Source organism: Mus musculus, chromosome 12 (assembly GCF_000001635.26).
Source record: "Mus musculus strain C57BL/6J chromosome 12, GRCm38.p6 C57BL/6J".
Taxonomy (NCBI): domain Eukaryota; kingdom Metazoa; phylum Chordata; class Mammalia; order Rodentia; family Muridae; genus Mus; species Mus musculus.
Window position 1 is genome coordinate 35,459,617 of NC_000078.6, and position 144,179 is coordinate 35,603,795.

A 144,179-nucleotide genomic window follows, 5' to 3' on the forward strand; every position below is an offset into this window, starting at 1 on the left:
TCTCTCTCTCTCTCTCTCTCTCTCTCTCTCTCTCTCTCTCTCTCTAAAGAAGCCAAATACTGTTTATGACTATTACAGCTTCTCTTTCCAACTCAGACATGCCCTAAAACCATTTTTTTTTCTTTTTGTATCTACTACTTTTAGGTTCTTTATAGCATGATAGAGTTTCAGGATATTTACTCTGCCAATATTGTCGGAAAAGGAAATCTCTGCCTCCTCTTCACCTTCCTGTCACCAAGCTTTGCCCTGAGCGGTTTATGGAATCTGCTGTTGTTAAGGTCACCCCTGACATCATCACTTCTAAGTAAAGTAAATACTCATCAACTTTATTTTACCACTGAACTTTTTTCATTGTTGTCCATGTGCTTCGTGAGTCACCCTGGTACCATGCAATACATGGCTACTCATGAACAAAACATCAACTTAGAATTCACAGCACTAGGGTGACTCTTGCTTGTCATTATCAGCTCTCAAAGTGTTAGTGTTAGAGTGCTTTTGACTCTAAATATGTCTACCCAGTAATACTACAAAACCAAGGAAAATTTTTAGGTTCTCTTTCTACCAATGAGATGTTAAAGACATATTTAGTAACCTGATTTATTGTAATAGCGAGTTGCCCTTTCAAATCTGTTCTGATATTGATCTAATCTAAAAAAAAAGTACCATCCCAACCTTAGATAGTTTCTATTGCTTATAATTATCATTAGTGCACCCCTGATTCAGAGTTGATTCATTTGCTTAGAATTACTAGTGAATAAAGGGCTGGATGCCATGGTTAGTCTCTGCTTCCACTGCCAACATCAAAGTCAATCTTAGGAAATGGCTGAGGTGGAAGTGCTACCTGGCATTGCCAACCTGTGACTGTGGGCAACATGGGTCCCAGTATTGTTATTACAGCCATTGTAGATTGCAATGCCATGCCACAATGTTAAAGGGTGAAAACCCCTATACAGCTTTCCAACTACAATACCAGATCAAAATTCGACTTGAATTGTATTCCAGAGATAGGATACAGGCTCACTGAGAACACTTCATCTATAGGTCCTGAAGAAGATACCTTGCAGGGAAATCTAAAGGAACGAATTCATAGACTAAGAAAGGACAATGGGGGGCTAGGCATGTGGTAGAAGGGGCAGCAGCCTGGCGAATCAGCCAGGCCTGTGTCTGTCAGCACTCCACCCAGCTGTGTCCTGCTGTGGGCCAGAATAATCTCTGTGTTATATGTCATCACTGAGGACCATGCAGATGTCTGTTGTTTGTGCTGCTACCATATTATCACTGAAAGCCATGCCTGGGTCTAAGGTTCTACTGCAGTCAGAGTCTGTGTTGATGTTTGCAGTCTGAGTTACCACCAAAAGTCATGCAGATGTTTATTGACTTGTTGCCACCTGAAGCAATGTTGATGTCTAGGGATATGGTGCCACCAGTGGACATATTGATCAGAGTGGCCTGTGCTGCCTCCTGAGACTATGGTAATGCCCAGGTCCAAGTTTAAAATGAAGGCCACAAGGATGCTCATGGTCTGTGCTGCAACCTGAAACCACATCAAGGTCTATAAGCTGTGTTGCTACCAGGGACCATATTGATGTTGTTGGCCTGTGCTGTCACCTTAGGCCATGTTGATGTTCATGATGCAGGCAGTTTCTGAGGGTCTTGTCTGTGGGCCCTGTAGCAGGGGGCTGTGTTTCTGGTCTTTATTGCTGCCAGGAAACCTGTGGAAGTCAAGATCCATGCTCCTGATGATTGTGAAGAGCAAGTAAGCTACTTTTGCTTGATGTGGATGACTACAGATGCACAGTTGAGAGGGAGGGACATGGAAGGTGTCTGTGACAACCCCTATTCCCACCCCAACCCGCCAACCCCCAAAATAACATGCTAGGCAAGAAGTCACCCAAGAGACCTCTTAAAAAAGTGTCACTCTCTATAACTGATGGCTTCTGGCAGAGGTGTGGAAGGGGAAGGACTCCGTTCTATTTAAGGGGCAGGCCACTTGGAGTTTGACCATGCTTTGGTGAGTGTATAGACAACATAAAGTAGACTTCGGTTTTTTGTTTGTTTGTTTTCTTTTTTCCTTTTATTATCTTTACCTTTTTTTTTTTTTTTGATGGGAGGAAGTCACAAGGGGAGCAGACATGGAAGGAATTGGGATTGGGATGCATTTTGTGAAACTCTCGGAGACTCAATAATGATGCTATGTGCGGTGGGGGAAGTCAGCAGCCCTGGTGGAAGAAAGGGGGAAAAAAGTACAATGGTTGTTCCCAGGGGACAATATTGGGAAGATATTAATCAGAAAGTAGAAATTATCAGATATATAGAATGCTTGAGGTTTTGAGTTATAATGTACAGCATATTGACTATAGTCAATATTGTATTGGGTGCCTGAAAATTGCTGAGAGAGAACACAGGCATTCACTCACACATGTTCACTCACACACACACACACACACACACACACACACACACACACACACACACACACACACACACGCACACGCATGCACATGCATCCCTGCACTTCTAAAATATACAATTTTCTTTACTAACTTGAAAAATGAAACAGACAAGTTCGTGCTCCTCTGAATATCCCTATGAGAACTGCCTCTCTTCCTCTGATTGTTTAATGCCTTTTGAAATAAAATGTATGACTAAAGGTGTTCAACTGATGCTTGAATGAGGTGGCTCCCCACCTGAGCTTGAGGCAGCAATATCAATGACCACGGCCTTAGAAGATTAAGACGTGGAGTCAGCAGTTGGCCTGGAACTCCGATGAGTGAAAGGGAGACTTCCAGTTCCTCTGTCCTCCTCTGCTCCTTATTCCCAGACTTTTCCATCATATTCTGTATGTCCTTAGAGAATTGCTCCTTCCACGGTGTGTGTTGTCCTTCATCATCTCTTCTCCTGCCACCTGATCTGTATGAGGTGCTTGGCCTCAGGCAGCTAAAAGAGTTGATGCTCACACACGTGTGTGATGAGCTCTGATGACCGTCTAAGTTTAAACAGTTTAAGCATCTTTAAAGGACCTACCAAGCAACATTATCCAAGCTCTTTTCTGACACATCGGTTATGAATTCTCATCTTGTCAGCATTCAGCATATTCTCTCACAAGATTCCGATTTCCTTACGCCTCTGTGAAACAAAGTAGACACGGCCACAAAATGACCTATATAAATTAATCATCAGCTGTAATTCTGCCTACAGCTTTGGTAATTGCTGACGTAAAAGATGCCCCATTCAACTCTGAAAAAGGAAGTTTAGAAAGTGCTTTGTCACTTTGAAACTCCTTTTTGCTCAAGGCTTCAGCCTAGCTTTGCCTTCGCAGCTATGGTCTTCCTAACAAACATTTAAAGAGCCTCATTTTAACAGCATACTTAAACATTCATAATCACAAAGTTCAGGTGACTAGAATTGCAATAGGGAAACTCAAAGCAATAATGTATATAGAAACCAATAATACATCTGTGAGGAATAGAGACATGAATAGGAGTAAAGCTGAGCCCACTTCAGACATGATGCCATATGGTGGCACTCTTGTCGCTCTATCACCACAGTCAAAACACGAATAGCAGTTATTATTTTCCAGTTGGTGAAGAAATAACATTCTAATAGTCCACCGTGAACTTTGTACAACAAGCATTATGCTGCTCACAACTCTAGCCAGACTGGAGAACATAGGGGAGGGACATTTCTATTAGTATTGATGTGCCTTACATCTAGGTAAAAGTTAAATTAAATAAACTCATTGACTACTCAACCTACTCATGAGAGACAGAAGTGGGAAAATGTTACACATAGTGAGAGAGAAGAGAAAAAAGTTGAGGTATTGGTGGCAAGGTAGGAGTAGGGGGTGAGGCACACAAGAAGCCAACTCAACAAACTTTCTCTCATTTTGGAATAAAATAAGAGGGAAATATGTGATATATCTCAGCAGGCCTGAGGAGCAGTCTTTTTATAGCCAGCTGGGAGGATGTCTTTAGGATTTCCAAGTGTTTAGATATTTTCAGCATTAATCTCTTTAGCACCTGGGGTAACAGGAAGGGTGTGTGTGGTTCCACTATCAGCAGCCTTGGAAAGGAAGCTGCTGTGTGCCTTGGGACTGCTGATTGTTTCCCATTTTAAAGATAGGCAGAATTCAGTAACCTTTCTACTTGGCTTTACTTGAACCCCCATGAAAGATCAAAATAATGGACTCGTAGTGTTTGATGATGTTTTTATTTTAAAAGCATTGCTCTCTTTTTCTCTAAACAGTAAGTAGGAGAGGTGTGCCTTACAGTGATGCACTTATTTTTTTTCTCACAGATTTGTATTTAACCAATCATTTTAAAAAATGGAATAATTGCAGTGGAATGATTGTCATTTTAGGTAAGGTCTTAAGGTCTACTTTAAGGGGTAATGACCCACATCGTAAATATTGCATATATGGGAGACAGAAAATTTGACCATGGGGTGTGTCACATTTACTGGCTGAGATGGTGTAGACTTAGAAATTCTTATTTGCTTCTCAGGGTTTTGGCTGTTGTTTGGTGTGTGCCTGTGTATATTATGCAGTAGGAGAGAGGGAACAAGGGAACAGAGAAGGAAATGAGGGAGGGAGAAAAAGAGATCTGAGCTGTACAGTGTGACATGAGATACAGATGTCCCAGTAATGACTAAGATAGGTTTTGGACAGAAGTTGTCAGCCATCTAAAGCATAGATGGTAATCTCTGCTCAAAGTATTTGTTTGACTTGTGTATTTTTTAGAACCCACAGGTAAAATGATAGTGACAGCTTTGGACTCAAGATTGTAAAATGAATATTTGGATTTTTTAAAAAATACACATCTACTGATAATATATACTAAAATATCTTTAAATTTAGTGGATTTTTTTAAACCAGGAATTATATTGTTGTCTTTTAAGAACATCCAAAATATGACCAGAAATGTGACAAATACTTCCACTTTACTTAAGGCTATTCTACATACCCTTTGAAAATAATGGGAAAGCCTTATGTTGTAAGATTCACTCATTTCTTTCTGTCTTCAAAACCAAGGAATCCAGGAGAAGTCCACCTACATACATGTTGACAGCAAAAGAGATTTCCTATCACCCATCATTGTGAATGTGTCATCAGTAACTCTCAAGACAAAATGGAATGGATTAAAGACAATGGCCCATCTCTCTTTCTTACCAAAAAGCTTCAAAACTCAGCTGTAAATCTTTACAAAGATTTTGAAAAGAAAGCATCATATACTTGCAGATGCTTCAAAGTGACATGGGCAAACTTGAAAGAAACACAATTAATAATCTTACCTGTCATGGGCATTCCCTTGTGGGAAATGTATCCAGGGAATGAGTAACTACCTAGGGGAGAATATTAAAGTGTGCAGCACACAATTTCAAGTGCATCTTGGCAGTCTCATGGTGACTGTCCAAGTGACTGCACACAGACCCCCCTACACACACACACACACACACACACACACACACACACACACACACACACAAACTCATTTGGCATTAGGAGACCTGGCAGTTTGTTTTCCATGGAGGAAGGGGTAAGAAGCCAGAGTGTGCATTTTTTCCTTCTTATTTTCTGCCTTCCTTTAGCCATCTTTGAAATGTCTTTGCAGTTTTCCCAAAGTGTCCCTGCTAGTGACAGCTGCAAGGTGAGGCACAGTGAAGAACCTCATGTGCTCCTGCCCGCTGTGACCCAGAGGCATCTTAGAGAATGTCCCCAACATGTCACTCAAAACTGTGAGTTGGATCACTTTACATAGTTCAAATAATTACAGTATTTATTTACAGGCAGAAATTGCATTTGATGCCACATTGCAAACGTTTTTGAGTAAGTTTCTGGAATCAAAAGGAAAAATAACTCCTGATTTGGGTTTGTTTGTTTGTTTGTTTGTTTGTTTGTTTTTTGCTTCAGTGATTTTGTTATTGTTTTGGAAGGGTGGAAGACTGCATGTTTCTTCTTGTACCATCTTCCAACTCACAGGCCAGTGTGGTTTGGATGGGAGTATCCAGAGTTCTGAAGCTGCATCATTTTGGGTCCTTCTACAAAGTAGTGGCTAGCACCTGACATTGCTGTTGGTGGTAGGGGGTAGTAGTAGCAATTTCTTTTTCTTTCGATTCTGGGAAAAGGAGCAAGGCCTTTATGCTTCTAGTAGAACCTCCAAATTATCATTGGTCTGCTACAGATCAGGTTTTCCCTTAGTGTCAACTTACTTTTCAGTAGAGCACTTCTGCTGTTGCCTCTCCTACCATGTGCAGCCCTGAGTACTTGATTATTCTCCTGCTGGTCATCCTCATTTTCTGACTGATGTGCAAGTCTTAGAAATGAAATGCTTTCTTATTTTCAAAGATGCACAACAGAACGGACTGCGGTGGGGCATGGGCCTAGAGAACAGAGTCAGGTTCTTTGGACAAGATTGAGAGCTCTGGGGCAAAGCTTTATTTTTCTGGAGAGAGGGAAAAAATTATCTATGCTAGCTTTCTAGATTGCTTAGAAAATGTTCTGAACTGTTCAAATAACTGTGTGTGCACTTAAACTTAAAAACTTGATGGACATCCAGAGCTAAAAGTCTCAGACACAAGAGAAAAGCAAACAATGAGTTCAAATGTAAAAAATCACACAAGCACATGAGCAAAGGAAAACCAGTGGTCCTCTCTGTCAAATACAGAAAGCAATCATTCTCAAGGGTGTTGTCAAAAACTATTATAAACGTTGTACAGTGCAAGTTACTTACGTGGAAGAAAGAAACCTGTCATTCAAGTAATCTGTCCAGTGATTTTTAACTGGGAGCAAGACCTTTTAGAAGATAGAGATTTTTAAAACATAAAGACAAAATGGAACAATTAAAAAATATATATATGAAAATGGAAGGAAAACTTAGAGTTTATTAGTGTTGGAATGCTTTTTTGCTTGTAAAACAAAAACGTCTGGTGGAGAAGCTTTGCCAAGCATGCAGAGTGGGGTATGGCATCACGACTTACAGTGTCCTGCAAGAAAAGTAAAACCTAAGGATTTGTGGTTTCAAATTTGGCAGGAGAGCAGCAGAGTGAAGTTGGCCCACGTACCTTCATAAGAACTCATAAGAACAATGCAGAAAGATTTAATGATGTGCTAGACAAGTTCCTGCATCAAGTCCTACTGTAGTCTTTTTAGGGTCCCCAGATTTATGCATCTGAAGATGTAACTCTTTCAGGGAAGGACCTTCAGGACATTGAAACAAACTTCTTGTGCACTACTCAAGCAAGCTGTGCTTTATACTAAGTTACCCTCAGAAAAGGTTGCTGTATATCAATATTTTAATTACAGAACCACTGATAAATATTTAGTAAATACTGCCTATGTGCTGACCTCTTCAGAGAATCTGAATGTTGCTAAGAAAGACAAGTCAGAGTATGCCTTTGCAGAAGTTATGTTCTTATGGTTTCCCTGAGCCTAAACACTGCACTGTGTGAGGCATGATAATTTAAGTGTCATAAAAGAAAAATATTTCCAGGTGCTAGGATTGGAGTTAGGAAGAGGCATCTTTGACTTGACTCTATATTCCCTAAGGAAGAGCTCAGAAGTCCATTTTATATAATGAATAATAAAACTTAAATTGAACATAGAGCTTATATGACTTAAGACTAATGATAATGTCTATATGTTGAGGAAACTTAGTCCTCAGACACACATATTTAAGGCACTGGGATAATGGGAGTCACCTTCTCTCACTGGAAGGGTGGAGGACTGCATGTTTCTTCTTGTACCATCTTCCAACTCACAGGCCAGTGTGGTTTGGATGGGAGTATACAGAGTTCTTTTTTTTCCATTTTTTATTAGGTATTTAGCTCATTTACATTTCCAATACTAAACCAAAAGTCCCCCATACCCACCCACCCCCACTCCCCTACCCACCCACTCCCCCTTTTTGGCCCTGGTGTTCCCCTGTACTGGGGCATATAAAGTTTGCAAGTCCAATGGGCCTCTCTTTGCAGTGATGGCCAACTAGGCCATCTTTTGAAACATATGCAGCTAGAGACAAGAGCTCCGGGGTACTGCTTAGTTCATATTGTTGTTCCACCTATAGGGTTGCAGTTCCCTTTAGTTCCTTGGGTGCTTTCTCTATTTCCTCCATTGGGGGCCCTGTGGTCCATTCAATAGCTGACTGTGAGCATCCACTTTTGTGTTTGCTAGGCCCTGGCATAGTCTCACAAGAGACAGCTATATCTGGGTCCTTTCAGCAAAACCTTGCTAGTGTATGCAATGGTGTCAGCTTTTGGAAGCTGATCATGGGATGGATCTCTGGATATGGCAATCACTAGATGGTCCATCCTTTCGTCACACTTCCAAATTTTGTCTCTGTAACTCCTTCCATGGGTGTTTTGTTTCCTATTCTAAGAAGGGGCAAAGTGTCCACACTTTGGTCTTCGTACTCTTGAGTTTAATGTGTTTAGCAAATTATATCTTATATCTTGGGTATCCTAAGTTTCTGAGCTAATATCCACTTATCAGTGAGTACATATTGTGAGAGTTCCTTTGTGATTGGGTATCCAGAGTTCTGAAGCTGCATCATTTTGTGTCCTTCTAGAAAGTAGTGGTTAGGCTTCTTTGCTGTTATAAGGATAACATGATGAGTGTATAAAATGGCTTAGTTATGTGTGCTAGGGCAGAATGCTGGAGCCTTCCAGTTAATCTGTATCTAGGGATTGTGATGTTTCCCCCTACTCCTCTGCCCTTTGAGCAAATCCTCAGGAGGATAGCAGAGTAATGTCCTACACCAATGGCAGCTTGTAAAGGATTTGAGGACTCAGCATTCTAGCTGCTTCTCTTCTTCATGTTTTATAAAATGGCTGCTGACATAAACCTAAACCATCAGGAAATATTTCAACTGGCAGAGCTAAGAGGATGATATCCAAGAGGACAGATATACATACACATACATACACATATAATGTACATACAGTGTGTAACAGAGGGGAGCAGCCTGTGTGGTCTTGTGTGGCAGGAAAAGAATGAAGGCAAATAGTGCAAGGGAGACAATGGAAACAGTGGCTAGGGTCACACTCTAAACCAGGAAGAGAAAGATGGAATACATTTAATAGGATTAATGCATCAGTCTTCAGCATTTATACATAAACTCATAGCCAAGAGGCCTCACGAATGTCTAAGAGGAAGGCAACTTTTATTTGAAATGCCTGACTCTTTGAATCTGCTCTAAGAATGCTGTAACCTTCCTTCCTACTCCCGGGAGGGGAGGACTCTTTGGTAGATGTCTTAGTTTATTAAGGCAATAAGAAGTATCCTTTTACATACACTAACCACTCTCCAGATTAATATCAAAATTCAAAGTAATCCTCCCACTTCTGCTGCCATTCTTCCATGGGTTTGGGATAGGCATGGAGGACCAGGAAGCATCTGGCTCCTTCTCTTCCTGGACTACCTCTTGCTTTACCTGATGCTACATTTTCATCTGGCAAAGGGTAGTGCATATCCAAATTGAACAGCTTTTACAGAAAAGCTTTCAGAGGTTTTTTTTTTGTTTGTTTTTGTTTGTGTGTTTTTGTTTTTGTTTTGTTTGTGGGTTTGGTGTGGTTACAGAAAAACTTCCAGGTTTTAGAAGGTGTTTGTTTTATTTTAACAAGATGGTGATCATCTACACACTTTTATTCATCATTGCACTACAGATCAAAGCTAAAGCAGTCAGGCAAGAGAAAGAAACAAGGGGACTATAACCTGGTAAAAAGGAGGCCAAACTATCACAGTTTGTAGAAGACTTGATCTTATATACAGTAATTGTCAAACCAACTAAAAAACTAGCAAGGATTTTTAGTCATAAATAGTGAACTATCTAAGCTAGAAGTAAAGGAAGTAATTCCATTAACAATACCACAAACATATCTAGAAATATAGTTAATAAAAGAGATAAAAATATACATACTGAAACTCTAGAATATTGATGGAAAATTGAAGGGATATGTAAGAGAAGAAAAGCATCCATGGAAGAATATATATTGGAAGAATCAGTATTACTAAAATTTCTATACTACATAAGATTCAATACAATCCCTACATCAAAAATAACAAAATAATCAAAACAACAATGATATTATACAGGAATCTTAACATTTTCATGGAGCTACCAAATCAAAGGTGAACTCTTAGCAAACAGAAGCTAGCAATACTATGCTACCTTGTTTCAACATACACTATAAAGCCACACAAATCACAATGAGCAATATCTTCCCCAAGTAAAAATGCTTATCAAAAAGACAAGAGATAACAGTCCTGAAAAAGTGTGGACAAAAGTGATCACCTTCATTCTGTTGGGAGGAATGACAACAAGCACAGCCATTGTGGGGAGTAGCATGGAGATTCCTCAAGAAATTGAAAACGGACTATCACCAATCTTATCACTAGATAAGTAACAGAAAAAAATGAAGTCAGCATATAAAAGTGACGCCTTCACTCCTATGTTTCCCATAGCACTTCATTATAGCCAAGAGATAGAAACAAACTAAGCATCAATCAGCTGACGAATGGATGGGTTAAAGGCAATACATACAGAACAGAGAGACAAGCAAATACTATTAAGCCACAGAGAGTGTAAATTCATGGCAACTTGAAATTGGAGATCACTGCGTTGCATGAAACAAGCTGGACATAGAAGGGCAAAACCTACATAATCTCACTCATATGTGATATGTAAAAATAAGTTACTTTCAAAGGGTTTGAGAATAGAATTCTGTTTACCAGAGGCTGTAGCTGGTGAAGGGAAGGCACAGGAGAAGACAAAATGAGCAGTGGCTATGACATTATAACTAGATGGGATACGAAGGCAGTGTTCTGTTTGACTAAGAGAGAGACAGTAGATAATGACAATGAACTATACATTTCAAAATCTAAAAGAAAGGAGTGTGAATGCTTTTACCATAAGTAGATACATATAAGGTAAAGATAAAGGTTTGAGATGGATAAATGAACCTGCTTTAAACATTGCATACATGATTGTATACATGCATTAAAATATCACAAGGCATCTTTTATGTATGTATACTTATCTTATTTTTATACATCTTAAAAACAAATTTAAATTTAAAAAGTTTTCAGTACAAAATTGATAATTATGGTGTGATTTTTAAAGTATAAGAGAAAAAGCAGTTTAAATATTAGCATCAGGGAAATGACTAAGTAAAAAATGGTATATCATCCTGATGGAATATTTTGTGGCAGGCATGGAAGGCTGGGAATTAATAAATAAATGTTTTGTAAAGTATTGTATCACTGAGCACTTTTCTCTTTTCTTTTTTCTTTCTTTCTTTTTTAATTATTATTTACATGTCAAATGCTGTCCCCATTCCTGGTTCCTTCCCCTCTACAAGCCCCGCACTCTATCTCTGTAGTGGATGGGCCTGGTGATAGGCCTGGTGCTGTCTGTATGTTGATGCTAATTATGCTTTCCTGGGAGGGGTTGTGGGCAAGGAGTGAGTCATACCCAGGTGACTTCTTGTGAACCAATCATCTAATGAATAAAGGAGCCAATTACTGGGCAAGTAGCCAGGACTTCTGGGTTGGATGGAGGAAGCAGGAGAGAGTTAGGTTCCCTTTGGACAGGGATAGTGTGAGGATAAGATGTAATTATGAGTGTCTCCCGGGAATCTGCCACTGGAGGATTTAGATTTTTTATTAGGTATTTTCTTCATTTACATTTCAAATGCTATCTCAAAAGTCCCCCATACCCCCCCCAACTCCCCTACCCACTCACTCCCACTTGTTGGCCCTGGCTTTCCCCTGTACTGAGGCCTATAAAGTTTGCAAGATCAAGGGGCCTCTCTTCCCAATGATGGCTGACTAGGCCATCTTCTGCTACATATGCAGCTAGAGACACGAGCTCCGGGGGTACTGGTTAGTTCATACTGTTGTTCCACCTATAGGGTTGCAGACCCCTTTAGCTCCTTGGGTACTTTCTCTTGCTCCTCCATTGGGGGCCCTGTGTTCCATCCAATAGCTGACTGTGAGCATCCACTTCTGTGTTTGCTAGGCACAGGCATAGCCTCACAAGAGACAGATACATCAGGATCCTTTTCAGCAAAATCTTGCTGACGTATGCAATGGTATCAGTGTTTGGAGGATGATTATGGGATGGATCCCCAGGTGTGGCAGTCTCTAGATGGTCCATCCTTTTGTCTCAGCTCCAAACTTTGTCTCTGTAACTCCTTCCATGGGTGTTTTCTTCCCAATTCTAAGAAGGGGCAAAGTGTCCACACTTTTTTGGTCTTTGTTCTTCTTGAGTTTCATGTGTTTTGCAAATTGTATCTTGGGTATTCTAAGTTTCTGGGCTAATATCCACTTATCAGTGAGTACATATCACGAGAGTTCTTTTGTGACTGGGTTACCTCACTCAGGATGATATCCTCCAGGTCCATCCATTTGTCTAAGAATTTCATAAATTCATTGTTTTTAATAGCTGAGTAGTACTCCATTGTGTAAATGTACCACATTTTCTGTATCCATTCCTCTGTTGAGGGACATCTGGGTTCTTTCCAGCTTCTGGCTATTATAAATAAGGCTGCTATAAACATAGTGGAGCATGTGTCCTTCTTACCAGTTGCAACATCTTCTGGATATATGCCCACGAGATGTAAAATGCTCAGCATCCTTAATCATAAGGGAAATGCAAATCAAAACAACCCTGAGATTCCACCTCACACCAGTCAGAATGGCTAAGATGAAAAATTCAGGTGACAGCAGATGCTGGTGAGGATGTGGAGAAAGAGGAACACTCCTCCATTGTTGGTGGGATTGCAAGCTTGTACAACCACTCTGGAAATCAGTCCGGTGGTTCCTCAGAAAATTAAACATAGTACTACTGGAGGATCCCGCAATACCTCTCCTGAGGATTTAGATTTAATAAGGCTTACAAGTTAGAATTTTAGCTGTTGCGACCAGTGATTGAGTTACTATTGTTTCTGAACTAAGTTTGTGTTATGTTTTCCTTCTCGCATATGCCAGCAAGATTTTGCTGAAGGGACCCTGATATAGCTGTCTCCTGTGAGGCTTTGCCAGTGCCTGGCAAATACAGAAGTGGATGCTCACAGTCATCTATAGGATGGAACAAAGGGCCCCCAGTATAGGAGCTAGAGAAAGTATCCAAGGAGCTGAAGGGGTCTGCAACCATATAGGAGGAACAACAATATGATCAAACCAGTACCCTCAGAGCTCGTGTCTCTAGCTGCATATGTAGCAGAAGATGGCCTAGTCAGCCATCACTGGGAAGATAGACCCCTTGGTCTAGCAAACTTTATATGCCCCAGTACAGGGGAAAGCCAGGGCCAAGAAGTGGGAGTGAGTGGGTAGGGGAGCAGGGTGGTGGAAGGGTATAGGGGACTTTTGGGATAGCATTTGAAAGGTAAATGCAGAAAATATCTAATTAAAAATGTGGGAAAAAAAGAAAGGTACAGAGGCCATGAGTGGGTTTGCGTGAGGTACACCACAAAGTTCGTAGGGGTTTTGAAGCATGCGGCTGGCATGGTAACAACCCACCAGAAGGAACTTAGTGATCTGGGTGGAGAGATTTTGGAGCAGTGAGTCAGACTCTCCATGAGATAAAAACAGGTCGGCCATTGCTCACCAGTGCATGGCTGGCCAGGCCACTGGGGCAGGGGCACGAGCTCATTCCCAAGCCAGTTTGATTTTTAATATTTCCTACAACATATCCCCTCTCCCCTTCAACTCTAAGAAGATGTTCCCCCACCCACTCCTGCCTCACCCCTCTAGCATTCCCTTTCCCTGGGGCATCAACCTCTACAGGACCAAGCACATCCTTTCCTACTGAGGACAGACAAGGCAGTCCTCTGCTACGTATGTAGTTGGGGTCACATACTAGCCCATGTATACTCTTCAGTTGATGGTTTAGTCCTTGGGAGCTCCGAGGGATCCAGGATAGTTGATACTGTTGTTCTTCCTATGGGGTTGCAATCCCCTACAGTTCCTTCAGTCTTTCCCCTAACTCTTCCATTGGCGTTGCTGCTTCAGTACAACAGTTGGCTGTAAGTGTGTGCATCTTTCTCAGTCAGGTGCTGGCAGAGCCTCTAAGAGGAAAGCCATGTCAGTCTCCTGTCTGCAAGTACATCTTGGCATCAGCAATAGTGTCAGGTTTGGTATCTTCACATGGGATGGATCCCAAGTTGTGCCTGTCTCTGGATGACCTTTCCTTCAGGTTCTGTTCTATTTTGTGTCCCTACATTTCCTTTAGATAGGAACAATTCTAGATTAAAATGTTTGAGATGAATGGGTAGGTCCATTCCTCAACTGGGGGCCATGTTTATCTACTGGAGGTGGTCTCTTTAGATTCTATCTCACTGAACATTAGCATTCTGACTAATGTCATCTCATTGGGTCCTGAGAGCATCTCCAATCCTTGGTGCCTGGGACTTACTAGTGTTTCTCTCCGTTCCCACCCTACGCTGCTGCATATTCCTATCCTTTCTCCTGGCACTCAGGGCTTCTCTCCTTTCTCCCCAGTAACTGATCCTGGACCTTTTTTATTTCCCCTTACCCTCCCCTTTCTCATCCAGGTTCCCCCCTCTGCCACCCATGATGATTTTGCTCCCCCTTCTAAGTGGTAGTGAAAAAATCTACATTTGAGCTTTCCTTCTTGTTAAGCTTCATATGACCTGTGAGTTGTATCATGGGTATTCTGAACTTTGTTGGCTAATATCCACTTATCAGTGAGTACATACCATGTCTGTTTTTGGGGGTCTGGGTTTTCTTACTTAGAATGATATTTTCTTGTTCCATCCATTTTTTTCTGCAAAATTCATGAATTCCTCATTTTTAATAGCTGAGTAGTATTCCATTGTGTAAATGAATTACATTTTCTGTATCCATTCTTCCATTGAGGGATATCTGTGTTATTTTTTAGCTTCTGGCTATTACAAATAAGGATACAATAATCATAGTGGATCATGTGTCCTTGTGATATGGTGGAACATCTTTTGGGTATATGTCCAGGAGTGGAATAGCTGGTCTTCAGATAGAACGATTTCCAATTTTATGAGGAACCTCCAGACTGATTTCCAGAGTGGTTGTATCAGTTTGCAATCCCACCAGCAATGGAGGGGCGTTCCCCTTTCTCCATATCCTCACCAGGACCTACTGTTCCTTAAGTTTTTGTTCTTAACAATTCTGATTGATGTGAGGTGGAATCTCTGGGTTGTTTTGATTTACATTCCCTGATGATTAAGGATGTTGAATATTTTTCTAGGTGTTTCTAGGCCATTTGAGATTATTCATTTGAGAATCCTCTGTTTAGCTCTGTAGTCCATTTTTTAATTGGGTTATTTGGATTTCTTGAGCCTAACTACTTGAGTTTCTTTTGTATATTTTGGATATTAGTCCTCTATCAAATGTAGAGTTAGTAAAGATTTTTTCTTAATCTGTAGGTTGCCATTTTTTTTTCCTATTGACACTTTCCTTTGCCTTACAGAAGTTTTTCAGTTTCATGAGGTTCTATTTGTCAATTGCTGATCATAGAGCCTCAGCCACTGGTGTTCTGTTCAGGAAATTTTCCCCTGTGCCAATGTGTTTGAGGCTATTTCCCGCATTCTCTTTTATTAGATTCATGTATCTGGTTTTATGTGGAGGTCCTTGATCCACTTGGATTTGAGCTTTGTACAAGGAAATGAAAATGGATCAATTTGCATTCATCTACATGCAGACACCCAGTTAGACTGGCACCATTTGTTGAAGGTGCTTTCTTTTTTGCACTGTATGGTTTGGGTTTCTTTGTCAAAAATAAAGGTCCATAGGCGAGTAGGTTTATTTCTGAGCCTTCAACTATATTCCATTGATGGGCTTGTCTATCTCTGTACCAATACCATGTGGTTTATCACTATTGCTAGAGATCAGGGATGGGGATCCACCCAGAAGTTCTTTTATTGTTGAGAATTGTTTAAGATATCCTGAGTTTTTAGTTATTCCATATGAAGTTGAGAATTTCTCTTTCTATCTATGTGAAGAGTTGAGTTAGCATTTTGTTGGGGATTACATTGAATCTGTAGACTGCTTTTGGTAGGATGACAATTTTTACTATGTTAATCAATGAGCATGGGAAATCTTTTTATCTTCTGAGTTATTCCTTAATTACTTTCTTCAGGGACTTGAATTTCTTGTAGTACAGATTTTTCACTTGCTTGGTTAGAGTTACACCAAGATATTTTATATTATTTGTGACTACTGTGAAAGCGGTTGTTTCCTTAATTTTTCAGCCTGTTTATCCTTTGTTTAGAGGTAGGCTACTGATTTACTTGAATTGATTTTATATTCAGCCACTTTGCAGAAGTTGTTCATTGGCTGTAGGAGTTATCTGGTAGAATTTTTGGGTTTGCTCTTGTATGCTATTATTTCATCCACAAATAGTGATACATTGACTTATTTCTTTCCAATTTGTATCCCTTTGACCTCCTTTTGTTGTCCAATTGTTCTAGCTATAACTTTAAGTACTATATTCAACAAATAGGGAAAGAGTGAGCAGCCTTGTCTTGTCCCTGATTTTAGTGGAATTGCTTCAAGTTTCTCTCCATTTAATTTGATGTTGACTATTGGTTTGCTGTATATTGCTTCTACTATGTTTAGGTATGTGCCTTGAGTACCTGATGTCTTCAAGACTTTTAACATGAAAAGGTGTTATATTTTGTCAAAGGCTTTTTCAGCATCCAACGAGATGATCATGTGATTTTTTTCTTTGAGTTTGTTTATATAGTGGATTTCGTTGATGTATTTACATGTATTGAACCATCCCTGAATCCCTAAGATAAAGCTTACTTGATCGGGGTTAATGATTATTTTGATGCGTTCTTGAATTTTATCTGCAAGAATCTTATTGAGTATTTTTGCATCAATATTCATAGATGAAATTGGCCTGAAATTCCCTTCCTTTGTTGGGTCTTTGTGTGGTTTAGATATCAGAGTAACTATGGCTTTATCATACAAATTAGGCAGTGTTCTTGCTGTTTTATTTTGTGGAATATTTTGAGAATTGTTTACACTATCCTGAGTTTTTTGTTATTCTATATGAAGTTGTTAATTGCTCAACTTTAAAAAAACTTGATAATATATATTAGATATAAAAGAAGAAATTAGGTCTTCTTTGAAGGTCTGATAGAATTCTTCGCTATAACCATCAGCCCTGGATGTGTTTTACTTGGGAGAATTTTAATGACTGCCTCTATTTCCTTCAGGGGTTATAGGACTATTTGGATAGTTTACCTGATCCTGATTTAACTTTGGTATCCGTGTAGAAAACCATTTCATCTAGATTTCCCAGTTTTCTTGAGTATAGTCTTTTGTAGTGGGATATGATGATTTTTTGAATTTCCTCATTTTCTGTGTTATGTGTCCCTTTTCATTTCTGATTTTGTTAATGTAGATAGTGTCTCTATGCCCTAGAGTTACTTTGGATAAGGGTTTATCTATCTTGTTGAATTTGTCTTAGTTTTGTTGATTCTTTGTATTGTTGTTTTTGTTTCTAATTGGTTGATTTCAGTCCTAAATTTGATACTTTCCTGCTGTCTACTCCTCTTGGGTATGTTTGCGCCTTTTTATCTTAGAGCTTTCAGATGTTCTGTTAAGTTGCTAGTGTAGAAACTCTCCAATTTATTCATGAAGACATTTAGTGCTTGACACTGCTCTCCTTGCATCCCATAAGTTTTGGTATGCTATGCCCTCATTTTCATTAAATTCTAGAAAGTCGTTAATTTTTTCCTTTATTTCTTCCCTGGCCAAGTTATCATTGAGTAGAGAGTTGGTCAGTCTCTATGAGTATGTGGGTTCTCTGTTGTTTTTGTTGTTATTGAGGACCAGCCTTAGTCCGTGGTGATGTGATAGAATACATGGGATTTTTTTCAATCTTCTTGTATCTGTTGAGGCTTGTCTTGTGTCCAATTATATGGTCAGTTTTGCAGAAGGTACCACGAGGTGCTGAGAAGGTATATTCCTTTTTGTAGGGTGAAATGTTCTGTGGATATCTATTAAATACACTTGGTTAATAACTTCTGTTAGTTTCACTGGGTCTCTGCTTAGTTTCTGTTTCAATGACTTGTCCATTGGTGAAAGTGGGATGTTGAAGCCTCCCATTATTATTGTGTGGGGTTTGATATGTGTTTTGAGCTTTAATAAAGTTTTTGTTGCTGTTGTTTTTACAAATGTGAGTGCCCTTGCATTTGGGACATAGATGTTCAGAAGAGTTTAGCACCACTGAGGAGGGATCCTCAACCATGTAGCATGTAGCAGAAGAGAAATACTCAACAGTGTAGGTTGGCCAATGCATGAATACCTTGGCAGGTAGCATTCAGCCTGTGAGGCTAGCTCTACTTTCAGGCTGAGAAGGCAGTGAAGGAAAAGGTATAGTTGGGAAAAGATGCTTGCTAATGCAATGTGTTGTTGGCATTAGTTGGAACAATTGACACCTGAGGCTTATAGGACCCATGATGAAAGGCCTGAATCATACCCTCAAATTTGGAGACTGTCTGATGGTAATTGAGTCTATCAAATTATTGTGAACGAATGAGGTGTTCCACTCTTATTGAGGTAGTCTTCTACCAAGTCTTCAACACAAGAAAACTGACTGCAAGTGTTTGCTTCTTTTTCAATGAATAAGGATTCTCAGTGATCTTTCTCATACTAATAGCTCAGGCTTCCAGGGCTCTCACAGGAGATGTGCATCTCACATCTCACATCTCCATCGCTCCTTCAGGGATAACCCACACCCAGCTAGGTCACCTCTTAACTTCCCCCTTTTCATAGCTTTGGTAACATATCTCCTTTACCCTCCTGCCTTGCCCTGATACCAGCCAGAATCCCATGCCCAACTCAGTTCTAACATTCAACCTTCTGTGCCCTTCTGTGTTTGCTTTCTACTAAGAAAAGTGAGCCTCTGCCTTCTGTAGGTTGCCTTCAGATTGCTCAGTATTCTTGTCTTACAATGCTTTTTGCCTTTGTTTTCCTTTCCCAGGCTTTAAGGGAGCATGGGTCCCAGAGGTGGGTGGGTCCTCTGTGTCACAACTGTTGTACATTTCACAGCAGTCAAGACTCAGGCCGATATTTTGACCAAGTCAACCATCTACTGAAGAATGAATGCAAAGATACCCTGGATGGACAGAAAATCAGTCTACATCATTCTGTTTCTGCTCAGAGATCTCAGCCAGCAACTTAATTTCTCACTAAATCCATGTACCTTTAAAATGTCATTAGCATTTCTAAAATTGCTATGAAGAGTTTTAGCTATTTAGCAATAATTTCCTAGCACCAGAGCCAAACCAAATTGGCTTCTGGACCAAGATTTGTTTCTCTTTGAAGATTTTTAGATGTAACCAGAAACGACAAGATCTAAATTTAGAACACACTAGACCTAAATGTACTGGGTATTATTTACAGTTTAGAGTAACCCATTTGGAGACAGTTACATTCATTTTCAGATTTGCAACTCCTAAGGAAACGTGCATGAAAACCAGAAGAGGCCTCAGTCCCTGTTAAAAGGCATGCTGTGGCCAATGCTACTTAGCTGTCTCAGCCACATTTCCTCAGCTCCAGCTTGATGCAACACGACTATGAAGGATTTGTCATTTCAATCCCGTTTTCACGGGAAAAGTAACAATTGCAAACATTTTTAAACAACAGTTCTCAGGGATTGGCAAGGCTGTGGTGTGTGATCACTCCCTTTATTGCCAGTGGAATGTTAATTGGTTCCATACTTCTACAGCAGAATTTAATAGTTGTCACCAAAGGCCCTCAAACGTGTATATCCTCTATGTAGCCATGCTACTTCTAGGACTTCTCAGAGATTTTTCTTGGCTGTCCATCTCTGTTGGGTGGTTGGTGTGCTTATTCCTATACAATCAGGTCACAAGTGAGCAGGCCAGACAGGTATCAGAGGACAGGTCGGCCTATTCTCATCTTTGTAGACTCTCTGATCCAGAGCTCCAAAATATCTCCACCCCACTCTCTAAGCTCCCATGGTGGATTGTTGCCACACCAACCCCACGCTTCCAAATTCCCATGGCCTTTTGGAGTGTGCTTCTCCCAAACCCACGCTTTGCTGTTGTACCTTTCTCTCTGGAACCCAGTTGAGTTGCTTGCTGTGTGAAGGAAAACACCACACAAACTTAGTTCAGAATTAACAGGTAATTATTGGGCACAGCAACTAGCACCCTAATTTATAAACCATTCTAAGTTAAATCCTCCAGTAGCAGATCCCAACAGATCCACCACCAGAATCTGGGGCCTCTGCTACGTACATTTTGACTTCCACCTGTCTCCTTTTCAAAAGCCTGTCTCCTTTTCCTGCCTCCCCTCTTCCTGTCTCCAATCTGGAAGTCCTGCCCACTCCTTGCCCAGTGATTGGTCCCTTGAAATCTTTATTCATTAGGGGAAGGTTCTCCCTGAGTCACCTGAGTACATGATTCACTCCCTGGCCCAGGCCACACCTCTTGGGGAAGTAGAATTAGCATAAAAATACAAACAGCACCAGGGCAAGCACAAGATAAGGTGAGAGCCTGTGATTGGGCAGTGGAAAAGGAAGGTGGGCTGAGAATTTTAGAGACAAGTACAGAGGGACAGCAGAAGAGACCAGGAGGAGAGAAAAGATGGAACCTATAGGAGAGGAAGAGGAGCCAGAACCACACACTTCTGGGAGCCATAAGTATTAGGAATTTCTTAGATAGATGATTAAATAATAAATAGGGCATGTGTGCCCCATCTAGGTGTGTTGCTTGTGTTTATATCAACTGGGTTTTGAGTTCATTGTGCAGGCATTTTGTGGGTTGAGAATTTACTAATATAAATCTGACTGATAAATAGAAGCCTCTAGAGTTTTGATTTTACCTGGTTATGGGGATTTGTGACAGCTCACTACAGGGGGTGAATGGCGGGAATGTGAGCAGAATTCACAGCAAGAGAACCTCAAGGTGAATGGTCACTGCATGGGGCTAGCCATGGAGGCAGTGAGACTGTCGGGGCCAGAGAGTAGCCAACATTAGCATGGGATGGTGCCTAATATATATTTCACGCAACACAATCACTGTTGTAGAAAATAGCAAAGCACCCAAATGCCCTGCAGCCATAGACAAGTTGATTTAAATAGTTTATGGTACGCATATCTCTGTTTAATCATAGCCACCAGAAGTAACCAGGGCTTGATGTTTTGGGCAGATAATTACTAACATAGAGAAAGATTCACAGTCAGTGGCAGTCAAAAGGCCACCAAATACCTCCAGTGACACGCAAGTAAGTCATCTCTTACTCTGTAGTGTTCTCTGGAGATGACAGCATATAAAGAACCATGTTGCAACCACACAGGGATGCAGCTCAATTGATGCTAAGGCTGTAGAGATAAAACAGGAAACTGGTGGAGACTGGATGGGTGTGGTAGCGCTGCTTCCTCTTCTAGACCAATTCTTAGAGCTGACATTTTAAATAAATAGCCATATATAGGTCTAAGAAAGAATCATTTCCAATATGGTCCTATTATGCAGCTCTGGCTAACCCAAGACTCACTAGGTTGGCCACAATGTTGTAGAGAGATTGATTGGCTCACTTCTGGCCCCAAAGTGCTGGGATTAAAAGTGTGCACCACCACACCCAGAAGTTTATATTTAAGCAAAAAGAAAAATGCAAGAAGATTGGAGCAGGAAGTTTAGGCTGTCTCTATGTTGTTGGGAATACTGGTCATGCTATTCTTAATATAGGAGTTCAGATTGATGTTTTCTTGTATAATATAAAATTGTATTTTCTATAATTGATATGAATTTATTTAAACAAAAAAATGAAAAAATAAATAATGAATTATCCCTTCAGTGATATGCACCAGGGGTAGTTTCCCCTAATGCTTGCTTACTGTAACAAAGGCAATATCTTAATAAGGACAGGTAGTGGGATTCATTCTGCTATCTGTTGTTCCAACAGTCTCTACCACTAGCAGTTCTTATGTTGGTCCACTGCTTTACTAGGAAGTAATAAATGCTTGTCTAAAGCTACACATTCACTGAAGAAATTAGCTCAGCCTAGCACAATGGCCTGTTCAGGGAGAAATGCAAAGTTATAAGATACAGTGTAGCTCCCCACTACTAAAATCAAGCAAGTGCCTCTGTTATCTCAAATACCTGTTTATCTTTAATTCTTCATATTATATTTTTATTGTTAAATGTTATATGTGAGAGGCTATGCACAGGAGAATGCAAGCACCTGTAGCGACCAGAGGAGGGTGTTAGAACTCTCAGGGGCTTCTAGCATAGATATTTGGGCTAGAGCCTAAGTCCCCTGGGAGAGCAGAACACATTCAACTGCTTAGCCCTTGTTTATTGTTTCTTTATGATGAAAACATTCAAGATATTTTGCTAGCCTTTTTGAAATATTTAGTCTATGATTCCAGTAGGCTCTCTACTGATTTCTCTGACGTGGTAACTTAGTGTTTCCTGCCCTTCACCATCCTCCCAACTTTTCCAAGCCTCTGTCTGCAGCTTACCTATGTTCCTAGTCACTTTACATCAAGTTTTATGAGGTTTGCCCTGTCATGAACATTATGTACACAATGAATATGTGAATAATCATGAAACTCTACACAATGTGATATTTATGTTTCAATTTAAATTAGACAATGAAATTAACATGAAGCAACCATCCTTTGCACATGACTTCCAGTAACGCACATGTGCAAATACAGTCAGACCTGCTCCATTTGCTCTTACAAATGATTCCTTCGACACCAGCATTACTTTCTGGGCAGTAGTTAGGGATGGGTGGAGGGCCAATAAGACATCTGTTTTCTATGGATTCCATAGGGATCGTGGAATCACCAAATTTCTTTCCAATGAAATAAATCTTTGGGTTTTAGTATATTTTCCGGTAAGAGACTAACAAGTGGTCAGCGGGAAAGCAGTCACTTGAAACCAGACACCATGCTTTCTCGTTTCTTTTCATTTTTATCAATTTGACCTGACCTCCAAGCATGGGTTGATTTTCATGGCAGCAGAAAGAACTGTGATTCTCTTTGGTGGTTAGGTTGGTTAGCTCACTAAAGATACAAAAGGTCCATTTCTTTGTGATTTATATGATGAAGTTAACAATGCAAACGTTCATTGAGAAAAGAAGGGAGAGGCTTTGACCTCTATTGTACTACATTTTTATGAGGCATTGCACCATAAAATTGAAATAAAATATGTGTGAGGTTTGGATAAATTATACCTTTGGGGATATAGAACAAGGAAGTATTGTTGCTTTGAAAGAAGACCAACTCAGGGGTGGGGATTTCCACATAATTTTCCACATAATTTGACTTTAGTTTGTCTCTGCTTATGGGAATTTTTGCATATATCTATCTCAAACATTCTATTAGACATTACTTTTTAATAAAAAGAAAATAGGTTTTGCATCGAAAGGGATTTGCTGCATAGAGGCATTAGTTAAAACCAAAAGCTTGCAATTCAATTCCTTAAAAGTTTTAGTCTATTGTTTTTTTTTTAAGAAGCATTTATTGTTTTAAAAAATTAAATGTCTCTAATGCTATTGTAAGTTTATGGTTTAGATAATGTATAAGGCAGACATACCTGCTTGTTTCCTACAAACCAAAGGAAATAATAAGTCTTGGGACTAATGTTAAAGAATAATTTCTTGGTTGGATTGCATGGAGATCAAATACACTATTAGTTACTTATAGTTTTATATTTGTGTATGGAAAAAGTATCTCCTTTAAAGGACATAGTAAAATATGGCGTTCAATAAATATTGGCGATATCAAGGGAATGATACAACTTGAGACAAGTTGCTGATTTGGATCTACTTTTAAAAAAGTTTCTAATAAAACATCACATTCAAAAATCATTTTCAATTAATTAATCCATTTATAGGGATTAGTTGCAGTAACTAGAAATCATGAATGTAATGAAACTGTTTTTTAAATATTTATTTATTTATTTACCTATTATGTATACAGTATTCTGTCTGCATGTATGCCTACAAAGCAGAAGAGGGTACAGATGGTGATAAGCCACCATGTGGTTGCTGGGAATTGAATTCAGGACTTCTGGAAGAACAGCCAGTGCTCTTAACCTCTGAGCCATCTCTCCAGCACATGAATCAGTGTTTTAATCAGTTTCATGCTACAATTAAATACCTCAGTTGATTAACTGAAAAAAAGAGAAAAGGCTTGTGTTATGAAGGTTCTGGAAGAAAACTAAGGAGCCATGTTGCTTTAAGCCTCTGGTGAGAGAGTTGAAGTTCAGGAGCACGTGTCATGCAAAGTCAAGCAGAGACAGGATTGTCTGGGATTCCAGTGTCCTTGGGAACATGCTTCTACTGACCAAAAGGCCTTCCAGTAGATCTCATTTTTTCAAAGTCCCACCCTTTGAGGACACACATTTAACAACAAACAGTTGGAAACATTCTTCAAATTCAGACATAACAATAAATAAGCATTTCTGAGTCCATTACAACAGACTTGGCTCTGGAACAGCCATCAGTATCACAGTCATAGCCATTGTGCACAGCTGTTAAATGGGCATGCCAGCTGGAATTTCTAATCTATTTTGCCAAATGGAAACCATCTATCTGTGATTTTACTCAACAAGGAGACCTCGGGCAATAATGCCATGTCTTTGCATAGCTGGCATTGGTTGTCAATCTTTTGATGGTTTGATCTTAGGATAAAAAACAAAAACAAAAACCAGACAACACCCTTCTAAATGCACTGAGAAGTACACATCATGTCTCATCATGTAGCTTGCTCCCTGAATTCCATAGGATATGGTCGACCTGTCAAATCATTTGAAGTGGGCTATGTTTAAAAATGCTCTATTTACATAGCCTTCTTGGATTCATCTTGTGGATGCAGTATTTAAAACACTCATATCCCATCTGATTTTCCTTAAAGAAAAAAATCTATATTTAATAAGATAACTTACCTACAGTATAACCTGTTATTCTGTAATAGATAGTAAAATGATGTCTTGGAATGATATAGGTGAGAATCTCTTAACACATAGCATTTATTTTAAAAAAAAATACAGTTCAAATAAACCATTTAAAACTTCAAGTTGTAAATATATTTTGGCACATCTCAAAGAAAACAGGTTTAAAAACCCACAACAACATGTCCATTTATTGAGCTTTATTCATTTTTATTTTTGAAGAACTAATTGGGAATATAGATGTGGGTGTAATAAAAACAAAACCAGTAAAGTCAGTAGAAAAATCAGCACAAGTTGTTTAAAGTATAGAAGGAACTGAATTAAATCTATCCATCACACTTGCAACGCAGTGAATCTAACACTTGCAGCACAGCAGGTTTTTAGGTGGTGAAACTCAGCCCAGGACTCTGGATGCCATGACCTGCCCACTCTTCATAGATACCTGCTCCGGCACACCTCCCAGGCGGTGTAACTTTCGTCTTCTGAACTGCACTGGGAGCCTCCATGATTCACGACGTACTGAGCAGGGAGCTCAAACCCAGCGCACTTTTCCTTGATTCCTGAGAGCTCTGTGATCCCATGCAGCGGAATTCAGTCTTAGAGTGGCCTGTGCTACCACACCACGGTACTTAATGTGGTTAAATCAATTCTAAATCTACGCATCACAGCTTCCCTTTTCCGTTTGCTAAGGTGATCATTCAGCAACAGAGGTGGGGATTCACAGTGGGATCTAGACAGGACACATGGCTTAGTATTTGGTAGAGAAAAGGCAACTCTGAGCTTCATTATTTGGTAAACTTGGACAACCTCCTTTCCTTTAAATGACTTTTTGTGGTTGAGATGAGGTCTCTGTTGGCCAGGCTGGACTCAACCCGTGTTCAAGTGGACCATCTGTGGCAGCCTTCTAATTACAGAGTGCCAAAGGGTCCAGCCATCATACTTGACTAAATTGCCTTCCCCAGATAGAATAATTTACATTACAAGTCTACAAGTGGCTATCCTTGGCTAGTGTGATGACATTTGTTGTGTAGACAGTCCTGGTGATGCCACAGCTGTGGGGTTTTCCTGTTTTTTTGTTCTGGTCATGAATGCCCCTCAAGGGGACTTTATCCATCACCAGGACCCATCCTGTCACCCTGGCAAGAATGAAATCCCTTTGTGCTGAGTCCTGTAAAGCCTTAGGTGACACTAACTGGTGACACTACTAACTTAAGGAATCCCACTATTTGATTAAGTAAAATCTCTAAACAAAAGACTCTTTTCCTAGAAATTGAGTGGTGTGCTCAAAAAAATTTTTAAAGGGACTGTTTCTATCCAGCATACTGTCTCATAATTTTCTTAATTTGAAAATAAATATAAAAGAGCCCCAAAATATTAAAAACAGACACCATCAGCTTAAGAAATACATTTGAACTAAATGGTATCAGTATAAAAGCTGATACTGCCTCTGAAAACAGTTCACTCGGAAGCAATCCTCGTTCTTGGATTGTGTAGCAATACACACAGAGGAAGAGAAAGACAATTCTACAGTTAGTCATAGGAAAGCTTAGCATAGCCACACAGAGACATTGATAGTTTAACTATATTTTAAAGTTATTAAATCATAAAATTTAATTTTATACTGAAAATTTTATAATTTAATTTTAATTATAAATGTAGATTTTATAATTAAATTTTATAAATTATTTTTAGAAAATATTTTATAGTTGATCAAATATATCTCAACTATATGTGTAATGTCTGAGTCAAGGTCTCAACTCTGTAGGGCTGGCTATCTAGAACTCTCAGAACTTGTCTCTGCCCCCCTGGTGCTGTGAGTGTACCATCCCACCTGGTCCATTTAGCCTTGTGTCTGATAGTTCGTTTTAAACACCAGTGGTTTCTAGTAAACTTTCTATTGTCTGTAGGATACAAACAGATGCTGCACAGAACAGGCCATGTACACACACAGCAGCTGAGCATGACAGGGACCTCATAAGTTTTGGCTTCCATCTACTCTTCTGTGCTAGGAAACATTAGAAAAGAAATAAATACAATGTGGAAGGTACTTTCTTTGTCCCTGTAAATTTGGATAGATATTTTAAACTAAAAAGGAATTTAAATCCTAAAAAAGCCCTTTAGTGCTAGCTGTAGACAAGAAAACTGTTAAAGATTAGGGTAGAAGATATCAACAGTTGTACTGTATCTTTCACCTGTGTCTTGGAGTTCTCTTTCCATGAGAATTGTGTATTGATGCAGATGGAGCACAGGTGTGGTGGGCACCAGCCAGAGTAACACATTTCATCTCCTGGTGCCTCTCCAAAGACAAAGACTTGATTCTATATCAGAAGAGAAACAAAAAGAGGCATTTTATAGATTTTGAGAAAAGATGCTACCATAAATAAGAATCTTGCATCAGGGACGCCCTGCTGTAATTGAGTTTTCTAAGTAATCAATAGCCAAATTACTCTATCTTATGATGATATCACAGAAATCATCGTCAAGTCTCTTTAATCCTTCCTCGCTGGCCCTGTTCCACGTGGTATTGAGGAAAAGTGGGGGAGAAAGGATCGTAAAGCCAGTTTGCTTCAGTTTTGAGATTTGGGCTATTTTAGTTTTCTAATGCCGAATCAAAGAGACAAAAAGATGGTAGAACTCAGAACTTCCAAATTAATATGCAAAGACATATGAAAACCAAGTGGGTGTGTCAGGTACAGAGTTTTCTAATGATGAGAAATAACCATTGTAAGATTAATCTGACAGGTTTATTTGAATATTAAAGTATAATGGTAATAAAGTGTTTTTGTGACACACATGAGATGGACATAATAACCTATTTACACCTCAGTTTTAGTGCGACTTCCAAGAGGACTTCGTGCTCAGTGCAGGGTGTTACTGTCTGCCCTCACGCTCACTGGAGTGCTACTGTCTCAGTTTTGTTTTCTGAGGTCTTACTCTTTCCTATCTTCCAGATGAGGATCCCAGACTCTCTTCATAGAAGGACTAATTTGAAGTTGATGCATCTAAGGTCGCAGAGCCCACTCCTAACTCCAGTTGCTCCCCCTCTTCAGCATCAGGCCAGGCTTCCCTCCTCACGTATTTCTGTCCTACTGCTGGACCCCCTTTGCTCAGCCTCTCTGAGCTGCTTTCGTCCCCAGTTTCTTGGAAGCCAGGTTGTATGTTAAAGTCACTTGGGAAGCTGTTTAAAAATTACTTTTTGCTCCACCCACAAAGGTTCTATTTCAAGTTACGGCCGAAGGCCTATGTGAGTAAAATTTAAAGTTCTGGTTTAGGGCCTGCATTGATGGAGCCAGCATCTCTGTAGTACAATGATGCTGGAGAAGTCACGAAAGTAGTTTCTCAAATGCATTGTCTTTAGCAATGGACAATGGGGAATGGGAGAGGATGTTGCTGTAAGATGGCTGTAAGATGACACAACCTTTAATTTGAGATCCATTTCTTTCTTACTTAAACTGACTTAGGTAGCTGATTAGGTCCACTACTAATTCTTTTTTTTTAAAGAATGTACAAACACGCACGTGCGCACACATACACACACACACACACACACACACACACAACTGTGGAGATCCAACTTAGTGTCTTCCTCTATTTATCCCACCTTATTTTTTTTTAAAAAAGGGTCTCTCACTGAAAATGAGGCTCACTAATTTGCTAGTCTGCCTGGACTTCCTGTCCCTACCACTCCATCACTGCTGGGGTTACAGGCTCTACTGACCCACCTGGCTTTAACATGGGAATCTGAACTCAGATGTTCATGCCTGTGTAGCAAGCACTTCCGCCAGTGAGACACCTCCCCACATCCCTGCTATCTGTACTAAGTTAAGTTTGTGATTTCTTTCAACACTTAAAAGAAAAATAAACACCACCCCCAATATCTGAGTCCTATGTATCTGGAACCATGCATTCTAAAGGGACTTTGCGCCTGAAACTCTCTATCCAGAGTTTCTTAAAAATTTTAAATCCAGAGATTTAAGACTTCTTGAACCACACAAAACATTTCAAAAGTAAGTCAGCCATTGATATTGCAAATTGCTTGGAGCAAGCAGAGAAGTAAGGAGTGAGTCTGAGCATTCATGCACACATCTGCTCTTCAGACTGACATGGTCAGCCTGAAAACTTCAAGTTTGTTTTCAACTATTTACTGCTTTGAGCATAAAGTCTCTGAAATAGGTGATCGTGGGTCACTCACCTTTCTTCAGATTCCTAATTCGTCCCCAAATGGAGATAAACTACATGAAGGTGGTTGAATTGAAAGGTCAAGACAGACAGGTGTGTAAGAAGTGCTAGCTGAGAGTGAATGGATGCTGTCCCCAGCTTAGGCTAATAAACTGTAACCTTTCTTTCATCCTTTTCAGCAGGACAGCAGGGAAATGGCCCCTTGCCTCTGGCCTAGTGCCTAGGCCTCTATAAAGAGCTCATATCTTCAAGATAGCCTGCATGGTCATAGCATCTTACTGATATTAAAGAGTCTATGAGCAAAAGACATGGATGTTATAGGTACGTATTTACCTTCAGAGTTCTCTTTCAAAATGAGATAGCATATATAAAGAGCAGGTGGTTATTTTGGTAGGTCACTTGTATCTATATTTATGCAAAATGCCTGATGGTTTTCTTTATTTCTTCATGTTTGCTAATTGCCTATCAGGAAAATATTTCCCACTAATACTGCAGAGAGAAAGCCTTTCTTTAAACCATACCAAACATAAGCCAGAGGGCCTACTGTAACTAGTTGTCAAGGCATGCTATTCCAAAGTTTAGCTAGCAGGTGGCTGACAAGCCCAGACCAGCATATGTTCACTAGCTCTTTTTGGAGTGACCATGATGTGTTTGCATTTCCTATAACATTGGAGACATCTCCCTCTCCAGCCGGATCTTTGGAGGCAGAGTTCAGAATTGATCTCACAGTTCAGGCCTGCCCTGAAGAGAGTGAGGAAGAATATTGGTTTGTTTCCACTGCCCACCACATTGACAAAATCTCCAGCTAGGCATATAACATGGGACTTTCTGTTGAACTGAAATCCATGTCACTCAGAACTGATGAAACAGAAAGAGTTGCAATATATAAGTTTTTCTGACTTGGGCGATCCCTAAATTCAATGGAGCTTCACATTCCCTTGCTGCATTTGCAGCTAGCTGTCCTGACCACCATGTGAATTAGGTTTCAGGGCATCAGTTCTCACTAGGGACGTTTCACAATGACAGGAGCCATTACCCAATGCTGCTAGCACTGGTAAGGTGAAGCACCCTGCTGTGCCCACGAGAGCCCAGCACAGCAGGAATGACACATTCAGAAGAGGTGATAGCTCTAAGGTTGCTGGACCTCAGATGAGGGAATGGTGTGAACTTGGCTAGGAGACATGCTGTGAGACATGCAAGCACTCTTGTTCACACAAAGCATTCTGTCCCCTTTCTGCTTGCAATGTCAATGTCGCAGTGTTGATTATTACTACAGAGGAAGAAGAGTGTGCTCCTGCTGAGTGGGAGATGCAGATGTGAACCCATGGGGGCTCCTTCACCAAGGATGCTCAGAAGTATGCCTGTGTCTACACAAACAGGAGATTTAGATGCCCTGTCTTCTTGTTCTTATTCTATTTCTGAAAGGAATTCTACTTGCCTTGCACAGAACAATTCACTGATGGGAATTCTCTCTGTATCAGGAAGTAATCAATTTACACTAGAAAGTCATGAATTCTTTTTTTGCTGAAGACAGAACACACACCAGTGAGTCCCTGTTGCCTATGAAATGTATCCCCAACATTCAATGTGCCAGCTGCAGCTGGGTGCCCGGCATGGAAGAGCTCAGTAGAAATGCAAGCTCTAGGGACTTGTGGCAGTTGCTGAGTTAGTCTAGATGACAACAGGCTCCCATGGGGGTCTTGAGAAAGATCAAGAAGCTTTGTTGGCACTTCTTGTTCCTGGCAATAAGGACCTCATTTTTATGCGGGCATTTGTGAGAGTCACCATGTTGTGCTAAGAAAGCTGGTTTACCTCTTGAAAAAAAAATCAGAATTCTCAAAAAAGCAAAACAAACAAACAGTAGGATGAGATGATTGCTAAGTTCTTTCCTAGAGCCTTGGGACTTTTCCTCTGTTAACCGCTGAGGGTCGGAGTTGTCCTAGTAAATATCACTGTGAGAAGCAAATGGTCTCTAGCCAGTAGATATATTAATCAATGTAGACTAATCACATTTGCTAGCTAATCTATGTCAATTTGTCATTTAATTCTTTTGTAATCCAACCTCTAAATTGGAAAGAAAGGAACCCACTGACGTGATGACGTGTGCCTCGGCTGAACTGTATACACACAGCAAAATGCTGACTTGTGAACTTTAAATGGCTGTAATTGTGTCTGTCAATCATATCTCAATAAGGCCATGACCTAGTGGAGTGTGGTAGTGCACAGTTACCTTTATCCCATCACTCAGGAGGCAGAGGCAGGTCAATAGCTTTAAATTCCAGGCCAGCCTAGTCTACATAGTGATTTCTAGGACAGCCAAGGCTACAAAGAAATACTCTCTCAAACAAAACAGAACAAAACAAAACAAAACAAAACAGAATGGTATAAACTATATATGGAACTGTAAAGATGCTGAATTATGCATGAGCCACTAATTGTTTGGTTAATTTCTATTTTAAACAACAACGGCAACAAAAGAAAGAGGTGAGAGAAGGATGAGGACTGGAATGGGGGAAGAAGGTTGAGGAAGAGTAGAAAGGACAGAAACTTCAGATTATAGCGGGAAGTCAAATGACAATTGCCACAGCATTCTATTCTGTGATATCCGCGAGGGGCATTCAGCATTGTTTCACTTACAAAAGTGTAAAAATAAAACATCTCTGTGTCATTAACTAGGCATGCTTATTACTAGACAGTCAGTGAGCATTCCCTGTGATCTGGATTTGGGGGTAATGGGCACTCTGACATGTGCAAAGTGAGTTAGGCTTGAGCTCAGCTGCCATCCATCAGGAGTAGCAAGTCCATCCTGATTTCTGCTTCTAGAGTCACTGGAGACTGCAGAGAGCTGCACTTAGGCCCTTGGGCACCTGAAGGAGGTGTCCTAACTGATGACTAAAGTAGACCGGCAGTAGGCCCTGGTTCCAGGCTTGACAGACACCTGGTTGGGTGTCATCTTTGCCCCATCTATACTCTGCCTCCCACCTGGCCCATAGGATTCTCTGCAGACTGCTTCAGACCATGCTAGTCACACAATGCCCTTTAAGATGTGGAGAAGCTCTATGCTTGCCTCATGAGGCCAGCTGGCAAAATTCATAATGATTTTGATGGTTTATGTCAAGCCCATGCCTCCCAAGACCCTCAATATTTTTTAAACTGAAGCATTTTAAGAAGTGATGAAGGATCTGGGTTCTCAACTCTTTACAGTGGCAATGCTGAAATAATGAAGGTGGGGAGGAGAACAAGCTACCATGAACTCTTTGAACATAAATTACAAGGAGAACCATGGATGTAACCAGCCTGTCCTGGCAAGAGCGATGTCTGCTATCAGTTAGAGTTGTGGACAGGATGGTTTTCTTCTGTTCAGTACATTCTTCGCTTTGCTCTGTTTTGGTTATTTTATCCAAATTATTCCAAAGATAGTTGGAAATAAAGGGAGACATGAATTTGATAATAATAACAACAATTAAATTAATACAGTAGGCACCCAAAAAATAACATAAAATAAAAGGAGATAAACTGGAATGAGTTAATGAGAGAGAGAGGGGGGGAGGAGAGGAGAGGAGAGGAGAGGAGAGAGAGAAGCAGCAGTATGTCACCAAACGTTGTTCTCCTTGTGCCCTGATCTGGTTTTAAGCCTTTTCATGTTCCAAATAAAAGAGAAAGCTACTTGTATTTTGATGGAGAGAAAAATGTTCTTTTCCTAGTTCTACCAATAAAAACAAAAGCATATGGGTCTTATCTGAAAGGTTTAAATGTGATCGTTACAGTAAACAGTCATGTGTCTCAAGCCACTTTTCACACAGACTCTCTGAAAACTTAAGGCTTAAAATGTCTTAAAAACAAAGTTAGTGAAATTTTCTGCAGATGGCCAACACAGCATAGCTGAATGATGAAGAGTATTTTGATAATCAAGTTTGAGAAAGAAAAAGAAACCTTGGGGCTATATTTACAGATGATCTGGAACACAGGCCATAGCAAGTACTTCAGGTGTGGGAAGAATGTTAAGGTCTTCACAAGGAGAAAAACTTGTTTGGGAGATGGAGGCAGAGGAGAACAAATTCCCATGCCTGTGAGTGCTGGTGGGGGCATGGTGCATTCCTGTAAGATAGGAAGATACAGCCGATGTGTTACATCTGAAGATGCAGACTCCGAGTCACAAGGAAACACAAGAATGAGCCTGTGACTTCTCCCCACAAGCCAGACTTTGTTAATGCACTTTCTTTGGAACACTAGCTAAATGAGAAAGGTTTTGTGAAAACAGTTCTGGAGTCAAGTTGGAAACACACTACACAGCAATTGTTTGGAAAATTACTATATACATTAGCACATTAAAGATGTTTAGCCAATGTCTTCATTGGGGTTTTACTGCTGGGAACAGACACCATGACCAAGGCAACTCTTATAAGGGACAACATTTAATTGGGGCTGGCTTATAGGTTCAGAGATTCAGTCCAGTATCATCAAATTGGGAACATAGCAGCATCCAAGCTGGCATTATGCAGGAGGAACTAAGAGTTCTACATCTTCATCTGGAGGCTGCTAGCAGAATACTGACTTTCAGGCAGCTAGGATGAGGGTTTTAAAGCCCACACCTACAGTGACACACCTACTCAAGATCACACCTACTCCAACAGGGCCACACCTTCTAATAGTGCCACTCCCTGGGCTGAGTATACACAAACCATAACAGCAAAGGAATCTGATCAATTTCTTATCTGCCCAGGTTTTCTCTGACCTCCCTGTTGACATCTCACTCGACTCACGTTTGGAAACAGAACTTTAGAAACCACTTTGTAGATAGATTCTGAAGACAGTGACTCAAAATGTGGTTGAGATTAAAGTCACCAAGACATGTCATTATGAAGAATGTCAGGGCAAGCAAAACAGTGGACATTAACACAAAGCTCTTGCACACTCTTCAGCCTAAAGAGTATTCTTTTACATTTACCCCAGACAAATATTAAATGGAAGGAAGGAGTCCCCAGCATCCCCCAAACCTACTGAAAGTTTACAAACCGAAAGCAGCAGAGTCGCCTCGATGTGGGCGCTTCTTTCTAAACTATGACGTCTGTTAGTAATCTCCTGTTTGAAATACACTTTTATTTTTGTATCTTTGAATACTTTTATTTACTTTTATTCATGTCTCAGCATAATGTACCATGTTCGTTCCCAAGGCCAACCTTCCTTCTCACTTCCCTGGGGCTCCTTTAATAGTCCCTCCTCTCATGTTTAAGTCCATTTTATAATTTAATAACCTACTGAGTCTGGTTAGCAATCCAACGGCCATGGGCAACCTCCCAGCAACCATATCCCTAAAGAAAAAAGACTGCTCTTCCATGAGTCCCCACCAGCAGCTACTCAGCTAGAGGTGACGCTTGAGCCCCGTGCATGCTGCCCTGCTGACTGGCTTGATCTTGTGCAGGTGGCCACAGCTGCTAGGAGCTCACAAACACAGTATCCAGCATGTTAAGCAGACAGCACTACACCACACTTCTTCCCATCTTCTAGCTCTCCCATCCTTTCTGTCCTTTATTTGGGATGTTGCCTGAACCCTGGAGAAGGGGATGCACGCGCATGCCCTTTGATAATTCAAGGGACATAAATAATTTATTATCCAAATGTTCTAACACTCTTGTTTTAAACTGAGAAATTCCAGTCTCTTTCAATGTTCATTCTGCAGTTCAGGTCTCTTTGTTGATAATACTCAGAAAGTTTATGAGTGTTCTTTGTGCAGAGGCACAGACTGGTTTCTAGATGAACGCAGGAAAAGCATGCCTGGTTTGAATACTCAGTGGGGTATCCTTAACTCCACACTTTATTTGAATCAAGAACAGATACCTGAAACTTTCCGAGGTAGCCAAGATCTGTTTTTAACACTTTTTTTTTTATATTAAAAAGAGCACTTCAGTTAAACATTAGCTTTCATTGTAGCCTCTTGTCCATCTGATAGAGGGCTCATTCCTTGATATGCACAAGAAAACCTGAGCTGGATCTAGTGTAAAATCTAGTGTAGAGGGGAACTCTAAAAGCATGTATTTGACTCAGTGGTTCAAATCTGACTGTGTCCTAGCACAGACACCCACTCTGAAATCAAGCAGCATGCACTAAAGGTTTGTATTTTGTGGCTCTGTTACCCATGGTCAACCATGGCTTCAAAACACTAAATAGAAAACTGCTGGACAATCAACTCTCCGTATTGTATAATAATCAAACTAGATCCAATATGAGTTGAAAACTCTGTGCACAGAAGGCGTTGCACAAATATCAGGCAAGGTGTTTGTAATGGACAGTATTTTAACAGCTTTGTGGCTTTTTCTCATTTAATGGGCTTCCCTTGAACCCTATAAAGTGATAATATCCTGAGAGAAGTTTGAAAAAAGTACTCTTTCTACCCTCAAAATAGGTGTGTTAATTTTAATGAAAAGAACTACTTGACAATGTATACACAGCAGTGCGGGTATAATGTCTAGCCCACTTCAGGAAAGCCGTTTTTCTTCTAGGAATCAGGCCAATTTGTATGGTGATTTGCAACCAGTAGACACATTATTAAGACACTTCCTTAGAAACATATGTGAGGCTGTGAGCAACACACACATTTCCTGATTCCCAACATGAGGCAAACATCTGGAGAAAGCAAGACTGCAGTGTGCTCTTCCACATGTCCTTGCACCGAGGCAAGTTTGGAGCCAACCAGGCACCAGTGTGTCACTCATAAAGTAGACTCTCTTTTTCTTGGTCCAGAGGGACTTAAAGGTGGGAGGAGCCATAGGAATGGTGCCAAGCCCTCCTGGCTGTTCTCTGAGCTGCAGCCTGGGAGAATGCTCAGAACAACACTTCGTATAGAAAGATGTGCAAACGGAGATCTTTCCACTCCAGAAGCATCATTCCTTAAAATCTAAACATTTGTGCTGATTTCTAATGGCTACAATAATGAATTACTGCATTAATTGGCATAGGACAATACAAGTATCTCATATATATATTTTTTTAAAGTATAGAATAGAGTTTATTTAGGGCATGGGGAGGGGAGCTAAGAGGGTAGTAGAGGCAGAAAAAGTCAGAGAGAGAGGGAGAATAGAGAAATAGAGGCCAGCAATGGGCACATGGAGAGTTGGGGGAGGGGAGGGGGAGATGGGCAAGAGGACAGACAGGGAGCAGGAAGGCAAGAGCCCAAATATCTTCTTAATAGAACTAGAGCAGAAATTCTCAACCTTCCTCATGCTGTAGTCCTTTAACCTAGTTCCTCATGCTGTGGTGTCCCCCAACCAGATTTTCATTACTACTTCATGACTGTATTTTTATTGTTATGAATTCATAATGTAAGCATTTAATATGCAAGATATGACTTCCTTGAAAGGGTTGTCCTTCAACCCTCAAAGGGGTCACAATCCACAGGTTGAAAACCCTAAACTAGAGGATGCTTGCTACTCTGGAATCAAGACATCGGAAGACATTACTTCCTTCCCTTTTCTAGCTTCTTGGCCCTTCTTGCATTATCACCATAGTGTCTTCAAATCCTTCTGCTGTCCTCCGTTCTGTTCTCCCTCCCTTCTGACTCTCCAACCTTCCTCTTGCAAGAACTTTTTGATGATTGCACTGAGCCTCCCCAGTAATCCAGGGCAGCCCCTGTGTCAGCCTTCTCTTAAGAGAGAAGGAATAAGCTGTGGTTTCCATGATTTTCGTCCATGGTTTCTTGGCCATGTTACTGCCCAGCACATTTTGAAGGAACTAAGGTAAAAGAGTTTTGCTCACTTTACTGGACTCAGGAAATACAGAAAAAGAGGGGAAGGGTTTGGTCTCAAAATCTCTTCTCAGGATACACCCTTGGTGTCCAGTATCCTCCCATGGTATACTATTATTTAAAGGCTCCATCCCCTCTCAATAGATCATAAGCTAGTGGCCAAGCCTCCAACAAGAGATATAGAGGACATTTTCGATCCAATCTATAGCATCTTGTCATTTCTAGGTCCTGGACTGTACAGTAACATCTACAGAATGTCCCTTGCCACCAAATTAACATACACATGGGTTCTTAAAAAATACAAACTATTCTGTGTATAACCATTTGAAGATTTCAGTTGCTTTTTAAAAATATAGTTTAGTCCTTTATAAAAATGGAATAATTAAATTGACCTCATGGGATGTAAATGAGATAAACTAAATGATGCATCAGGTGGAATGGGAAGATAGAGCAATGCACTTGTGCAGGGACAGTCAGCTGCTCTGCCCTGTATCAGTCAGTGTACTTTGTTCCCTCCAGATCACCTAAACAAACGATGTGAGGTCACTTTAAATCTTTGGTCTCAGTTTCTTCATCTCTAAGTGTGTAATTTTTTATGAATCGTTTTTCCATCTTTATGTGCTGTTATTTGGAAGTCACGTATCTTACACTCAAAGAGGTGATGAAGGGCACTCATAGTGAGCTCAACCTTGAGGGTATTCCTCACAAAGGCAAGAGCTGTAGAATGGATGAGCGTATAAAGAACCAAAACCAGAACCAAGATTTAACAAGATTGGAGATGAAAAGAGGGTGCGAGTGGAGGCTGCAGAGCTGAAAGGGCTGAGGAGACGGTGTGAGGGGATAAGTATCTTTAACTGTGAAGTACAAAGAAGATGGGTGTTTACCTCAAGGTCTTGAAACCTCTCCTCCTATATACTCCAGGAAAGGTGAAGTCTAGGAATGGTAGTATTGAAGAGATGAAGGTACAGAGAAGCACTGGGAAGTTGGAAGCAAGATCATCTGCAGAGTGTTAAGACAGAAATCATAACTACCAGCCACTTCCTTGGAGTAGCCAACACCCTTGCGTTAGCAGTCTTGGTACGATGTGGTAAACTGGAATCATTTGTAATTAAGGAAGCCATTGGACTGAGTGTGCACAGAGATCAGAATGAATACATGATTGTAGTCATGTATTCAGTGATATACAGTAAGAGATGTGATGTAGACTGTTCTGATGTGCACATATCACATCACAAGAGTGAACATCAGTGGTGTGGTACACTGTACAACTTTACTGTCTTGTGTGGCTGCCAACATAATCACACTAGTGGCTGGGGACTACAGATCACTTGTCAGCTTGAGTTTGCTCAGATCAAATAGCTCAAACAGAGAATTTAAGTAACCCTTTCATGAAAGACTTGGTGTATTGGTCTTTCTATAAAGACTACTTTTGCCTAACCATCATATAATGGTACAGGGCTCTGTTTTCTCTATAGAGACAGAAAGAAAAACTTGCATGAAAACACTATTTATATTTGGTGGTTAGTTTATTATCATATATCACTGTTTACATTTCCTTTGATATTTAAGGACATTATAAATCATACTTTAACAAAAATCTATGCATGGCATATGTAAGCAAGTAACAGTTTAAAGGACAGCAAGGAGCTATGTAGACCTAAGATCTATTGATACTCAAACTAGCTTGTGCATAGTAACAATTGAAAAGTTGATACACTGGCATATTGGTTAAGTGTTCAGGTGCTGTAAGAAACACCTAGAAAAGAAGAACTTCAATCAGACATACACAAGAGTCTTAGAATTTCATCTAGAAGTTAATCCCTCAGTCTAGTGGTGCTCTAAGTGGTCTTTCCATTTGGCACTTGGCAATACAGACAAACAAATAGGCAGTTTAATGTGATTTTATTATTCTTAGATGTTTTAGCTATTTTTATATAGATAAGAACACACAATATTGTTTTTAAGACTTTCAGTTTGATAAGTGTGTAATTAAATGCCACCATACTCTCAGTGTCCAAAGTTGTCTTCTTTTTTTTAACTGAATATTTGGTAACATGCAGAAGAGACTGACAAAATGGTTTCTATGACAACTTTTAATGAAAAGTTTACATAGAAAAGTGGGATACTAATTCAGACCACCAGTCTAAATCCTTGGTGACACCTCATGCTGGAAAAAAATTGTGAAATGTTTTAGACAGTTGTTTTTCAATGCTTAATCCTAGAGATTCAGAATTTTGACTGAAAATGCATAGAAGAGATCTTTTTCCCAAAGGCATGTTTACATACATTAATTTTCTAAAAGAAAAAAAGAAGAGTCAACATTTCAGTGGATCTCAACCTTTCTAATGCTGTGACCCTTGAATACAGTTGCTCAGGACCCCAACCATAAAATTATTTTCATTGCTACTTTAAAACTGTAATTTCCCTACTGTTATAAATTGTGATGCAAATATCTGTGTTTTCCAATGGTCTTAGGGGACCCCTGTGAAAGGGTCAGTCTATCTCCCACGGGAGCCACAGAGCACAGGTTGAGAACCACTTCTGGATTTGAATACATCTCAGTTTGGGATCTCATCAGCTTTTTATATAACATATGAAAAACAGATCCAGGACCACATCCTTCATATATCATATCTAAGCAAGAACAGAGACAATGGCAGACACCAGCATTTTTTCTTTAAGCCGTTTGAGAACAGTGCATTTGGCAGAGTGACACATTTGCCATATTGGCAGCAAAGGGTGTATCACATAAACAACTTAAGGTATGGAGGTGAACAAATTGTATTTATCTTTATCTTAATGCCAACGTAAAAGCTTCAATTTACTACTTGATTTCTTTACAAGATACACTGAAAAAATGCATATGAGGTAAGAACTATTCTTAAATGAAAACTGCGAATATTTTACAGATTATTTTGTTCGTTATGTTTATACAATGCACCATTCATTTCAGTCATTAAAACACCTTGCACCTGACATGGCATCTTCCATCTTAACACTCCTCAAATATGAGAAAAATGAATAGCTTCCACTAGTATAAGAAGTGGAATTTATAAAGTCAATATCACAAACAGGATTACAGACAGTTTTTCAAAGATAATTTAGACAGAGTGAAATGAGTGCTCTGCTTAATATAGCTAACAGGCTTGACACACGCCACCTCCCCTCACTGCAGCGTAGTGGACATAGGCACCTTTAGCACTTTCTACGGTGGCCTTCTGATCTCATCGTGGAGGTTTCTGGGAAACCTTCAGCAGCAGCGTTATCTCACGTCTCAGAAAACACGGTTAAAATACAAGTGCTACTCTCTAATAGTATGTAATAATTAAATAATTTGGGCAACATGTTATTTTTCAAATTTTTCAACATAAGGCACAGAGGAACATCTAACGGCCAGAAGCAGGTATATTACACAATAAATAGTGGACTTTGAGTTATCAATTACTCTTTATCTGAAGGAAAGGATGAGTAGTGCACACACACAGCGGGGTCATAGAAAGGTTGGGATTCGGGAAACTTTCTTTGTGCAGAAAGAATATTAATTCAAAAAAGATAAAAAATATTTCATATAAAATACATACCCTATTGTGTTACAGGTAGATAGAAAAAAAGAAAAAAATCAGAAAACAACAACAACAACAACAAAAAGTGAGGCACTTATATTAACAGTGCAGAAAGAAAGCATTGAGATTTTCTTTTGAGAAAAGCACCAAACCATTTACTTTAACTTCTGGGACAAAAACAGAGGTTAAAAAATATAGGAAATCGGTTAGTCCTGTAACTCCGTATTTGGTATACTAACAAGAATCCAGAAGTTCAAAGCTCCAAATACCTCCCTGTTTTTCCTGCTGAAGTTACTGAGCAGGGAACCCGAGAATTTTTCACAGTAAACACTGTGCACTCTGAGGTGCCTGAACTCCTCCCATGTGCTCCGTCCGAGCTCTCCCATCGTATAGGGAGCATCTCAGGTACGGGTTTTAAACTCCTTCTCTAAACACAAGAATCGAAATCTGTTTTGGAGAAAGTGTACTGATGTCCAACCCTCACAGTTCTGGTATCCTGTTCCTGAATGAATTTCATCCTGGCATGGGAGCTACAGGAATCCACCGGGTGTGATATCGGGAAGAGGCCGGGCTTCCGCCAGGTGATGGAGATGGCCAGTGGTCTGAGCAGCGTGGCCAATGCTGCTCAAGTCGGACGAATAGGTTTCATTGAAAACACCTCAACTCTGCACCTGAGAACAAACACAGCACAGCAGCTTGTTAGGATCTGAGGAAGACCTTAAAAACGACTTTTAGTCTGTTAGACCTATGGGTTGTTTCACTTTACAGTCCTGTACTGATGATGCTCATGGCTAAGTCTTTCGTCATTCAAATCACACAGAGGAAACGCTCACACACTGACTTCTTTTGGAAGATCAGGTTTTCTCATTAGTCCTACAAGATAATTTAAAGATGGTACAGCGAACGCTACAACTATCTCACTTCGTCTGCCTTGGGGCCTGATGGGAAATTATGTGACATGGGGTGTCAAAGGGTTATTCAGTCCTGCCACAACCAATCAAAAACCTGGAGGCAGTGAACTGATTCTATCCGAACTTCTACACAGCATTTCAGACACCAGCACTTTTGCCCAGATCTGGATTTTAAATGTTTCTTGCTATTCTTGCAATGTTACACTACAGGTATGATCTTAATCCAATTTATTTGTAAAATGTGTTTAATAAATTGTTCTGCAAGTTACCAAATAAAAAAGATGCTTGGTTAGCTAGTTGCATCAGAGAGGAATTTCTCAATTGAGAAAAGATCAAACTGTAGCCCCAGCACGGGCTGAAGGCTTTTTTTAAAAACAAACAAACAAAACCAATTTTTTAAAGAGAATGGTTATTTCAAAGAGATTGAACTTTTAATGTGCTCACATTTGTAAAGACTGTGGGACTTTTAAAGTCATTTATGTTTTATATTGTGGTAGTAATATTAATGTGCTATCTTGGGGATAAATGCGAAAGGAAAGGTTCTGTCTGAAAAATGTTTTGTGTCAGGTTGACAAGGAGTCAGTTGTTTGGCTAGTTTTATGTCAACTTGACTCGGCTAAGGTCACTGAGGGGAGACAGCCTCAATTGAGAAAATGCCTCCACTAATCTGGCTGTAGGCAGGCAAGCCTGTAGGGCATTTTCTTAATTAGTGATTGATGTAGGCTCAGCCTATTGTGTGGCTCTATAAGAAAGCAGGCTGAGCAAGCAATAGAAGGCAATCCAGTAGAAAGTACTCTGCCATGGCCTCTGCATGAGCTTCTGCCTCCAGGTTCCTGCCCTGCTTGAGGTCCTGACCCTACTGCTTTTGATGATGACCTGTTATGTGGAGCTGTGAGTGATTTAAACTCTTTCTTCTCAGACAGCTTTTGGTCACGCTGTTTCCTCACACCCTAACTAAGACACCTGCCTTCTTACCAGTCTCATATCCAGAACTGCTAAAACAGTGAAGAACGAATATAACAGTTATAGTCTACAGAAACTTCACATTGTGGTGTAGTTGATGAAATAAACTGAGATTAAAATAAAAATCATAAAATTATCCCTTTAGTTGCCTCAAATTACTCACTTCTTGTGTAGTGCTGGAGGTCCAGTGAAGGGCCTTGTGCATGCTAACCCGGCTCGACCACTGAGCTAGCTATACTCTTGACCTTTTGTTCTGTGTCTCACCATTTTCCAGACTGTCTTCAAATTCACTCTACAGCCCCAACACCAGGCATGAGAAAAACCCTTTTGAGTTGCTGCTCAGGGTTGTCCTACAGGTAATATACAGACTGTGCAGGTTGTATTTAAATATTTAGGAACACACACACACACAGAGCAATGAAAGAAAAGAGGCCAAGAAACTGAAAGAGAGCAAACATGGTAGATGGGAAAGGTTGTAGAAAAAAAAGGGAAACAGAAAAGGAATACAATTATGGTTCATTTCAAAAATAATAAATTAAGAATAAAATATTATGTGTATAGTTGTTTTGCCTGCATGATGTATGTTTGTATGTATACACACACACACACACACACACACACACACACACACACACACACGTGCATGTGCAACACAAGTATGCAGTGCTCAAGGGTGCAGAGAGAGCACTGGGTGCCTGGAAGTGGAAACTGTGGACTGTTCTGAGCTCCCATGTGGGTGCTGGGGATCAAGAAGGGTAAGCAAATGTTAATTGCCAAGCCATCTCTCCAGGCTAGAAATGTTGTTATTTTTTTCACTGCCGCACAATTACTCATATGAACAGGTTACAATGTGACATTTCAATTCATCTATATAGTGTGTAAGCAAATCAGGCAATTATCTTTCACTGTGAACACTCATCTGTTATTTGCATGAAGAACCTTTGATTTCCTTTTTTTCTAGTGATTTTGAATCATGCAATGAACTGTTGTGAACTTCTGTCATCCTGCTATGTTGTAGAAGAGCCGAAGTTACTCCCACTATCTGTCTGTTACTACCCAATAGCCAGCCCCACTCTGCGGCCATTTCCAGCATCTGAGGGATCAGCCTTGGAGGTTTGCACACATGGATGCTCTCTATATTCTATAATGTCCTTCAGACACACCGCTTTGAGGCAAATACTAATATTCTATTCTTTTATGAGTAAATTATATCCAAAGTATGGTTAATCCATTTTCTTTATAATAACTATTAAAAATTTTTAGGAAATCTTTTTCCTAAAAATTTTCAGGAAAAAGATTGACCAAAACTATCATCTTCATTCTCCATTCAAAAAAAAAAAAGTCCCATACAATCAGACACAGCAGATTCACTCACAATCTAAAAAGCAACCAGGACTGTGATTTAAGCCACACTTTTAAATGGCTATACTCAAACAGCTCATGAATAGTTACTTAATAAACTTCATGTTAGTCAAGATATTCTTACAATCTAAACCAGTATATCTTCAAATAAGCTAATATTTGTAAAGAGAAATTTATTAATATAAGCATGATATCCTCCTGAGGGGGTAACAAAGAACAGTTATTAAATTATCTAAACATCAACTTGCTTTTAAGAAAATTATTTAAAATAATTTATTATTCATACTATTTTAAGTAAACTATAATGAAGTTAATTACGTGACCATAAATATAACGAAAGCAGTTCCGAAGTTGCTTGCTATCTAAAATGGGTTATGATGATATGTTTAAGTGTAATACAGAGATGCTTAGGCCTACAAGGTTTTTTCAGCTGTCGAAAGCCCTTACCTTGCTTAGGAATGCCTGAGAACCTGGAATTTCAGAGCTGTACTGCGTCTGGTCCACAGGGGTGCGCTGTGGCCCTGGCTGGCACTGATACATGGACATGGCCCCAGCATAGTATGCCTGAGGACTGACCATGGCGGACTGTGAGTTTATCCCATGACTTTGGTTTTCAGGAACTTGTAAACAACTGACAAAATCTAAATTAGAAGTAGTGGGATGCAGGGACGGTTCAAAATCCCTTCCAGGGAAGTCCAACTGCACACTCTTGGAATGTTCTGGAAGCAGAGGCTGATTACAGGGAGCAAAGTTCTGTGTGTAAGGCACACTGTCCACCTCTGGTTTGTAGGGAAATTCCTGAGCAGTCCCCTGTAAGCTGGAAAAGAGCTGATAGTGCTTTAGTTCCTGCTGGGGACAGTTGAAAGACACGGGAGGGGTGGGGTTCCAACTTGCAAACGTGCCGTTGATTTGCGTGTGCTTCGGACCCAGATCTTGCTGGGGGCACACCATCTGACACAGCTGCTGCTGGGGCTCCAGAGCCTGCGGCGGGGGCTGCTGAAGCTGTTGCTGTTGCTCTAGTTGCAGGCGCTCCTGCAGCATACAGCTTAGGTGCTGAGTCACAGGCTGCTGCTGGCAAGCCGAGTTCAGCAAAGTTGAATTGTTCAGGGAATCCTGCACGTAGGTCAGGATTTCGTCCGTTATGTCGATGTCTTTGAAGTCAACCTCACCAGCAGCGGTGGAGTCAGTTCTGAAGAACTCCTCGTTCTGCATGCTTCTGATATCTTCAAAATCAATCCCAAGGTTCCTCATGATGCTGTACAAGTCATTATTTTTATTATCCGGAAAGAGCTCTGAGGGGCCGCCAGAGAGTGCAAGGTTCACGTCCTGAGCATGGCCAATTTGCTCATGTTTCAGCGCAGCCTCACTTCCTGCGGCCGCAAAGCTGTCTTGCCAACTCCCGCACTTGCTCACGGAGCCCATGAGAAAATGGCTGTCTAACAGCGCAGGGCTTGAAGGAGGACACAGATAGATGGACTCATCCTGCTGGATGAGGGCACTCATAAGAGAACTGGGGTGGAAAGAATCCTTACTTGGGGTTGACTGGGGAGCCCAGTCTTTCCTGCTAGTGTTGCTTTTGGTGCGTATTGGTAGGGGATCCATTATGGGAGAGAAAGGGCTGGAGATCTCGTACAACACAGCCTCTCCGGTAGCAAACATGAAGGGCAGCGACGTACTTCGCTTCTGTAAATGCTCTCGTCCTTCTTCATCCCTAACAGGGTAGGCAAGAAGGTCTGAATACATTAGAGTTTGATCATACATGATTTAAGTAAGATATTTCTAAAAGGAAGAAAAGGTAAAACGCACTAAAGCTGAGCTTGATAGCAAGGAACATGGATTTTATTTTGAACTAAATTATTCTCATGACTAGTGTTATGCAAGTGGAGTGAAAACTATATAGGAAAAACATATAAATACCAAAATAGAAATATACCTAAATAAAATAATAACTAGGAGACATAAATGGAATACAAAAGAAATGGACAACAGCAAATCAATAAATGAAATGTCTACGCCTGGAAGACACTGGTGACATCAGAGGTCTGTCAGCTGTAACAATCAATGGTTTTATGAAGCATACATCCCCTATGGGTAATATAAACATTCACTATGGTTATGGGTTAATGACTCAGTTCTGTGCAAATGTTAATTCTTTCTTGAAAGAGTTATGTCTTCAAAATCCCAACAGTGTTTTTTGTTGTTGTTGTTGTTGGGGATTTAGTCTTTAATAAATGAGTTTTAAAGTACATTTGGAAACATAAAGAGTAAAGAAGAGCCAAGACAATTATGAACGAGAACAAAATGTATCCAAAAACAACAACAAAAAAAGACATGTATTCACAATATAAAGATAGCACAATTAGGGCTGTGTGATGACCCATAAGGCAACAGCAGTGGACAGCCAGCAGCTCTAGAAATGGCAGTGACCGGCCAGCAGCTCTAGAAATGGCAGTGACCAGCCCATAGCTCTAGAAACAGGACCACATATAGAAGCCTGACAGGCAGTGCAGTGCTCAGACTCTGTCAAGGGTTTGTCTCCTTAACAAATTCTGTTGGCTAACTTGATAGTCAAAAGGAAGGAGAAAACCAGTCAGGATGCTTAGCTCTACCTAACTCCTAAAAAGCAATTAATATTTCACCAAAGATTCCTTTCTGGAATCTGTGAAAAGCTTCCAAATTGCTGTGAACCTACTGTAAACAAGTGCTATAGTTTTCCTTTTATTTTTGAGATGACATTGTCTTTCATCTCCTCAACTGCAGGATGAGTTGGGCATTTTTAGCTTCATCTACTTAGCTGCTTGATAAAGCTTATCACTTTTGTCTTTTTTTTTCAACATTTTTCATCTTTGTCCTGCTCTTTCTAGATAATTTTTCCATTTTTAGTTACAGGTTCCATTGCCTTAGGATTCTTTTTCAACTTTCATGTAAGAAGACTTATGAAAACACAAACGCAGGACATGTTCTTTTTCTGATGCTTACGTCAGTGGTCTCTGAGTGGCGATGATGTAATCTGGTCTTCCATTTCTGTAAATCAAGCGTGCATTGGACTGGACCCACCTCCAGCGACTGTGTTTTGCAAGAAGCCGGAAAACTGTCATGCCACTTTCTCCAGTCTTAATCACTACAAGTAAACATTTACAACAAGGTCACCAAACCCTCCATCAGTACAGTACAATACAGTACAGTACAGTACATCCCTGCAACCAAGTGCCGCTGTGGGGCTAAGGTGAGGCTCACTTGCTGGCTACAGGAACTTGATGCTCTTGCAAAAGACCTGAGTTTGTTTCCCAGTGGGCACACTGGGTGACTCACTACCTCCAGTAAACAAGTCCCAGGGAACCTGATGTCCTCTCCTGGCACCCAAGTTCACCTGTACTGGTGCTCGCAAACTCCCACACAGACAAATGTACATACACAATTAAAACATAAAAACAAATATCTTTTTAAAAGCCATCTTGACATATTTCCATATGAATTCCATTAACCACCAGCTGTGACAATATCTTGAAAACTTTTAAACACACTAAACACACTGAAAGGCACAGAAATGGTTCCTCGGAGTCTGTGCTTTTCCATTTTAGATAAGGCTTAATATGTAAAAGGTTAAGAGAAATACTGAGAGCATGTCAGGTGTAAGAAGAGGTTAGCTTGGAGGAGAAGTAAACATATTCATGTTAAATGAGGAATATTTTTAGTATTTCCCGATTTTATATTAACATATATGCATGGTGCCTTTAAAGACTTCCTGAGCAAAAATCCACTGGCCAACATAGTTACTTTCATAATAATCATATTGTAACCATTACTGCATAGCAGCTGTAGAGGAATTAGAAGTAAAAAGCAAAACTGGTTAACCAAGGCAGCATGACTCCAACGGGATGGATCCAAGTAGTTCTCAGATGATGTCATCACACACAACACTTTGAAATGTGTATCACAGTGCTGGGAGATGCCTCCGTGGCTATAGGTGCTTGCCACCAAGCCTGACTAACTGAGGTTGATCCTAGGGACGCACAAAGGCAAAGAGAATTCCCTCCTACAGGTTGGCTCCTGGCCCCCACATGCACACACAGGAATCAAAGGATTTTTAAAAAGCTTAATATGTTCTAATACATGTGCCGTATATCAGGCGGGTCACAAGAATTCCAACTCACTGCGGATGTGGGATTCTGCACAGTGAAGTATGTCTGCAGCATGGATGAACTGGTACCCCGATCCTCTTGTGCACAGCTCTACTTCTGTATAGCCCAGAATAAGCTGCCCTCTGTTCAAATAAAAGAATCAGATTGTAAAATAATCAAGAAACATTCACTGGTGGTATGCGATTTCCACAACATTCAAAATGTTCACATTAGTATATAGAAAACATCCTTTTAGTTTTTTTTTTAAATTTTCTTGCTTATGGCTACTAATTTTCAATTTTAGTCTTTTTTCTTAACTTTGAATAAGGCCATTAATATTAAGAAGGTCAAAAATGAATCTGGCATAGTTAACTTAAACGTAAAATGAATTCAAAAGCTAAAAACATGGCTGGCTCAGACTGTACTTTAGAGACAGGGTCTGTCATTTATTCTAAAAGGTGGGAAAATTAAAATGCTTTTATATAAATTCTTTTTAGTTAACTAATTAACTTTAGATGGTTATCTAATCTCTGAAGCTAAAAATTAAGAAATATTTTTACAAAATGTAAAATAAACCATGTGCAGTAAATAATACAAAACAGTCAGATTATTTGTCAAATTGATTAACTGACCCTATAGTAGTAACATTAGAACCTATACCACATCTCACACACTTACAAATCTGCTAAAATAAAAAAGATGCATTAATTCTTGAAGAATTATGAGTGAAAAAGTTCCCTTACTTGGCATCACAACCAATAGGTGTGAAGTCTAGCTTGTGTTTGGTCCTGAAGATGAAGTTTTTGGTTCGAATTTCCAGGATGGAGGGTGGCTGAAGTGGAGTAGCTATTGCAAACAAAGCCAGTTGTGGAGGAAGCAGCGCTCCGTCCTTCCCTTTCTTGTTCTGTCCATGAAGATACTTTAACCTCCCTTGGAAATTCATTGCCTTAAAAAAAATATGTCATTAAAATTAACATCATGTAATGGTTTCATTTTCAAAGGTTCCATCATGTACCTGGGGTAGGGGTGGTTATAAAAGAAAATTCCCAAGGCTCAGAACCACTAACTTAATTTCACTCCTCTCTATACAGAAAGTCTATTACAAATTTAAAGATAGAGTGGGGAAGTGGGCACTGCCAAGTGACCTACCCTGCCCCCAAGTCATGACAGGAGTGGCCTATCATTTCTGTGCCTAGGACCACATGACATTTCCACCTTCTACAACCCTTTGCACACCAAGCACTCAATACATAGCTTAAGAAAAAAGAGTGGTGATAAAGTCAAACTACATATTAATTTTCAAACATGTAGGATCTACATGCCATAGCTCACCGTAGTCTTTCCTACTGAGGAAAAAAATACCATTTTATTAAAACAGTAAAATGAAACTTATGAGGCCATTTAAAGAATGCAGAGATCAAAGAATGAGTTTAGAAGACAGAGACCAAAGAGAGTTTAGACATGGGTGTCATAAACTCAGCTGATCTACAAGTCTAAGAGACTATGTGACACACATCTGATATAGCACAAGACAGAAGAAGCCCAGCACACCCAGAAATCCCACCTAATCCCATTAACCAGTCTCAGGCGGTGGTACTGGGAATGCCATCTCAGATTACAACTCTAAATCCATATCAGCAAAAACAATTGTCAGAAATAATACACTAACAAAGTGCACTGATTCGTGAGGCTTAATGTAAGACCTAACTCCTCTCTGCCTGTGGCTGCAGTATCACAGTCACTCTCAGTATCTTGCTGGGGGCTTCCTGGTTACTTCTTACAGGACGACGCCTCCTATCAGATGCTAACTCTGGAGCCATAAATATAAGCATTTTATTCCAGGCATGCATACATCTATGCTTTTCCCATATGGAAAGCATACAACCCCCAAATGCTAGGCATCCTATTGGAAAGTGGCTAGCTAATTCTAAGTCTTAAAAATTCTTTCAAAACATCCAGTATACAGTATACATTCCATGTTATAGCAATTGCTACAAAGTCATCTGAAATGATAGGGTTCTCTGAGCTGCCAGAGACCTCAAAACCAAAATAAGAGAGAGAGAGAGAGAGACAGACAGACAGACAGACAGACAGAGTTGTATGTATGTTATATGTGAATTTATGTGGTATATGTAGCGTGTGTGTGTGAGTTTATGGGGTTTGTGTGTGTGAATATGAGTTTATGTGGTATATGTGGTGTGTGCTTATGTGTGTGGGTGTGGGTGTGATTCAATGTGGTGTATATGGGTGTGTGTGTGTTTATATGGTAAACATCGTGTGTATGTGTGTGTATGTGAGTATGTGCACACGCACATGTGTGTTTATGTGTGTGTATGTGTGTGCATAAGCACCCAGGCTTCTCCAGACTCCTCCTCTCATTCCGCCCTCACTGTACCATAGGTGCATATCACCACACCAGGCTTTTACAGGGGTTCCCAGGGTCAAAATCAGATGACCCCCATTCTTCAGGGAAAACACTGCACCACTTGAGTTAATTTACTGGTCCTAAAATATTAACTTTTTAAGGGCTGTTTCTTTTATTATATTACGTCATGATATTTTAAGATTATGCACCTTACCAGAAAACCAGATGAATTATCCAGCAGGCACCTCAGCCGGCACCTGAAGCACCTCTCCATGAAAGAAGCGTTCTCTGGAGGAAGCTGGTCTGGGGTATAATAGACTGCTGCCTGTGGAGGGCCATGGGCTTCTGTAGGAGGGAAAAGCACAGTCTACCTTACATCTGCTGTGAAATCAAGGGTGACAGTGGTGACAGACTTTAAACCTGTATTTTGAATTAAAAATACCATTTTGAAAATAATTGAAAAGCCCCAAACACATAAACACTTCTATGCTGTAGAACTTGCCTCCTTCTATATTGGTAATTCTGAGCTATTGCTGTTAACAATGTCTCTATCTCTAACAATGGCTTTGTTTTCTCACCGGCTTCACAGATATCTTAAAACAATGCACACATCAGGAAGACTGTCTTGATTCTTGCATGTGCTAGTGTATATTCTTATGGGGATATTTTAATAAGAATGATTTACACTCTTCAGTTGCAAGCCTGTATATTCCTCCCATCTTTCCCAATGGTACCAGTGTTGGTTTAAAAACAAAGAAACAAAGAAAGAAACAAAAGAAAACACAACAGTACTGCTTTGGGCTTGGGTCATAGCTCAATAGGTAATGTGCCATGCAAGTATGACACTGAGTTTGATCCTTAGAAACCTTGTCAAGAAAAGCCAAGCATGGAGATGCTTGCTTGGAATCCCAGCGCTGAGAGGGACAGTGGAATCCCTGGGCTCCCAGCAGCCTACCCTTCTTGGTGATCTCCTGGCCAGGGAAAACTCTTGTTTCAAAAAAACAAGGCGGAAGGTTTGCAAAAAATGACATCTGAGGTTGTGACCTCTGGCCTCCACACATGTAACCACAGGTGGGCACTAACACATAGTCACATTACTAACAATACAACCCTCTTTATGACATCCTCTATGGCTTGCATCTGCTACAGCTGCCTTGGCTCAACATCCTCTTGTGGTCTGGCTCTGATCTTCAGCTGCAGACTCCCACCCGCCTGACTTGTCCCCTATCTTCAGCATGGAGCTCTATGCCTTTCTTTCATAGAATATTCGGCAAGCATGAGCATCCTCTTCTGGTAAACTTCCTTACCGTCCACTCCTTGTGCAGAGTCTGGGTTTAGAGCCCAGTGAAGCTGGCGCTGGAATTCCGCCCGGTCTTCTGTATGGATGAGCTCATATACGCTCTGATGGATGACATCAGACTAGAGGAAAGGGGCATGAGGAAAAACTTATAGTGATTTGAAGAGTGATAAGGTTTCGTAAAGCAGTTTCAAAAGGTGTCTAGATCAGTGGGCACCTGTCGGCAATGATGAACTGAATGCAAATGATGGTTGCAAAGACCCCCTAACCATTCACATCAGCCATCGCCTCCTGACACGACGGCTCTGGCTCACAAGGCAGCTTCCTGTTCCTCAAATGTACCATATTAAGATCTACTCAGAGTCCTTGCTTATTTCACACCAGCTGATAACATTCTAGAACAGTGGTTCTCAACCTGTGGCTTGCAGCCCCTTTGGGAGGGGGTCCCATATCAGATATTTATATAACAATTCATTACAGTAGCAAAATTAGTTATGAAGTAGCAACAAGAAAGTTTATGACTGGGTCACCACAACATGAAGAACTGTATTAAAGGATCATAGCATTAGAAAGGTAGGGAGCCACTGTTCTAGACCCTATCTCATCCATGAATCCCTTTACAGGCGATACAATGCTTTAAACAAAGAACACTAAGATTTAGCTCCTGTGACACTGGCCACATCCCATTGCTTTAGTGGCCTTCTGTTATGTTAGTCTCTCTAGAAACTTACTGTACTATTAAATCACCTTGGTGCATCAGTTACATAGTTGCCAGGGTGATCTGTAATATAGCTAAAGCATCTATTTTCTCTCTAATGAGAGGTACCAGTGAATATTTTCTGTATATATAATGAAAACTACAAATGACGTAAATGGTCTGTGGTATGCAGACCCGGAGCCTTGTGAGTTTGGAGAAATGCTAACTCACGGGCCGCATTATGACCCACTGCCATGGAGTATCTGGGAATGGAGTGCAGACATTGTATCAAGTGTTTCAGGTGATGCTTCTGATGTTAAAATGTGAGAGTCAGATACAGAAGAACAGCAAGCATCCAGGTGTACTTCTGGTGTATTCCCAGATGGTATCAGATGTTCCTGTCCCTAAATGTGACCGTGGTTTCACAGTTCTCCCAATGCTCTGTCTTAGTGACACTTCCATGGCTGACCATCATCCACACCACCTACTCAGGACTCCCCCTACAGCAAACACCCAGTCTTCCAGGGCTTTCTTGTCTATTGCTCATGGCACTTCTATCCTCCCTAGGCTCCCTCATCAACCGTCTATGCACTCTGCATGCTTTAAGCTCAGCATCGGAACACTTCTTTCAAGGTAATACTCATAGTGTAAATGCAGCAGAACTAAACATATTAACCATGGTATTTTACATGTGCCATGGCTGCACAGCCTCTGCTTAGTTTCATAACTGTTTTACGTCCTTTGTAGCCCATGCTATCTCATGGCAAATGTTCTGTCTGCTTCAAAACCTGACCAGCCTCAGAGTTTCTCTGCCTGGCCCTGATCTGTCAGACTAATGACTTAACCCAGCATAGCAGATACTATAGATAGCGCAGAGCTATATCTGCAGGTCGCTAAAAGTTCCTTATGAGATTACTGATAAATTCAAAAGAAGAACAATAACCGCGAAGCAATATAGCAAAATGCATGTTCTCAAATCTGAAAGAAAAAAAAATCAAGAACCTAAAATTCTTCCAGCACCCATTTGACCTTACACTATAAAACAGATCAAGCAGTAAAGAGTCCATTTTCTAAAAACCTTCATTTGAGATGATGGAAGGGGAATGCATGTACCTGCTGAAAGCCCAGGTAATCTTGGATAGTGGAGGAAGCATAGAAGACCAAGGCATCTGCTGTGACAACCAGCACAAAGCCATTCAGCGCCTGCAGACAGGAAGGTGGCGTTAGAGGTGGAAACTGTCACTCAGAAATCCTGACAGTTAGGTAACAGGCTGTTTCTCTTTATCTCTCAACACCTGCTCTTCAAAATGACTACAATTCTTACGCACCTCAAACACAGCACATTACATATGGACTACCGTGAGTCTACTCATGCCTCCGACTTGACTGAGCAAAAACTTACAGCTAAATCTAAAGTCTAAACAGGTATATGAATAGAATATCAGGCTTTCCATTTTCCTTCTATTCCAGGTTTCTTTGAAATACACTGCATCTAATTTTTTTGATATAAAATAAACTGCCCAGAAAACATTGATGATGGTTACATGCCTTTCTTTAGGGAGCACAGAAGGAAAAACCCACTTGTTGGACCTTTAATTGGAGAAAGCCAGTCAGAAGATAGAACTGTTTCCACCCCACAATACCTCCAGCATTGACTGAATTATAAAGATATTAAAACTTTTATTGGTAAGTACAATGCACATAAAATATAACATTCACATGGAAATGCATTGTCTTATACCTTCTCCTTATTTCTATTCGTTTAAGCCACACTCTACCCCTTCTCCCTCAAGCCTGTATTATCATTATGATTATTTTGTGTTCATTCCTTCTTTTACTTCATGAGTTCTTCTTTTTCTATTTTGTTAATGTTTTTTTTCAAGGTCAGTGTGAATAAAAGGTTTATCTTCCTCTTGGATAACAAAAGTATATGTGCTCATGTCAACTGTCCATTGCCTGAAACTTTGAATCAAAAAGCTCTTACAAGTCCCCACTCAAATTGTCCAACGTCTCCCCAGAGACGCAAGGTAATCTCTTTATTATAACCCCCTATAAAACCAAAAGGCAAGTTACACACTTCCAACATACAACAGCACAGAATATACATGACCATTTCAAAAGGGAGGACTGGAGCACAGGGAAGAAATATTGGACCCTAGCAAGCCTGGAACCCAACAGGGCAAACGCCAGATCCTCTAGCTGTGTGCAGATTGCCAGTTGAGTGTGGTACCTGAATGGGAACTGCACCCTTAGTCTTGGGCATTTGAACAGTTGGTCTCAATTTGGTGGAGCTGTTTGAGGTGCGGCCTTGCTGGAGGAAGTCAGTCACTAGGGGGTTATATGGTCACTCTGAGATTATAGAGTCTCACCCTATTTCCAGTTCATTCTCTCCCCACCCCCTTCTGTGTGTGTGTGTGTGTTTGTGTGTGTGTGTGCAGGCATTTGGTGCTTCCGTGTGAAGCTGTGAGCTCTCAGCTTGCTGCTTCTGTTGCTGTGTCTGCTGCTTGCTGCCATTCTTCCCTACCATGTTGGATTCTAACCCCCCAGTACTGTAAGCCCAAGTACAAGCTCCCTTCTGCAAGTCCCGCTTAGTCATGGTGTCTTATGACAGCAATAGGAAGGACCTGATACAGCTCCCCTCACTTCACCGGCCAGAGCTGCAGGCAATCAGGGAACTGCTTTGCCACCATCATGCCCACTCACTCCTGTTTTAGTTGGATACAATCAGTAACTATCTGCTGATGCTATGAGAGCCAAGCATAGTATGTACTCTAAGAAGACACAGTTCAAAATTTTAAGAACCTATCCACCATCAAACCTACTAGAAACTCCCTCATTCTAAAGCACAAAATGAAGGTCTATGGTTGCTGGGGGAAAAAAACCTATAACATGTAAGTCATGCATTGTTGCTCAAATGAAATGCAAGTTATAATATTACACATTAAAAATAAAATTCAAGTAAAAACAGTCTTTGCACATTGAGTACATGCTTTAAGTCTCTACATGAGCAACATTGTTTTGAAAGTGCACACAGATTCATCAAGAGAAACAACAGGGAGGATGACTAGACCTGATTAATCCAGTTCCCATTATCCCAGGATGATCAGACCAGATTAATCCACTTCTTCTAATCCCATCTGCCAGGAACTAGAGAAGACCAGTGCTGCAGCTGACATGAACGTGGCACAGAGAGACTTCAGCGACTTAAAGAGATTAGCATAGCTGCATCTCCTCCTTCTGTGTGCTCCTGTCCTCCCTGAGGGCACTAGAGTTACCTGTAACAAGAACTCTCCTTCTTGCAAATCCTGCCAGTCTCTGATTTGTGCTCTACACTGGTCCTGGCCTCCATTTCTGTCAGCAGGGGTGGACTTTAATGCAACTATAGGGGGAAAGAAAAGGGAGAAGTAATTACACAAAAGGCACATATTCAAACAAGCACTATTCAAAGACTATAACAGAAACCATCAAATAGATGATTCGAAACACCACGCACGTAGCATGATTGGCGAGAGGCAACACAACCGAACACAGTGGTTATGGCTACCACTTAGCTCAGCATTTTATCATGCACTAACAAATCTCACTTGAAAGCACATGGCTAACATAGCTGACCTGGTTAGGTACAAATCTTAGTTCTGCCATTTACTAGACATATCAACTCCTTGAGCCTGTTTACTGATAATGCGAAAGGGCGATCAAAACAAACACACAAAGTGAGACCGTCCTGCAAAGCTGTTGTGAAGAGTAATGAAAATGCCCATGCAGTTCCTGACACAGCAGACCAGCAGTTCAATAAACAGTTGCTCTAATTAGAGTGTTTACCAGAGTTTAAGGATTGCCTTATTAGAAAGAATAATCTGCTAAATGCTTCGCATTCTTATCTTCCCTGATCCCTTGCTACCCTGTGATATTTAAATAGTGACTCTACAGTCCTCGAGAATTATTTTATTAGATTTCTATGTTCCCCTGGTTCAGGGAAAGCTTTCTGAGCAAGCTAGGGGTCACGTGAGTCATTCTTGTGTTTGCATTTTCTGGCAAATCATCACCTTATATGTCATACCAGAACCTTGGGCCAAGCTCTCGCCTACCTTTGCAGAAGCTGAAAGATATTTCTCTGAGAAAAGAGGCCAGGATTTGGCCTCTGTGTGTAAAATTTTCAAAAGGCCACAGAACAGACTTCCTCAGGCCAAAAAATAGTGTGGGGGTAAACTGGTCTCCTATTAATCAAGACTAAAAGGAAATACTTAAATGTTTCTCACTGAAATGCAGAGCAGAGAATGGCCTTTTCTTCCTTTCTGTACATTCTTACCTAGTGTTGCTGCTTGCTTTGATAGGAAAGCTTGCTGTAAGGCACTGGCTGCTTATAATGCCAAAGGAAAATAAGGACTCTGCTACTTCACCAAGCAGAGAAGATTTGAGCTTTACCAAGTAAGATCCACTGTTGAAAAGATGGGAACAAAGCCAAACTCAAGCCTGTACATTCTTATAAAGGGAGCAGTAGCGGTCTAAAACTAGACCAATACGGTGTCAGGAAAAAAAGACCTCAATTATCATCTGAAATCTCTTCACATTAATTTTTGGATGATGGAATTCATGTCAGTACCAATAAAAGAAAACAATAGCTCAGCATCTAGATACTTGGTTTATTTTTGTACGGCTAATGAGAAACCAAAGGTATTTGTCCTGTTTGCTACAGGGCTTGTATTGAGATTAGTAACCAATGCAATTGGACTTAGCCAGTCTTTCAGGAGGATTTGCAAGCTCTAGAAATAAAGTGCTAGAAGAGAATGTCAAAAAGGAACCAAGACTCAGGGCAGGTTTAAAAGGCATTTCGGAAAGTGTGGAGATGGTGAACATAAGAGCAAGCTCCTCCTAAGGAATAGCTCAGAGTTTTCGTCGTCGGAAGCCCAGCACTTGACATGCACGATAAATGGGTTCCTGGGAATGGTCACTGGACGGGATCCACTGCAAGCAGACCAGACACTATTTCTGTTGTTTAGTCCATAGGGAAGCACTAAGGTAAATACTGCACAAATATGAGTCCAGAAATAGTATGTGCTCTCCATTCCCAGGGTCCCCCTACAAAACATGGCTGTGCTGTCTCGGAAAGCTTACATTATGCTCGCACTTTTCAAGCCTGACCGAATCATTTTAACCTTTTACAATGTTTTCCCTTGAAGTTTTAGTATCATAACTATTACACTCCCTTCGTATAATGCAAGTCTCTGCACTAATACTCTCTCTTCTCACGTAGGTTGCTTAACTTGTTAAGAAATCTACTGAATAATTCCACTGCTTCCTACCTTTAGAATGTCTCTACTCACTCGGTAATGACATATTGTCTTGGGACTACAATCTAAGTCCCATTTAATTTCCAAAACAATCTTATGGCACTGGTATTGTTTGTTTGATATACTACGAAACTAAGACATAGGAGATGAAGAAACTCCATCAGAGCTGCCAAAGTTTAAGAGGTAAAGCCAGGCAGCCTGGAGCTTGCTCCCAGTGTGAAGGGATGTGCTCCCAGTGTGCAGGGATGTGCTCCCACTATGCAGGGATGTGTTCCAAGTGTGCAGGGATGTGCTCCCACTGTGCAGGGATGTGTTCCCAGTGTGCAGGGATGTGCTCCCAGTGTGGAGGGATGTGCTCCCACTGTGCAGGGATGTGCTCCCAGTGTGCAGGGATGTGCTCCCAGTGTGGAGGGATGTGCTCCCAGTGTGCAGGGATGTGTTCCAAGTGTGAAGGGATGTGCTCCCACTGTGCAGGGATGTGTTCCAAGTGTGCAGGGATGTGCTCCCACTATGCAGGGATGTGTTCCAAGTGTGCAGGGATGTGCTCCCACTGTGCAGGGATGTGTTCCAAGTGTGCAGGGATGTGCTCCCAGTGTGGAGGGATGTGCTCCCAGTGTGCAGGGATGTGCTCCCAGTGTGCAGGGATGTGCTCCCAGTGTGGAGGGATGTGCTCCCAGTGTGCAGGGATGTGTTCCAAGTGTGAAGGGATGTGCTCCCACTGTGCAGGGATGTGTTCCAAGTGTGCAGGGATGTGCTCCCACTGTGCAGGGATGTGTTCCAAGTGTGCAGGGATGTGCTTCCAGTGTGCAGGGATGTGCTCCCAGTGTGCAGGGATGTGCTCCCAGTGTGCAGGGATGTGCTCCAAGTGTGCAGGGATGTGCTCCCAGTGTGCAGGGATGTGCTCCCAGTGTGCAGGGATGTGCTCCCAGTGTGCAGGGATGTGCTCCCAGTGTGCAGGGATGTGCTCCCAGTGTGCAGGGATATGCTCCCAGTGTGCAGGGATGTGCTCCCAGTGTGGAGGTATGTGCTCCCAGTGTGGAGGGATGTGCTCCCAGTGTGGAGGGATGTGCTCCTACTGTGGAGGTATGTGCTCCCAGTGTGGAGGGATGGTGCTCCTACTGTGCAGGGATGTGCTCCCACTGTGCAGGGATGTGTTCCAAGTGTGCAGGGATGTGCTCCCAGTGTGGAGGGATGTGCTTCCAGTGTGGAGGGATGTGCTCCCACTGTGCAGGGATGTGTTCCCAGTGTGCAGGAATGTGCTCCCACTGTGCAGGGATGTGCTCCCAGTGTGCAGGGATGTGCTCCCAGTGTGCAGGGATGTGCTCCCACTGTGCAGGGATGTGTTCCAAGTGTGCAGGATGTGCTCCCAGTGTGGAGGGATGTGCTCCCACTGTGCAGGGATGTGTTCCAAGTGTGCAGGGATGTGCTCCCACTGTGCAGGGATGTGTACCAAGTGTGCAGGGATGTGCTCCCACTGTGCAGGGATGTGTTCCAAGTGTGCAGGGATGTGCTCCCAGTGTACAGGGATGTGCTCCCAGTGTGCAGGGATGTGCTCCCAGTGTGCAGGGATGTGTTCCAAGTGTGCAGGGATGTGCTCCCAGTGTGCAGGGATGTGCTCCCAGTGTGCAGGGATGTGCTCCCACTGTGCAGGGATGTGCTCCCAGTGTGCAGGGATGTGCTCCCACTATGCACGGATGTGCTCCCAGTGAGTAGGGATGTGCTCCCAGTGAGTAGGGATATGCTCCCAGTGTGCAGGGATGTGCTCCCAGTGTGCAGGGATGTGCTCCCAGTGTGCAGGGACGACCCACCTATCTATCCCACAATTCTTGCACTGAGCTAACCATTCTCACCTCTAGTTTTCTTGCCTCTACATAAGAGGAATGCTGTCACTTGAGATGAATTATGGTGAGTATAAAATAAAATGCAGCTTACACAGGAGCAGTAAAGGCCAGACGTGATAAACTCTACCTTGTCACATGCCCTGGAAGCACTACTAAAAACCTCATAAACTGCACTGGGTGCTAACCATTCCCTCATCTTTAAATGGAGAGCACTGATGCGCATCCAATAGAATTACTAAGATGACCAGATGGTACCTAAAATAGTTCAAACATCAAGAGGCACTTCACACATCACGTATATAATCCAATCTCTATGATAATGGAAACTTAACAGTCCTGGACCATGTGACAGTTCGTAGAAATGAAATGTAAGATCTGAAAATATACTGATTCTGCTACCTGAGTAGCATCTGTTAAGCGGTAATTGACATCCGTGCAGTAGGCTACATACCCCCTTCTAAAGAGACAGGAATCTAAAAGTCGCCCAAGATAAGGATAGTACAATGCCATGGTGTTAAGGATGCCTTTCTTCCTCTGAAGGCCACTGAAGCAATCCCATAGTGGAAAGAACTGGCTTTACTCCATGGGTAAATGTATAGCACTGTCAAGTAGCCATGCCCCAGCACCCATGGCTCCAGTCTGAACTCAACTGACAGTCACTCAATTTACGTTTTCTAACGTGCACTTTCCTCTCTTGTATATTATTTTTAATTGTTGAAGAAATAAAATTCATGAGGACAAACTATGGGGTTCTGGTAAAGTACATCTTGTTCTTTGTTCTTCTAAGTTTACTTGTAAGTTGAAATGTGGCATGATACATTTTGAGAAGAAATTATTTATTCTTAACCACTGCTATTAATTTAATGTATTTTATAACATTTATCACTTCCTATCATTAATTATTATGACAAGAAAGTTAAATTCCTTGACAACACTGGTGTACACATAAGAATGACTTAGCTAATTTGACAAAACACATAAACATATATATATGTGTGTGTGTATAATAGAATGGCTTAAGAAACACGGTTTTTATTAATTTAACAAAAATAACTCCAAATCAGTTTATATGAATGAATAAATTTCCAAATTATATGTCCCTAAAGGAAGTTTTCTATATAGATTGAGAAACAAGATACATTTTACTTTAACACACTGTAAGGTTTTCTTCTGCATATGACATGTATTCTTTTTAAAATGTATTATTGTGTGTAAGTGTGTTTTTCCTGCATGTATGTCTATGTACCACATGGATGCTAGTCCTCTCAGAAGAGGGCATTGGATCCCCAGAGACACTTGTGAGCCCTCATATGGGTACTGGGAATCAAACCTGGGTCTTCCAGAAAGCAGTAAGTGCTCCTAGCCACTGAGCCTCCTCTGCTGCCCCGAAGTGTGTTTCTTGGAGGCAAGGGGGGAATTGTGTTTGTGTTGTGATTATTGGAAGGTTATTGTTTTAAGCAGATCATTTTTAAAGTGCAAAGGCCTTAAAAGTTAGTTCTATTCCAAATTTCAAGTGAAAACTCACTTCCAAAGACCTTGTTATCACACTCCATATTATGCCTGTGGTCAGATGCAGTACTTCTATGCATTAACACAACCATAGTAGAAATGTCTGCTTGTGTGTGGCCTTTGGCGGGGCTGTTAACAGCCTGAGGCATGTTGTTACCTTGACCCAACAAGAGTGAAGTTCAAGCATAACTTGAAATGCAGAATGTGACTAATACATTATACCAGTTACTATGAAACTTCCCCAGACATTAGAATCATCCGGAAGGCATGTTATCTCACAGATTGGGCCCTGTCAACTGCTGACTCCATGGCCCTAAGATGACACACTCCATGGGTCACACCAATAATCCCAGGCAACTCTACAAATCACACGCCTCTCTCTGAAGACCAATGGCAGAGGATCTAGACTTAGGAAAATAATTTAGAAATCTCCTAGCTTGCTAGATTTTCTAAGTTTATTGTAGGCTTAGTACATACATTTACTAGTATGACATTAAGAGATAACTCTTAACAATTTTACCAAGACAAAAACTGCAGCACACCATTAAAACTGACACACAGGGTGAGTGCGCAAACAACACACTGTGTCCATGGCTAGCACCCTCCCCAAACAAGCAACAGCTCTCTTTCCGGAGAACATCTAGACTTGAGCAATGTGCCATTTCTAACAAGAGAAAATGTCATAGGCAAGAATGACCATCCACTCCACTAAGAGCTCGTATGAGCTCGTTAGCAATTCCCATCTGAGTTAAAGTGTAGCATCACTTCCACAGACGAGTTCATAGGTGATATTAACATTGGGTCTAAGGGTCCCTAGGCCAGTCACAAGGCGTTCTCTGTTAAAACAAATGTCAGTATTCTATAGGACAGATGAGTAACTCACATGAGAACAACTGCAATTATAGAATCCATTCACAGAGCTCTTACTGTCAGCATTAAGCCACTTCAGACCTCAGAACAGGCACACCTGGTTCACACAGAAGAGGTAACGGCCGTGTGACACAGAATGGTTAAACATCCTCTCAAAGTCAGATTGGCATACCGGGAGGTGGGCCTTACCTGACTGACATGTGCCTCACCTGCCTGTTCACCCCCATCTTAAGGCACATGTCCTCTGCCGTGTACAGTCTCCATGACATGGAAAGGAGACATTACGAACCCAGGAACTGATGGAATATTCAGAAGAGACTTTGGACTTTTAAACAGACTTTTGAGATTGTGAAAAACCATGGGGACTTTTGAAGTTACACTGAATGCACTTTGTATTATGCTATGGCTACAAGCCTATGGGAGCCAGGGAGTAGAATGATATGGTTTGAATGAGAATGGGCCCCATATTTGAGTGCTCCATCTCCTGTTAGTGGAGCTGTTTGAGAAACATTAGGGGGTGGGCCTTATTGAAGTAGCAGTGTCACTAAAAGTGGGCCTGGGGGTTTCAAAAGCCCAACCAGGCCCAGACTTGCTCTTTCTCTGACCACAACCTATAGATCAGATGTGGGCTCTCCATTACTGCCTTCTTCGGTCTTCTCCATCATAGCTCACCCTCTGAAAGTAAGAAATCTCCCAGTTAAACGCTTTCTTTTATACGTTGGCCTTGGAAATGGTGTTTCATCACATAGACAATAAGCCTAACTAGGACAACATCCAAATGTAGAGCAGTTTGAACAAACTATTTACATCCTGAAAATTTCAATAAGTAATAAGAAAACCTCATTCAAAATATAGACATCAAAATTACACTTCTTAAGAATAAATTATTAGCTGACCGTGGTAGTGAACACCTCTAATCCTAGCACTCAAAAGGCAGAGGCAGATCTCTGAGTTCAAGTCTAGTCTGCTGTACAAAGTAATTTCTAGGACAGTGAGACTACCAAGAGAAACCACGTCTTGAAAAAAACTAACTAACTAACTAAAATCCTGTGGTTGATCTTTTTATCCCTTGTGAGGCAGTAGCTCCTGCTTGATCATTGTTCAACAGACATGATACAGGAGAAATGGCCTCTCTGTTAACATAAGCCAATTCTAAGACCTGGATACAGCCACCAAAATCCATGTATTCATAAATAAAGTTCTACTGATCATAGTCATTGAACTTCTTGAATACTTTCTGCATTGGACATAATAGACTCAAATAGTTTCAAAGAGACGGCTTCAAACCTCACACTACCTAAAACACGAGTAAGAGGTATTAAGTACTTAAAAGTTAAATTCAGGGATGTCTCAATTAACTAGAAAAGTATAAATATTAATGTTGTACCTAACATTCAACTGCTGCTTTTCGGACAGTTCAACTGTAAGAAGATCGATTCATGCCGTATTATTTGAACTTGCAATAAATAGATGTATTTTCTTGGAAAAATATCTATTGTTATAGTAAAACTTGAGTTTCCTTTCTAGCAAGATTGTATGATTACTCGTTTATATTGTTCTTTCCGCAGGAATTTACACACCCCCTGTTTGCATCCTGTTATTCATTTGGAGCTTCCCTTCGCTTCACTACACTGTTTCCCTGATAGCAGGATGGTGAGGCTGAGTGTGGATAGGTCCCTCAGGACAGCCGGGAGCTCTATCATGTCCCCTGGGTTGCACACCACAGTTCTGTTCGTAAAGGTACTATGCTCCTGACATTTTCTTCTAGGTCCTCGGACACACTGCAGGGGCCATGGATGGTCCTTAGAAGACATGTGGTCATTTGGGTTTTAGCTGGCTTTTACCCCCCCACACACACTTTCCATTAAACCCTATGTCCATATATCGAACAGCTTGAGCTACTGTTCAAAGTGTATAAACATCCTTAAACTACACACACACACACACACACAAAACCTTCCTTAGCATTTTGTATGTTGGGATTTTTCCTTTCAAGAGCATAGAAAACAACCTTTAAAAATTCGCTCTGGGCACAATGGAACCCAAACTAAGACTCTGTCACATGCTTGTTAACATATTTGCTCAAATACCGATTCCTTGGTTTTCTAGAGAAGTGACTGAATCGGCATAGACGAGGCCTGCTCTAGAAGGCTCAACAAAGTTTCCAGCTAGGTCTTATGTACACGGAAGTGTAAAACCAGCAAAGTAGCCTAAAAGTAAGCATGATGTAATTGGTGAGGAATAATACAAATAAGTAGTAAACCTGAATAAAAATCTAACTAGTTAATGAAGGGCTAAGAAAACACTTTTAATGTGCCTGGCACTGGTAATGAGGCTGACTTGGGGGAAACAAGACACATGTCCATCATGCATGTGTGTGAACCTACATATATGCATCTGTTTTAAAGATAGCAATTATGTAGTGCTTGTATGGCAACGTGTATGGTTATTCTAAGCAGCTTCAGGGCCATCCTCCTGCCTCTAAAGAGGGGACAATGCATGTACTTTCTCAAACATCATAAACTTTATTTTGCATACACACAAACAAATCAACATTCATCGTAAAGGCACAAGCACTGAAATGTACGATGATTCAAGTCAATAAACTCTCCCAGAGTTGAGCCTGAAGCCCCTGTGCATGAAATTCTCTAAGGGCAGAGATACCCCCTGTGTCAGGGAAGAGTGAAGTGGATCTGGTGCAGCAGGAATCACAACCTATGAGCCAGGTTCAGGCTATGAAGTTGGCAGGAGCTCAAGGTTACAGTCCACAGCAGTGGCTCACAGGGAAAGTTCCTACGGGGCCAGTATCTTTAACAAGCCCCCATTAGTGCTGAAGCTGCTTGTCCGGAGACTATGGGCGGTGGTGGTGGTGGTGGTGGTGGTGGTGGTGGTGGTGGTGGTGGTGGTGGTGGGACAGGCCTTCATCCCAGCACACAGCAAGTCCTAGGACTTTGCAGAGATGGAGGGATAGAGATAGAGTTAGAAACAATAAAAGGAATCCAGAAACCTGGGCTCAGCGATAGCTCTCCCAGGATGAGGCTCTAGCAGGACACCCAGGCACAGCAGTGGTGTGCACAGTGACACAGAGTGAAGGGCTCAGTGCGATGGAACTGAAAGGGAGGAATCTTTTTAAACGGACTGTTAAGTGTCTTCTATGAAACTAAGCATGATCCCACCACTGTAGGACTCTACATTACTAGACCACGTGGAATCACTGTGGTCAGATTCTGTACACTACAGACCATATGGAATGACCACTGTAGGAGTTGGTGTACACTATAGATCACAAGGAATCATTACTATAGAACTACGTAAATTACTGGCCACATGGAATCACTACTGTGGGAGTCACTGTATACTACAGGCCATGTGGAATCACTACTGTAAGAGTCGCTGTACACTGTAGATCACATGGAATCACTACCGTATGAGTAGGTGTTCACTATAGACCACATGGAATCACTATTGTCAGACTCTGTACGCTACAAACCACACGGAATCACTACTGTAGAACTCAGTGTCCACTCTAAACCACTGGAATGGCCACTATAGGGCTCAGTGTACAACCACATGAAATCGCTGTTCTAGGTGTCTGTGGGCACTGACAGAACGCTTTTGTAAAAAAAATTACACTTGTTAAGAAAATACACAACTGTGCAAGCAAAAGTTGCTCAAATCAAAGACATTAAATCATATAAACACACATCTGAAGGGGGATGACGGTCTTTGCAGTCCTCTGAGACACATTACAGATATGAGGAGGTGCTGCCTGGTGACCTGGATGGCCATTTTTAGTGTCATCTGAGCTTGCAGAAGGGGAGACTTCTGCATCTCATTGTGATGCCTAGTGACGTATAAGCACACAACAGTTTGAGGTCTTGCTATTAATCCATTCACTACAATTCGTGAAAGAATATGATCCCTTAAATAGCACATGCCTTAATAACTCAATTTTTTATGAACATAAAAAGAAAAAATAAGGCCTTGGGAAATGGCTTAGCAAGAAAGATTCCTTGCTATTTCAGCATGGTGTCTAAAGTTCAAATCCCTAGAATGCATGTAAAAGATAATTAAGGAATTACTATGCAAGATAAATTATGTTAGAAGATTAATTTCAAACAGGAATTCCATTTTGGAATTACTGTGGTGATGAAGTGCTGGATGACTGACATGTAACAGACAACACTGAACCATGCAGGCCGCACTGCCACCCTCACAGCTGAGTGCACGGTAAAGCACAGGGGGCTCCCTGGCACAGTTAAAGTCAAGGAGCTGGCCAGTGGCACTGTGGAGAATGAAACCCGACACTGTTGATTCCATAGTTAAGTGTTCTTTCTGACCATAAACCATTTTGACTACATTTTCTTGACGCTAACATACATTAATTTAAAGCTGTCGAAGTCTATATAACTTTGAAAGGCTAAATGAATAAATATACAGAAAATATAGGAATAATAGATTACTATCTCCTGTGTGTGTATGTGGGGAGGAGAGAAAGGTGTATATTAATTTGTATGTGTCAAAGAGAGATAGAAATGGGGAGAGGGAAAGAATGTCAAAGAAAGTGGGTGTTTGTGTGTGTGCATGTGTGACAGAGAGTGTGTGTGTGTGTGTGTCACAGAAAGAGTGTGTGTGCATCAGAGGGAGATGAAGTATGTGTATGTATGTGTGAGAGAGAAAGAGACAAAGAGAGGCAAAGAAGGAGAGAGAAAAGCATATATGTGTGTCAGAGAAAGCATATGTGTGTGTTTGTGTGCATGAGTGAGAGAGAGAATGAGAGAGAGAGAGAGAGAGAGAGAGAGAGAGAGAGAGAGAGAGAGAGAGAGAGAGAGAAGGGTACAAGTGCACATGCCTGCATGCACACATGCCTACATGCAGAGGCCACAGGAAGACTTTGTGTACCCTTCCCTATCACTCTTGCCTTATTCCCACTGAACCTGCAAATAAGCTGGCAGCCAGCAGGCCTAGAGTCCTGTCTCTGTTCCCCACAGTGCTAAGGTTAAAGTCATGCAAGGCAACACATTAAGTGGGTATTGGAGATTTGAACGCAGATCTGCATTGTTTACACACCAAATCCTCTCTCGTCCACTGAGCCAGCCCCAGTCCTAGCCCCAATCAGTCTTAAAGTACTTTATTATTTCTTTGTAAAAATGAAACCTGAGTATAATTTCTAAATACATGACTTTCAAAGAATGATAGCATGTACCATCCAAACAGCTCCATTGTCCATCAATGAAACAGGAAAGTTAGTAACAGTTACACATTTAGCTTTGTTGGTTCATTATTTTCTACGACAATAAATACAACATTTGCACTCATGGATAGTTTTTTTTTTTTTTTTTTGTCTTGTCACCAACATTTAAAGGACCACATTTAACTTTAGTATTCTGTGAGTTACTGTAAAAGTCAGTCACCCTGACATACCATCAAAGAAGCTCTTGGCCCTCAGGTAGCTGACGCTGAGCCTAAGAACAGAGAGTTTGTCCAGCTTATTAATAACATCTTGCGGGAAGGGCAGCAGGCTGGCCAGGCGGTCTAACTCTGTGTTCAGCCGGTCTCTGTGTCGCTTAGAAGGATTTGACTTAATTCCTTCAGCGGGGATGGGCTTTACTCTGAAAAACAAAGAATAAGGAAAACCTTTAGAAAACAGAGCAAAAGTGTCTAACATTAAAACGTCCCCTCAGGGACTGCTCTACCGACGAAACATGAAGTAATTCTCAATAAACCCCTCTACTATACTGCTACCCAACTTTTCTTTTTCTCACCAGCACAACTATGAAATAACTATGAGATAATACCAAACACTGCCAAAAAATACCAAGAAATCCATAGCATTCATGCAAAAATATACTAAAACCACTGAGCTGTCCAAAAAAAAAAAAAAAAATAGGTATTTTCATACTGAAAGAGCCTTTAAGTTAAAAAAAAAAACGATTTTAAAGCAAATTTTACCTAGAAAAACTACTAGTAAGCATGCATTTGGCTTTTGAAATTGTAATGCTGAGTGACTTACCTAGTTAATCATTTACATATTGCAGGTAAGCACAGATTCTCAAATTTCCACTTCCTTAATTCCCCTTAAAGATTTGAGTTAGTCTTCTCACGCAGACTAAGTAAGATTAACTACGCTGTTATCACAGTTACTTTTATGACCTCAATACAGAACCACTGATAATCTCTTCTGGATTGGATTTCAGACCTGCTCTATGAGATGGCCTGTTCCTGACACAAGATCGAGCCCAAGAACCTGTGGCTAGATAGGATCCCAGGGGAAAACCTATTGCTATTATGCTCTTAAATGGACACAGCAATAAAATGACTCCTAATGACTTATTGCTCCACCCACTGATAAGTGCGTTGCTCAACTCTCGCCACAGAAGCTCCTTTTTGTAGGAGATAGCCAAGAACGGACACACCCACAAGTGGCAAACGTGCAGCAAGAAGAAGGAGAGGAAGGAGTGTGCTCGACCCTAGTTGGGATGTTTACAACAGTGCCTTCCCCTCATGGCTCAGGGATCTATGTGAAAGAAGGGACAGACATATCCTGAGAGCCAAAGGCAGTGGATGACTTCAGACATAACAGGACAGAGGACATATCAACCCACAGAGAGTGCGACAACATGCACAAGTCCTATGAAAGAGCAAGCCAGACAAAGGCCTAGCAGGGAGGAGAGGACAACATGAAATCCTACCTCTACCCCGAGATGCTATTGTTACTTGATTGCTGCTGGGAGAAAGAAAATCAAGTTTTCTACAATGGAAAGACACACACCCAGGAGTCTTGGCCAAAAAAGCTAGATGAGCCAAACACTAGGTGAAGCCAGGGCAACCCTGAAGAAAACTGGGAGGATTGTAGGAGCCAGAGGGGTCAAAGACACCATGAGAACACTGACCACAGAATCAATTAAGGACTCACAGGGGCTCTCAGAGGCTGAAACAACAACCACAGACCCTATATGGGTCTGAGCTAGGACCTCTGCATATACTTTATGGTTGTGTAGCTTGCTGTTCTCAGGGGACTCCTAACAAGGGAGTAAGGGGTGTCTCTGACTCTTTTGTCTGCACTTGGGATCCTTTTCTTCCTACTGGGCCGTCTTGTTCAGACTTGATATGAATGAGGGTTTGTGCCTAGCCTTATTGCAATTTCTTATGCCATGCTGGGTTGAGATCCATGGGAGGCCTGATTTTTCTTTTTTTCTTGGAAGGGAAATGGAGGAATGGGTCTAGGGAAGAGAGGTGTGGGGAGGGGCTGGGAGGAGTGGAGGTGGAGGAAAATGTGGTTGGGATGTAAAGAACAGATATTAAAATTGAATACACAAGCATACACATACATACAGAGAGGGGGAGGGACGAGGGGTGTTGGGAGGGTGGAGGTGGGGAGGACCTGGAGGGGGTTGGAGAAGGAATGAATATGATCAAAATACACTGTATCAAATTCTCAAAGAATTAAAACATTACTTTTTGGGGTTTTTTTTGTTTTGTTTTTTTAAAAGGGGAAGCAAGTGAAGAAGACTTGACTCTGGCCTCCGAGTGCATTTGCATACACGTACAATCCATGTGCACACTTACACACACACACACACACACACACACACACGCACACACACGGTGGGGGAATAATTTCAAGATGAAGAGAACAGAGAATTCACCCAACTCTTAATTCCATTTGTTCCCCCAGCTCTGGTGCAAGGGCATTGATCTCTGAATGAGAATTTCAAATGCTACTCATCATAAACTACGCGCTTGATTTGAAATAATAAGGGTGATACATGGCATAAAGATGAATCTCACTGCCAAGCTAAGTTCAGCTTGACGTTCTAACTCCCTAGATGAGACAAAAAGCATCACAGAACAGTCTGAGACGTCTACCTGGAAGTCCCACCGAGTCAGACTCTTGCCAGTGTCTTGTTGCTGCTCTCTGGCTGTGATGGACTCTCTACTGTCCTGTTGGCTTTCATCAAGGAGAGATTTATGTGTAAACAGCAGGTGCTCACACAAGAACCACGTATTTAAAAAGCCAGGAAGATTAAATAGGTCTAGAAATAATGATTCTGCGGTGATCCTGAAAAGATTAGGGTGAATGTTTCATCTTCCTATTTCTTAAGCAGAGGCATGTTCTTTTTTTAGGATAATCAACTGGTAATTTAGTAAACCTCAAATACTTACTATGCAGGAAGCTCTGGTCCCTGCAAAAACAAATGCAGCAGTTCTGATTCTCTTACCAGGACCAAACCTATTCTATAGGGAGGCAAGCAAGTATAATACGCTGCTCAGTGATGTAGGTGGTTTAGCAAGTGTTCCTAGAGACGCGGGTGTTAAACAGAAGCAAGACATTCTGGATTCATGATGACAAAATACAATACTTTCTGCAACTACCCCTCCTTCAGAAATAAAGGGAAACACAACGGCAGAAATCCTGTCTTTCACACACCTAAGACACTGTACCCACATGAAAAAGACAATTAAGATGGAAAATGGTGTAAATTACCGATATATTTCAGTGGCAGGGAAATACAATCACAGAATATTACTTAGCTCGGCAGCAAAGACATTGACATAGTCAAAAACAATGAAAGGCTGAAAGCATATTTAACCTAAAACTCTGAGGCCAGGAAGAGATGAAGCAAACCCGGGAGAGATGGAAAGTTGACTTCCTCACAGGACGCACCAAAGACAATGCCCAGCACACTGTGGGCAAGGTGGCAGGTACTGTGTGGCACTGACTTTTAAAATGTGTACACAGTTTACAGGAATTTAATTCTGAACAAGAGAAAGAACAAACTAAGAAGCTGAAAAGTATTAGACAACGTAAGTCAATACAGGCAGCATAAAATCCGACTACTGCACACAAACACAGTCACAATATACCAGCTCAACCATTCCCATCACTTGGTAATATTTTTATGTAAAATACGTGGATACAGACATGTCTCTTTGACAAACAATGTGAATGTAAGTCACAAAAAAATTTATAATCTAATTTGACACTATATCTGACTGTAACATTCGGCTCATCCTTAGAAGTATATAAACCCTTGCCCCCCCAAATTCCACCTAAAGAGGTCTGTCCTATGGAAATGACACATTTATATAAGAGTTTACAGACCTCCAGACGATTCTCTGAAACACCAGGTAAATTGCAGAAATGCTAGAAGTGACAGAATGTGCCCTCGAAAGGAAAATCCTGGAGTTAGTCAACAGAACAACATGCAGTTGTTCAAAGTGCTTCACAGGGAGATGTGTGCAGGGAAATGGGGGCTGGAAGGACTCTAAGAAAAAAGACATGAATACAAAAGCAGGAGATGGGCTGGCACAGACTGAGTCCTGAAATGGCAGTCAACTGTTTCAGCCTCAGTGTCATTAAAGAAGGTGCAGTGGACAAGTGGCAATGCCCAGGACAGGGGCCATCATGCACTCTGATTAACCTGTTCATCTAGACAGTCCTGCACTGTAGTTAAGAACATAAGGCTTTAGAGCCAACAACTAGAGATGCAATAACCAAAGTCCAGTTTTCCACTTATTACCTGAATCAACTTTGAATGTGAACCTTAGGTCCCAGTGGCCTGAGCCAGAAATGATAACATTATTTCCATAGTACTATTACAGAAAGGAGACTAAACTATGTATGGAAAATTCTGTGTTCAATGATCCTATCAGTATATATTGGGGAATAAGAGCAAATTTTGCTATATGACACTGCCAAAGAAACAGTTTTTAAAGAGTTTAGAAGTAGAATACTGTTAAAGACCTGCGTAGTGCTCACTCCTAAGTAATGGTGTTAACTAAACACAGGAAGGAGACTGTACTGGTCTCTGCTGGGGAAAATAAGATCCGGCAGTGTCTGTCTGTCAGGCCTGCAACACATAACCAGCAGTAGTTAAAGACTAGGCCTCCACTGGGTCTCCAGCAGCCTTCGGGTTTACTTGACCTTCTGCTTTCCTAGTTTAGTTGTAAGAACAGCAGTGGAGGAGACTGCCCTGCTAGTAAAAACAAAAAACAAAACAAAATAAAACAAAACAAAACAAAAACTTGACCAGGAAAGGGAGAGAGAAAGAACAGGAAATGGTGTGGGGAGAGTAGAAGGGAGGGCCTAGGAGGAGTTGAAGGAGGAGAAAGAATACGGTCAAAATATATTGTATGAAAAAGAGAATTTTAATACAGAAAAACAACAGTAACAGAAACTAGGCCTCACCCTTTAGTTTGAATCTGTTGCTTCTTTCGTTCAGTTTGATGTGAGCCCTTGTGTTAGACACATCCATGGGTGAGCATGAGGCACATCCACAGCCTCGGCATAGATGCCCTCTCACTATTGCTATCTGAGAGAAAATGAAAAATAGTACGGTAGCTGCAAAGTCCTTTCATGTCAGGTGCTGTCTAGCAAAGGGCCCCATACTGTAGATCTGCGGAAAATTTAGTATTGTGTACTGTAACAAAATGATTAGTAAAGTTTTGTTATACAGATGGGGCTCACAACGTTTTAATAGAGTGAAGGGCTTCTATATTACTTCAGCATTCCTGAATACTAACAAGGTAAAAATTGATATTGGTGTGTACTTAGCAGCAGATCATGAGAGCCTTGCTACGGCTGGCTTGAATACCACCACAGCTGCAGGTTTTATTGATTGAGCATCTGCTGTTTGCTAGCAATCCTAAACTACCAGTAGCAGTAAGTAAGACCTTTTCTGTCTTAATAAAGCTTCAAAATATATTTCAAGTTTTAATCACCAGAGTAGATTGTTCCATCTTCTGCTTTGCTCAGCCATTTTCATGAGACTGAATAACTAAACAACTGCACACAACATTTTCCTCTCCAAAGAGAATAAGCAAGAACAGGATTTAAGTGGAAACAGACACATCCCAGAAGATTCTATTCCCAGGTTGGTCTTTGACATTCTGCCTTTGAAGATGAGGATATGGGCTAGATGCAAGGCTGCTTAGGATCTCTTAATTTCCTAACTTTCATTGCACTGAAGAAGGAGGAAACAGCTATTCACAGTGTAGTGTATACAAAACACTGTCCTTGGATGGAATTGAACACATTTCAAACTGATTTCCTTCTACAGATAACTGTCATGGTGGGACCGGCCACTAGAGGGGGCTTATTTTGCATCTAGATCCTCATTTGAAGACTGAAAGAACTTCGGGTTAAAATCATGTCACCCACTTTACTCCAAATTTTCACGGAACTGTATATTTAAATATGACATTTTTCGACACTAGAATTACAATGGGTATGCTCCGTATAAAACAGCTATACCTTAAAGGGTACAAGTTAATTAAATTAGAAAGCACAGTCAACACTTGTGTTTTTTCCTGAAATTGAGGTATTTGGGGCCTCATTGCACACAGGCTAAGTAGTTTAACTTAAAGACTCATACTAAAGCTTGGTGACCTGGTTGTTAAGGGTGAACTTTGATTATGTGATTATACAGCTCACTATTTTCTGTTCAGGGGGGACAACGTAAGTACTTTCACTAAAGGACCTAAGTGCCAGCACTAAAGTCTTCGACAAAGCAAGCTGGTGACCTTTAAGGCATTTGAAGGCTCAGAGTTGATTAAAGGTGTTCAGTACAGATCTGATAAACAGAAGTCAAGGACCAAATAAAATAAAATATAAGTTCGTGGGGACAACAGTTTAGTTGTCCGAAATTATCAAATGCAAATAGTGAGACAATATAATAAAAGGTGTAACTTAATCTAAAAGGAAGTGTTGTCGTGTTAAAAAGGAAGCTCTCTATATTAACTAGAAACTAAGAGCACTCGCCGTTATAATGAATAACATTTAAGATGGTGACCTTTGTATAGAAAGCAGTTTATGTCCTTAAATAACATAAGGAAAATCAGTTACTTAGACTTAGACACTCAAGCGGAGCTCCAAGTTTTATGCCCATGTACATAATACCTGAGATTTTTCATCTCATACTGAGTTAGTATTACTATTAATGAAAACAGGGAACAAGCACTTGAAAGCCTCGGAAACTGTAACTGCCAGGAACAAAGTCAAATTGAGCAAACATGTTTTAACAAAAAGAAACCGTCCTACAAAATACTAAAGCACTGAAAGCCAGGGTCCAAAGAACTGCCGGGGTAGAAAACTGCTGAGTCAACGACATTTGCGTCCTTTAAAGTGTACCAACCATAAAACTTCCAAATTCTGATCAAACTATTTACACATGGACATCTCCTCTCAATATTAATTTGTAAGTCAAGATTTGAGGAACTAGGACAGTTGAAATTCTTAAGGGGAATTAAAATCCACAAATAACCCAACTTCTAAGCTAGTAACTATTTGTAAACAGTGTATAAATCTTAAGTTGGTTTTTTTGTTGTTTTTGTTTTCTTTTTTTGGTTCACTTGGTGATAGCTGTCATGTTTCAAGCAAAACACACACTACTGATTGCCTGAAAGTGTTCCTAAAATAATTTATTTTTTTAAAAAAATAACAAATGGTGAGATGTGGAAACTCCAAGGTAATTATGAATGAATGCATCAATACAGACAACTCCTAAATGGAACCCTGTCTCAATCATGAATCTCTTTTCTGAGGGGGGAAAAAAAATCTCCCATCTCATACAAATAGCCCATGGAAATAAAGACCAAAGCCTGTAATCTCTGTCAGAATTGGCAAAAAAAAAAAAAAAAAAAAAAAAAAAAAAAAAAAAAAAGCAAGGGGAAATGAACTACAGGTAGAGAGTAGAAATAACTTAGAAGTCAGTCTAGTTCTTTTTCCTCTTCTTAATGATTTAAAATTTTACAGACCCAAAAGCACTCCAAAAGGAGGAAGAAAACTGCACCAAAGAGTGGCTAAGAATGCCACCAAGCTGCCAGGGCACCTGTCCACTGCACACTCCAACCTGCTATCAATTCTGCGCCTACACCGAGCCCTGCAGAACTGCTGCCTAGGAAGTAAATGAGAGAGCAAAACAGAAAGCTAGGCGCTAAGAACAGAAAGACATTCCTTCAAAGGCACAGGTCCCCTCCTTCAAGACAACACGTGTTTAGCTCTGCCCAACATCTCACCTCAGTGAGCTGTCTACTTATCCTCCGTGTCCCCTAAAGCTCACGGCAGCGGAGATCTAGAGTGGAGGATTTCCAGGCAAGCTTAACTAACTAAGCTAGAGCGGCACTAGGTAGGTCAGAGCTGTCAACGAACCAGCCAGGGAAGGTCGCTGAGCAGTAAAGGTGCAGGTGCCTGAAAGCAGGATTTTTTTTTTTTTAACGCATTGGTTGAGACTCAGCTCCTGGATGGCGGCACGCGTGGGGACCTCCCGCACCCTCGGAGCGCGCCTGCCCGCCGTCACTCACGTTTTCTGCACCGGCTTGCGCCGCTTGCGGCTGGCATAGGTGATGTTGGCGCCGCTGCTCATGGTGCCCGCGCCCTGCCCGCTCCACCTGCGTCCCGGAGGCGGCGCCCTGCCCGCGCTGCGCCCAGGTGAGCCGCCGCCGAGGGCGGGACGACCGCGACGCGCAGGTGCGGGCGACAGAGGAGACTCGGGCTGCCCGAGCTGGCCGCGGAGGAGAAACCCGCACGCTAGCCGCGCCCGGTCCCGAGGGTCAGGAGGGGCCGCAGTGCTCTAGGGCTTCCCGGCTCCCGCGCTGTGCCGCGGCGTCGCTCACAACCCTGCCTGGCAGCCACCCCCGAGTCCGTCCACCAGTTCGTCCTCCGGGTCGCTCCGGGCTGAGCCTCTCCGGGACACGCGTGGGGCACCGAGCGTCAAAGGGAGCGCACACACACGCTGCCGCCCGCCGCGAGCCCGCTCCTCCGCAGCCGCGACCCCGCGCAGCTCCGCCCCGGGCTCCAGCCCCGCCCCACCTGCTCGGCCCCGCCCCTCACGGTTCCCAGGAGGGCCCCACCCTCTTCGCAGCACGTGATGACGCAGGACGTAGTGACTCCCAACACTTCTTGCAGTCCGAGGTTCTGGGGGTGGGGTGGTGTTCGCCCAGTACCTGTTTTCCAGCCTCAAAAGGGGTGTGAGGCCACATTATGCCTAGGCAAATTCCTTGTAACCCAGACATCAAGATTTACCAGGCAAAGAGCTTAGCTCATCCTAGAGTTGAGTCATCTAATTTTTGACAAAGATTTTACATTGAGCTGGTAGATAAATAACTGCGACTGGAGAGCATTCTAAGGGGAAAACTTCAAAAATGCCCTGCAAAGTTAGTTGTCTTGAAGGCTACGAGTTTTATAATCCTTTTCCCTCCCACATTTATTTTATGTCTACAGAAGACAATAAAACATCGTTTCCTCCATCAGACTTCAGGAAGATGAGAAGGAAAGAAGCACAGGAGTGCTGAGAGCATGAGAAATTGGAGGGTAGGTACTGAGACTATGACCAGAGACCTGAGTTTCTGTTAGTAGTACGGTAGAGCTGATGGGAGGAAAAAGAAAAAAAAAAAAAAAGATAATCTAGGAACAAATCATAAAGATTTAATGAAGAAATTGGGTCTCATTCTGCAGACAACAGAGAGCTTTTAAAGGCGTAATTTGGAAGATGATGTTCCATCTTTCTTGGGAAAGTCACTGTGGGAAAAGGTGGAAATTCTGTTACTCAGGAACAAAACAGATGGAAGAGAGAATCGCTGGGAAATTGATGAAATCGACCAGCTGCAAGACCAATGGCACAGCCATGGGGATGAGAGAAAAGAGACAGCAGAGATGATAAAGGAAGAGGGAAGGTCGCTGTTAACCACCAAAGAATAGAGGCAGAGAAGTGAATTTTGGGAGTCAGGTAGGTGATGCTGGACATGAAGAGATAGAGATGAAGTCTGATGTGTTTTATAGATTTGAGAAAGAGATCAGAAGAGAGGATACACAACAGCAAGGAAAAGGATAGCGAGAAAACTAAGAACAACAAATGGTGCCCAGGCTGTGGAGGAAGAAGAACCCGCATCACTGTGGGTGGTTGTAAACTGGTCCAGCCACTGTGGAACTCTGTATAGAGTTTCTCAACAAATTAAAAACAGATCCACAAGATGACCTGCTATTCTCCTGCGCACATACCTGATAGCCCTTCATTCAAAACAAGTGAGAAGTGGACCCAGACTAGATTCACATCAACCTATGGATGGATAAATAAAATGTAGTGCGTCTACACAATGGCATTTTATGGGACTCTGAATAAAACTGAAATCATGGCATTTGCAGGTAAACAAGTGGAACTGGAGGCTGCCGTGTTAAGCATGGCAGACACAGAAGGCAAATACCATGTTTTCTCTAGATGTATGCTCTAGATTTTGATTTTTACACATGTTGAAACTAGGAAAGCGATCATGAGAGTGGAAAAAGGAGCTCTTGGGTTGGAGGTGAGAAGAGAAAGGGCAGGAGAATACACATGACACAGAAGGAGAAGAGGGGATCCTGTGGGAGCAAGCAGAGCAGCAGGAGTGGGGGAAGGAATGGGGGGGGGGCGTCCAGCAGAATGGGAGCATGGTAATTCATACATTTCATTAAGCCCATCGCTTTGTGTGCTAATATTAGAAACAAATTTAAGAGTTAAAATTGATAGTTTTCTCAACTATGTTTCCAGCTGGGTAACAATGGCATGAATCACCAGAAAGAAATTATAAAGCTGGCCTCATGCTTCTTAGGTTTGAAATAGATTTAGGACATCTAAGGAAAGATGGTAAATGGGGCAACCTGTGAGGTAGAAACTGGAACTGTGATCGAGAAGCTGTTTGCTATTGGACAAAAAAGAGAGTGTGGTGATGCCCTGTGGGTACTGCAAAAGAACTGCCAGGACTAAAACCTGGAAAGCTCAAGAGCCCCACCCCCACTCCCCACCCCCCACCCCCCACCCCGAGAGCTGGGTCCACCGGTGGAGTGGAAGGTGAAAAATGGCCCCGTTATTTCAACAAGGAAGGCCGAGAAAAGAGAACAAAGATTCACTGACTAGTGTGAACTATTTTGCGAGGCCCCATTGTTAATTACTAATTAATAATAATGTAGTGTTGATTTAATGGGAGTGATGAGTGGGGTTGTTCTACTTCTTTACAAAAGATGAAGAGGTCATTGACTTTGTGAGGAAAAAAAAAGACAAAGGTGATAAGTAACAATAGATACTTATAGAAAAGCAGAGAAAGTGCCCAAGCAGAAATGAGATCAGGGCTGTGGTGGACTTGCTAACAACGAGAGCAGTTCTTGAGGGGCTTTGCTTTGTAAAGTCCCCCATAGCTTCTATAGGGCTTCATGGTTCCCACCTGCAATCCCGGCACATAGTGTGCTGAGTCAGGAAGGAGTCTACAAGTTCAAAGCCAGTCTAAGCACCAATATTATTAGCCTAAGTATGATTTTTTTTTTTTCTGAAATGGGGGGACTTGCACAGAATGTCTTTACTGAGTCCTTTAATAAGGTCTTCCAGGTGATCCAACAGTTTGGGGTTGAGTGCCATGTAAGTTAGGGGAGAAAGGATAGATGAGTTACACTGAGTAGACTAGTAAAATTTACAGTGGAAATAAAATGAAAGAGCATTTAGCCTTAGCTATAGAAGAATGTGTATGCCCTGTGATTGGTAGATTTCATTTTAATTTCATTTTAGAAATATATACATTAGAAATGATCTTGGAAATGACAACAGGAAAGTGGGAATCAGTGTTTTGTTTCCAGTGTATAAATCCCTGAAAAATAACTCAGAACTGTGGGATGAACATGCAGGAAGTGATAATCCTGCTGAGAGTTGCCTTTTACTTAAGGCAATAAATAAGTAAAATAAATGAATGAATAATTAAATAAAACAAATTTCTAAAGAAGACCATTTACACTGATCAGCAAATCCAGAAGTACAGGCCAAACATCTCCACGTCTCCTTTTCTTCCATCTCCTTTTCTGCATAGATGGAACAGATGGGACACATGATCATTCTATCCCAACATGCATTGAGTGGAAAAGAACAATTTCCTCTTAGCATAGCAACCAGAAATGTAAAACACATTAACACAGTCCATCAGAACAGAGTGGATAAAGTCAGAGCTCCTCCACAGTAAAGGGTTGTACTAAATGAGCTAAACTCTTGGTGGGTTGTTGTTTGTTTGTTTGTTTTCATCTCTTTTTTAAATGGTAGCTCTTTTCCTATCATACTTCTGTGTCTGGTTAAAATATTATTTATGAGTCACATCATTTATGTCCTCATATCCACTCTTAGGCAATAAATCTTTGTATAGCCAAGACTAACAGTCTAATGTTCACAGTGAAATTTTAGAAATTCATTTCATTTCAGTAATGGCAGCAAAAACTTCACTTATGAGTTAGTGTGCTAACAAAGCTAGTCTCTAATGTGGGCTATTACAGACAACTACACGACACTATTGACACTTTGTACAAAACAAGGCTTCAGATTACCACTGCAGAACATGACCTGCAACTTGTCACTTGTGACCATCCACAAAGATGTTTAGTTTTCTGGGTTGAAGTAACATGATATTTTACATGCAATAATTGGTTTATAACAGTCCATTAACACCCAACTACTTTACTCAGTATGAAAACAGTATGTTTTAGTCATACTATAAATAAAGAAATTCAATAGAATGAAAAATAATTAAAATAATATTAAGCTAACATCCTCGTCACTGTGATATTTAATTTCCACAAGAAACCAGACATGTCATGATACACTAGTGATAACAGACAGGCTCCATAATAGAGCCTGCTTTGTAATAGAAGAGAGAACAGTTCATCAGGTAGTTGCATAGGTAAATGTGTAATTGCATTTGTGACTCATGCTGTGAGGAATGTCGTGGAATGTGTCACAGATGTGCTTGATCTGCTAGGGGAGGTCACTCTGAGGCAGCCGAGCGGAGCCTTGCAGTAGGAATGGGCTTTTGTGGGTGTAGAGTGGAAGGAAGGCTATTTCAAGCAGAACAACATTTGCAATATTTACTCTTTTTCCTCCTCTTCACTTCTGCAGCTATAAACCACCTGCCCTCAAAACTACTGACATCACACTTCTCCTTTTTTTTTAAAGGATCATAGTCCTTGCCTTCCAAACTGAACTGAGGTGGCCTAAGTGACAAAAGCAAAGATCAACTGTGATGACTATTCAAAATTTGAAGCCCAACACAGTGACATCACTTGGAAACCATGCATACTACTAATTTGAGAGAGTCTGAACTCCTACATTTCACTATTCCATTCCTCTTGCAATATTGTTTTAAGGCTGAGTTTCTATAATTTGCTATCATAAAATGCAAAGATGAGGAAAATATTGTGAAACACAAAGATGTTTCCTGGGCGATTATAAGCAAAACACCACATATATGAATGTCCCACTAAAAATGAAACAAAACGTATAATGTATGTCTATAGTTCTAAATAGCTTCTAAGGTATTAGGCTTCAAATTGTTAACCATATATAAGTTTGAGCCTATCTACTTAATAAGTGAAAGTGCTATTTCTTTTGCCTGAAAAGCATAAAAAACTTACACATACACTAAAAATATCAAAAAAGAGAATGTGTGGGTCCTGACATAGTGAAATTCTTTATTTAGAAAGTCAGAAACCTCAGTCCCAAGGAGCCAAATTTATATTCTAGGTCTTGTCAATCCAATTTCAGCTCAAAGAGTATGTTTATTCATCTCTAGTATGCTTTAATTTATTTCATAATATAATGAGTTTATACATTACTTGTCAACATGGAAGACTAACACACAGTTATAGGTCTCAGCCTTTTCTAAATGCTTAATTTCTTCTTTAATAACTTGGCTATTTTACTACAATGTCATAGTTAGAAGTACAAATAAAGAATTAACAGAGGTTAAAGAATTCTGTGAGTATAGGTTAGACTGACAAGAATAATTGGTATTATTCTGGAAAAAAGGACCTATAATAAGAGCATGATTTGTCAAAATTATTTCCCTTTACATAGGAATAACCAAGAGGTTTTTATTCACATTTATTTATTGATTATTATTTATTGATTATAGGAGGGGTCCTATACGTATATGAGCACATGACATGTGTCATGGCACATGTGTAGGTCAGAGATTAACATGTGGGAGTGAATGCTTTCCTTCTTCCATGCAAGTTCTGGGCATGGGACTCAGGCAATCAATTGGTCTTGAGTACCTTTATTCACCAGGAAAAGAGCTAGCCTAACATGCTGTGCGTCTAAATTTTAATCTTTTATTTTCTGATGCTCTTATTTTAATATATATATATGAAATTCAGTCATGGGGAAGTTGATGGAGAGGTTCATGTTTCACATACTAAGATTCATATCATACTTAGTAAACATTTTACTAAAATATATGTGTAAAGATAAATTTCTGTAAAGATTCAACTTTAGAGATAATTATATTTGAAGTTGCAATAATGATGTGCACTCTTTGCAATTTAAGACAAAATCTAGAAGAAACTTAAAAGGTGATGAATTTATTCTAAAAAAGAAAATGATATTAATTTTGGAAATGTTGATAAAGATGAATGGTCACAGAACTAGATCTAGAAATTCATATTTTGTTTGCTAAACTGGAAGGGCTAACATATATTTATGCATAGTAAATCACACAGTAATATATTCTTGAGAAATACTTAACTTGTTTTTGATCAGTCTTGGAGACAGTGATCCTTAATCTGTTTTACATAGTGTGCTTTCCTGAAAGAGCCAAAGAATTTATGTATGGCTGATTGTGTAATTCAAGAATAGCCTGAGCACAAATTACTCATATATATGTATCTACACATATAAAGAAAGCACTGATAACATTTCATACAAATACTTTCTCATCAGCCCTTAACTATTGGTGATTTCTCCATTATGTGCTCTCCTTGGTAAAAATTACAAGACTTTATAATATATGTGCAATCAGTGTTTATAGTTACATACTAAAATGATGCATTTTTATAATCACATTTTTGGGAAGAGTGCTATGCTAGGAAGGTGCTGTAAGGCATCCAAAAAAAAAATCTGCCTTTACCTGCTTGGTAAGTCTAATGATAAAGAAGATCTATTTACATATTTAATCAAATGGCCGCAGGAAGGCAGAATGTTCTCAGCCCTCCTCCAAATAGGGCTGGAAATTTTTCCCTTGTAAAACTCTAAATTTGAGCTGAATGATTTCCCTGCCTAAACAGAGATGGAATTCCCATAAGTATAGAGGTGCTCTAATAGAAATCATTTAGAGGAGTTAATTCATTCTGGCTTCATAGAAAAATCTAGCATCCATCTAGATTTGAGTTGAATCCATTTGTTTGTGCTAAAGAAAGTTGGGCTCATCTCAGTAGACAGCTTGCGTAGTATACACCAAACCCTGGTTTAATCTCCACTACCACAGAAAATAAATAAATGATCAAAAATCAGATTCACATTAAGCAAATGTGCTATCAGGAAAATCATACAAATCAAATGGTTAAGTGACAACATATTCATAATAATATATATATATATATTAGAAAACATCAAATCATTTGTTTGGAAATGTAAACCTATTTAAACTCTATAAATCAAGGTTTTTGAAGATTAACTTTAAAACATTTGTATGCCATTTTCCCATAATATTTACTTATATACATTTTTCTAGTGGACATATTTATGCCAAATATTCACAGCCCTTTTTAAAGCACATCACGACTGGGAGAAAAAGTCACTCTACACCCGTTTATAAAAACCCGACCTGAATTCCACTGGAATGCTTGATTGCGGGATAATGTAAAGTGAAACCTGTGACTCTTTTGGGGTACCCTTGAAGAGTTCTGGGTGAAAGGCTGACTTCAGCGAAAATGGCACTGACAGAACCATGTAGCAAATGGAAGTTAGTGTCAGACAGCATGCTGCCCCAACCGCTTGGATTCATTTTTCAAATTTGTCTTTTGGGTTAGTATTAAAAAGTTGACATTCCTATAGAATTTTCCCCAATTAGAATTAGATGTAAACATGTTCTACACATTATATCAGTACAGGAAGTAGCCTCAGATGAAACAGGTGATATTTGAGACAGTTTGTTCAGTGTACTAACTGACTAGAAGTAGGCTGTGCTTTACAGGCACAAAACTATCGTTATTGTCAAAGCCCTCATTTTAAATCATTCTAAAGAAGCAAAAGTCATGGCAACAGCTGAAAGTTCAAACGTCTGATTCCAAAGACAAACGTGAGAAGACTGACTCCTCAGGCAGTTAGGAGGAGGGACTTAAAGCCCATTCCCACAGTGACATACTTCCTCCAACAAGGCCACACCTACTCCAACAAAGCCACACCTCCTAATAGTGCCAGTCCTTGGGCCAAGCATATTCAAACCATGGCACTAAGAGAATTTAAGTTTGAAACTTTACATATTATCCTCCTATTATGCATGATTAAAATACAAGAGAATTTAATATCTCAGCTGTTTTGTAGGCATTTGTGTGTGTGTGTGTGTGGTCAGCAGACAGCATACATTAAAATAAAGAGAAAGCTAAAAAGATTACCATTTGGTAGCTTTCACTGGCAGAAAGAAAGCCACTAATGCAGCCTGTGATAATGTCCTTTCCCCCTTTTAATAAGGAGGCTTGTATAGTGCTGACATTAAAAGGATTAAACAGCAAGCCTGCTGAGAAAAATGCTCAAAGGTATTAAACCCTGGCAGTGTTGGTTTAACTGTAAGTACTGTAGAATGAGATTACGTCCAAGTTTGGAAGGAGAAGTAGGTTTGACAGAAGACTAACAGGTAACAATATTCATAGAAGCCTGAATTAATGCTTCAGTGAAAAATATAATTAGCACAAGATTTGAAAATATGTCTCCTTTGGCAAATGTCTCAAGAGTAATCAGAGCTGCAGACTGATGGAGTGGAAGGAGCACTGGGCAAAGGGCCAGAGTCGCAGAGTTCAAGCTTGTTGCTGTACATCCAGCTTTACTTCCTCAGAAGAGAAATGTCCCAAGTCCTTGAATCTTTGGATGATGGATATGGCCAATTGTATCCATTCTTGCTTCTTCATAAAGTACATTTTTATACTACAGAGACCAAAGGGCTGAAAATGGAATTCTCTGGATTTTCGTGCCATTGAAGCAGATTAGGTTCAGTTGGAGGCATTTAGAGGCAGGACTCCTCTTCCTACCACTATCTTTGCTTTCTGCTAAGTGATCTTAGCTTTTCTATGCTAGGCTCCTGCATCTGAGCTAGAGATGCACCAGTTTGAGAGACTTTGAGTTACAGCTATGGGGGCACCTGGTCCTTTCATTCTAATTGCAAAGGCATATTTTACTATGATTTTATAGTGACTTCTGAATTTGTCACCTTCCCCACTGAGTCAGAAACAGTAGTCCCCATCCTAGCCAATTGTAGAATATTCTGGAAACATTTCTTGATGCTCAGCCTAGAATCGCTATCTTTTTCCTTTCTAATTATTTTGTAAGCTTTTAATTCCTTATAGATAATCTCTGTCTACTTAAAATGCCCAGAGATTATCCTGTTTCCCATTGAACTCTAATGGATAGACAGGTAAACATTTATTCTTATATAAGGTCTTTGAGAAGACCGAACAAGTATGCACTCTTGAAACACTGGTCACACCTGTCAATCAGCAGCTGTCAAAACCTCATTGTATTCTTTTACTATTAATTTTAACAAGATAATATAGGTATCAACATATTTCACAGAATATTGCTTTTCTTAGACAAATAGTTCAAAACTAATTATTGCATATTTAAAAGTGTCCAGATATTACAAAGCTTCACTTGCCAAGAGTATCCATGAGCTTATCTGACGTATTTCTAATAGCTGAAATGGAGAGATTACTTCAGAGTTATATTTTTTCTGTACTAATTTTCTATGATGATGGCAATCAAATGCACAGTGGCTAGCTGCATGTGGGGAGGGAGCTGACACCTTACTCCATGTGTAGAGTGATCAAGAAGTCACAGAAACACTTTGTTCTGTATTCTTCATCTCTGAATCTTCTAATATCCTTACCTTGGTCATATAGCTAGACTATTTTCTAACCACGGATAGCTTAAAATATCCCATTTATTTTAACCTACATTCTGGCACGTGGATGGTTACCTGTGTTTAGGTACCATGCTTCTGTCTCCTCACACCTTCCTGGGTGAATCTTCCTGCTCCTGACTCTATCCCAGAATCCTCTCTCTCCCAGATGTCTCACCTCCTATTTCCTGCCTAAGCCATAGACCATTAGATTTATTATTGACAGGTGCCACATTTATACAGAGATAAGATATCCTCTCTATATAGATGTGCAGGAGTGAAATTGTTGAGTTTGAGGTAACTATGGCTAACTTTTGGAGGAGTTGTTTTCTCAGTGGCTGAGAACATTCCCACCAGCATCAGAGGGCATTACAGTTTTTATGTATTATTCCCAAACTTCATTGTTGCTCATTTTTATTACAGACATTCTAACGGGCATGCAGTGATATGTTACTATGATCTTGATTAGCTTTTTCCTAATGACTCAGGATCTAAGCATCTTGTCTTTTGTGGTTTTGTGTCCTTTCTCTGAATAAATGTTTACTCAAATCCTTTGCCCATTACAAAATTGGATTATGAGCCCAGCAGGAGATAGGAACTCCACCAGAAGACCAACAGAGTCAACTAACCTGCAATTTTAGGGCTCTCTTTAGTCTGAAACACCAAGCAAAGAACATACACTAGCTGGAACTAGGCTTCCCTGCACATATGTAGCAGATGTGCAGCTTGGTCTTCCTGTGAGTCCTGAAAAACTGAAACAGACACTATCCCGAAAGCTGTTGCCTGTATTTGGGATATGTTCTTTTAGTTGGACTGCCTTGTCTGGTCTCAGTGGAAGAGAATGTGCCTAGACTTGCAGAGACTTGAAGTGCTAAAGTTGGGGAATAATTGGGGATTCCACCCACTCAGAGGAGAAGGGGAGAAGGTATAGGAGAAGAATTATAGGAGGAGGTGAATAGGAGGGGGGCAGTGAGTGGTATGTAAAGTTAGTAAGTTAAAAAAATTAAATTAAATTAAATTAAAAAAATAAGCCTGTCCAATGCAGTTTTGTTTCAAATCATAACTCATAAAAAGCAAGCACAATATGTTGGGGGGAAATGTGGTTTGGTGTGACTAGATGCTAGAATGTGATAGGACATGTGCTCACAATGGGAAACAAAGAACAAATATTAGCAGAGTTAAAGTGGACTTGATCATGCAGGCCACAGAGAATCACAGTTTTCAATCTGGACATGACCCTGTATTTCCCATTATTTATGCTGTTGTTTTAAAGACCTGTTTCGAATTGTGAACTGCTATGAGGTAGGCAGTCTATCATAGTGATAACAAGTTCAGATCCCAGAGCCTAGGAAACTCAAGTCAAATCCAGCCTTCTCGGATAAGTAATTAGGTAACTTTGAGTGGGTTATATCAGCTCTACAACCTTAACCTTTGAGGGTACGTTGTTATATGCAATAAAGCAACGTTATTAAAAACAACGTTGTTTCTAACATTGTTAGAAAAGCCATATGCACTCTCCCTAGGTTATGGTGCATGCTCAGTAAATGATAGCTACAAATAATAAAATAATCGTTGAAAGCAAAGACTGCATTGTCTCTCCAGTGTCAAATACGATGTTTTGGCCTTCAGTCATAGACTGAGTAATGGTCAGTCTAGGAACACCTACAAATATAGATCTAGAGTTCATGATAAAGTTGTAAAATGAACATCATCAGTTCTAATCAGGCTATCACTCAGATGTAGGAAGGAAAGAGTGCTCTGACACTAATATATATATATATTATAATATTATATAATATTATATAATATAATATTATATTATATTATATTATATTATATTATATTATATTATATTATATTATAGAGGGTAGACATGCAGAGCAAAGGAATACAAAGAGATTCCTGCTCAGGAAGATGTTCTGAGAAGGCAACTTTGTTTTCTTTTTTATTAAAAAAATTATGTATGAGTACACTGTAGCTGTCTTCAGACACATCAGAAGAGGGCGTTGGATCCTATTACAGATAGTTGTGAGCCACCATGTGGTTGCTGTGAATTCAACATTCAACTCAGGACCTCTGGAAGAGCAGTCAGTGCTCTTAACCTCTGAGTCATCTCTCCAGCCCCTCCTTTTGATATTATAATTACATCATTTCTCCTTTCCCTTTCTTCCTTCAAATGTGCCCATACATCCCTCCTTGCTCTCTTTCAAATTCATGACCTTTTAAAATTATTGCTACATACAAACATGTTCTCTCTCTCTCTCTCTCTCTCTCTCTCTCTCTCTCTCTCTCTCTCTCACACACACACACACACACACACACACACACACACATTTTTAAATGTTACATATGTATGTTTTCAGGAACGATCATTTGATATTTGATAACCAACTGGAGAAGACTAATTTTCTCCCTCTAGTGTTCCTTAAGAAGGTAACTCTTTAAAAATATTTTTAACAAAATAAAATATAACAAAATAAAGCAAAAGCTATAATATCAAAGTTGGAAAAGACAAGACAACAGAAAAATAAAAGAACCCCCACTGAAGGCACCAGAATCAGAGATGCACCCCTTTACACACTCAGGAGTCCCAGAAAAGTACTAAACTGAGAGTTATGGTATATATGCAGAGGACCTGGTGCAGACCTGAGTAGGCCCTCTATCACTCCTTCAGTCTCTGTGAATTCATATGCACTTTGCTCAACTGTTTTGGGGTCTCTTGTTTTCCTGCTGTCCCTCATCCCCTTTGTCTCCCCCATTTCTTTTGCCTTCCCCCTTCCAGGGGGTTCCCTGATCTCTAAGGTGAGGAAGTTGATGGAGACATCTTGTTTAGAGCTGTGTGTCCCAAGGTCTCTCTGTGTGATGATTTGCTGTGAGTCTCTGTGCTTATTCCCATCTGCTGCAGGAAGAAGTGTCTCTGATAATAGCTGAATAAGGCACCAGTCTATGAGCATAGAAGAGTATTATTATGAATAAACTTTTGTTCCTTTTTTTTTTAAGAAAATAGTATTTGGTTTTACTCTAGGTTTCTAGGATATCTGTATTCCTTTTTGATCACCAAAGTGGTGTGTTTGGTTTTACTCTAGGTCTCTGGGCTCTCTAGACTCTTTCTTGGCCACCAAAGTGGTATCAGGTGTGGCTTCTCTCTCATGGAGAGGTCTTAAGTTAGGCATCATTTGGCTACTCCCACAATGTGTATGCCACCATTGCCCTAGCAAATTTTGCAGAAGGACAGATTGTAGATTAAAGGTTTTGTGGTTGGGTTTGTGTTTACTTTTCTCTAGATTTTGTGAGTGGACTGGAGATGCAGGAAGAGAGAATGAGAAGAGTCGGATCTGGTGGGAAGGGAGATGAATTGAGGGGCGGAATTAGGGAGAGTTAGATAGAGTTGAAGAACATTTTAGGGTACTATCAAAATCTAGTGGAGTGGAAACTTGCTAAAGTCTACAAAGGTGATCCTAGTTAAGTCTCCAAATAATGAGGGAGACAGAACCCCTACTTGCCATTTCTTGTCACCAAATGAAGCTTCCAGTGCTGGTGGAAGTTGTGGAGGGGAGGGTTTCCATCCAATTGGGTTTTGGCCTAAACAATGAAGGCTGTTGCCAAGGCAATAGGTTGCTCTCTACGAACACATAGCAAGGCCCAGTTGCAGAAGACAACATCCATACAACTCATTCAGGTTGTATGAACAGGTTGAGCTGGTGCCTAAACAGAACCATCTCCCCATATTCTAGTGTCTATGACACAAAGGAGAGAGCATTTAGTGGAGTCCTTTTCCTTCTTGAACATCTCCGTTTTAAGTTTCCTAAAACAGCATCATTCTCCAGCTGGGCAGTGGCAGCACATATCTTTAATATCAATCAGTACTTGGGAGGCAGAGGCAGGCAGTTCTCTGAGTTCAAGGACAGCCTATTCTACGGAGTAAATTCCAGGACAGCCAGAGTTGCACAGAGAAACCCTGTCTGGAAAAACAAAACTAAACCAAAACAAAACAAAGAAACAAACAAAAAACCTGCATCTTTTTCCAAAGAATATTCATGTACACAGGATGATTTCCATGGAATGGAATAAGTTTGTGGAAATCATACATAAATTCACCCTAAAATTCACTTTTGATTTTAAAAAACGAAAAAAATACTACCAAACAAACAGGTGAGTCCTGGAAGAGGGGTAAAAAGTCCATCCTGGAATGTGTATTTCTCCCATTCTAGATCCAGTTACCTTTATCCTCCCTGCCCTCTTCCCTTTGCCTCTCTCTGCCCCTCCCCCGTAGCTTCATGTCCCTGGTTTCACTATGTCTTGGCTAATTCATTTTTCTCTTGGGTCACACTCTTACCAGACAGATTACAACGATGCTTTACACACCTTTATATCAGGAAAGAGAGAACGTGTTTTAAAATATGGGTTCCACATACATCCTACATTTTATACATCTAAGGACAAAGGAAGACTTTTCTGCTCCCCATATGTTCCCTTGAAGAACAATCAGAGGGGTCACCTCCCTGGCTCCACCTCTTCCCCCTTAAGAAAAGATGAAAACAAGTTCCCTATCACTACATCTGTTGGTTTGTGTTCTTCATTGGGTCAGTAGAGAATCCTGTCTTTTAATCCTAGGTTCTCTGCTCTGGGCCTGGTAGAGACTTCATTTCCAGGACAATCTGCTTTGAAAGTCCAAACTTTGGTTCTTTGGGGTATCCCAAAAACAAGCTGAGGAAGGGAACAATGTCTCCACACTGTTTTTCTGTAGAAGCAAACAGTTCACCTCCAACTGATGGAGCAGGTAGATATCTGTTGTCTATACCTGTTGCCATAATTCTCAATTCACTATGAACACATGAAAGAATTTAACTCCCCTACAAACCTATTGATTTTCAGACTGTGAAATTAGCCCCTCTATGAAGCTTTTCCTATGGAAATGGTGCAAAACTTCTCTTCATTGTAAGCTAATATTAACCTGATAGAAACCATTCACCAGGCATTCATCAAATACTTGGTTATTGCACTCAATATATCTTGTTTAAAAGGTTTATTTATTTTATGTATATGGTTGTTTTTGCCTACATGTATGTATGTATGTGTGCCACATGTGTTCTTGGTGCCCATGGATTCGAGAAAAATCTATTAGATGCCTTGGAACTGGCATTACAGATGGTTGTGAGCTACCATGTGGATGCTTAGAACTAAACCTGGATGCTCTGCAAGAGCAGCCAGTACTCCCAACCACTGAGCCATCTCCCCAGCCCAATGTGCTCTCTATATCGTTTCCCTTAGTAAAAATGACTCCATGTATCTTCTCATACGTCAGGAAAGTAGATGAGAAGGTAATAAGAGTTGGTGTCAGGAGAAACCCAAAAGACCCTAGGTCAGGAGGGAAGCTTCTCTGTGTCTCTTCTATAGAGTTTGTCCCCTGCATCATTTTTCAAAAATATATTGAACAAACTAATTTTCAAACTAATTAAAATAATATAAAATGCAACCATCCCAAAGGACATTTTAAGCCTGTAAGCTACAGTTAGAATACTGTCAACTGCAAATTGAGATCATGTGGAAGAAACTCAACTGCTTTACAAGGCTACACTTCCATGTTAGACCATGGACCTTTAAGCAGAGGTAGTTTTGAAAATAGATGTAACTTACTATGAATGTACCTGTCATTTTCTAACTAATTTCTTTTTCCAATCCTAGAGCTTCAATATCACTCTAAGAGCTCTGAACAGGGGATCGGGGACAGAGGATTCTACTTTTCAGCTCTACTAAGTCTTCAAGTTAGACAGGACCATTTGTCAGATTACAGAACAGCAGTAATGACAAAACATAAGGACACAGCTTATGATCAGCTTATGATCTGAGCAAACATTTATCCCAGTTTGCAGAACCAATGGCTATGGCAGAGAATAGATGACTCTAGATAACTGGGCTGAGAAGTGCCCAGGCTACTTGTCTTTATTCTTTTCTATGGTACAGTAACCTGTGAGCTGACTATCAGTCTGATGGAGCTAAACTCAGTTCTCCAATAGTTTCAAACTTACAGATTCTTATACTCTCAGAGGCAACTAGACACACACAGCAGGTCTCTATCATCTAATAACCACTAGGATGACTCTGGAATTGGAATAAAACTATAATAGATAAAGTATATTTGAAAATGCAAATTGTGTATTCTGAATTTGTGGAACAAAAGCATCTTAGGAAGTTATATGCTTTTTTTAAAATATGTATTTTAAGAAAGACATGTCCCAATCTCCAAACCAGTAAGTGACACATACAGTCTGAAATTAACATAGCTGCTGACAGATACATCAATTTAAGACTATGCAGTATGAGTCCCAGACAGCTGATGTGAGCCCTGCTGGAACAGCTGCTAAGGTCAGTAGCTGTGTTTTCCATGTCAACATAATAGAGATTGGCAATAATGGTGTCCACAGTAGGAAACTGACTGCCATATCCCAAAGTTGAATATATGAAAAATGCATACTCAACCTGAAAATTCCTTCCTGGGAAAAATAACTATAACTTTTTAATTCTCTTTAGTTCAGTTTAAATTTGAAATAGGTGTATGTGAGAGAAAAAAATCACTTCTGTCTTAATAAATATTAAATTTTGTCAATTGTTGCTATTAAGAATATCTGCTAAATAGCCTATTGAGAGTCAAGGCTTATAGGATAATAAAGACATGTAAATGATGTGGAGATCTTCACGGGAACAGACATGAAGATAATGGCTAGGACCAGCCTCAGGTTGAGAAGAGTTTCTGAGAGAAGGAATATTTGAGAATAGCTGATTGAGGGTCCAAGCTGGCAGCTATGTTCCACTTGAGACAGTTCTCCAGGCAGCTCTCTCTTGCTATTCTAAAATTTCTCTGGATAGCTCATCTCTTGCAGATCAAAAGCCTGTTTTTTGTTCTTATTTGACATACCAATTCAGTCATTACCCCAGGTTCCCTTTTGATTAACCTATGACCCCATCAGCATCCCATGACCCCAGCCCCTTGATTCTTAGGAGACAGCAAGTGCACATTTTTCTTTTAAACACTGCAAAATAATTAAGAGATCTGCCTGCCTCTGTTAAGCACAGTCAGTAAACTAGCTGGGTGGGAGCCTGCCCTGAAACATTTCTACCAGGCCTGGGCCTAACCTTGCTCTGTCCCAGGCTAACTCCAAACTCAAAATGCTATCTGCTGTTGTAAGCATAAACCAAGAACTTAGTTGGGTGGGACTCTCCTTTGATTATCACTCCCTAAATCTCTTTATCTCCTCCCTTGGTATCTTTCTGGTGTGTTGGCCTATAGCTAAACTGCCTCTGTTCTTTAGATCTGTGAAGCTCCTTATGCAATTCATATTGTATCCTTATATTTTATATAGTTGACAAATTATCTATTTTTGAACTCATGTTTTTAGAGTTCTTTTCCACAGCCTTAAGCACTGTCTTGAAGACCGTTTTGTTAAAGACATAGACATACCCAGGACTCCTGAATTCTTGGTGTTTCTAATGATCATGGAGTCATTAGCACTAACAGGGAGGACATCCTTGGAAGAATGTGAAAACATGTACATTATTATACAAACAATCCTTATACCCACAGAAGCCATTGACACTCATGGAGGCGAACATGAACATGAACATCTGCTGTTCCAGAGTTGGGAACCATGTCATTCCACCTCTACCATGGCCATTCTGGACTCAGCAGGATAGAAACACGTATGAATCTTGATGCATCAGAACCCCTCATTGGCCTGATGTGACTTACTGTATGTCCCATATCCAGTGAATGCCCTTGGTCTGCATGCAGGCCAGATGCAAAGTTGTATTCCTTTCTTGTTGCTGTAACAGAAACCTGATACAAGCAACTTAAGGGAGGAAGGAAGGCTTTATTTGATGTCAGAGTTCCAGGAGGATATGATCCATTTGGGAAGGGAATGTATGGTGTTAGGAGCAGAAGGTGGCTTTCCACAATATGTACACAATCAAAAAATGAACAAGAAGATGCCCAGGTGTAATCTGAAGTCCTCCTCCAGTGACCTACTTCATCCCACAAGGCCCCACTCCCTAAAGCTTTGAAAACTTCCAAAGCAGTATCATTCAATGGAAACAAGTTTTCATGCATGTGAGCCTTTAAGGAATTTTGTCCATTTAAGCCATTGCATGATACACACCCCAATGATATCAAACAGTTTAATAGATTATGTCTGTGTCTCTATGAAGTTGCATGTGCATAGGGGTTACATACAGGCACATGTACAGAGTCTAAATGAAGACATTGGGCACCCTATTTGATTACGCTCCACCTTAATCCATTTTTGACAAGGCCTCTCACTAGACCTGGAGCTATGATAGTGGACAAAAGGATCCAGCAACACTTTAGTCTCCATTCCCTAGAAATACATAAGTGGACATATTAAGCTTTTTATGAGAGGGCTAGGGATTGAACTCAGGTCCTGTGTTTGTACATGCTCTCTTCCTCCACAGCCATCTCTGCAGCCCACAGTTTTCTTTACCAATACCTATAGTCCTTGCTAGCATCTCACCCCTGACATAACCAGATTCTCATCAAGGGTTATATTTCCTCTCATCACTCAATGTGGCTTGACCAGCTCCACTGCAGTCACATTGAAATGGAGAGTATTAGTAGTTAGCCCCAGATCTCAAGCTAAGACAGTCCAGGGTACTTTGCAGTGATGTCTAGAATGAATAAAAAGCATTCAGGGATATGTATTAGTGTACCTACTTCCCTTCATTGACAGAAGAGAGAAACACTGCCATAGAGTTCTTCATTGTTGGGCTGAAGCACAATAGAGTATTGAGCATAACTTGCATTCTAAGGAATGTGACTGCATTTGAACTATTATGTGTGTAATGTGGCCCATTATAAATTGCAAGTAGTGTTCTGCAGCTACTTTAATAAACCATGGGAGGAAGTCTTACTAGAAGCATCTTTTCTAAATTTGGAGATCAACTTTTATTCTCTGCTTATTTTAGGATTTGGGGCTCTAGAGGCAAGCATGATATTTCCATGATACCGGGCCTCATTTGTTCCAGCTTCATAGCCTGCCTTTTGTTATGGTAAAAGATCTTTAAATGTCTTCATACTCACACTGAGACAGTCTGTGAAGTGGTGCTGACCCTCTGCTTCTTGTGCTATCTGTTTGACTCGGCTGAGTCAGAAGTTTTGAGTCAGAAGTGAAACACATAATTGCTGAGAGTTAAAGCAAAGAGAATTTTAAGAAGTGAAACTCAAAACAATAAAACTATTCATAACATAAAATCACTCATGCAGTTATTGTAAGTGGCACTTGTTGGGTATTTACTGAATGTCAAACAGGAAATACTCCGTAGAAATGCAACTGTCCTACCAAATCCTCGAAGTGGCCCTAAGTGACTGTCCTGTGATCCCTCCAGGCAGCAGGTAGGGTAAAGCTGCTTCTGCTGGGAACACCACATTCTTCCACGGAACTGGGCACTTCCCTTATCTCCAGGCTTCCCCAGCTTCTCGGTAATTGCTGTTTCCCACAATATAGAGCACCATCCATGTCTGTCATATATGGTACTGAATTCTCAGAGGCAATCTAACAACTCAAAGGCCAATACTAATGGTAGTTCATCGATCTCTGCTAAATATCTGAATCTGTAAGTTAAGGAACCAATACATTTGAGAAACATCAAGACTTAAAAATGTCGTGGAACAGTCTGAAAATATTCACCTAGGCTTACAACATAAATGTTCTCCCATCGTCCTGAAGGAGGCACAGCTAAGAAGTCCATGGATTGAAGGATGAAATGAAGCAGAGCAAAGCCTCTATGTGGTGAAGCCATGCTCCATATCCCAGGAGGCTGTGCAATGCTTTAGCAAAGGCTTGGTATAACAAGCAGAGATTAGCATCAGGGTATTGATGAATACACTCCCTGTGGTAGGCTGGTTTTCTTCATCTTCTCTTTCTTCCTGGATTTGTTCTCTACCTCAATACAAACAAAGGAAATCGAGCATCAGCTTGATGATTTCCTACTGGTCTGGCCCTCTACCCTTCTCCCACCCTTCCACGCTTCTGGAACAGAACCCAACTTTGGGTTCACTGTGCTTAATTTATTAGAGTGAAGTCACGTTAATGAAGGGGAAGAGAAGTAGCATAGTCACGTGACAGTGCTTACGCTGCTCAGGGGTTTACAATGCTACACCTCATACAGTCACTGTGTAAAAACCTGCACGGGCCTTTCTCTACAGACAAGTCGCAAACTGAAAAATTGCCCGGATTAAGCATGGAAGGTGGGTTCGTTGGATGCATGGGTAAACTAAGGTGGGGACAATAAGCAGAGAGAGGAAGGTCTTGTGGCTGAGGATACTGCTCAGAGGGAGGCCCCTGCTTCCTGTGTGTAAGGCTGTGTTCAGAGCAGGGAGGAGGAGAAAAGGGCCAGGGGCAAAGAGGAATGAGGAAATAATGAAACTTTTATGAAGAGCTTACATAATAATTAATGCAATACCATAGTTTGCCAAATATATCCTTAACTATAAAAAATGTTTGATGTATATGTTTGATGTTGATGTATAACACATGAAAAATAGAAAGCTGTTGATTTTTAATTGTAGATTGGGAAGAAGAACATCTTAATGTGAGGTGGAGTGTATCTATGTATGTTCATGTGTATGTGTGTGTTATATAGGTATACTTGTTGATATGTGTGCGTTGGGATGCACAGATATGGATCTGCAATGCACAGATATGGATCTGCAATGCACAGATATGGATATGCAATCATTAACTTCTTCAATCACCCTCTGCCTTTAAAAATTATTTATTTTTTAACTGTTAATTGTTGGTATGTTGTATATGGTTGGAGGAGCATAAAGAGGCCAGAAGAGGGTATTAGGTCGCCTGAAGCTGGAATTTCAAGTGCTTGTGAGCTGCCTAATGGTTGTCTATAAAAGCAATATGCATTTTTACCAGAGATAAGCATCAGAGCATTGTTGAATATACTCCCTGTGGCAGGCTGGTTTTCTTCATCTTCTCTTTTCTTCCTGGATTTGTTCTCTACCTCAATACAAACAAAGGAAATCAAGCATCAGCTTGATGATTTCTTACTGGTCTGGCCCTCTACCCTTCTCGCACCCTTTTTAACTTCTGAGATGTCTCTCCAGCTTGATCCGTGTTAATTTTTGAGACATGGCTTCTCACTGAACCTTAAGGTCACAGCTAATGGTAGCCTAGCTGACCAGAGAACTCCTGAAATCCTCTTGGGTCTACCTTCTCAGACTATAATTATTGAATTGCATATGCCTAGCTTTTTACATGGGGTTCAGAATCCAAATTCAGGTCCCCACATTACATGGCAAACACTTTACTGACTGAGCCATCCCGCAGCCCTCGATTTATGTATAAGTATAGACAACAAAGTGAAGAAAACAGTTGAAATCATACTTAGATGCTCACAAAACAGCAAGATTTAGAGACTCATTAATCAGCAACATAATCATGGAAACAATCACTAGAAATACATTTACCAAGAGAGCCAAGTAAAGTTAGCAAGGTCAGGGGCACTGCGGGAACAGGATGGGGGTGAGGTCAGATGAGCGACACACTCAGTATGGGTCTCTGTTGTTCTCAATTTCCAAGCATATGATGAAAGGGTATCAGGTAGGGCAACACCTAACCTCTCGTAAAACAAAGAAACCAAGAAGGAGACAGTTAAGAGAGACCTTTGAGAAGAAAAGGCCCCAAACACAGAATCTTGCTATGGAAAACAGCCAAAAGCTGATTAAGCAATGGGGGATGAGGTTAAGGAAGGAGGCGAGCACACACTACTCATTTCAAGACGCCGGGCATAATAAGTAGGAAAGAAATATAATTGTGGGAAATGTCAAGGGCATTAGGTTAACAAATAAAAAAAAGTACTGCCATGATAAAGAAGAATCTAATCTTCCCACATTCTGAACTACTCCCTCATGGCAGGTTAGCGCCTTGGGAAGCTCATTAACCCCGAGAGGGCACTGGGGTATTGTTCAGAGCCCTGCAGCTACCATGACTGACAAAGCACAGAAGCTATCATTCATAGCACTAGGCAAAGGACTTCCTGCCATATTCCAGAGACTCCCTTAGAGGGCAAGACACTGTTATGAGGGACAGAATTAGTATCTGCTTTTCTAGAGAACTATGTATTTGCAAGTAATTGTCAAATTCGGCCACAAACGGTCAATCTGATCATTACAAAGTTGAAGCTACTGGGTTGTTCTATGTCACCTTGACCGATTGGTTGTCTCACTCATAAAATAAATATTTTTAGATTAGATTTGATGAATTATAAATACGGATTATAGTTGATGATCTCTAAGGACACAAAGACACATGTAGCCTTTAGTCCAAGTTCTCTGGTTTTATCTTTATGGAATAACTGGCTTTGAAGACTTTGCAAAAAAAACAAAAAACAAAAACAAAAAAACAACAACAACAACAACAACAAAAAAAAACAAGTTTGATACAAAATGCCACAGAACAGTTAAGAACAAACACAGGCAATTCTCTCTCCTATTTTTCAAATTTCCTTTAGATTTTGCCTTCAGGGTTTAGCCTTTGTTTTATTTTTCATGTATATTTTGGTATTATTTTCCATGTGTCCCTGATTGTTACTGCATAAAATAGTTTCCTACTTTAAAGTCTATAAAATGAAGGATAAGGAAGGAAGATATTAATGAACTTCTTCAGATCTTTCAGACGCTACCTCTCACATGGCTCTTCAAATGTAAAGATATAGCACTGTCTCCCCCATGGCTTTCAGTACTTTAACCATCATGCAGAACTTTGCATAGCACTAGAACTCTTGTAAATGGAATTAGTATCGACAACAACATTAATAAAATTTATCACAATAATATTGTTTTCCTTAACCTAATTAATTTTTGAAAACAGGAATATAGATATATAGATCAATGGACCTAGAACCGATTCCAGTTATATACAAATACATGTCTCTGTTATATCTAAAATACATGCTATTCTCTTAGTGGGAAAAAATAGAAGCGACCCATAATCCAATTTTGTGGTACCATGTTGAAAGGTGGAGAAAGAAAGAGGAACAGAGTCACGTTGAATAGAAGGATGGGATAGTTTTATGAGGAAGCATATTTTAAAATAAGCTTTCGGGGAAATGAAGCATTCAATTGTTTAAATGTTGCAGATGGGCAATAAGATGATATAATGGAAAAAGGAAAAATGTTTCCCCTGGCATAGGACTGGAAATCATGATGGAGGATAGAATGGGGGAGGAGATAGCATCTCACTAAGAAGGGAAAGTGGACACAAAGCACACACACCCCCCAAACCAAGAAGCTACTCGAAACTGATACCTGCTAGGAAAGGGAAAGCAGTTTTCTCCAGTGGAAGGTCACTACTATATCAACAATGCCCAGGAGAAGTTGGCTAACATAGATTCCATGATTTTTGGAATATACTTTTAAGTTTTGTTTTAGTACAATTGTCTTAGTGGGTTTTGTTTTATTTGGAAGTGGGATGTTTGAGAGAGAAAAAGAAATGAGGTTCGTTGGGTAGAGAGGCAGGGTGGACCTGGGAGGAGATAGGAGATGAGAAAGAATATTATAAAACATACTGTCTGGTAAAACTTCTGACAAAACCAAACAAAAAAAATCAGCATTATTATTTATGTATTAGAATTGACCCTCCTTCTGGTATTCTGAAATTCCTAATGGGTACCTGAAATCATAGCTGTAAAGACCTTATCATTGCTGTGTACAGAGGTATATGTGAGATAAGGTTTACGTGATAAATTAGGAACAGGAGGAGGTTAATAGCAATGATCAATAACAAAATAAAGCAATTATGAAGACATGCTGTAACTGAGCTAGGTGAACATAGTCCCTCTTGCAAATACATTACTGCGCTGCCATCACCTTATAACGATGTGAAGTGGGACAGGGCCTGTGTGGTGACCTACAGTGAGATGACTGATGACAGTACTGTGATGTGGCATTAGGCTATGTAAGGCTAGGTATGGGCTACCAAAAAATCACAGACACTGAGATATCATGGCGGTTCTTCTGATAACCAAGATGTCATTATTTCTAATGTGCAGGTAGTACACGCAGCATGGATACTTTAGACAAAGGAATGATTATATCCTGGGTGGCAACAAACAGGATGATCCAACAGTCTGTCACAATGTTGTGAATGGTCTCTAATATAAAACAGAATTGCTTGTTTCTGAACGTTTCCATTTAGTATTATTTGGAGAAGAGTAACTCAAACTGTGGAAGGAGATGAATAAAAGGGGCCTCCTGTAATTGATGACTAAAGTATTTGAGCAAAGAAAAAGTAAAAGTACAAACAAAGGTCAAATCTGTATTTTAAGAGAAGTGCAGAGAGTCTGTAGGTGAGCTGGTAAGAGGAGGAAAAGAGTGGGATCCAGGGTATACATTCCCAGAATGGCAACAGAGAAATCTCTGAAGAGCACAGAGGGAACTGACTAGATAGAGTGGGGTAATTTAAACATACTTTCAACAATGGATGGCTTTGTTGTTTGAATGGAAATTATTCCCATAGGCTTATATATTTGAATGTTTGGTTCTCAGTTTGTGGACTATTTGGGGAACATTAGGAGGTATGGTTTTGCCAGAGAATATATGTCCCTGGGTGTGGTTTTAAGGCTTCAAAAGCCCATGCCAGGCCCAGGTTTCTCTATACCTCTACCTTTCAGATAAGACATCAGCTCTCAGCTACTGCCCTAGTGCCATGCCTGCCTGCCTGCCAGTCACTGTCTTTCCCAGCATGATGATAATAAAGCAACCCTGTGAATCTATAAGCAAGCCCTCATTTCAACACTTTTCTTTATAAATTGCTTTGGTTATGGTGTCTCTTCACAGCAATAGAAGAGTAAGGTTCTATTCAAGGACGGCCTGGTATCAACTTTCTTGTGGTCTTAGCAGGTGTAGACTCAGGAAATGCGTCACAGGTTAGTTCATAATCTTTAGCAAAAATATTAAGTCTTTTAAACTATGTACTGTGCAAGATTGGGAGCTTAAAAGTCACAGCCTGTAGCTAGAGCTGTACTTGATTTCAGTGAACCTACTTGGTCAGTGCAGGTTAATAGACCATATTTCTGCATATTTTCTTCCCCAAAAATTTCATCAAAATGAGATATGAAGTCAGCCTGTTGGTTTGATAAATTTAATCTCATAGAATTTAATGCTTGCTTCTAAGACAGAAGTAATGTCAGCAACATAGCAGTCACTGCAGACCTGCCAGAAGAAGCAGATGCTCCTGTGTCCTGCATCTCTTGCCCAAGGAAGACCAATTATTTTGCTGTCCCAGGTGAGGATGCTCAGGCTTTCTAGGAGAAGGACCATGGGATAGGGAGAACAAACTGTGAAAGAGGAACTGCAGTGAGCAAAGGATCTAAACAGTGGTCTTGATGTGGGTTCCGAAAACAGCTCTTCAGTTCTCAGACCCAGAGGACACCCAGAATCCTCTGCCTAGGCTAATGGAAGCCTTCTACCTTGTATCTACCATCTAACCTATGCTTCCCTTGATTACTCTCAAAGGATTAGCTGTTCTTGTGTTCTTACTAAAGAGGAAAAAAATGTGTCTTTAATCTCTGACAAGGTATGCCTTCTGTATAACATTCATCAAAATACTTCTGAGTGATGCCCTAAGTCCAAGGCGTGTTTATATGATTAATTTCAAACTCTAAGCCTTCCACAGACAGAAGACCAAAGGAACAGCATGGGATAAGACTCATACTGAACTTAGGGATCTCTTTCAATCTTAGTTGCTATGACAATCACCAGCCAATTTATTTATCCATCCTAAATTGTCTAAAACTCCTCTATACTTTCCCAAAGTATATAATCTCTTGAAGCTATATTTGATTTTTCTCTAAATCAAAAAGCTGGTAGAAGTTATTCATTTGTTAGAGAACAGTGCAAAAATAAACAGCAAGTACCCTGAAGCTCAAGAAACAAAGACTGGGGGAAAGAAGTGTCAGATCCACTAAAATCAGGGACTAGACAAGGCTGTCCACTCTCTCCCTATCTATTCAACATTGTACTTGAAGTCCTAGCCAGAGCAATTAGACAACAAAAGGAGATCAAGGGGATACAAATTGGAAAAGAGGACGTCAAAATATCACTTTTTGCAGATGATATGATAGTATATATAAGTGACCCTAAAAATTCCAACAGAGAACTCCTAAGCCTGATAAACAGCTTCGGTGAAGTAGCTGGATATAAAATTAACTCAAACAAGTCAATGTCCTTTCTCTATACAAAGGATAAACAGGCTGAGAAAGAAATTAGGGAAACAACACCCTTCTCAATAGTCACAAATAATATAAAATACCTTGGCGTGACTCTAACTAAGGAAGTGAAAGATCTGTATGATAAGAACTTCAAGTCTCTGAAGAAAGAAATTAAAGAAGATCTCAGAAGATGGAAAGACCTCCCATGCTCATGGATTGGCAGGATCAATATAGTAAAAATGGCTATCTTGCCAAAAGCAATCCATAGATTCATGCAATCTCCATCAAAATTCCAACTCAATCCTTCAACGAATTAGAAAGAGCAATCTGCAAATTCATCTGGAATAACAAAAAGCCTAGGATAGCAAAAACTCTTCTCAAGGATAAAAGAATCTCTGGTGGAATCCACCATGCCTGACCTAAAGCTGTACTACAGAGCAATACTGATAAAAACTGCATGGTACTGGTATAGTGACAGACAAGTAGACAAATGGAATAGAATTGAAGACCCAGAAATGAACCCACACACCTATGGTCACTTGATCTTTGACAAGGTAGCAAAAAACATCCAGTGGATAAACGAGCATTTTCAACAAATGGTGCTGGCACAACTGGCGGTTATCATGTAGAAAAATGTGAATTGATCCATTCTTATCTCCTTGTACTAAGGTCAAATCTAAGAGGATTAAGGAACTCCAAATAAAACCAGAGACACTGAAACTTATAGAGGAGAAAGTAGGGAAAAGCCTCGAAGATATGGGTACAGGGGAAAAATTCCTGAATAGAACAGCAATGGCTTGTGCTGTAAGATCGAGAATCAACAAATGGGACCTCATAAAATTGCAAAATTTCTGCAAGGCAAAAGACACTGTCAATAAAACAAAAAGGCCACCAACAGATTGGGAAAGGATCTTTACCTATCCCAAATCAGATAGGGGACTAATATCCAATACATATAAAGACTCCAGAAAATCAAATGACCCATTAAAAAATGGGGCTCAGAGCTAAACAAAGAATTCTCACCTGAGAAATACTGAATGGCTGAGAAGCACCTGAAAAAAATGTTCAACATCCTTAAACATCAGGGAAATGCAAATCAAAACAACCCTGAGATTCCATCTCACACCAGTCAGTATGGCTAAAATAAAAAATTCAGGTGACAGCAGATGCTGGTGAGGATGTGGAGAAAGAGGAACATTCCTCCATTGTTGGTGGGATTGCAAGCTTGTACAACCACTCTGGAAATCAGTCTGGCGGTTCCTCAGAAAATTGAACATAGTGCTACCGGAGGATCCCACAATACCTCTCCTGGGCATATATCCAGAAGATGTTCCAACCGGTAAGAAGGACATATGTTCCACTATGTTCATAGCAGCCTTATTTATAATAGCCAGAAGCTGGAAAGAACCCAGATGCCCCTCAACAGAGGAATAGATACAGAAAATGTGGTACATTTACACAATGGAGTACTATTCAGCTATTAAAAATAATGAATTTATGAAATTCCTAGGCAAATGGATGGACCTGGAGGGCATCATCCTGAGTGAGGTAACCCAATCACAAAAGAACTCACACAATATGTACTCACTGATAAGTGGATATTAGCCTAGAAACTTAGAATACCCAAGATATAAGATACAATTTGCTAAACACATGAAACTCAAGTAGAATGAAGACCAAAGTGTGGACACTTTGCCCCTTCTTAGAATTGGGAACAAAACACCCATGGAAGGAGTTACAGAGACAAAGTTTGGAGCTGAGACGAAAGGATGGACCATCTAGAGACTGCCATATCCAGGGATCCACCCCATAATCAGCTCCCAAATGCTGACACCATTGCATACACTAGCAAGATTTTGCTGAAAGGACCCAGATATAGCTGTCTCTTGTGAGACTATGCCGGAGCCTTGCAAACACAGAAGTGGATGCTCACAGTCAGCTATTGGATGGATCACAAGGGCCCCCAATGGAGGATCTAGAAAAAGTAACCAAGGAGCTAAAGGGATCTGCAACCCTATAGGTGGAACAACAATATGAACTACCTAGTACCCCCCAGAGCTCGTGTCTCTAGCTGCATATGTATCAGAAGATGGCCTAGTCAGCCATCAGTGGAAAGAGAGGCCCATTGGTTGTGCAAACTTTATATGCCTCAGTACAGGGGAACACCAGTGGCAAGAAGTGGGAGTGGGTGGGTCGGGGAGTGGGTGGGGGAGTGGGTGGGGGACTTTTGGGATAGCATTGGAAATGTAAATGAAATAAATACCTATTAAAATAAAAGAAAAAAGTTTCAAATGTGCACATGAGATGACTCTTACCTGAGTTTATTAATGTCAGTATCCACTTAATAAATTTTACTTAAACTATAAAGACAAATCATGGCTAAAATATACTAATAGGACAGACATATATATTATAGAGATGTGAGGTGTTTTAGTGAACAAGTTATTGATAGAAATGTAATAAAAATGTGAATGGAAAGGTCTAGCAGAAGAAATGACTAGTCAAGATTTTTCAGGTTTAAGTTTCTCATGTATGATTCGCACAGAACCATTTCCCACCCACACACTCTTTCTAATGATGCCAGGGCCAGTTATCAGTCACCAAGATTAGATTGTCTAGACTAGACTGATATTCTGAGGGTTCTTGGCAAAATGACTCATTTAGGTATGAAACCACATAGAAATCGTGGATCCCAAGGTATTTCTGGTATTTCTCGACATTTACAGTCTTAGAACTGAGTAACCACAGAGTGGTAAGTTGCTGATCATGGCAATTTGATAAAGCAGATGCACAGAGTTTAAAATAAGCTCTACCCACCTTATTATTCTAGTGTCCTTTCCCACTGAAATGACTGGTATTAATACTCAACACTGTGTCGATTATTTTTAAAACTGATGAAGCTAACCACATGGTTGCCTTTCTGGTTTGTCTTCTTAACGGCTGGCAGTGTATAACCTCAACTTTAATATTTTTTCTTAGCTGGGTGTATCCAGATTTCAAGAGTTTGAAAAACAACTATGGTAGAAGCAACTACAAAAAGTAATTGAGAGGGAAAAAAAGAAGTATGCATTCTGTGTCTGGCAAACTATAAACTCCATAGGGATTACAGTCAGATCCTATCAGAAAATAAAGATTAATTTTAACATTGTAGATAACACCAAGCTGAGCTCCACAAGGAGGTGAGGACAGTTTAAACTAATGGTAGAACCAGCTTCCTGGAATGTAAATGTTTTTTATTATGATCAGTATTATGAACTCAATGATTGGAGAATAAACTCAATAGTACATAGAGGGAGGTATTTAAATGCAGGGTAATTTTATTAAAAACGTTTACAAACTCAAACTTTAAGAAGAAACTAACATTATTTAATAATAAAAGTAGAGATGCTTTTAGGATATTAGGAAACTAAGGAACACAGTATTGGTTATGCAGAAAGAATATTTGAACCTGGAAAACTTAATGAAAAAGTAGGGCATTGGGAGTTAAGAAATTTAATGACCCAAATTTTCTTTGAGGAAATTTTCAAATGAGGAAAATCTAAGCTAGATTTTTCCCTATTGAATAAAGAATAGCATTGTGAAACGTTAGGCATAATGGACGTAATATCTTGACAAATAGAATGAATATTTTGGGGCCTTTCCTTGGGAAGGGCTGTTTTGTTGCTGTGATCAGAAATCCAGGGAAAATGAAGAGAGTTTCATCAAAAAGGGACAGGGGGTGACTTATTGAGGCAACACAGACAAATCTGGAAAGCCAGACCTATTTGAGAGGCTTTTCTAAATTCTTTAATTTTTCTCTTTAAAATTTTTAGAAATTCTCCTACCAAGAGAGAGATCATAGAATTTTGTAAATACACACAAACACACACACACACACACACACACACACACACACACACACACACATATATATATATATACACATATACATATACATATATATAGTCTAGTCAACAAAGAAGATGGAAAATTATGCCCTCTCAACCTCTCAAATCCCTAGGATTGGTTAACTGAACATGAACTGCCTATATATGTAATTACAAAGGAGGAAGAAGGTAAGTTCCCATACTCATGAAATTCTCCTTTCAGGAAAGAGAACATTTACAATTAGCTTGGGCTGAAGCCTTAACGAAGGAAGGTATGTGCCATAGAAAAGGATACCTGTTGGGTTCTTGTCTCAATTTGAGTCTGCGATAGCAGGCATGCATAGTGTGGTGGAGGGTAGATTAGACAGAAAGATCTAAGCGTAACTTGTTTCTATGATCTCATTTCATATCAGGCATAGCCCCTGCGTGCCCTGAGGTTCACTGAGACAGACATGGGGAAGTAAGTTGAGTCAGGCTGAGGTCTGAGTCAAGGACTTCTGAATCCTGGCTTCAGAGGTTACACGGGTGAGTGGCTCTGAGTCCTATGGGCAGGCTGGATCAATGTGCAGATCACTATCCCCTGACCAAGCTTAAAATATCCGGACCAAGTTCCACCAGCTCATACCTCCTCAGACGACTCCTGAACATCATGTGTTTGCTGGAGGTATCCAAACACTGCCACTTGTCCCAGCTGTCATGCTACATCAGTACTTCAGGACTGAGACCAATGAGCCGTTCCTGTATTCCTCAATTAATATCAAAAAAGATGCACAGCCCCAAATTATGCTAGCCATTTGAAAAAACAAGTATATGTGAGTGCCTCTTGATTAGTGCTTGTTTTATCAGAGAGAAATGGAGGACATTTGGTTGAGGGATGATGTAACTTTTAGTGCGTCCCCACACTTCTGACCTAGCTTTTAGACATCTTTCATGAAGACTTTAACCACTTCTGAACCTTGGGGAGAATGTGCATAAGTTTGCAACTTCTGTGACTCAATTGCTCTTTCCAACTTTTCTGAAACTTTCTCTCCTTTTTCTAGGGACTGAGATTATCTTTGCCCATCTTCCTAGGAAAAATCTTCTGAGAATCCCAGGTAGTTCCAGCACAGTTCAATCCCAATTTTTGTACCAGGTATTGATTCAATGTCCTTTGTTTTAATAATAGGAAATCGTGTGTTACACATTGTGGGAAAATGGCTTTCCTTTACAGATAGTTGTTTTTGCAATAAGCTTTTTTGATTACCTCGATTTTCACATTGGATGGTTGTTCTCTCTCTACAGTGAGTTCTGGTACACATAACTTATGGCCACTAACTATAGCTCTGTCTCACAGTGATTCTCAGTAAAATGATGCTGCCTAATGTTCTATATACAGTAACTATTTGTTAGGAAAATTGAACTACTTTGCTTCTAATAAGGACATCAAGAGATGAGCAAAAGAAGTCAGTTGTATTTGATTTTAAATAAGAAACAAATGACTAGAAGCTAATCTCCAAGCAAGAGAAATTACACATCTTTAGGAAAGACACTGACAAACAAAGAAATATGGGTGGAACAACAGAACCAGACAAGTTTTGTTTGACAACTTGAAGTTGCCAGGACTAATGTTATGTTTCTATGTCTACTTTCTTTCTTCAAATGGATGTGCCATTGGAGGCAGGAGAAGCCACTTTTAAGGTGCTTGCGAGATGTCCAAGAGGCTTAGAGTACTTGCTGCCCTAACAGAAGTCAGGAGTGCAGGCTACCTACACCCGTGGATAGCAGCTCACAAACCCTTGGAAGTAAAGCTCCAAGGGACCCTGCATACACATGTTTTCATATCCACAAACATATAGATACATCTTTTATGAAAGTTGTAAAATTGATGATGAAGGAAAATTTATTTTAATGATTTTAAAGAAGGAATTTTAATATAACTGACACTCACTGGGAATGAACTCTATATGATAAATTCAAAGAGGAAGAAAAGTTGGTCCACATCTTCCAGAACCCTTCCGTTTAGCAGGGAGAAAAAGACAGAGCAAGGTAGGAATGAGCACTCAGGAATGAGAAAGAAAAGACAGAGGTTGACTCGGGATGACAACACTGACTCATAAAAATGCCAAATGAGTTGGGTCTTGCGAGATGGACATGTCTTGGGAAATACTTGGATTAGAAAGGAGCATGCATGTAATGGTTTCTCTTAGAAAAATTAGTTCTGCCTCTGTGTTTTATGAATGGTGTAAACTCTAAATTCAGTCCTCTTAACTGTAACATCCGGTGTATTAGGACTGTAAACTAACACAGATGGCATTACATTTGGAGAAGATAAAATCCCACTGTGAAGCCTACATCCTAACATCCCCAGGCCTTCTTCCCTGTGTCATCCTCATTTCTTCTATTATCATCATGCTTTGAACAAGATTCTGCATCTTTAGCTCAGATCTCTCTAAATACCCAAGCACTCATTCTTTTCGGGTATTTCCCCATGAAAGTCCCATGATCCCTTTACTCTTAACTCTGAAATCTGAAACTACTCTTATTTTCCCCCTTATATCTTTTTTCTGACCTTATGTTCCTGTTCAGTAACTATGAGTTGTAAGTTAAAAAAGACAAAATACTGAAGATATATCTGAAAATACAACACCTTTCCCATGAATATGCATTGTGTCTTTTATGTAATTATCCAACTGAAATATCCTTCATAAACTTTTATTTCTCAGCTCCTGGTTTCACATGAAGACAAAATCAGATCTTAAATTTTCATTTGGCATTCTGTCTGCAAGTTCCTAATTATGTTAATTGATTTATAAGGTTTCTCTGAGCACTAACCATTTTTGCATTTCAATGAGACTATGATAAGAAATAATTTGATAAATATGGTCTACGCGGGAGTTTTTTCTATCTTTGTGTTCCCAGTAAAGGGAAGCATCACTGAATGCTAAGAGAAGTCATTGGTAGGAAGCAGAGGCATCAATTCATCTCTCGGGAAAAGATTTTTGTGCTTGAATTTTAAAGAAAAGAATATCTTTCAAATGTTTGAAAGTTATTCTGTTTAGCAGGAATGGTAGCAAATACAATAAAAAGAAATGTCAATTATTGGTTATAGTCCCTACTCTCTCACGTTTTAATTTACCCTTTCCACCACATGCTTGGTTATAACTGCAAGAAAGTAACACCTTTGTGAATAATGGCTTGCCAACAGGATTGTTGTTTACATTTTAAATTAAAAACTTCTTTTGTTTCAATTTCTATTTTTTTAAAAGTAAGAAATATTTGTTTAAAAAATATCAGGAGGAATATACAATGTCACACTCTTGAAGGTCAGAGTAGTTGAAGACAACTTGTTGAGTGGAATTATCTCCTTTTGTCTCATGTGCCCTGGGATTTGAACTCAGGCCATCAAGCTTAGCAGGAGGTGTCTCTGAGCTATCCTGCTGGCTCAAGAGATATGTTTTAATCATGGATAACATGTGTAGTGTTTGAAGCATGTACACATCATGGAAAATAATTTTTGTGATGGGCCTTATGGAAAAGGTTTAAATCGTGATTTTCACTTTGTTGGATTTTGAAGCATGAATGGAGTGTTTTGAGTTTATGCATTAAAGAATATGTTCTGCATGCCAGTTCTGGAGAAGCAGAGACAGTTATCTCTGTGATTTTGAGGCCAGTCTGGTGGGTCTGTAGGGCATAGTCTAAAAACAAACAAACAAACAAACAAACAAACAAAAGCACTACCCACAACAACAAAAACGAATAAACTAAAAAAAAGATAATGTCTTCTTATGCCTGGTAGAACAATATAACCTCCAATCTTAGCATCAAGGAGGGTCATGAGTTGGGGGCCAAACTCTGTGAAAAGACAGTACCCTTTCTCACACATAAAACAAAAACAACAACAATCAATCAATCCATATAAATCTCTTCTTATATACTAGTCTATGTTGGCCCTACCAAGGTGAGATTAGATTTGTCAACTCAAGAGAGAATATTAGCCAGATTCTATGACCATACAGTACCATAGCTCGTTTTATTTTGCATTTGTGTTTTGAAAGCCGCCCTTAGGCTCTATGCTGGTTTCGTTCCAGGATACAGTTAGCCTGGAATGCTGAAAAATTCTCACCAAACAAGTGCAGCAGTTTAATTCAGAACTAGCTGAAGGGCAGATCGCTGCTGAAGAGAAAAGGAGCCACTCAGTTGCTGTCATCTAAATGAAGGGATGACTGCAGGCAAGAGCCAAGAGTCGTTTTGAGCTTGAGAAGTTCACGGACTTGGCAGTGAGGAGAATCTTGTTTGCCTTGCTTGTTAAAGAACTATTTGTCTTCAAATGGTTACAGCACGAAAGCACACAGGGGAAAAAAAATGTAACCAATCTCACTGTTTAATAAACCTTATTTCTAAGCTCTTATTACAACCCCTCACTTCCTTAGATCCTTCCATTTAAAATGGATTATCTCTTTACCCTAGTAATGCCAGTAAGACAAGGACAACATAAATCTGTAATTAAGTCAAAACAAACAAAAAACATATTAATGACATTTATAGAGTGACGGATATGCAAAAGAAACAAGGCATTACCATCTTATTTTTTTTATTCTGAAAAAGTACTTATTTAATTTGATTATTTATATCACTGCTTTGGAATCTGCTAAATTATTTATTCTTTATGGCCCCACATGTTGAAATCCCATTCTGGTCCAGTGTGGGATCCCTCAGTTCCTTCCCACTTTGATCTTCATTTCTAAGTGGCACATGAAACAAGTATTTTTAGAATAAACTCAGAAATGTCTCTCTGCTGCTCCCAAGTTTCCTGATTTTGCATGGCATCTTTGAAATGGACTGTAAGACCAGTGTGGCCTGTTCCACAGTCATCTTGCTACAGCACTATACCCCAATGTCCCTTCCACACTCTGCCTTAACTTACACTCCTGTGAACACCCCAAGCTTAGTAACTTTTCCAAGGCTTTGTCCAGAATTCTCTTTACCTGGGAGATCTAGATGGTCAGAGCCTCATCCTTCAACTGAGCTGTAAATCAATCTACAGATCTTTGAGAAAGATAAAGAAGTAAAGGTATGCCAAGTAAAAGAACTGACTTATAGAAAAACTCTATCAAATGAACTAGACTTTCTAATACTTGATTAGTAATGTTCCTTTCAGTCAGTCAATCCCCTGCTTTTCCATTTACTTTTTGGTATAAATAACTTGGAAGAAAGCATCAAAGAATAACTAAAAATATTTATGAAGATGATAGTCATGTTAGGTTCACATTGTCATAAATCTATTCACAATTTATAAAGTTTACCAATGCATAGTTTACATTAAATATGCAGAGCTTTCCTACCTAGCTTCCCAATGTCTTCGTGCTTCTGTTCACTGCCTGGGTCTCCTCCCTCCTCCTCTCCTGTCCGTTTACATTTGACCAGTTCTTTACCACACTTATTTCTTATTTCTGAGAATGCCATAGAAATATAGTCCTGTGGAGTATAACTTTTGAAATTTTACCACTTACTAAAATCTCTGTCAGATTCAACCACAGTGTTGCATGTTTATTGGTTTTCTTTAGTAATCACTCTTTTAATAATTCTCCACTGTGTGCCTAAAGCACTAATTGCTTACCACACCCCCACTGTAGGACACACTGGCTCTTTCCAGCTTGAGAAATTATTCAAAGAATTGCTATATGTATTCATACCAAGGATTATATACGGACATGGTATTCCAGCTCTCTACAGTAAATATTAAATAGTGGGACTGTTATATTGAAATGCATCCTAACTTGGTAAGAAACTGCCAAGCAGTTCTCCAGAGGCAACACCACATTGTATCCCACCAGAAGCTCACAGGTACACACACACACACACACACACACACACACACACACACACACACGTTCCAAATTATGCATAGATAGTGATCTAAAACAGTCATGATATCTATTTTACCTTTCTGTTTTATTTGCTTGTTCCTGATGATGTGGACTTTACAAAAATGCAGTGATGACAGGTACCACCTCAGTGTAATGTCACACCAGCTGAAACTGATGACTGTAGATCCCTTCATGGTTTAAGGTCATGGAACTAGTTCACTAACAGTTCCACAGTCATAATATAATGGGACTGTGTGTGCTATTTCTGTTACCATTAGCAACATGTTAATATCAATGAGAACCTTATACTGTGCATGTGACCAAGTGGGGGCACCGACTACTATAATCCAACAATTTTATTCTAACTGTGACATCTTCTTAAAGCCCTCTTCAAAGAACGGTGTCACTCACTTTAATTCCATTTTATTCCTCCAATATTCACTCTCTTTTTCTTCCGTTTATAAATACTAAATTGAATATAAATAGTATAGAAAAACATTATTCATGATTAACTAGAATAAATGCAACATATAATGATAATGTTCTCAGGCTTTGCTGGTTCTGAGAATTGTTTATTAAAAATAATTAGTAATACAGATGAGAAATAAAGAACATTCAGAATGAAAGTAACTCATATTTCTTTGTATAAGATTCTGTTGCTAGAAAGGGCATCTTTTTCTCAGAAGAGCTTTTCACAGATGATAGAGAATATAGTGGATAAAAGTGCCATTGTTAAAGCTAAGTGCTCTGGTGCTCAGATCATTACCTATAATTCTGCTCATTTGAGCAAGTTACTTAACGGCTCTGTGCTTCAGGTTTTCTATTTATATAGAATATATTATTTCTGCACTTTACTATCCTATACACATATCTATGGAAAGAGCAAAAGCAGCAAGATGAGAGAAACAAAAATATGGAAGGAAAGAAAATAGAATGAATGGTGGCAGAAAGGAGAAATGGGGGAGGGAGAAGAAGAGATAGACAGGAGAAAACTTCAGGGCCTGAGCTATAGAGTGAGATGTTTGGGTGGATCTTGGTTTTCCTACTTATTGTCTGGATGGCCTTCAGATTTTCATTCAACAACCTCTTGGAGCCTGTGTGCAATGAAACCCGTAATGGTAGTATTCATTCCTTATAAAGGTGCTCTGAAATCATGCTGGTAAAGTAATGAGCATATGCTCAGGTGAATATAGTTTAGTCATGGGACACAGAGAAATCAAGCTGGAGATGAACTGGACAGCTTCCCTAGAGCAAGATGCACTGTGCAGATAATTAGGGAAGAATAGACATCAACAGTCTTATCCGGTGATAAATCTACCATCTGCAATAAGGATATACTGGATAGGATATAGCTTCTAGTACAGTAGTGGCATGACTTTTTTGAGGGTCACCAACCACGTTATGTTGGGATTAAAGAACCACTCCATAGGAGGGAACTTGTAGCTAATACTGTAAACCTTGACAAGTCTCTATGTGTCTGGAGAGGTTATAGACCCTAGGACCTACTACTACTGTTTCGATAAATAGCTATGTTGTCAAATGGCCTCCTAAATACTTGTGTTTACAGACATCACTAAACATAGGTTATTGTAGCTTTCAGCCTTCCTCACAGAACTTCTTTTTGCAGATATCAATGGTTGTTATACACAGACTCATAGTGGTCAAAGTGCTGAGAATAAGGGATGCTGGAGTACTCAAGCTTCAAAGTGATATTTTATACCCCCTACAAGGCTCAAGGGACATAATGGAAAAGGGGACTAAACAGGATAACAGCCAGAGGGTATAGAGATGGTCCACCAAGGGCATTTCCTGGATATTATGTACATTTTGCATTCACAAAGTCATAACAGCTGTCATTACCTGCCACCTGTGGTCATAGGGCTTGCACAAGGTTGAGACCATCATGGATAACTTATCTTGGGTGACAGAGGGGTCCTTGAGGCTTCTGCCTTCCCTGTGGGGTTAATGCCATTAATAGCTGCTGGGACAAGGAGGGTCATTTTCTTCAGTGGTATAAGCACTTTAACCATGCTTCTGTAAGTGCACTCCTTACACGGGGCTATGCCCCTTACATTTGAACTAGTGGCTGCTGATAGACAGGGAGAACCAGTGTCTTCAGTTGTGTGATCACACCAACCGATAGCTCCAAATGCCTGCTTTCAGTGTAAACCTTGTGTAAACTCATAAACCAAGACAAATAAGCATGATCGTGAGAAAGCAACTTGTAGAGAAGAAGGCAGATAGACAAGCTAGTGAGGAGATAAGAGAAGACAGGAGTTGAGGTGCTAAGTACGTATTGTGTACATGTAAAAAAAATCAGAAAACAAATTTAAATGACAATAAAATGTTCAGAAAATAATACAAACCATACCCACATTCAATATTGTTTCATGAGTATGAACTTCAGAAATAAGCAAAATTAATCACTGATGAATGAAGCTAAAAGAGATATTACCTTGGTGGTGGAAGGAATGTAATCTAAACAGCTTGGTAAATAAACAAGCTCCTTAATCTTTTGCTATCCACTTCACATCTCCACATAAATATAGTCCCTTACAACAACTAATTATATATATGCATATGTAATATATATCCAAAAAATTTAAGAAATAACATTGGGTTTTAATGTCTATAGGTTGTATACTGTTCTTCATTATATACCAATAAAAACACCTACAGTGACAAAAATATGCTCTTAAATCACAACTTGAGGATGTGATGGGGACAATTTTCTTTCTCACTGAAGTCACCTGAAGATTAAGAAAATCATGTCCCTTGACTTGAAAGGTGAAATTGTTTTGATATTTGGTATTCAGTTATTGTTCAGACTAAACTTAAAAGATTACAAAAATTTGTATAAGTGGAAGTTTTAAGAAAGTTCTTTGGTTTACTAAAACTGTTTTATTTTATTAATTAAAAACTAAGACATTTATATTTTAATAAAAATCCCATACAGATCATTTGGCTCTTACAATTTCACTAATTTGGTTTTAGCCTTTTTCAGATGATATGTCTTCTAGTTGAGACATTACCTTTAATGGAAGTCTAATCCTGACTCTTATGCATATTTAGTAGAGTTCAGTGTGGATGCAACCACAGAGACAATGCTTAAGTTGCAGGTTAAGCATTATCATTTGTGTGTGTGTGTGTGCATGTGTCTTTTAATGTTTGTAAAAGACTCTCACTCTGTAGCCCAGGCAGGCTTGGAATCTATGCCAGTCTTCCTTATTTAGTCTCTCTGAGGGATGAGAAGTTTTAGGCACCACACAGGTCTGGCTACAAAGTATCATTTTGTATTTAAGGACAGTGTCACATAAATAACTCCTGTGTCATACTCACTTTTCCATTTCTTACCTCGTGTCCTATGATTGATGAGTTTAAAGTAGAAAATAACAAGGACAATTCGTTTTGTAGCAAGGTTAACAAATGACTGTGCAGTTCAAATAAAACATGAGGGTCTTTGAACCTTCCAAAACTTTTGAACTCCTTATAGCTTGCCAAACTTAGGTAAATTTTTCATCAAACTGTAAATACTTCTTATCTTAGAACTAACCACAAAGTAATTCAAACATTTTAAGGCAGGCAAAAGTATTTTGTGTAATGTTTGGTCAGATACATGTTGCAAGGCAACAAACACTGTTCCTACCTGTAAATTCATATGTTATATTCATCTTACTTTCCGGTGGTATCATTTGGGGGTCTGAAAATATTTTTTTATGGCAAGAAGTTCCTGGTGTCAACAACACTAGAGTCAAAACTACATATCTGGGGCAATAAGTATGAGAAGCATAGAAAAAGGAAGTCTTTGTAGACTGTGAAATAGTTTCTAGTTCCTCAGAATCTGTTGAGCTGAAAGGTGACCCTCAAATCATTTAAAAAGTGGAATGTCTGCACAATTGAGTGTTGTGTCAAACATGCTGGTGGTTACACTGCAGAATTCCGTGATGAAGAGGTAGAAGGGAGGATATGAGTATGCACAAATTCCTCTGTTAGAAGTAGCACACCCTGCCAAACATATCTGTCCCGTGGTTGAACTTCACACCATCTGACCAACTCTTCCTTTCCCAGACACTGAGAAATATTTCCTATCAGTCCGATTAGCTTCCTCATCAAGTTTGTGATGTATGTGCAAGAAAAGTTACAGGAGGGAACTCTTCATATAGGGTGGCGGACTGTGCTCGATCTGAGCACAACTGGAAGCAGCAATTTTCTAGAGTGTATCAATACGATGTTTTATTTGAAATATAGCTGCAATCATATGAAAGATTTAGTATTTAGGAGAATAAAACAGAAGAGAGATGAGGGGGATGATACTGTGTTCACGAATAGGAAGATGCAACACTTTGAAAGTATCTGTTCTTTTTTAAACGTGTATGAATTGAGTATTAATAAAAGGTGTGCTAAGGAAGTACAAAGCTTGAAACTCATAAGGAACAGTGGCTACATAAAAGCAAAAATTTGTAAAGAGAAACCAAGAAGGGGTAACCTTATCTACTACTTATCAAAACTATATTAGAGTTATACAAGTAAAAACATGCACTGGGGCAGGGATTGAGAACTATATCAATGGAAATGGATTGCAAAAATAAACTGTAACATATATGCCCTTTCATAGATTATATATTATAAATGTGGTAGTTAATCAAGTATTTACAATACTATGTACAAATTTGGAGGACAATTACTTATTTAACTGTTATTACATTGTTCATAAAATTTTTGGATGATTATGATCTAAGTATAAACTTGAAAACTTTAAATATCTGAAGAAATTATTGAGAAAGACACGAGAAAATGCTTATAGATTGGTAAAATTAATATTTTGAAAATGACTATTCTACTACAAGCCATTCACAAACTAAATCCTGTACCCATTAAAGCCCTTATCTCAGTCATCTCTCTCTCTCTCTCTCTCTCTCTCTCTCTCTCTCTCTCTCACACACACACACACACACACACACAAACACACACACACACACACCACACATACACACACACACACACACACACACACACACACACACCACACACATACACACAAACACACATACACACACACACACACACCACACACACACACACACACACAGCAATACTATTCTAAAATTCATCTGCAACCATGAAATACCTCAGAGAGTCAAAAATTCCTAAGGGGGTAAAATAATGTTGGAAGGATTGTTATTCTAGATTTTTAAATATATTACACAGTCATAGTAATTAAAAACACAATGATAATGATACATATAGACAAACGGAAATAATTGAAGATCCAAACAGAAGTTCGTGTAACTATGGCCACTTGATTCTAGATAAATGCCAATATATATTGATAAGATACATCAGTGATAAAAACAGTACCTTGGTGCTGAGAAAACTCAATATCCATATGCAGAAGAATGATTAGATTTGCATCTGTCACCTTGCACAAAAACTTACTCCAAAAAGGATGTATAGAAGAAATCAAGAAAGACTGACCATGCAGATGTTAGTATAGTATCCATAAAGAAACTAGATGCTATCTCATTCAGTTTGGACTGTCATTGAACATGTTTTGTTCTCAACATGCTGAGCTAATTTTGAAACCAGGGAGGAGAAAATGGCCCCTGTAACTTGGAATTCAGGGTCTTGGAGAGATGACCTAAATTTAGTCTTCCATTTACTGTTACACTCTGCCAAGACACATATCAACCAACAGCTGTGCTGCACAATGACACACCAAAAGGATTCAGACATAAAGATCTGTGGAATCATTCTGAAAAAGTATTTGATTCTCCCTCCAGGGAACAAAGGAAAACCCAGGCAAGGGCAAAATAAGAGAGGAAAGGTCGTGTCATCGCCAGTGACACTTAACGAGTATTTTCTGCACTGACAGGAGGAAGAACTAAAGGCCACATAAGAAAAAGAAAAAAAAAATACTTTCCATGGATTTTAAATAGGTGTTCTTTCTTGTTTCTAGAGAATCATGACACTGGGAGAGTTGTAGAATCCTGAGAGCAACTTTGAATTCTCTTGTTTTGTTTAAAAAATATAGATGATATCTCATTGTGCTCTCAATTGTTTTTTTTTTTTTGTTTTGTTTTGTTTTTTGGTTTTGTTTTTTTTTTTTTTGTTTTTTTTTTTTTTTTTAAGTTACGTGGTTTGGCACCAGCAACTTCTGCTTGGTCACTTATCTCATGAGCAGCTTATCTGACTCAGCTTCACATGTCAATCTCTATCTGCTCCCACCCCCACCGCAAGGGCTGAAACTAAGAGAGCACTGATAGGGATACATAAGCAAAGGAGGAACAGGTTGGAAATGAAGATGAATGACAGCAGAGGACAATCATGTAAAAATTGCATAATGCATAATTCCAACACGCACATGCACACACTAGTATGCATGCACACACACACACACACACACGTACAATAGATTAGTCTCCTCCTTTAAACACATATCCTCAAGTATCTGGAAATACATTGGAGACAACCTATCATTTCCTCTATATTTTGATTTATATACATAGAAGGAAAGGGGTTCATCACAACAAGAGATGCAATAAACATACCTTCACAATTTACAAATTTGAACACACACACACTTTCAAGAATGTTTAGAGTGTGAGTGAAACACTATTTGGATACTCAGGGAGAGATCTGGGCCACAGAAGAAGGCACTTAGTGGCTTCAACATACAAGTGATGTGAAAAGTGATGTGATAAATACATGTATCATTGCCTGAGGACTTAAAGGAATAATAAAGTGTTAGTCAAAAAACCTAAGGAGAGGCCACATGGTTGAAGTAAATCAGGATCTATGGGGGAGGAGGTTGGCCATAAGTCTTGACCAGATTACAGTAGGTGTTCGAAGGCCGTTCTGATGAAGGAAATTGCATGATTGACTGGGCATGCAGGACTTAAATGGTGCAGTGGCTCATGTTACATGGGAAGAGAGGCCCTTTGGTATTGCAAACTTTATATACCCCAGTACAGGGGAATGCCAGGGCCAAGAAGTGGAAGTGGGTCGGTCCGTAGGGAAGCAGGGCAGGGGGAGGGTATAGGGAAATTTCAGGATAGCATTTGAAAGTATATAAAGAAAATATCAAATACAATTAATTAATTAATTAAATTTTTTTAAAAAGAAAAAGAAAAGAGAAAGGATATGATTAGAAATGACCTGAAATATTATGAGGAAGATGTCCCACATCCTCTCCAACTCATGTTGACTACATGTGCACAATACATCAGATGGTGTCTAGGAGCAAGGAACACAAAGACACGTGATTCCAGGCTTCTGTTGACAAGAGCCCACAGCTCTAATAGGAGAGAAGAAGGGAGTGACCTAGAAGAAACTCTCAGCTATTATAATTTAATCAATGAACATTTCCTGGGAGACAACAGCGGCAGATCAGAGTCAACAAAGTGTCTGCTGCAGAAGAATGAGGACCTGCGTTCGATCCAGGAATAAAATAAAGTCTAGCACCGTGTCATGTGCCTTTAACTCTCTGTTCTGTGGGAGATGTGCAAGGGAGGAAACAAGTAGTTTCCTGAAGTTCAGTGGTCAGCTAGACGAGACCCATCACTGACCTTCGGGTGCAGTGAAAGTTCCTGCCTCAGAAAATAAATGTGGGCAGTGATCAGGAAAGGCACCCCACCTTGAAACAACTTTGTCCCTTCTCAAGTGTTCCCGCATACATGTGCACAGTGCTACATTAACAAGTACCTATACTGTACAACACACACACACACACACACACACACACACACACACACACACACACACAGAGGCACATACCAGATACATACAATTCTCCATTCCATTAGTTAATCATATCCTATGATCCAGGGACCATGTCAGCTGCTGCTTCCATAATGAATGATCAAGAAGTTCATAAAAAGGTATTGAACCACATTGAACCATTAAGGAGCCCTGTTTGATTATAAACATGAGAACAAGCTGTTGTGTGTTTACTGGCTAGCATTTTGTAACAACTTGACTCAAGCTAAAGTCATCAGATAGGAAGGAAACTCAGTTGAGGAAATGTCTCCAGGAGATCCACCTGTAAGGCATTTTCTCAATCAGAGATCAATGGGAGAGGGCCCAGCCCATTGTGGGTGGGGCCAACCCTGTGCTGATGAACTTGGGTTTTATCAGAATCCAGGATGAGCAAGCCATGTGAAGCAAGCCACAAAGCAGCACCCCTCCATGACCTCTGTATCATCTCTGCCTCTAGGATCCTGTCCTGTTTGAGTTCCTTCAATAATGAACAGCAATATGGAAGTATAAGCCAAATAAACCCTTTCCCTGTCAACTTGCTGCATGGTCATGTGTTTTGTCATAGCAATAGAAGCCCTGACTAAGATGGTATGGAAAGTTGTTTCTCCTGTGTGCAGAAATGAGGGTAAGGGATAGGTTGGGTTGGGAAAACAAAGCCAAAAAGCAGCAAACTTTAAGTAAGTACATTCAATAGATAAAAGAATTAAGTGGAAGCATTTGTGGAAAAAATTAGTAGAGAAACTAGATGATATTCAAAACCTCGGTAAGTTTCATCCTGTGTTTCAAATGAGGGGTATACCACATCTCTTTTCAAGTGTTTGCATGTTTATTGTGCCTGGGATGGAGATCTACAGAGATCAGCTTCCACAGATGCTAAGAAACTTGCATTGTGGCAAACCCTTAACACAACCTGCTGGGTACATCAGACATCTTTGTGGAAATGGGACTTCCTCACTGCTGATATCTTGGTGCACCGATTTTGGCAAAATAAGGAAAGCAAAGGGAGGGTCATGGATGGCAATCTTAAAGGGCTAATGGAGCCATCGTCTTGTTTTTAAATGATTGACCAGATTAGCTAAAGGTCTCGTGTTCACTGAAGTGTTCACAGGAACTCAGCAAACATTGTGCAAGTAAGAGCAGCCTGTCGATTATTTCCCAGGATCAGAAACAGAAGTCCGCAGATGATTCACTGGCAATTTGGTTTCTGTGTATCACTTCTACTCTACTGTTGCCAAGGAAACTTGGGCCATGCTTCCTACCACACAGTGGCTACAAAAAGTACCAGCAAAAGCCACAGTAGAGTAGCTTCTCTGCTTCTTAAAAAAAAAAAAAAATTAAAAACTTCTGAGGGACTAAATGTCAGTTACCCAGAGAGAATTTAATTTGATCTCAAAATCATATCTACCCTGCTATGACACATTGAGAAACCACATATTTTCTGTTTATCTTTCAACCTGCCCATTTTCCCGTACAAGGTACTACATATAAAGTATCTAATATTCCTGTAGAGGTTCTATTTTTCTTCATATAACATGTTTTATAATGGCAGCAGGGGCTGGTGAAATGGGTACTAACCTCTGGCAAGGCCCAGAGTCCCAGCCAAGCCAACCGTTTGCTTTCCTCTCTAGCTGGTTGAGGCAGGAAGAGGGAGACGGATGGATTGCTACCCATAAGATCAGTCCACCTTTCTTCCTGTTTGCAGATGCTTTTAACCAATCCTCTTCATCGACACCAAGTATCCATAAGATGAACCCTATCGCAGTAAGTACCCTCCAGTGACTAAACACATAGCTGTTTTCTTCCACTGTGTGTTGTGAGTCCAGTTCCCATCTGGGAATGAGAAATGGAGGTTGTGGGTATGGTACATTTTCGGGAAGTCCTGTGAAGGACATGGACACACGTGGGTGGAAACTTTCACTCAGCAAGTAGACCAGGCATAAGGAAATGTCTTTTTGTGTCTGTCTGTGATCCTTATTAGAAAGATTACGGTTTCTGGGAAATGGCACTTTTCTTCACAGTTCAGAGAAGAGAAATATTCTCAGCCATTCTTATCCAAAGCTTCATCTAAGATGAGACATAGCCATGTTATATGTTTACATACACAGCAGAGAGCCCTGAAAGGACCAAGCAGTCAAATATGAGTTAATAAACTCAAACTCATCATTTGATAATTAAATGTGTTAATGTTATAATTGTGATTTCCCCAAAATTTAATATAATCATATGATTTCTTCACACCTTAAAATTTACTCTAAGTCTCTGCTTTTTTAGAGGATACAATTCTAGCTCCTCATAATGGTCACAGTAATATGGCATTGTCTCTCTGTCTCGGAGCCCTTCCTCATATATAAGTAATACAGAGATGTGTTTGTTTCCCAACTCTATGACTTGGCACCTGGACCTTGCTAAGCCTAGGGTATCTTTCCTCTCTTATGTGATTGATGTCCCCACCCCTACCAAAACTCAGATGTTACCTTCTCCACAATGTCATTTTGGATTTCACTTCTACCAAAGGTAATTCCTAAGAGAGACATCTGGTCTTATCCATTTTGCTAATGCCACATTCACCAACAGTATACTTTAACTAGTTTCCCATCGATACATGTAATTTTTCTTCAGAGTAATTTTGAGAGAAAGGCTCCTATTTCTCTCTTTCTTTCTTTTCTTTCTTTCTTTCTTTCTTTCTTTCTTTCTTTCTTTCTTTCTTTCTTTCTTTCTTTCTTTCTTTCTTTCTTTTTCAATCTCTGTATCTCCTATAAGATGCTTACTTAGTTCTTGGTACATAAAATTTTCACATAATATTTTGTTGTAATCTTTTCCATTTTGCAGCCTTTGTAGTAATTGGTGGAAGCAAATTGTTCTAAAATAAACATACTACTAGAGAGGTTTAATAGTAAATAATCATTAGATCACTGAAACTTATCATGCCTCATAGAAAAGAATTGTGTCTTCAAGTTCCAAGTGAATAAGCAAGTAAATGGTTGAAATATGACAATTCTGAGGAACAGACATGAAATTTGTTTCAGGAAAGGACAGCAAAGCCTTTCCAATTCCTGATGTTAGATTGCTAATCAAAAAATGGGTTTAATTACAAAGTAATAAAATTAACATGCCACAAGCACCTGATCCTTAAGCAATTAGTAAAGAATTTTTGTCACAGTCCTGGGAACTGAGAACTAATGAGACAATCTGTCTACTCTTCTTCTCACAGGATTAGGGATACAGAACTTTGAGAAGTTCCCTCTCTGTAGGAGTAGAAGGCAAGGGAGAACTTGGGGAAGAGACACTGAAGAGACTCAAAGTCTTACTTTGGAGAGACTTGCCTTGTTCAGTAAGTGAAGAGGTACTGGCAACTGTGGCTTACACAGAGTCATGACTTCATTAGCACATTGGACCTGGGAAAAGCATTCTAGCAGTGTGTTAAGCTTCTTGGGGACAGAGTGAAAGTTACATCCACTAACATGAGAGATACAGCATATACAGAGAAAACCACGAAGGTAGCAGCACAGTGAGCCAAATGGCAGGGTGGGGTCAGGAGAGGAGGAAAGACCAGGGTGAGATGTAGGTAGAAGATTAGAAGACCACTGAAAAAAAATCTGAATCTCAAAATATTTTCTGAGCAGTGTGTGGCCATATCACCTTGGTGGCAACAGAAATGTACTGGGAGACTTGAGCACATGAATATGTCAATTATATGCACAATGCTTTCTGCATCTTTCAAATACTGAGAAATGGGCCAACATGTGTCCATCTGTCCAACTCTGCTGTAAGTTCACATCTGCATGTTCGCCTACCAGGATGTTTTCCAATCAACATCCAAGTACATTTGGAAGCCAAGACACTTAAGAACTCTTCAAGAGGTTACACAAGATCTGAGATGGTTTCTGGCTCTGGAACAAGATGGCACAAACTTACTTCTCATGCCAGTGGCATCTCCTCCTCACCCCTCTGCAGAGGATCACTGAGCTTCAGCAAGCAGCCTAAGGCTGTACTTTGCAGCCCCATAGTTGGTAGCAGAAGAAGGAGAACGTTGAGTCCAACAGCACCTGAAGATTGAATTAACCAGAACAACACTGCATGGGTTCTGAAAGCAAAACTGACAGTGGTACGAAATGCACCACATGCTGAAACAGTGAGCACAGCCTACCATGGGAATAGAAACAGGATCGGGGCCTCCTTGCAAAAGAACCACAATATAGAGGCTCCACCCATCATGCAGGAACCAGGAGAAAAACCAATCTGAACGCAAAGATGATTGGGTCTCTAACAAAACCAATGATAGACTGGATATCTAAAATAGAGTTTAAGCAACTGCCACAAACTAATGTCAAAATTAAGGTTGTCCTGCTGCAAATCTTGAAACCTTTAAGCAAATATAAGCATAAAAGCATATAGAAAAAAAATACTCAAAAGCTCCATGTAAACACAAAGATAGCAAAACAGAGCAGGCTTGTTTGACCCCTTTTCTAGACTCTGGTTGTGTTTTGACTGATCAGAATTAAGGCCCTGGCAGTTTGGGGCCTGGAATAACCCCTGGTACAAGTGTGACATACAGTGGTTCTTCAGGATTGGTAGCTATAGGGAATATTTCAGTTATCTTCCCTTTCCCACCTTTGTCTCAGTAGTTGAACATTCAAGAAAGGCCAGTGGTTCACCAGCCCCTGAGCTTGAGTAAAGAACGAGATATAACATGTGTTCCTCTCCTGTTCTGGGATTGCCAAACGCACCCTGCTGCTTTACTGTGTACATCAGCACCCACAGCACTGGGATTGGAGACGGTGTACCTTTTGTAAAGGTCCTTACTTTTTATCCTTCAAGCTTCCCTATACATTTCCTGAGGCCACTTATGGTAAGTGGGAATAGAAACATTTGGTAATGATTCAGACTGCCTTTTTAGTTAAGCAAAAACCACCCTACATGGACAAGGCCTAAGCGTCTGACTTATTCTACAAAAGGTGAAGTGGACTTACTCTTGGGAGATGTTAAGTTCAAATCTGTCAGATAGTGAGCAGTTGAAAATGGTAGGAATGAAAATACCTAAGAGTGTCACAAGATCTCCAAGCATTAGCAAGGTCATCTATCTGATCTACCAAGGCTAGATAAAGTCCCCCCAGGCTTTCATCTAGAGATGACAGTGAAAGGCAGAGAGGGTGCTTGCTTTGACTGTTGGGTTTCTTGGTCCCCTTTCCTCTTATCTTCATTTTCCACTAAATAATCTATTAGTAACTAAAGAATATCAATACTTGCTTCACCAAGATACTTCCAGGCTCTGGAGAAACTTGCATTTTAGTGTAATTTCAAAGCAAGCCCTGAGGAGATTCAGTTTTGATGTGTACAGACTACTAATTGTGAAATTTACAGTGTAAAGTAGTACAGATGTAGGTTTTTTTGTTCAACAATTTCTCTGTGATGACTTCCATATAATAAATATTCAATAAAACCATTCAATGAATGAACTTTATAGTCCTAAATACACAGGTATACAAACAATGTTTTAAAATACTTTAAATCCTTCATGACTTTGTATAAATTGAATTACTACATTTAACCCAGAGCCTGACATGCTTGTCAAGTACTGCTACATCCCTAGTCCGAAATCGACTTTTAAATATTCAGCTTGAGTGACTGTGACTATTTAAACAGAAAGAGAGACAGCTTGTGAATGTATAGAACTGATTCTAAACACTAGCTATGCTTATACTGGAAACTTAGTTCTGATTCTGAGGAGTTTTGTTTCGTTCTTTTAACAATTGGATGTAAAACTTACAAAGACATGTAACAAGATGACTTTGCCCTCCTTTTCAAACCCAGATACTGAAACTATTGTAGAAAAATTTTAACCACTTTATTCTCATGTACGATTATATATTCATATTAAGTATTATCTGAGCAGCAGAGAGTCATTAAAAGCCATGGGTATAGAGACAAATCAGCACAAGCAAGCAAGCCAAGCAAGGCAGTCAGAAGAAACTGTTAGTCCTAAAACATCAGAGTTGTTTTTTTCCTGGCTACACTGTTATATTTCTCATTTCACTGCATCATAGTCAGACCATACACAAAATGAAATATTGTGGATCTTGGAATGTGGTAAAGCTTTCTCTGGGGTTTATTACATAATTTTTTGATTGCCCCTAGCATACTACTTTGTGCTAGAAGGAAAATAATGTCCCTCAGGTGCTGCATTAAAATTATTGTGAACATTTTAAATAATTATGTTGGGAAGCGGAGAGAAGAGACACCTCCCTAGAGCCATTGCCAGGAGGAGAGAGAGAAACCGGGGTTGCTGAATGTTGCTTACACGGCTCCATTGGTTTCCATCCATTCCTTCATCTGGATGGAGTCTGTCAGGATGCGATGCTTGGCTAACAGGTTGATCTAGATGACCCGCCTACTCTTTCTCCTAAGGAGACATGAAGGCATTCAGAAGCTCCCCTGAGCCTGTCTGCCACAGTCGCTGAACCCCGTTTAACTGCAAGCGGTCTGTCACTAGCTATATGAGTATTCCTGTTAGTATTTCTCACACCAAGCAACAGACCCTTTCCTCCCTGAAGTAGCATCTCTCAGTTCTAACAAAGCAAAATGGGCAATTGTTCCTGTTCTTCCCCTCAGGCAACATATGTAGTGTTAAGTATGGGAAGAAAGCCAGCATTCTCTGTACTTTACCTATCCTGTAGAGCAGAAAAGTTCAATTGTCAAAGTTCTCACTAGGAAAATTTACCACACGAAGTGCCAATGTTTGCTGGAGATTTTGTCAGTTCAATGTAAAGATGCTAAGAAGATTTTAAGGTATATAGAATGGCTGACACTGAATGGAATACTAGTCTTTCTGTTAAAATAAGCCTCTTAGGATACTGGCTGTCAATCTTAATGATGTTTCCATTTAAAATTCTTAGAAAATACTTATTCTATTGTTCACACAGTTTTATTCCTGGGGAAGGAAGAGTGTTGTTTAATCAAAATATGTGAGGTCTTATTCATCCTGAATGATAAGAACTTTGGTACTTTTCTCTTCCCATAACTCTTATCATAAAAATGCACAAGGGTAAGAGGAAATGTTTGAAGGAGATGGATACATGAATGGAGTGGGTTTATGCTGATGATTTTATTAGTGAATACTTATCTTCAAACATGCTAACATATGCCTAAAATTGAAAGGTTTTCCCTATTTTACATGTCTATGTCAATCACATTTCAAGGGTAAACAGAGGTAAGGGATATGTTTAGATATAAGTGGAGTCTATTTCTTCCTCTTTAGCAGTAGGAAATTGGCACTACCAGTAGCTGAAGCCAGGTGTTGAAAAGAAAAGTAGAACAGAGGCCCAACTTAGGGAACACTTGTTGTGTTAGGACCAAGACTGTGTTTGGGATATAATAAACAATCCTATACATGTAGGAAGATGGCAAACTGCAAGCTACAAAGCCTGTCAAAGGAGTAATTAGTATTTTTTTTAGTGTTCAGTTGTATTATTTTTATTAGATATTTTCTTCATTTACATTTCGAATGCTATCCTCAAAGCCACCTATACCCTCCTGCCACCTTGCTCCCCAACCCCTGCTTCCTGGCCCTGGAATTCCCCTGTACTGGGGCATATGGTGTTCATAAGACCAAAGGCCTTTCCTTCCATCCTCTGCTACATATTCAACTAGAGACACAGTTCTGTAGGGTACTGGTTAGTTCATATTGTTTTTCCCCCTATAGGGTTGCAGACCCCTTTAGCTCCTTTGGTACTTTCTCTAGCTCCTTCATTAGGGGCCCTGTGTTCCATCCAAAGATGACTGTGAGTAACCATTTCTGTATTTGCCAGGCACTGGCATAGCCTCACAAGAGAGAGCTACATCAGGGTCCTGTCAGCAAAATCTTGTTGGCATATACAATAGTGTCTGGGTTTGGTGGTTGTATATGGGATGGATCCCCAGGTGGGGCAGTCTTTGGATGGTCATTCCTTCTATTTCAGCTCTGAACTTTGTCTCTGTAACTACTTCCATGGGTAGTTTGCTCCCCGTTCTAAGAAGGAGCAAAGTATCCACACTTTGGTCTTCCTTCTTCTTGAGTTCCATGTGATTTGCAAATTGTATCTTGGATATACTAAGTTTCTGAGCTAATATCCTTTTATCAGTGAGTACATATCATGTGTGTTCTTTTGTGACTGGGTTGCCTCACTCAGGATGATATTTTTCTATTTCTATCCATTTGCCTAAGAATTTCATGAATTCATCATTTTCAATAGCTGAGTAGTACTCCACTGTGTAAATGTACCACATTTTCTGATCCAATCCTCTGTTGAAGGACATCTGGGTTCTTTCTAGTTTCTAGCTATTATAAATAAGGCAATTTAAAACTCAGTGCTTTCAGAGAGTATATAAAGATCTTACACAAATGAAAACCATATGCATGTTTAATTTTATTGGTTCAAATAATGATTATTGAACACTTAAGTTATCTTTAATATGTCATCATTGTATACAATATTTAGCTTAATTATTCTTAAGAATTAGCTCTCAAAAATTTTGTTAGTGAAATTGCTAATAAGCACAGCACTGGATCAAAAGAATGCATTATTTCAAAACCATTTTTTCCAAATCTCATTCGGAATAATTTCTACAAATAACCTCATTAGCAATTCAGAAATGTGTACTTATAAAGTGTTCCTTATAACTATCTTCAGACATTGTAACATCATTTCTATATCCTATGCAAATTGGTAAGTGTTCTCTACTTATTATTTAAAATGCTTCTATGATTATCTTGGTGTTTCTGGTACTGTGATAAAACACCAAGACCAAAAACTATTTAGAGAGTAAAGGGTTTTTTTTACTTTACAACTTGTAAATTTATTAAAAGAACTCTGTGCAGGTCTTCAAGGCATGAACATTAAGGCAGGAATTGAAACAGAGGGCCATGGAGGGATGCTGTTTACTGTCTTGCTCCTATTGGCTTACTCGGCTTTCTATCTTGCATCCAGGACCATTAGTCAATGGAGGCATAACCCATGTGTTTTGGTCCCTCTCATATCAGTCATCACTCAAGAAAATCCACCATGGGTTTAACCCTAGGCCAATCTGGTAGAGGCATTTCACAGCCAGGGTTCCCTCTTTCCAAAAGTATCAAGTTGTATGTATCAAGTCGGCATAAAATAGACCAGCCCATGATGGCAAGTGTAAGAGTCAATGATCAACATACTTATGAGACTTCTGAGGTATCCATATGAGAGGAGCCAATTCATATGAACCATGTAGAAGATTCCCTTAAGGGAAACTTTAGATGAATATAAAGCTTGTTGCTTCTAACGGTAATCAGAACTTGCTGCAGATGAACCTCTATTGGGCCTCTGATCTGCAGGGAATGGGATTCTGGTTGAAGGTGAGCAAGGGTCAGCGAGAAATGACAAACAGACACAGACACGAGGGAGTGCAGAATCTGAATGTAATTTTTCACAAAGCGAACACCAGTCTTATATAATACAGAAAACAAAGAAGTAAGGTATCAAGGCAGGCAAGGTACATTAAAGTTTCTGACACAAAACAGAGGAATGGCTACAAAGGACTGACAGGAACCAGGTAATGTTTACAGTAAAGAAAAAAACAGCCCTGCCTAGAGTCAGCTAATGACAGGTAAGGATTTCACACCCTAGTCACAATTTATGCTACTCCTTTGAGCCTTGTAAAAGCTAGCACCAGGGGGTTCTGCTCTAGCAGAACTTTTCATGAATAATGCAATACCACACATCCCCTCCCTATTTCCTAGGCCTTGGTAAATTCTTGCATATGGGAGTAACTTGGCTGTTCTTTTAAGTATCTGTAGAGAATCTCCATTTGTCAGAAGAATTCACCAACTTTCTTCTAGTATGCCATGTAGCCTGCTATACCTGGCTGTAATGAAGATTCTAAGTATACTTTGCTAAGCTTGCCCTGAGATTTCTATCCTGCAAACCGAGATGCCTGATTGCTAACTGTCAATACTGAGGCATTTTGTCTGGATGAATGACCTGCCTATGAAATTCCAAGCTCAGAGTCAGCTCAAGGACTATCTAGGACATTGATGAAGACCAGGGAGTAAAATCCAGTGAGTAAAGTTTAACCTGATTAAGTACTTGTAAAATCACTACTTGGAAGCACCTACAAAACAAGAAAGCACACAGATCCATACACCAGACTAACACGGGGACAGAATTTGAGTATATGCCCTATGGAATTCCAAGGTTCCAGGAGGCAAAGTTTCCTTGGAACTCTTTGCCTGAGGACTGCTTCCAGGTTTTCAGGCGTGTCATGCATGCCACTACTGGAGTGGATGTAGCAAGAATTGATTGTCCAGATTGATTGAGTCATGCAGATATCACTCTTGTATCAAATTAACATCCAATAAATTGAATATCAAGCAAGAGGATTCCCAGAAATGAAAAAGAATTCTCAAGGCCAAAGTGTAGGTGATTTTGTGGTAGGGCTGAGCCTCTAGATGTTCCAAGAGCACACAGGAATTTCTGGTATCTCAGATTGGGTCCATTCTAGAGGCAGACTTGCAACAACATAGAAACCAATCATTCTGAATATCATTTATCATTGTTCAAACTCCTCCTGAGAGAAGAAATCATCAATTTTTGTCCTTTGGTATGATAGGAAGAACATATGGAAAAAACAAAACAGAAAACTTGTATGTTGAGTCTTTATTCCATTACACACAGTCAATGATTCTGGGATGGTAATTTTTAACAACAGTTTTCATTGTTAACTTTTTTTTTCTAATGTGTGTGTATCATAAAAGGCCTGCAATAGTTAAACTCTAGACTATATACTGCCCCTTGCTATGCTTTTGTACATGGAAATGGTGAGTATAAGTTTGTGTGTCTGTCTACCATGCTTGTCAAATGATAGGAATCCACTGTTTGCCACCTCTAAAATTCATAGAATTAATTGCAACTCTGCTTCCCCCCCCCCCAAGTTTCAAAATATATCATTGGTAAAACATAGCTCATACTGGGAGCTTACTTCAGTGGATTTTATATTCGTGGAGTGGAGCAGCCACCATTACAATCAATTTTAAAGCATTTTCAGCACCTCAGAAACAAACCATCTACATTTTAGCAACAGCTACATGTCTCCCGTGAAATCAAACAAAAGCTCTTATCTGCAGCCATCGCTCATCACTATCTCCTCTTGTGGCTTCTTATTTTGAAATTTTATGCAAGTAAAATCACATAACATATATCCTGTATTAGTCAGGGTTCTCTAGAGTCACAGAACTTATGGGTAGTCTCTATATAGTAAAGGAATTTATTGATGACTTACAGCCTGCAGTCCAATTCCCAACAATGGTCTGTAGCAGCTGTGAATGGAAGTCCAAGGATCTAGCAGTTGCTCAGTCCCACATGACAAACAGGTAAAGGTGAGAGAGACTCCCTTTTGTCAAAGTCCTTATAAGGTCTCCAACAGAAGGCATAGCCCAGATTAAAAGTGTGTGCCACCACATACCTTTACTTGAACTTGAAGATCTCCCTGTCTTAATCTTCTGGAATCCATATCCACTATGCCTCAAGATCTCCATACCAAGATCCAGGTCAGAAACTTCTATTTTTCCAGCCTCCAGATTAGGGTTACTGGTTAACCTTCAAATTCTAGATTGTAGTTCATTCCAGATATAGTCAAGTTGACAGCTAGGAATAGCCACTACAATCTACTCCTTGTCAGCTTGACACAAATAATATCTCATGTTCAAATGAAACAATAACAAGGTTGTGAATATGCCTAAAATGATATAACTCTCCCTCGTACAATTGCAAACACATTTGTAAATTTACAATGGGGCAATGTCCCTTGGGAACATCCTTTTAATGTCTCAACTTAAATACAAATTGATGTTAAAGAAATTGGAAAAAAGACAAATGTATAAGTTAGCAAAATAAGACAGAAGCATTCATATTACTTTATAATGCTAGTTTCTGCAACTGGTTATATGGCAGCACCAATGCCACACTTCAAACATGTATGGAGTATTATAGTAGGTGCTTAACAAATATTTATTGGATTAACTGGTTTATTGGTAGAATTGAGGGTATCTAAGGGCATAGCCAGGAGTTCTCAGACATGAAGGGTATGAATCCCATTGTTGGTCTTGCTTGATAGCTTTGAAAATGTTGATAATTTATATTTACAAAATTACTCAAATTAGTCTTCTAATACATGTCTTTTCTAAGTGACTATATTCACATAGATTACAGTGCTAGAAAGGTGGTGTTCTGGGAATTCCTTTCATCTCTAATATTCTGTTAAGATCCATAGTTTATTTCTTTCCTGTTACTTACAGTGTATACCATTTGTTACATTTCCCCTTGTTATGTCTTCCTCTGTGTCTACTAATTTAATAGTTGATGGAAACTTTTCACTAACAATTAAATTAAGCCAAATAAAATACTTATAGATATCAATCCAAGTAAAACAACTAACTGTAAACCAGCATGCTCTTTATGCATTGTTAACATTTTTTTCCAGACCTGTTTGCTGCAAAATCCAGAGAATGGAGACAATGATGATAACAATGATGACAAAGAAGAAGAAGAAGAAGAAGAAGAAGAAGAAGAAGAAGAAGAAGAAGAAGAAGAAGAAGAAGAAGAAGAAGAAGAAGAAGAAGAAGAAGAAGAAGAAGCAGCAGCCCAACCCTCAAACATGGAACCTTAAGATAAAGTTCTGGTTTTCTACCATTAAATGAATATTAAGGTAATCTAATCTTGGACTTATTTTTTAGTTAAGGTTTGCAAATAAGTCTCTAAAAATGCAAATTATATAATTGGCCATTTGGCTTTTTCCTGTCCTTTTCCTTCATCTTATTAATCTTGCAGGAAATGTCATGTATGTCTTTCAGAACATAGGATATCAGTGGAGATGTTCCTGATTGAGGAAAACAATCCTTTGCAGAGTATATAACATTTTCAAATGCGGAACAAATGGAATATGTTTGAGAAATTAAAGCTGACTTTTGTCATTGTCACTTCATGTCAAAGCTGAGTCAATAAAGATTCAAATCTTTATTGTATTTTATAAATTAAAAAATGTTAATAAGTGCATCTATAAGATTTCCCAGGTAAACCAATGCCTTGCCAAAAATCTTATCAGAGATCTAAGATTTCAACTGGCCTATATACTTAATCAGTAGACATGTGCATGATCATACACACACACACACACACACACACACACACACACACACACACACACACCTTATATGTGTTAAATTTTGTTTAAGTCTTAGATTTGCAATGTGCTTCATAATTCTTTGATTAGTCACTTAAGTTGCCTTTCAACCAACCTAACAAATAACATCGACATCAGGCCCCAGCAAGAAGCTGATGAAGATCTTCAGCAGAGTAGCCAAACCTAGATAGCAAAAGAACCAGTGGTATTTAGGGAAGATTAAACTGTCTGTGTGCCCTGCCAAAAAGCAATAATTCAAAAGAATGGAATCTGTGTATATAAACAGCTGTCAAATCTCCCCAACAAAAAATTTTGCCATTTACCATTGTCAAAAAGCTAATCTTTGCAAAGAACTGAGTTTTTACCATTTCCTTATTTATTTTTTAAAAGGAAGAGTCCTGAGAAAACAGGCTGTTGGCAGTATGTGCTCTGAGGATGAGTCCAGCAATGCCTAAGTACTGCCGTCTCTGCTCAGACTCTCAGAAGCTTCAAGAAGCCACATAGCTGCTGTTTCTGTGTTTTTTGTCTGATTGGGGTTGGACTGTTGTTAGGATTTCCCATTGAGTGATCCTAACAAGCTTCTGGTATTAGAGGTTTAAGAACAACAGAAAACATGCTTCAAGAGGGGGAACACACAACACGCCATAGGCTCCAAAATCATGTTGTGACATCATCTTTACTTCAGTAAGGACACCAAGCCGTAGAAGGAAACTAAGGCTTAGCAGTAGTTCACTGGAAAATTGAGAGTAGATTAAGCAGCTAAGATGAAATTGGGATCCACTAACTTCTAAGCCAAGCTTTTTCTTATTTTTCTAAAAACATGCTAACATGTGTGGACAGGTCATAGAACACAAATAGTCCTTGTTCATATGAAGAGATATTAGATTTCATACAGTATGACACTGGGGTGTCATTTGTCACCCACTCTGGATGACACAAGTCTATCAATGTATTTTATAGACAGGGCTGTCAGCAGCCAGCTGCTGTTTTGCTATAATATGATATGAGTCCTTTAGAAATTTGTCAAGCATTACACATTAAACCAAGGATTCTGCTTCCAGGACTCTGTCTTTCTAAATACACACTCACAAAATGACAAATAAACAGTCATTCTCTTTGCTGTTCTTTCATAACAAAAGCTGGAAGAAGCCTACATGTTGAACAGTGGTCAGTGGCTAAAATTTTGTATGATTTTATCCATGTGAGAAAGTAATTGACAATAAAAGAATGAACAAAATCTCTGTGTAGCAATATCGAGGAACCTCAGTGAAATATGATATAGCAAGTTATAAATGTCATAGTGTACTTAATGCAAGAATTGGGAAATATATATTACCAAAAGGACATTACAAGCATGAACAAAAAGCTGACTGAAATAATCATAGAAAACAAGCAGGGGACATTAGGACAGAGGTCAGGAGAAATATCTATGTGTATATATTTTACATTCACTTCCATCCCATATAAATAAATTCCCCTGAGTATTTACAAGTAAGTGAAACAGAATCTCCACAAGTTGGAACTTTATTAAGCACACATGCACAACCATGTGTAAATTAGTAACATAATTGCAAAGAAAAGGGTTATTAGCATATTAGGTCACAGAATTTTCACATCTTCAGAAATGCATTTTATGAAAGGGAAAAGAGAGCAAGCCAATAGTATTTTAAACAGCCATTTTATCACTAGGTTTATATTTGTAGCTCCTTCATACAGCACTCTAGTTTTATTATCAAAGGTCAGTTAGGTCAACTGATACATTTTCAAAGGCGATATAATTTAGAGAATAATTGTCAGAAGAATTAAGAGAACAACAGAGACAACCAAGATTTTTAGAGGCAGGAGGACATCTCTCTGCATGTTGGCTAGAAAGACAGAAAAGTAAATACAATGAAAAGGAGCATAGTGAGAGGGCCCATAGTGGGAGGAGGCATAGTGGGAGGAGCCATAGTGGGAGGGGCCATAGTGAGAGGAGCCATAGTGGGAGGAGCCATAATGGAAGGAGCCATAGTGGGAGGAGCCATAGTGGGAGGAACCATGGTGGGAGGGGCCATAGGGAAAAGAGCCATAGTAAGAGGAGCCACAGTGAGAGGAGCCATAGTGGGTCTGTGCTGGAGATCAATCAGGACACTCAAGACACGGCCACACCCGAAGCTTTTCTCCAGACAGAAGAATGAGGAAGAGCAGTCCAGCTTCTTTCCTGTTCTTGTCTCCAATCCCACCAATGCCATCGTTAGCTGACAAAGCCTTTGATCATAGGGCAAACATGTTGAGTCAGGGCAAACACAGAAACTGAGAAGGATTAAGCGCTGCACAGACAATCGAGATTTTTGGAATTAGGGGAAAACAAGGCAGCAGTAGAAAATCAAATAGCTTTCTGAAATTGTGTTATTAGAGTTGAATCGAAACTTAGAAAACAAAATGTATGCAGTTTTGTTCTTGCTTCATCTGTTAAAGAGGACAAAACACATTTGACTCCAATATCAATCAAAATATTTCTAATATGATCTTGCAGTAAAGTGAACCAGGGACCTTTGAGAAAATGGTTGTTTTTTTTTTTCTTTCCATTTTTTATTAGGTATTTAGCTCATTTACATTTCCAATGCTATACCAAAAGTCCCCCATACCCACCCACCCCGACTCCCCTACCCGCCCACTCCCCCTTTTTGGCCCTGGCGTTCCCCTGTTCTGGGGCATATAAAGTTTGTGTGTCCAATGGGCCTCTCTTTCCAGTGATGGCCGACTAGGCCATCTTTTGATACATATGCAGCTAGAGTCAAGAGCTCCGGGGTACTGGTTAGTTCATAATGTTGATCCACCTATAGGGTTGCAGATCCCTTTAGCTCCTTGGGTACTTTCTCTAGCTCCTCCATTGGGAGCCCTGTGATCCATCCATTAGCTGACTGTGGGCATCCACTTCTGTGTTTGCTAGGCCCCGGCATAGTCTCACAAGAGACAGCTACATCTGGGTCCTTTCGATAAAATCTTGCTAGTGTATGCAATGGTGTCAGCGTTTGGATGCTGATTATGGGGTGGATCCCTGGATAAGGCAGTCTCTACATGGTCCATCCTTTCATCTCAGCTCCAAACTTTGTCTCTGTAACTCCTTCCAAGGGTGTTTTGTTCCCACTTCTAAGGAGGGGCATAGTGTCTACACTTCAGTCTTCATTTTTCTTGAGTTTCATGTGTTTAGGAAATTGTATCTTATATCTTGGGTATCCTAGGTTTTGGGCTAATATCCACTTATCAGTGAGTACATATTGTGTGAGTTCCTTTGTGAATGTGTTACCTCACTCAGGATGATGCCCTCCAGGTCCATCCATTTGGCTAGGAATTTCATAAATTCATTCTTTTTAATAGCTGAGTAGTACTCCATTGTGTAGATGTACCACATTTTCTGTATCCATTCCTCTGTTGAGGGGCATCTGGGTTCTTTCCAGCTTCTGGCTATTATAAATAAGGCTGCTATGAACATAGTGGAGCATGTGTCCTTCTTACCAGTTGGGGCATCTTCTGGATATATGCCCAGGAGAGGTATTGCTGGATCCTCCGGTAGTACTATGTCCAATTTTCTGAGGAACCGCCAGACTGATTTCCAGAGTGGTTGTACAAGCCTGCCATCCCACCAACAATGGAGGAGTGTTCCTCTTTTTCCACATCCTCGCCAGCATCTGCTGTCACCTGAATTTTTGATCTTAGACATTCTGACTGGTGTGAGGTGGAATCTCAGGGTTGTTTTGATTTGCATTTCCCTGATGATTAAGGATGTTGAACATTTGAGAAAATGGTTGTTAAGAGGCAAAAAACAATACAAACAAATTTTAAATAAAAATAATCTATTCTCATTTCTATTGCTGTAACAGTACACTGATGAAAAGTAACTTAGAAAATAAATGTTTGCCGGACATGGTGACACACGACTCTAATCCCAGCACTCAGGAGGCAGAGGCAGGCAGATTTCTGAGTTCGAGGACAGCCTGGTCTACAAAGTGAGTTCCAGGACAGCAGGGCTATAGAGAGAAATCCTGTCTTGAAAACTAAACAAACAAACAAACAAACAAACAAACAAATGAATGTTTTATTTGGCTTACAATTCCAGGTTACAGTCCATTATTATTGCAATATGTTAAGTCAAGACAGAACTTGATGTAACATACCCATAGTCAAGCGCACAGAGATTAAAAAAGAAAAAAAAATGCATGGATCAATCTTTCCCTGCTTGCTTGCTTTCAGCTTGCTTTCCTCTCTCTAATACCATTCAGGACCCCCTGTCTAGAGAATGCTACCACCCACAGTGGGCTGGGTCTTCCTACATCAATTAGCCATCAAGACCAATTCTCTCCAGTAGTGCCCACAGGCTAACTTGTTTCAGATAATGCCTCACTAAAACTGTCTTCCCAAAGTGATTCTAAATAAAGTTGACAGTTAATCAGCACAAAGTACAAACTGAGGATGGGCTGATCTGAGCCGGTTAGTAGAATATAATGGAAGCATCTTTAAAACAGACAACAGCCCCAAAGGCCTCTTGCTAGGCAATTGTGCAACACACTGAATAATTCTTGTGCTTGTTGTATAAAAATATCAATGAACCATTAACCATGAAAAAATGCCAAAAGGTATATTATACCTCATTAAATACTAAACAAAATTTCACCTTAGGAAAAGCCCTAAGAGGCCTCAACCCCAAGAACTGCAGGTAACTAAATTCTGATAGTAGGAGACTACTTCAGGGAAGAACACGCCAATTGTTTATCTAATGCCAAATGGTCAGCCCTACAGACACACACACACACACACACACACACACACACACACACACACGGCATTATACAGTATATACCCTGAGTGTGTTATATTTAGAAATGTATGTGTTTACACATATACATGTCCATGTAATTGAGGTTGATAAAAAAAAAAAAGGCTATGAATTTGAAAGAGAGCCTAGGATAGTATAGAGAAGGTTTGAAGGTAGAAAAGGGAGGTGAGAAATAAAATAATTTTAATCTCAAAATTAAAAGAAACTTTAAAGCAGCATTTATCTTTTGTGTATCCTGTGATTCTCATTGATGCAAGAACACGAACTACACAGCATAGAAGTGATGTGAAATTTGAAAAGCCACACTTACGTAGTAGTTGATTCATGAAAGATCCTCTTTTTGTGTTAACATAAGGTAAACAAAATGAGTCTTACAAAATACCATTTGACCATAGGTGGGACAGCAGAACAGAAGACTGGAGAGCTCAGAAGCTGATCACACTGTCAGGGGGCATTTGAGCAGCTCTAACAGCCACACTGTAAACCGACTCTGACACCATGGTACAAACCACACACAAGATACTCTCTGGTCTGTTTACAAGAAAACTGAGAGTTCACTTTAATATATAAGAAGAAGAGAGATCAATTCAGAGATCTCAGTCACTAACATAATGACATGGAAACCCTTTAGATAGCCATGGGGTAGGCAGATCCCGGGGAGTTTAGCACCTGGAGGCAATACATGGAACTTAGATTAGATGCTGATTTTGAACAAAGCAAATGGAATTTGACCTTTTTTTTCATTATTATTATTTTGGCTGGATATAAAACAAAACCATAAAGCCAACTTTAACTTTTCCAGGAGCAAAATGTTTATTTTGGCAATCTGGAGAAATATTTTTTTTTTCTTTTAAAAGAATATAGAAACAAGGAGATGTGTGAAGTGTCGACTGTCGTCCTTGGACATTATCAGAGCTTTAAAAGAAATGGTCAGTGTGATCATTTGTGACCTGGTGCTAACTTATTTTTGTGTATTAAGATGGTAAATAATAAGTGCAATAAAAACTTCATCACCTTGTTTTACAAAATATCATATCTCTCCTTGAAATCCTCAGGATAAGTAATTTTATTACACCATGCATCTGAAGTCCTATTTCAAAGCAAGCATCTAATGTGAAGTTGAGAATGGACATGCATGTGTATGTGCATCCAAAAGAGTTATTTATCTCGGGTGAGTTTCCTTTTGGATGCCTTTCAGAGAGACATGTGACTCAAACATTCCAAGAATGTTATGAGTTTGACAAATTTACTTGAGTAGTTTATTGAACTGTACCCCGTCAAAGAACAATGCTTAAAATTTTTAAGGGGTTTTAACTGAATTAAATTAAAATGAGAAGCTAATGGTTTCTCTTTTACATGTCTTTACCTACTTGAGATTAAGTAACTCTTAGAGGGGGCTCAGTGGTTAAAGGTTCTGCTGCCTAGCCTGATGACCAGAATTCAGTCTCTAAGACCCATAGAGTGAAAGGACAGAATTGACCCCTGTAAGTTATGCTTTGACCTCCACACACATGCCATGACATGTTCCCACTACCACCACCACAAAACAAATACTTGTAGAAAGGAACCTTCTAGGGTAACCCCTTCACATGCATTTACTTAACATGTGGCTAGAGAGTCCTTGTGATCGGCTGCCCGTAGGGTGCTTATCTCCATGTGATACATCTACAACACAACCCCTGTGTCTGAGGGACATGGGGCACATTGAGAAAGAGGATTCTGCTACAAGATAAGACACTGTCTTCTGTCTATGACAGGGAACAACGCCCGTGGATGTAAACACCATCCTCACCTAAACAAAATCTGTATAATGACAATAGCAGTGGGTACACCAACACGGATGGAAAATATACGACAAGACCGTGCCCCCAGGTGATGTTCGATAGGAAATTAAAGGTTTTAGAGGGGGAGGTTCATTCTTCTCCAGGTATGAGCCCTGTAGTAGATTAGCCAATCCCAAGTGGTGATTTCTAACACATATACATACGAGAAACACTAAACGGACTCAGTAGGCTGTACCTATACAAACATATGTATGTGCGTATATATGTAACAATAGTTAAAGAATAGCACATATAGTTGTGAGGGAGTGGGGGGGGTACACAGGAAGTGTAATGGGCAATAATGATGCAACTACAACACTCACATGTGAAATTCTTAAAAAATAATGTAAGTATTTTTTAGTTTAGTTTAGTTTTGTTTTGTTTGTTTTTTGAGACAGGGTTTCTCTGTATAGCGCTGGCTGTCCTGGAACTCACTTTGTAGACCAGGCTGGCCTCGAACTCAGAAATCCGCCTGCTTCTGCCTCCCAAGTGCTGGGATTAAGCCACCACTGCCTGGCGTAAGTATTTTTAATAACTGGTTTTGGATTAAAGTATCCTTCTTTAAGAAAGTGAAAGGCCAGAATATAGAGAAGGTTTCTATAAACACTAGAAAGGAGTAAGGTTAGGAGAGGAAGAAAGGAGGACCTGCAGGGCTAGCTTCCTTCTAACATGAGTAGCTGAGCAGGGCTCAGTGCTGAATGGTTAGCCGTTCCCACACTGAAACTGTTAATCATGATCTAATAAGGGGCTCTTTATCTTCCTGTTGCTCGGAGTCCCACAGGTTCCATACCCTGCATCAGTGGCTTCGGCCGAAGCTTATCTGTGTCACTGACTGCTGCTGTGCTCAATGCAAGACCTTTCACCGCCATTGCAACCCCCAGTTTCCTTCCTGCAGATAAGCTTTGCTCATCGCTGCAACCGCACAAAAGCCATGAGCAAACATGGATGGGAACTGGGGAATGTGGTGGTAGAACAGAGAGAAAGATGGAAACTAAGCAGGTCAAGTCTGTCCGGGTGCTCGGTCATTCCCATCATAGTAATAGTGCCCAGTTTCTTTTAAACTTCTGCTGATTCTTATCTTTCTATTGATTCTAGCATTCCTGTGTTAGAAGGACCCAACTCATTTGCTGAAGAAAATGGTCTCAGGGCACTTGTGTTCACAAAACAGTATTTAACAATGATGAATCAGACAGTTTAGATAATCTCTAAAATGTTCAAAGTTGTATTTCTCTAAGTCCTGTGGAAGCCACTGGTGGCAACATTTCATTAGGTTTAACTGAAATGTTTGCTTGTGACAACAGTGTCTTACTTTGTTTAGCTGCAGATTTTCAGTTTGCAAGGCTAGCAGTGTAGGCTTGAACAGTGAACAGCCCAGGGGAGCTCAGAGCAGCTCAGAAGAGCCAGAGAGATGCTCGGCTAGTTTCTTAACTGATCCAAGCCTAGCTGTATGTGCCACTAAGCTTTTAATCAGGGGTTGTACTTGTCTTAAGGGGGTGATTTTTTTCTTTTAAAGTTTTTTTTTCCCAATGGAAGTCAACGAGTAATAGAATAATGACTGAAATTATAGCAATCATGCTTGGTTATCATGCCTGAGATACTGCACTAAATAAATGTGAAACGCTTCATTCTACTCACTGTTTGGTGGATCTGAAAAGTAACCACTATGCCTGCTGTTACTACATATAACAAAGGAAACTGACACTTAGAAGGTGGCTTGCATGAAGTTATAAATCTGATAAATGATGGAGCAGAAATTTAAACGTAGTAGAATTCAGAGATCACACTCTGAAATACCATGAGACTGAAGCCATTATCTAAGGTTAAGAATGGAGAGTTTCTGCTATGTTCATTCTAAGACTGAGTGGGCAAAACTAACACACACACACACACACACACACACACACACACACACACACACACAAAATCATACACACACATCACACATGCTCATACACACACATCACCACCACCATCATTATCATCATAAGAGCGATTCTAGGAATCTTCTCTTCTTATATTAAACCATTATTCTAAAGAGGAATCACTATATATTTATCCATGAGTTTACCTTTGAAATATCCTTCATCTATCGTCATTCCTGAAAGGATTTCAGAGAATTGTAAATCATGAATGCTTACAGTTACACATCATTAAAAGAGGGAGAACTGCCTGGGCATATATCCAAAAGATGTCCCAACCGGTAAGAAGGACACATGCTCCACTATGTTCATAGCATCCTTATTTATAATAGCCAGAAGCTGGAAAGAACCCAGATGCCCCTCAACAGAGGAATGGATACAAAAAATGTGGTACATTTACACAATGGAGTACTACTCAGCTATTAAAAAGAATGAATTTATGAAATTCCTAGCCAAATGGTTGGACCTGGAGGGCATCATCCTGAGTGAGGTAACACAATTACAAAAGAACTCAAATAATATGTACTCACTGATAAGTGGATATTAGCCCAGAAACTTAGTATAGTGAGATATAAGGTACAATTTGCAAAACAAATGAAACTGAAGAAGAATGAAGACCAAAAGTGTGGACACTTTGCCCCTTCTTAGAATTGGAAACAATCACCCTTGGAAGGAGTTACAGAGACAAAGTTTGGAGCTGAGACAAAAGGTTGGACCATCAAGAGACTGCCATATCCAGGGATCCATCCCATAATTAGCCTCCAAACGATGACACCATTGCATACACTGGCAAGCGTTTGGTGCAAGGACCGTGATATAGCTGTCTCTTGTGAGAGTAGGCCGGGGCCTAACAAACACAGAAGTGGATGCTCACAGTCAACTATTGGATGGATCACAGGGCCCCCAATGGAAGAGCTAGAGAAAGTATCCAAGGAGCTAAAGAGATCTGCAACCGTGTAGGTGCAACAACATTATGAACTAACCAGTACCCCGGAGCTCTTGACTCTAGCTGCATATGTATCAAAAGATGGCCTAGTTGGCCATCACTGGAAAGAGAGGCCCACTGGACAGGCAAGCTTTATATGCCCCAGTACAGGGGAACACCAGGGCCAAAAAATGGGAATGGGTGGGTAGGGGAGTGGGGGGGGGGTGTGGGAGACATTTGGGATAGCATTGGAAATGTAATTGAGGAAAATACGTAATAAAAAAAATAAGAGAAAAAAAACAATAAAAAAAGAGGGAGAACTGAAAAAACATATAAGTACATAAGAAAAATTTCTTCCTGAAAATGAATTAGCTTCAAGCATTGTCCTAATAATTTCAATTCTTTCCATATGTATAAAGCTTAAAATTTGATAGTTAAAGGAGTTATAACATATTTCTTTGTGCTTAGTTATCCAGCCATTTTACTTTTGACGATTAAAGCACTGAATATGTCAATTTTGAAAATCACACAAACATGTTTTTAGGAGGAATAAATGATATTAAAACATGGCATAGTGAAAATAATGCAAATTTGAGACTGACACAATATTGGCTTTCTAAATACTGTGTCACCCAGACAAGATGAGAAATGATTTTTAAGGGAATTCCCTCGGAAGAAATGGCCATTTCAGAACTGTGATATAATAAATGATTTATTTAACTGATAAATGATAAAACTGAAGTGCCTGTTGATTCCCCGACTCACATCCTGCTAGCTTCTCATGAGGTAAGACACTAAGAGACACATTGCCAGTGGCTGAGAAGATTCTGTTTCTTTTTGTTTCCACATGTCCATAGAACACATGTTCTAATGATTTCCAAAGGAAGAAAATATGAGTTTTCTGGGTGCATATTAGTGGAGTGAGCAAATTCTATATATCATGTTATGAAACCAAGAAATTCACAGTAACATAATTAATTCTGGAAGAGTCATTCTTTTATACAAAACATAAGAATGATGCCAGTTGAATCTCATTTTCTTTTAAAACATATTTATTTATAGGGCTAGAGAAGTGGATCCATAGCAATGTACCTGCCATGCAACCAAGAACTGTGAGGTGTAGTGGCACTGTCTATAATCCTAGTGCTGGGAGCGGTGGGGTGAGGAGGGTCAGAGACAGGCTCAGCCAGAACTCAGTGACCAGCCAGGTTAGCCCATGTGCTCTGGATTCAATCAGAGGCACTGGATATTGTCTAAAAAAAAAAAGATGGTAGAGTTAATAAAGGAAAAATACTCAGCATAATTTCGGGCCTCCACTTGCACATGAACACATATACACACAAACACATAAACATACTTTTTAAATTAGTTACTACTTAGAAGACTGAGATGCAAATGAGATGCAAATTCCAATAGCCTAAAACGTGGATTTGACTGTGTCACTGGTGTATCATTTTGACTACTACAGCAGGATCTGTGATTTTCACTGACTTTTGTGAAGAGCCACTGAATGTTGAGGGAACAGGGTTCGAAGTCACAGTCACATTTCCCAACATCACAAAATAGCCTAGCCCTGTTAACTGAGCCATCCTGTCCAAAGTTTGTTCTTTATGTCCCTGGCTCAGCCCCAGAGGCAGCTGTTGGTTTCAGGGGTACATATCTTCTTGATGCTCATCAAGTCCTTCATCTTAAGAAGCCCTCTCTTTATCTGATCACACTAGCTAGGAGCCTTTTCCTTCACTTTACACCCTGTGTACTTGTTAGTCACAGGAAAGTGTTTGCATCCGGCTGCCTCCTAAATAGTTCTCGATCATCATCTCACAATGAATACTTGTTCCTAAGCCTGGATCTTTCCATTGAACTGTTACGATTGTCTGTGTGTATCATCCCACAATGCCTCTGTTCACTATAATGCTGTTCCCTCAGCAGCCACACCCACTCCCACAAAACAGGGAGAGCTGGATGGTTTTCATTGCCCACTGTCACATGACCACACATGTGGGCACCGTGTATCTTCTGTAGTTCTGACAACACCCTGGGAAGGCAGAAGAAAGACACGCATGTGCAGAGACAGAGGTGAGATTCCAGTTCTGATTTCTATGTCTGAAAAGCCCACTTCTCCTTCACTGCTTTGGCCTACCGTAATATTTTTCCGAAGGACAGAAGAATCTACTATGCAATTATGGCTGAAGCTATTCTGATGAAGTGTTTTCTCACTGAACAGTATATAAATAAAGCATCTTTGGCAGATCATTGAAAAGGCAATTATCTGAGATAACCAGAGAGGCAGGGGAAGTGATGGGATCATGCTGTCATCTGTAGTTGGACTCAGATTAGATCAGCCAGTAGGCGCCTTTGATGTGCTGTTTTGTAATATTTTAATGACTTACTTGACACAAACATGCAACAAAGAGTTTATTTTTTATGGTTTGTTAGTCATGAAGGTAGTTTGTCTTTTTCAGTGGTCAGTGTTTCCTTGGTACTTATGGTGTAGCATTGATTCTAGAATTTTGTCAGTATAAAGGGTACCCTGTATTTGGATAAATCTTTTACAGTTTGATATGTTGATTAGATTTAAAAAAAAGTAACCGGTAACCATAAAATAATTTCATTCAGTGACACCAGGTTTATCATAGTATAGCTCATTATTTATCATTTAATCAGTTATGTTAATGTTTAGCATTTGACATACGTTTGCAAATAGTTTGTTTCAATTATCCTACTGACCACATATTTGGGGGTATTCTAAAAGCCTGTCTAATCTTTGCTGGAATTTACTAGCTTGAGCTATGTATATTGCAGAATTGGTAAGGTGCACGCTTACCCACATACATGAGTCCCATACATAGGCTCAGAGAGTGATCCTATCACTATATCCATACATGTTGGTACAGACTTATAATCCCAGTGCTAAAGAAGTAGAGGTAGGAAGATCAGGAGTTTGATGCCAGGATGAGACAAAGGCCTTGTCTCAAAAATAAATAACTAAGCAAAAAATTTAAATTAGTAGTTTGTGGTACTGAAATAGGATATGCTCCTTGTAATGGAGATATATTCACAGTATAATGGGCCTTGATCATCAGTGTGCTGATGATGGTCTTTATCTAACAGGCAAAGATCTAAGGGAAGAGCATGAGTATCACCGGCACACAGCAGTGGAGTGAGTGTGTGTGTGTTTAAAGAAGGGAAAGAATGTGGAAAAACATAAAAACACAAGATCCCTTTTTAACAATAAACACATAGGAGAAGTAATTTATTTGAAATTACTATAGAATGCATGC

General features: G+C 40.0%; 1 protein-coding gene across 2 annotated transcripts; it reads right to left on the bottom strand.

Annotated features, from left to right (window-relative positions):
• Positions 1 to 38,362: 38,362 nt before the first annotated feature.
• On the bottom strand, positions 38,363 to 75,373 carry Ahr (aryl-hydrocarbon receptor). 2 transcript variants are annotated; one of them, NM_013464.4, is made up of 11 exons: positions 74,946 to 75,373; positions 67,065 to 67,252; positions 55,405 to 55,508; positions 53,243 to 53,332; positions 51,443 to 51,554; positions 50,350 to 50,480; positions 48,514 to 48,716; positions 47,804 to 47,913; positions 46,629 to 46,770; positions 44,097 to 45,360; positions 38,363 to 41,084 (listed from the first exon to the last, which is right to left on the bottom strand). In NM_013464.4, exons 1-11 carry the CDS (start codon positions 75,005 to 75,007, stop codon positions 41,073 to 41,075), a joined length of 2,418 nt encoding a protein of 805 aa, NP_038492.1. In that variant the 5' UTR covers positions 75,008 to 75,373; the 3' UTR covers positions 38,363 to 41,072. The 2 variants fall into 2 exon arrangements, with proteins under 2 accessions (NP_038492.1, NP_001300956.1); NM_001314027.1 differs by lacking the exon at positions 55,405 to 55,508.
• Between the last annotated feature and the right edge of the window lie 68,806 nt (positions 75,374 to 144,179).

What these genes read in the sequence shown, in the direction of transcription:
- Ahr (NM_013464.4), bottom strand. Translation starts at nt 75,007, where the DNA reads ATGAGCAGCGGCGCCAACATCACCTATGCCAGCCGCAAGCGGCGCAAG. An exon ending in GGCCAAGAGCTTCTTTGATG is followed by an intron (nt 55,509 to 67,064) that starts GTATGTCAGGGT and finishes TTCCCCCTATAG; the next exon opens with TTGCATTAAAGTCCACCCCT. An exon ending in TGCAGAATCCCACATCCGCA is followed by an intron (nt 46,771 to 47,803) that starts GTGAGTTGGAAT and finishes GTTTACTTGTAG; the next exon opens with TGATTAAGACTGGAGAAAGT.